Raw genomic sequence first — 111,823 nt, 5'->3', positions numbered from 1 at the left:
CGCTCATGTAGGGCAACACCCCCTGTACGGGAGCCCCTAAATAATCTGTCTAAAGGCATATGCTATGATCAGTCATTTCTCATATCAAACATACGTATGATGCATATGATCATGAATTATGGAACTAAACATGTTATATAGGATGGATGATGTTCATAACGAAGATGGGCCTAGACGGCCTACACATTACACGTATGGGCCTTAGGGGAAGTCATAATGCGGACATTTAACCAACACTGTACTTGCAATGGGGACGTCAAACCGCCATTGCTCCCAAGATACAGCCCGACGTAAACATCATTACATAACCCATGTCGGGATTGTACATTGCAATGGACCTTAGGTACATCCCATTGGGCCTTAAATATATCAAATGACCATATCATATGGGCCTTATATTCATCAAGTAAGCCACATCAATGGGCCGCACCAATGGGCCTTATGTGCATTGCAATGGACCATAACCCGTGGGCCTTAGAATGCATCAAATGGGCCTTATGTGTATCAAATGGGCCTCGCCAATTGGGCCCCATATGTACATCAAATGGGCCTCAACCCATAGGCCCCAATACATCTTAATGAGCCTCGACCCATGGGCCCCTAATGCATCAAATGGGCCTCGACCCATGGGCCTTACATATATATCAAAGTGGCCTCAACCATGGGCCACAAGTAAACTGCGGTGGGCCTCCCACCACCAGTGTATTAGATATAATATAATATATAATTTATATATATAATACATACAAAATTATATATAATATAAAATTATATATATATATAAATACACACACGCACGCACACAACACGCCCACCGTCCCTGGACGGTGGGGAATAACACAAGCATCACAGCTGGCCCCACCATCTGCCTGGACGGTGGCCATAAAACACATACATCACCGTGGGCTCCATGTGGGGCCCACCATAATGTCTGCTTTCCATCCAACCCGTTGAGAAGGTCACGCAGACCTGGATTGACGTGGGAAAAACAAATTTCATATTGATCCTAAACTTTTGTGGACCCCAAAAGGGTTTCAAAGGTAGAGGTTCAATCCCACTGTTTCATACGGTGTGGGCCACCTGAGTCTTAGATAGACTTGAAATTTGGAGGGTGGTCCACTGACCTTAGGGCCCACCGTATGAACGGATTAAATGACAAATAACATCAAGGTGGGGCCCACGGCTACAGCCGTGCTTGGCTGTACGTCTGCCAGTCCGTCCGCCCGCTGGCGCTGGTGCGCAGGGAGCGCTGCTGCGTTTCTGACACAGCAGTGGCAGCTGCTGTGATGCATTTTTTTTATAGATTTATCAGTCTTTCTATGGTTTTCACAGGTGGGGTCCACATCCAGATAATCCACTCCGTCCAACGGCCCTCCATGGCTCCAGACAAGCAAAACAAGCCCAATATAGAGCATATTTCGACGTATAAAAGGGTTAGGGAAGGTTTCAATGGTGCAAACCACCATTTGCTACGGTATGGCCCGCCAGGACCTCGGGTTGATACCATATTTTGGTTCAACGCCTAACCTGAGGTTTGGAACGGAATGGACGGCGTGGATTGAAGACATAAATCAAGATGGGGCCTACATGAGTGGGCCTCCTCCATTGGCTTGGAACCAAGCTAGTATTTGTGTTTTTCAACAAACGTCCAGCGTCCTTGGACGTTGGACTGTCTGGCCGAGCAAGGTGGGCCTCCTCATGAGGGCCACCACTGATGGATGGTATGGTACAATACACGCAAAGTGGGCCCCACTTGTAGGTGATTTGGATGGAATACATACCTTGTGGTGGGGTCCATTCAAGTGGGCCACACAACCTCCTTATCATCAAACATAAAAAAAGAAATAGAGAGGGAGAGAGAGAGATAGAGAGTGAGATCCGCATGATGGAGGGACCCCGGCACTATGGGCCCTCCCTTGCACTAAATCATACATCAAGTGGGTCCCATTACATGTGGGTCCATGAAATCGAAATCCAACGGTGGAGATCCCTTCTCCACTAAAATAAACGGTCTAGATGACCCTAAGCATGCAAAGAAATAAACATCATGATGGGGTCCATAAAGAATGACCCCATCATGGAATGAACATGATGGTCTAAGTGGGCCATCGGCCACATCTTAGGGTCCAAAGTGAGATCCAAACCATTAATCGGTTGGCCTCACTTGGCCCATCTTTAAAACATTAAAACTACCCTATCAAAGCACCCACCACTTGATCTTCTTGCTCCCTTGGCTTCCTTAGCTCCTTGTGCTTCTCTTTGATGGAGGAAGATGAGAAATGAATGGTTAGGATGAGAGATCTATGGATGGAAATGTGGGCCACACTTGAAGCTTGGGAGATAAGGGGAGAGACTCATACGTATGAAATTTTTCTTGCTTGGGAAAGTTTGAAAATGAGAGAGAGACTTGTAAGGGAGAGAGAGAGAGGGAGTGATGGGTGATGGAGTGATAGATGTGGTGGTGATGGGTGTAAAAGGCTCCTTTTTAACTTTTGTGGTAAAAGTTGTAAGAGAGGTAAGGCTTGTGTAAGAACTTTTTGACTTTGGGGCTTGCTTGGGAAAAGGTGAAAGGTGATGTGTACTTGACATGATGGGATTGATTGATTGATATGACACCTTGTAGAGATTCTCTCGAAATTCATACGCGCTGCGTTTTCCTCGCACCGAACGCTAGCCCACATCTCCCAACCAGGGTATCGCCTCAGCGCGCAAGTCGCGACATCGGAACCGCGGCGACGACGCGGTCGCTAAGGTATAAGTCCCAGGTTGAGTCGACTCGGATTGACGGCATAAGAATCAGGGTCGCGCGCAAATACCGGTTAAGGGTCGAAGGTTGCCGGAATTCGACTGGGAAGACCGCGGAAGCCTATGGAATGGTACGGTGTAGGATACGGGGCTTACAAGAGGAATAACTGGATCCATATCCTCTAGCTTACCTGAACTAGGCTGATTCTTTTCTGGCTTACCAATGTCTTCTATATACTGATCTTCAAAGAAAATCACATCTTTGCTCCTGACGAGCTTCCTCTCGGTCGGATCCCATAATCTGTAACCAAACTTTTCATCACCGTACCCCAAGAACACACACTGCCTGATCTTTATATCGAGCTTGGACCTCTCGTCCTTTGGTAAGTGAACGGATGCCCTGCATCCAAATACCCTGAGATGACTGTACGATGGATTTTGTCCAGTCCACACCTTCTCAGATACTTCTCCATTTAATGGGGCCGATGGAAACCTGTTTATCAAATACACCGCCGTATGCATTGTTTCTCCCTAGAACATCTTGGGCAACTTCGCATGGGATAACATACGTTTGATTTTCTCTACAATGGTGAGATTCATTTGCTTAGTCACACCATTATGCTGGGGGGTGTTGGGAACCATCTGTTCATGTCCTATACCCAGGGACTTACCATACTTATGAAAGTCACCAATGTATTCACCGCCATTGTCAGTGCAGATGCACTTTAATGATCTACCCGTCTCTCTCTCGATCATTGCATGAAACAATTTAAACACACCAAAGACCTTGTCCTTGGATTTTAAAGCGTAAATCCAAGCCCTCCTAGATGCATCATCTATAAAAGTGACAAAATACAATGCCCCACCTAAGGTTTTTGTCCTCATTGGACCACAAACATCAGAATAAATCAAATATAATGCATGCACTTTATTAACATGAGAAGCAGTTTTAATGAATAAAACTCTATGCAGTTTCCCTGAGAAACAATCCAAACAGGTTTTGAGATGTGTACCCGTCACGTCTGGAAGGAGCCGCTTCCTCACTAGTAGCTGAAGCCCTTTTTCACTCATGTGATCTAAATGCCTGTGCCACATGTCAATAGCTAAATCCTCCGCTGCGTTCAACCCACCCTTGCACATACTGATACTTGCCTTGTAAAGGGTACAACACTTTTTTCCTTTGGCTGCGATCAACGAACCCTTGATGAGCTTCCAACGCCCACCGGCAAACCGACTTTCATAGCCATCATCATCCAACCTTTCCGTCGACATCAAGTTGAGGCAAAGGTCTGAGATATACCTTACATCCCTGAGAACCAATGTGCAGCTCACATCGGTCTTCACACAAATATCACCAACCCCTACAATCTTCAATACGTCAGAATTTTCCATCTTCTCGGTCCCATAGTCACCTGACTTGTATCTTGTAAAGAAGTCCCTACGTGGAGTCGCATGAAAAGAAACTCCCGAATCTATCACCCAGTAGGTGTCCTAACTCGTAGCCGTAAGACATATATCATGATCTGCTGAAAGAATAACTATAACGTCGCCATCTGAAGCGACTGTAGTGGAATCTAATTCATCTTCCTTCCTCTTTCATTTTCCTTTCTTGTCGTTCTTCTTATCACGACATTCATGCTTGTAGTGACCCTTCTTACCATAATTCCAGCATTCAACATCCTTCCTGGTACTTGACTTGCCTCTTGATTTATCTCGGACCTCCCGCCCTTTCTGTTATTTCCTCTCCCTTGATCCTGTATCATAAGGGCCTCTTGCTGAGTAGACCCCTGAGATTTCCTCATTGTCTCCTCATTGAAGAGAACTAGTTACCCGTTCCATGAATACCTTTCCGTCTGGCGCGGAGTTACTTAGAGACACCACTAATGTCTCCCAACTATCATGCAATGAACTAAGCAATAGCAAAGCTTGCAATTCATCATCCAGGACCATCTTCACAATCGAGAGCTGGTTCACTATATTGCTGTCCTCATTCATATATTCGCCCACAAAACCACTATCTTTGAACTTGAGATTCATAAGTCGTCTTATTAGGAAGATTTTATTACCGGTTGTCTTCCTCTCATGCAGCCCTTCCAATTTCAACCATAGGTTAGCGGTTGAGGTCTCCGTATACACGTGGTGGAATACAGAATCATCCAGCTATTGTCTAATAAACCCCACCGCCTTTCGGTTCATATTCTTCCAATCATCATCAGACATATCTTTGGATTTTGCTGATATGCCTAAATTTTGATAATATAAGACCTTGCAATAAAGTAAGTCATCCATCTTAGCCTTCCATATGATCCAGTTAGAACCATTGAGGCTGATCATCCTTAATGAGCCACCTTTCATAATTCAAAACCGATTCTACCCGTTCAATGAACTTAGCTCTTATGCCACTTTGTTGGGGGCCTTGCACAAAACCTTAGGATCTAGCCTCCCGAAACAAACCGAAATTATAGAATAATAAAACAATGAACTAAATCAAATCATAAACCACACCACACCAGGGATTTTTATGGGGAAAACCTTTAAAGAGGTAAAAACTACGGGACCTCGTCCAGATTAACAATTCACTTTAAAGCAGAACGTTACAACCGATCACAAGCACACACCGCTTAGATCAAACATTTTTCACTCACGCGGGAGTGGATAAACAATAAGAGAAACAAATAAGATGGAAAGATCTTATTGATTACGAGGATATGGAAGCGCTGAGATATGGTAGATCACCTCTACGAGCATAACCTCCATTCCACAAGCTTCCTCTCTCTTTTTATCTCTCTCTCTCACACATTTGATAACCTTATGTCCTTTAGCAAACCCTTGCAAAGCTTTAGAAAATCCTGGAATAAACCACAATCCCGCATACACTCATTTATATAAGAATAGAAAGAGATAGAATCAAAATAGGAAACAAAATTCGCAAAATCCGCGTTTCTACAATCGCATCTGCAGAACTCTTCAATGATATCGACGGTCTCTCGATAACAGACTTCGATATCATCGATGATCCTTCGATGATATCGAAATAGGACCAAAACTATCCTGCGACTAGGGTGAAAAATTTCAACAACTATCGATGTCATCGAACCACTCTCGATGACAACGTCGATATCATCTAAAGTTCATCGATGATATCGATAGGACCAAAAAAACTGTCCAGCGACAAGTGGTAAAAAATCCAGCAATTATTGATGATATCGAAACTAATTCGACTTCATCGAACCCAACAATGAGGAGAAAATCCTTAACAGTGATGATTACATGACCTCTGGCTTGCACTTTAAATAACTTGGATGTTTGGATGCACCATGATTGGGAATGATTAGCCTAAGTAGGATTGTAAGGCTAAGAGATGACTGAAAGATGTTAGAGGGGCCTAAAAAGATGAGAGCTTGAGTACTCAAGTACTCCCTCTCACTCTGACTCACTTTCTCTTTCTCTCCCTCACTCTCCTTATCTTTATTGGTTGGTAGTTGTTGGTAATGGGTTGTTGTTGAAATGAGGAGATGAGTGGGGTATTTATAGCATTTTGGGATGATCTTTTGGTAATTCTAAGGACTTTGGAGGGTGAATGATGATGTGGCGGCCTGTGAATGGTTGAAGAGAGGGTAATGCCACATGATGCCTCTTTATAGGTTCATAGGCTTAGTAGGATGGTAAGTAGAGTGAATTTCAGGGTCAAATTTATAAAAGAGTTGACTTTTGGGAGAGAGTAACAGCTGTAGCTCAGAGGGGCACATCTGTGAAGGCAGGGCAGTAATCTTGACTTCGCATACATTTTTGAGACCGGTGGACCTATTTCGGGGCCAGAGAGTGGCCCAAAACCCTATTTAGATATTTGACTCAAAATGGTTCGATTATAACCCAAAAATAGCCCAAGAAATGGATCGATTTTCGGCATGCACTGGCTTGAATGATAGCTCGAGTTAAGTTAGGATTTATGGTAACGGAAGGGCTCAGGTTCGGTTAGGGTTTAGATCAGGTTTGGGGAATGGTTATGATTTTAGATAGGGTGTGGGGTTCAGGTTCAATTCCTAAGAATCATCCATGCTTTATCAAGTTACTAGCCTGAGTAGGGCGTTTACAAATAGACTATAAAATAAGATTTGCAATTTATATAAAAATATAATAAAATATGATTTCTTAGATTACCCAATAAATTGCATTTATGGCCTGTATATTTTGGTGTAAATACTGGTAAACTAATGGTAAATGCATAATTATTATTTATGCAGGTTGTTTAGATAGAGTGGAAACTGTGTGCCAAAGTCTCCTTTATTTCATTACAAAAACCCTATAAGCCCTGTTATGATGCATGTGTTATATCCACACCATTCATTTATTTGTTTTTAGATAATTTTAAGACAAGCATGAGCTAAAAAAAAGGGCAGGATCCAAAGCTCAAGTGGACCATTCTACACGAAACAATGACTTCAGCGGTGGTGTCATTATTCCCAGGGCTTCCTATGGTGTGGTCTGCTTGAGCCTTGCTTCTATCTATTTTTTGGCTTATGCCCATAGATGACCTGGGAAAATGATGGCATGGATAAAATGTTCATATCATTGAGGTTCACGCTGCTTCAATACATTTTTTGAATTTGACATAATGATGTCAACATCTAAAATAACTTATGAAATTTGCCATGGTAAATAATAAATACATAATTCATTTAAATTATAATTAAAAACAATTTATCAAACAATCCCTTACCGAATCATTGGTAATCCAGTGAAGAACCAGCTAGATGAACGGTCTTGATCATCCACTTAAATAATTTTCCTTATGGGAGGTTGATGGCTTGATTTATCACAACACACTCGTTTCTCCGGTGAACATCACGCGACCTTTTCTGCTAGGGTTGGAAGTGGGAATCTCACCCCGAAAAGCTTTGATACTCCGATGGAGTACTGCCGTATGTTATGCAGCCACTTATAAATTACTCATACGCAGTAAATAAGTAATCCAAATCATCCGATTTAATTTAGATGTAATACGGACAGAGAATTACAATTATTTGATCATATCACCATTGGATTGGTGGACATTTATTGAACGGCTAAAAATGAAAAATACACAATGAACCTGTTTTAAGAAGCGTCCACTGATCCTATTAGTTTTAGATCGTTCGACATCCTGGGACTGTGACTCAGCGAGATTGAGGTCCACAAGTTAATTTTAGTATCTTATTTCACGTGTGTTTCGTGTGCCAGCATACCAATTCTCATACGCTTCCAGAGAGTCCTTTATGCCCTGGGACTGTGGTGGACGGCGCTTGAATTTTACAGATTGCACATATGCAAATCAAGTCAAACCGTCCAAATCATAGAACCTATGGATTGGAAATACGAATAACTAATCAGATAAATATATTCTCTTGTTTATAAAACAGGCTCCATGCTTCTTCGTTTTTTTTTTTTTTTTCTCGTGTCGACCATCCATTGCATACCTTATATAATCGACAAGCAAAGGAATCATCTTTCAGTAAAGTCATTGTTTTATAAAGCATTTAAAGCGGCCCCACAATCTGGACGGTTTATCTCAAGTTACCTGTCCTCCCCACGTATGTAATATCCGAGTGCCTGCGTATCATCGAGCACACGCTGCTAGAGTACCAAAGTTTTTCGTTTTTTCTTCTCGCTTCGTTTCCTCTTCTTTTTCCTTATCCGGTGGGGGTTTCACGCCTCCATTTATTTCCCGGTAAAAATATCGACCCTTCTCGCAAAATCCTTCTAGGGTTTTCTCGTCTCTCTCTCTCTAACCCATCAATGGCGGAAGATCCTCAGCTCGCTTCTCGAATAACACCAGTCGATAACAAGCGAAAATACGAAGAAGGCCAGACCCCTCCTCCATTGCGACGGCCTACAGGCTTCTCTGCTCCGATCGCAGCATCTCCATCTCCGGATTCCAATGCCCCAGCAGCAGCAGCACCCCCTCCTTCCTACAACACCGTCCCTCCCCCAACGGATGAAATCCAGGCCGCGAAGCAGCGGGCCCAGGAGATCGCGGCCCGCCTCTTCAACAGCGCCGAGGCGAAGCGCCCTCGCCTCGAGAACGGTGGATCTGAGGACTCCAACGACAAAGGTTTTGGGTCCGTGCTGGCAGGTCAGTAGGTTTTGGAGCTACAACTCGGGAGTATGCTAGGCTTTTGCTATTTGTGTGTTCTGCTTTCCGATGAATTCATCCACACACACATTACATATGATAAATGATTCAGTAGTGTCAAGTGTCGCCCTCTGCGGGGCGCTGTGGCGTGGTCCGGAAATTGAAGCTGTCCAACTTGTGCGTTCTGCCCTTTTAGGTCTGTAGACACCACACCCAGAGTGAAAGAGCTGATCTGAGCACTGTGGGATCCCTAAACCTAAGCCCAGACAAGCCCAAACCACGCCCAAACCTATGCCCAGCTTAAGCCCAAGCACAAGCCCATTCAGCCTCAGGCCCATAATAAAGATAAAGGGGCCAGCCCAGAAGGATACCCAGACCTTGCTGGCGTATGATGCGCTGCCTGCCACATGGATTTTCGCGATATTTTATCACAGGGTAGGTGAAGGAGAGAGACAAAACCTCACCTCGGGCATCCCGCTTAAGCTGAAATGATCCTCCTGCCCCTAGTTTTTCATCACATTATGCCCCATTCCAAGCCCCTTAGCCAATAAGAAGTTGCCACGTGACGCATATGTGCCATTAACCAATCACAACTTCCCAAGCCTTCTTTAACCCCTAAACTTCCCAAAAATCACAGAAATGCCACCCATAACACCTGTAAATATCCCTATTCCATCTTTTATCACTCACCACTCACCAATAACCCCTCCGCATCCATCATCTCACCCAGGGTGAAAGAGTTGATTTGAGCACTGTGGGACCCCTAGAACTAAGCACAGACCAAGCCCAAACCTAACCCCAATTTAAGCTCAAGCCCAAGCCCATTCAGCTGTAGGATCATAATAAAGCAAACATGGTGAACATAGAGGATACTCAGACCTTACTGGGCCTCCTAGTAAGATCCGGGCCCGATCCAGGTGGTGCTCCGCCTACCACGTGGATTTTCACAATATTTTATCGTGGGGTAGGTGAAGGAGAGAGAAACGAAACCCCACCTCGGGATTTCTACTCGGGTTGAAAAGAACCTCCTCCTACCCCAAGTTTTCCATCAAATTACGCCTCATAAAAAACTTCTTACCCAATAAGAAGTCGCCACATGGCACATCCATGCACTCAGCCAATCACAGCCTCCCAACCCTTCTTTAATCCCCAAGCTTTCCAAAAATCACAAAAATGCCACCCATAACACCTATAAATGCCCCTCTCCAATCTTCCATCACTCACCACTCACCAATAACCCTTTTGACATCCATCATCTCGCCCATCCATCAAGGAGAGAAGGAGAGTGAAAAGAGAGGAAGCCCTTCCAGCCTTAGGTGAGCCTAGCCAAGCCCAAATCCTAGTTACCTGAGCTACCCGAAAGGCTGATCCTTCCCATTCTAGTCGATCCTTGCGACAACCCGTTCACCCACTCAACCTGCTCAGATCAATTTCATTCATACCTGTACTAGCATTGTGCATCATCACTTCATCTCTAACCCCCTTTCTCCCCTAGTTTTTCTGAGTGTATGGTCTAAGACTTGCAGGAGTTCCAGATCCTGTCCATCAAAAGCTCAGATCTATTGGGATTGGGACATTGTATTTGTATCACCCCTTCATTCCATACATCCACATATCTTGCCTGCATAATGCTAGTCTATCCGAGGGTATGCTCGTCGGCTTGCTGGTTCCCCGGATCATGCTCATCAAAAATTCGGATCGACTAGAGCTTTATTGTTTCTTCTGTTAGTTGGGTCTAGGTAGAGAATTTCTCCCGATCCTTCTCTTGAATTAGGCACTGCATTACCACACCGCGCATCACCCATTCATTGCACCACTCAGACGCAAGAACTAACCCAATCCCTTATATTTTGTCAAGTCCTGTAAAGTAGAGACCGTATTCTTGTATGAGCAGAGAGGGTGCTTAACACCTTACTTCTCTGTTACTGTGGTACCTTGCCCAGAATCCTAGGTTGCAGATCAGGAGTCACTTAGACAAGGGAATCTCTGGATTATCTAGTTCATAGGTTTTGCAGGGTCTAGGTGATTGCGGAGATTTGAGTATATGCTAGTGGCGACTCTAAGTCAAATATAAAACACCCCGAGTCACCACTAAACAAGGAAGCCTGAAAAGGCCCCCACGAGAGCAATCCACCTGCGATCCAGTGTCCACAAGGTCCAAGGCAAAAAATCGGCCTAATTCATGACTCTGGGGGGCTACAACATAGGAAATAGTGGAGTTGTGACGCCTGTGGCCAGCTCTGACTGGGGTTCACCATGTAGCCCCAAATTCAGGCAATTCCGGAACTCTAGTGGCCCGCACCATGCGGTTTCATGGTTCTATACATGATTTTGCACTGTTCCTGATAGTGTGGCCCGCCCGAGTTCCCGATGTGTCTTTGTTTGGTGCTCACCATGATCGTGTGCTCAATTGAAGGCTGCAATGTCGGACACCCATTACGGTTGGCCCTGCAGCAGGTTGACTTTTTCTTCTTTTTCTTCTTCTTCTTCTTCTTGGGGGGTTACCCCATTCAAGGGTGCCCAGTTTGTGCTGGTGTTAATGCTCTCCTGTAAATAGTGGTTTGCATCTGATTTTGCTGGTTCTGCTCCAAAAATTGCATTTTACCTTGTTCTTTTCCAGATTAATGCTCTTCCGTCAAACCAATATTGTTTCGTTTTTGTGACTGGCTTGCATTTATCTGCTCTGAAATTGCATATACCTGGTGATTGTTTGTGCACCCATAACAACATTTGGGGAAAATGGTATCACCCGGATTTTGATTTCAGGGCTTCCAAATGCAGCCAGAGGAAACACTTTGCACTCTTTTGGTCTGTTTGAATATTTCTTATACACGCACACACACACACACACACATACATATATTGGTTGTGACAATTTCTGAGTCTCATGCTCTCTATATTTGTTGGTCACAGATCTATCACAGAAGCCTCCAGGTCAACAAAATGCATATTCTCAGTTTGGTACAGCCCTGCCCACATCAATAACGGCTGGATATGGTTTCCAGGGTTCGAGCAAAAAGATAGATATTCCAAATGGAAGGGTAGCAACTCACTCTTGTGGAAATTTTCTTTTCTTTATTTTTCTGAAGCTGTAAATGACATCCTAGTAGTAGCAGTTTAATCTGTAAGCTTTGATGATTTGGCGCAGGTTGGTGTTATCATTGGGAAGGGTGGGGAGACGATTAAATATCTTCAGCTTCAGTCGGGAGCTAAGATTCAAGTGACCAGAGATATGGATGCTGACCCTACTTCGCAGACTAGGGTGGTAGAGCTCATAGGTACTCCAGAGCAAATCAGCAAGGCTGAGCAGTTAATTAATGACGTTCTTGCAGAGGTATTATTTGTCTTGTGAGTTTGGGGATTTCTATCTGCATTGTTTATTGTGGCTGTCAGTGAATCCTTTCTATACACATTTTAATATTTATATATGGGTTTTCTATGCCACTGTACACCTTCACATGGCTACATGTGCCAATCTAACACAGCTGTGGCTACTCATCTGTCCAAATGTGTGTGAAAGAAGTGGATTAGAAAACTCTCCACTGGTCCACAATAAATGTACAATCATACAGGTGGACCTTGAATCTCGGGCCATTTCATCTATGATGGTGTTCCTGATGCACGGCTCAGATGTTCCACACATGACAGGTGCTTCTGGGCTTGGCAGAGCTCTTTATGTTTGCCTGTGGACCTCACGAAACTTCTTTTTATTTTATAGTGCAGATATATGTTTCTCTTCTTTTGTTCTCTTTTAAATGTTTTAATTAACATGCTCTAATTGATGCAGGCTGAAGCAGGTGGTTCTGGGGTAGTTGCAGCTCGTAGATTCAGTTCTGTACAAATTGGAGCCGAGCAATTCACGATGAAAGTTCCAAACAACAAGGCAAGCTATATAATTATTTGTGACTAGGTGCTATTCTTTGTTTATGGATGCACTATGAATGAATTTTTATTGATTTATTTTTCAGGTTGGTCTGATAATTGGTAAAGGTGGTGAGACAATAAAAAATATGCAAGCCAGGTCAGGAGCGCACATTCAGGTTAGTGACTAAGCACACCTACGAGGCTGTGACCTGTTATGCTCATTTCTCAAGTTCTACCTTCTTCAATTTTGCTTGATACAATCACTTTCTAAAATTTGTATATCAAGTTTTGGGAGATTCTTATATTGGATACATTTGACTTGTCTCTCTCGCTCCCTCAAAAAAAAAAGAAGAGAAGAAAACAAAACAAAAGATAGGTTTGCACCCTATAGGTGAGGGTTCGATTCCCCTCCTTGGCTTTACCCGATACATGTGGTTGTGGGTGATTGCGTGTATTTGCAGGGATTAGTCTCACTTCAAAAAGAGGTGGGGACATCCTGTGTCTTCAAAAAAAAAAAAAAAAAAGGAAGCAAAAGAAAGGGCAAATTGTATAAACGTTTGAACAATGGAATTTATTTATTTATTTGAAGAGTAACGAACATTTTATTAAAAGACTGCTGAGATGGCGCAAGAACCAATTACAACCGAAGCGAAAAGGAAACAAATTTACAATATTCTAGAGATTTGATACAAGAAGCCCATTCAGCCATTCAACTACGAGAAGCTTCACTCTGGAGACGGCCTCCTCCGCCTTGGACTCATTTTGAAAGCACCTTCCATTCCTTTCCCCTCAGGTAGACCATAATGAAGCCAATAAGGCTAACCTCCTAATTGCTCTAACCTTCCTTCCCAGCCGAACTCCATGTCAAAGCAAAAAATAGCTTCCCAATTGACTACGACATGACCCAAGGAATATCGAAGAGGCCAAGGAAGTAGCTTCACACCTTTCTCGTGAACAAGCAATGGATGAAAGGGTGATTAATTGACTCAGCATCCACCATGCGCATGACACACATTGGGAAGAATTATAGACCTCTTTTGGAGGTTATCAATGGTAAGAATTTTCCCCCTTCCTTCAAGCCACATAAAGCCGCAACTTTTGTAGGGTCCCCATAGTGCCAAACATTTGCCATGTGCTTGCGAGTGTCATCCCTTTTAAGCCTTATAGAAGGACCATATTGAGAAGCATCCTTATTTATCCTTTAACCATATCATTCTATCCCCTTCTTCTTTAACTGGCATGTGGAGGTGAAGACAATCAAGAAGCCTCTCAAATTCTTTAATTTCCTCATCTAGCATATTCCTTCGACATGGCAAGGTCCACACCACTTTAGACCCAATGAAAGAATAGCACTTGGAAACATGATATCTCTTTCCATAGATAGACTTACACTCTTGGGGATAGTGCTTGAGTGAAGGTTCCCCATCCCATGCATCCTCCCAGAAATGAGTTCTCGCCCCATTTCCAATCAAGAACCCGACCCCCATGTTGAAGTTGGGCTCAAACCTAGATATCCACCTTTAGCTCCGCAATGCTTTGTAAAGAAGAATGTTTGACACCCCAACCATTTACTTAACATTCATACTTTCCTACTATGACTTGCCAAAAGGAGTCATCTGTCCTGGAACGCCACAGCCACTTCACTATGAGAGCCATGCCTATCTTCTTTGAGTCCCTAATAATTGCCTCTCCCTATACGACCTTCATATCTCATCCTATCCCATAAGATGAAATCTTTTCCCATCCTCCGATCCTTGCCACAAAAAAATTGCATTTTAACTTTTCCAACGTAGCTAGCACTAGAGCTGTACACGAGTCGAGTTAGCTTGGTCAGCTTGCTCGATTCGACTCGAAAAAGCTCGACTCGCCTCGGCTAGAAGTTGGATTCGGACCGAGTCGAGCTAGTTTTTGGAGCTTGAAAAAATTTCGAGCCGAGTTCGAGCTTGCCCGATCTCGACTCAGATTGAACATCAACTCGAACCGACTCGGATCAAATAAGATCGGTGACTTGATTATTTTGATATGGATGTTGCTTGCCGAGTGTTTGATGAAATGACTCAACAAAGTGTTGGCGAGGAAAGAATGGATATGTTGGGTGTTTGATTTTGATGTCGCGCGCCGGGTGTTTGATGAAATACTTGTAAAATCTCATTACTATTTTGCATTCTATGAGAAATTTAAGATGCAATCCAGGTGTTTGATAAAATGCTGCACAGGCTCGAACTTGGCTCAAATTGGCCCGAGTTGCTAACTGAACCGGGCTAAGCTGGCTAGACAAGCTCGAGGACCGAGTCGAGCCGAGCCGAGCCGTGCCAAGCTCGACTCAGATCGACTTGTGTACAACTCTAGCCAGCACTATCTTTGTGCATCTTAAGAGGGATAAGAAATAGAATGGGAGATTTGGCAATGCTGCTTTTATGAGAGTAATGTGGCCAAAGAGGGAAAGGTATAGTCTTTTCCATTTTGATAATTTTCTTTTAAATTTCTCCACTACTACGCCCCCATAAGTGCTTTGTTGGCTTCCCAATGCATGGAGGAAGCCGAAGATAGGAAGATGGGATATGGATCCTCTGCGACATTAAAAAATTCTCGCCATCCTCTCAACTTCCTCTTTTTTTTTTTTCGAGTGATAACAACAATTTTATTAAAAAGCTCGCAGCAAAGCGAGAAAAGAATACAACCCAAACTCAACAATCAAGTAGAAACAAAAAGATTAGCAGCCGTGGCTGCATTTACATAGATGGCCCAACCTAAATAAGGCCTTTGATTTTCCTAATAGTCTCATCCACGCCCGCACTTTCATTTCAAAAACAACACCCATTCCGAGCTCCCCAAATATTCCAAAATACTGCCATAATGATCACCATTCACTTGCCTTTTCCAACTTCTCCTGTGCCAAGCCCACAAAGGGTCTTCCACCGTCTTCTACATCACCTGATCTGTGTGAAGTAGTAACTGGAAATGCTCCCAAGCTTTGCAAACAAAAGGACAATGAATAAAAAGATGATCAATCTTCTTTGCATTCTCCATACACATTAGGGGTTGTTTGCTACCATGGATTTGAGGGGATTTCAAATCCCTTGGTTGTTTGGCATCATAAACTAACCGGGGGTTTCAAATCCCCTTAAAGAGGGGGTTTGAAATCCACGGTGAGAGCTTGGATTACACCTAAAATCCTTTTAATAGTTGCATGTGTATCATGTGTGTCACCATACTATTATTCTATTGGGCACATGGCCCACTAATGATATAAAAAAAAAAGATTATCAATTGCATCACTATAATTACTTTAATATGAAGATCAGCACTGTCCAAACATTGTCCATGTAAATCAACAGCTAAAAATCGTTGGTTAGTCACTTGGACATGATCTTGTGCTTGTGGCCCACTGAGACTTAGAATTTCATCATTTTCGGGCAAATCATATATTTCAGTGTGCTTATTACAACCATTGTGTCAAACATTACATACGTCACTAATTAGAGATATTAAAGTTGATTTAGTAATTAAATTCAAACCCCCGTAAATATACCATGTATTGTTGCTTTTGGATTAACATTGATTTCCAATCCAGGGTGCCAAACACAAGAGGAGGATTTCAAATCCAAGGGGTTCCGAATCCACGCTCCCAAGCAGGCCCTTAGGCAAATATTAGGAAGAACGGAGGATCTCCTTTAAAGATTGTCAACCATGAGAACACTCTGACTTGCAAGCCGAACGAGGGGGTGAGGGGAGCTGAAAAGCAAATGGACAGAGAACTTTCCCGAATGATGCTCTGACCAAATCAGCAAATCCACTTCTTGAGACAGGGGATATATATACTCTTGAAGCAATCCATTAACCTGGTCGACTCAACAATCTCCTCATCCATCATGTTCCCACGACAAGGAGGGTTTTACGCCATCGAACCACTGCAAAAAGAATAGCAACCGACCATAGGAAAAAGCGATCGGGAGTGAGGCGAGCCACTCTAGGGAAGAGATCTTGGAGCGCATGGTTGCCACACCAAAGATCTACCCAAAATCGAATGTGATGCCCATTTCCATGGGAAAAAGAAATCCCCCAATGAACCAAATAATCTGTTGCCGCCATCGCTTTCCAAATACTAGAAGCTCTATAAAGTGAGGACTTGGCAAATCATCCACCCTCCTGAACACCATACTTGTTAGTGATAAGCTCCCTCCAAAACCTTCCCACTTCTATATCAAATCTCTAAATCTACTTCCTAAGAAGGGCTAAATTCATATCACCCAAACTTTTTAGGCTGGCCCCACCTGCCTCAATCGGCTTGCACACCTCTTCCCATCTAAAGAGATGGAGTTTCCTACCATTCTTAACATCTTTCCGGAAAAAATAAAATCTCCTCATCTCTTCAAGCCTATCCAATATCGAAGTAGGGCATTTGAAATTGGGCACTCGCACCCCTAATATCTCACTCTTGGTGATGTTAACTTTGAGGCTCCAAACTGCTTCAAAGCATAAGATCACCATCCTTAGCCTGTCCACCATATTGTCATTTGCACCACAAAAAAAAATAAAATATAGTGTTGTTGACGAATTGGAGATGTGAAGTTGGAGGGTTCTCCTTATCCACTTTGAACCCACTAATGATTCCTACTTCTCGATCTTTGCTAGCATCCTACTTAATCCTTTAGCCACAATGACAAACAAGGAAGAGAGGGGGTCACCTTGCTGAACTCCCCTTGATATTGGTACATGTAAATATTATATTAGTAGTTGAGTGCTCTCACTTTGCTTCATTAATTTTTCCGATGGTTATCGTTGAAACTAAGACAAGCACATGCTTCATTAATTTTTCTGATGGTTATCGTTGAAACTAAGACAAGCACCTGAAACCTTCATAAAAGAGAAATCTACCACTTGGATGATATCAATAGGCTGGTTTTGCTTTACCATATTTCCATCACCATCACCATCACCTTCATTTGGTTTTCAAGTCCAAATGGGATCCCTTATCCATATTTGAGTATTTGAGTGCCAAGTTTTTGAAGGATCCCAATATCAAGGTGTTATCTACGTCCATCATTGAAATAAGGGCAGGGAGTTCACATGATCTGTATATTCGGAATAGATCAATAGTGAAATTGAAGAGATGTATCTAGGCAAGATTCACTTTAAATTGATTATTCCCTAGATACATACGTCGTGGTATTTGACGGTTAAATCAATTTGAGAAAGGTCTAAAGTTAGAGATTTAGCAATAGGCAATGTTGCTCCAATAGCTAACCAAAGAGCCATTGCAATATCTTTCAAAAAGACTTTTGTAGCTACTGGATGATGAAATGGATTTTGGAATTTATCAACATGCGACCGACTTCTCAAAATGACTTACATGAAGGTAGCAAACCCTTCGATGTGATGGATTGAGGGTGTGCCCCAACCAATCCAAAAGTCTAATGGGAGCAAGGTATCCCGTATCGGTATCGGTTGGCGTAACAGTGTCCTCCAAAACCGATACGGATACGGAGGCGTAACGGCCCGTAACGGCGCAAAATTTTTTTTTTGCCAAAAAAATATGAAAAAATATGGATTAAATCCAGAATATTCTAAGCATTCCAAATATGCATTCATTTATAAATTGGAACATGTTTATGGTGGTGTAACGGTCCACTCTTTGGTGAGAAGTTGTATCGGACTGTCTGATGAATTTATGAACCAGATAACCTGAATTTGACTACAAAATTCATATATTTAATTTTCTAACTATCTACTATCAATGATAGATATATTAGAATGAATGTAAAATGAAAATATTTTACATCAGGTGTTTGCAATTATTTTTGAGGAATTTCTCGAACATACCTGTGGTCCTGTGCAGTGTGGTGCACCATGCACGTGACTGTGATAGTGTAATTCCTGTCTATGACCTGTCATCCTCAAGTCAAGAATATTAAAAAAATAATTAGTAGTGTCTGATATACTCCCCTGCAACTTGATTAAGGATTACTTGATTGGTTGTCAGGGGAGCTATTTTAAATACAAGTTCGGCAGTGTCAAGTGTGTGCATGGCTTCTTGCAATAATACTATTGTGAGCTGTCTGCTGCAACAAATACTTACCTTAACACAAATATATACTCACAAGTCACAATCACAAGTCACCACCAAAATGAAAATCTGCTTTTTTGTGGTTGCTCGACCTCCACATCATCGTCATCATCACCATCAGGCTGAGGCTGTCCAATAGGTGTAGGTGCTACATATCCATAATATCCAGTGCCAGAAGGAAATACTAGATCAACGAAACTAGAGGATGACTGATCCTGACTAGGCAACGACTCTGACCCGGAATAAGGATATCCACCAGTGCCCGTCGAATAGCCATACTGGTGCCCATACTCAGGCTGTTGAGAATCTTGAGATTGAGAGTGCGTCTGCTGTGATGAGTAACTTGGATTTGGATCTGGATATCTATAATCATATGGATATTGATCAGGAGGGCTACTCCAACATGAATGTGATGGAACAGGCTCAGTATAACCATCATAATTCAATTCACCATAAGAATATCTATCATAATAACCAAGACCATGAGCCTGTTGATGCCGGACCTCCCGGACCGGTGCACCACTAGATGTACCCACCTCCCGTTTGGCCGTATCGTGACTCGGTACACTCATAAGTCCGACCTCGTGTACCAACTCGTCGCGCTCATCGACATCGTGATCTGTAGACGGCTGGATAGGGCAGCAACACCAGAAGTGCCAGCACTGGGGCAGGGGGGTCATCGTCTTTATCCGACACGGTCACGCTACCACCGCTCGTACTCTTTTGTTGATCTTGAGCCGTATTCGTACGTGGTATAAACGTTGCCCCTCTTACGGGTCCAACACATCTGCACGACTCTCTTGTTGCGCTCTGCGTATTTCGGGTCATCAATTTCCAATTCTTCACTATCCTCTTCAATTTGTTTTTCCCTTGTTTCCAACCAAGGTAGAAGTGGGTCATCCTCATCATAAATATTATCCAAGTTTATTGGACAGTAGTCTCCGTCATCGACAGCTGTAATGCTCCTATGATGTCGCCGCATTCTTAGTTTTATATTGTAGTGCATGAAGACAAGTCTATCTAATGTTCTAGTCCAATCTATTCCTATTCTTTGAATGAATGAGCGCAAAACAACTCCAATTCCTTTCGCAGCTAGAGGAAGATGTTGTCTGGCTCAAAATTTCTACTGCAATTTTTGGAGAGCCTTCGTACTCTCTCCGAAATTAATCCACCATTCGGCCGGTTGCAATCTAGATACTGCATGCTGTGCAAGAGCATCTCCAAAGCTACCAAGGCGATTTCCAAATGTATCTAATTCATTTAATGCCTTTATTTGCAGATCTAAGTAAGGCTCTAATCACTTTATCAAATATTATAGACCGACACGAACTTCATCATCCGCAACAAATGATTGGGCATATCTATACCTAGGATTTAGGTAGTAACCTGCTGCATGAAGATCGTGATGGAGTTGGTTTGTCCATCTCTTGTCGATCATCTTCCAATAAGTCTGCCAACTTCTACAATCACGTTGAATTGCAAGCTTTACCTTATCCATGACATCATTTAGGAAGCCCATGGTAGGTGCTTCATCGGATTCAACAAGACGGAGTACCCTCATTAGTGGCTCCATCACCTTTAGGATCGCCTTGACCTTCTTCCAATATTTGTTGTCCCGTATGGGGTTCACACCTTCGACCAGTGTCCTTCCCGATGTCTTCTTCCCATGTTTTGTGTTGAGCCATTCTCGGGAAGCGAACATCTCACTCAACTCTTCTCTATGCTGGAATAAACTCTCTAATGCTATAAAGTTTGTTGCGAATCTAGTCGCCGCAGGCCTCAACAACTCTCGTCCTTTCGTAAACTTTCTCATTATTGCAACTACTTGATTATGGTTGTAAATAAATGTCGTCACTTCCCTTGCCCTTTCGACCATTTCCTTAACATTCTTCTTCTTCCCAATATCTTCCAATATAAGATCAATACAATGGGCAGCACATGGTGACCAAAAAAGATGTTTTCTCTTATCCATCAACATATGTTCTGCAAGCTTATATGTTGCTTCATTATCTGTCACAATCTGCACTATATTCTCTTCTCCAATCTCGTCCACAACTTTATCCATTAGTCCATTAATATAAGTAGAATTTTTTGTTGCCTCTGAGGCATCAATTGACTTGTGGTATATAGTTCCTAAGTGGCGGTACACTATGAAGTTGATCATACGTTTGTTGGGCCAGTCCAACCATCACACATGATTGTGCATCCTCCGGCTTGCCATATAGGTTTAAAGGTAGCCACGTATGCTTTCACATCCGCATACTCGCATCTGTCCATTTCCCCTAATCTCCTTAGCCGTGGGAGCTTTTATTCCTTCACCGCTTCTGCCGCATCAATTACCACTTGCCAATATGAGAATTGGCTGCGTTAGGAGGTATGTTGGCATGTATAAATAACTTTGTCCGCTCTACCTAATTTCTCAACGGAAGTTCTACTCCACATTTGTTTTATTTTCTTTTGTTTAGTTGATTCTTTCCTAAATAGGATTGGATCAATAGAGGGTCTCCTAGGCTCATTTACTTCTTCATCCAAACGTATAGGGGCATTATGTGAAGATGTCTGTCGTCGGCTCCCAAACATACGTCGTAACCCACCAAACTTAACCCCCCCCACCCCCACCCCCACCTGCAGAAGCAGTTGCATTTCCAGTTGCACTCCCACTCCCACTCCCACTGCCCCCCCTGTATTACGCACTGACCCATGGGTGCCAAACATGCGCGACGTTCTTCCTCTTCACGAGCTAGACGCAAGCTCTCTCTCCTAGCTATAGTAAATTCTCGATCTGAATTTTCGTCAGAATCAATAATATCTTCATCACGAATGCCCATATATTTAGGACCAAACACTTCCTGTCGAGCTGCATCCAAAATATCATCTTTCTTCTTTTGTACAGCAGCACGTTTACCCTTCGACTCATCCAGACTAGCTTGCATTAAAAGCATTATCTCTTTCGGTACTCTACAACATGGCGCAACTTGACCCTTTCGATGTGCCAAATGTTGTTTGAGACGGGTAATTCCACCAGTCACTAGTCTATCACAATACTTGCACTTCATTTGGTGCCTAGTACTACCAACCCTCTCACAATGTTGCCATCCAATATCATCACTTACTTGTTGTTGGCCAGATCCAGACATTTCTTTAGGCTTAGGTAGACACTAGATAATTAGATTTGAGTATGAGTGTATGACCTATGTTAATAAAGATGATTTTATATTCTAACTAAACCCTAAGAAGCTCCAAGGCAAAACCTGTCCAATATAAGCAAATAAAAACATAAAGTCACTAATTCGAAAATAGAAAAAAATTATAAAATGATACCCCAAATCTGTAAAATACACATTAACATGTTCTACTATGATTAACATATCACATGGCATGATTAAAACAGTAAAACAATCATTAAAAAATTATTTTTTAAATTTAAAAAAGAAGGGCCATAATTCATGCGTAAATAGAAAAAAATATTTAAAAAATATAAAATGGGACCCCAAATCTGTAAAATACACATTAACATGTTCTACTATGATTAACACATCATATGGAGTGATTAAAACAGCAAAACAATCATTAAAAATTGATTTTTTGAATTTTAAAAAAAAGGGACAAAATTCATGCGTAAATAGAAAAAAATATTTAAAAAATATAAAATGGGTCCCCAAATCTGTAAAATGCACATTAACATGTTCTACTATGATTAACACATCATATGGAGTGATTAAAACAGCAAAACAATCATTAAAAATTGATTTTTCGAATTTTAAAAAAAAGGGGCAAAATTCATGCGTAAATAGAAAAAAATATTTAAAAAATATAAAATGGGACCCCAAATCTATAAAATGCACATTAACATGTTCTACTATGATTAACACATCATATGGAGTGATTAAAACAGCAAAACAATAATTAAAAATTTATTTTTTTAATTTTTAAAAAAAAGGGGCAAAATTCATGCTTAAATAGAAAAAATATTTAAAAATATAAAATGGTACCCCAAATCTGTAAAATACACATTAACATGTTCTACTATGATTAACACATCATATGGAGTGATTAAAACAGCAAAACAATCATTAAAAATTGATTTTTTGAATTTAAAAAAAAGGGGCAAAATTCATGCGTAAATAGAAAAAAATATTTAAAAAATATAAAATGGGTCCCCAAATCTGTAAAATGCACATTAACATGTTCTACTATGATTAACACATCATATGAAGTGATTAAAACAGCAAAACAATCATTAAAAATTGATTTTTTGAATTTTAAAAAAAAGGGGCAAAATTCATGCGTAAATAGAAAAAAATATAAAATGGGTCCCCAAATCTGTAAAATGCACATTAACATGTTCTACTATGATTAATACATCATATGGAGTGATTAAAACAGCAAAACAATCATTAAAAATTGATTTTTTGAATTTTAAAAAAAGGGGCAAAATTCATGCGTAAATAGAAAAAAATATTAAAAAAATATTAAATGGCACCCCAAATCTGTAAAATGCATATTAACATGTTCTACTATGATTAACACATCATATGAGATAATTAAAACAGCAAAACATATTAAAAAAAGTATAAATACCTATTTTTGACAAATTTATGAAAAATGGCCCACCAAGCTATGATTCAACAAAATCCGCCAATATAATGTGTTTTTTCCTCAAATATCCAGCCAAGGTTGGTCGAAATTAGCAGTAGAAGGAGTGAGAAGGAGTTTGGAAGCAAGAAGTTTCGAAAAAACATCAAAAACGGACCTTAAAATGCAAAAAAAAATGGCCGTTTTTCGACCGTTACGGCGCTGACCGTTACGGGTGACCGTTACGCCCGTATCGGCCGATACGGGTACAAAAATTGGAATCGGCCGTTTCGGCCCCGAATCGGGTAACGGTGCGTACCGTTACCGTTACGTATCGGCCGTATCGGCCGATACGTAACCGATTTGGCATTCCCTGAATGGGAGTGGAGATCATGGCTAGGTATGCCACTTGAATGAATTGGTTGCCTCTCGCCTACTCCTGAGCCTCAGCCTCAGCCTCACTTAGTCAGTAGAAGGTTCCAGTAACCATACCACTAGGACCCACACACACACACCAAAATAAAATGGAGGCCGTCTTGGCCTTCCACCCAAGTCGGCGAACATAGTGAATGCTAGAACTCCTTGGCCACTAGGTTCTCTGCATCATTCAGGAAGGCGGCTGATGCAGGGCAATTAACCACTTGCTTTAAAAGCTCAAACTGTTAGAGTATGGTGAATTAATCCCTTTATCTCATAGCCTAGGCCGCACATCGCATGGGTTAGGACCTCGGCTGAACCTCTTTCGTGGGCCCCAAATCACAAGGGCCGCCCACCCCGAGTGTGTCCCCGCATCCTACGGACTACCCCACTTTAGCCCGGTGTGAAATGCGCATTAATCACTCCCGGTGAGGAGTCTCGAACACGAGATTTCCCCTGTGGGCCCCAAATCACATGGGTCACCCACCCCGAGTGTATCCCCGCATCCCACGGGCTACCCCACTTGAGCCCGGTGTGAAAATGCCCCTGCATTAGTAGCTATGGAGCGTAGCGAGACCGTATATCTCTAATTTTCTTTTCATTGGTTCAGTAGTAGTCCATTCATGATTCATTCAGTGCCTGCTTGATGCATATGTATGTTATACACATTGTTTTCAGCTTATGAAGTAAACTTCATTTTATAGTAGTATATTATTCTTGTGGTGATACTGAATGCTTTCCCTTTTGTTTCCTGTGCAGTTGATACCCTTGCATCTTCCTCCGGGCGATACATCAACAGAAAGAACTATACAGATTGATGGCACCAAGGAGCAAGTAGAATCTGCAAAACAATTGATCAATGAAGTCGTTAGTGAGGTATGTACAGATAGAGCCTTCCATTGGCCACCACTGGTTTACACTTGCATGCCTGAAATTAGTCAGAGGATAAATCATGTCTACTTGCAGTTAGGAAATATTGTTTTTTCTCCTCAACCAGTGTTCCGTCCTGAGTTAATATGCTACTGGTATCTCATAATGCATTAAACTTAGGTTGCGTAACTGCATGCATGGGATGCTCTGCTTCTAACTTGCCCTGATCATGCAGAAAGATATTGTAAGGCCTTTCCAATGTATTCACTGTTCAAATTGACTTCTGGCATGCTAAGTTGTCCAATGTGCACTCAAGCATATGTTTGGTCATTCCATTCCCATGAAAAAACAATGTCATGGAAATCGTGCACTATGATATTGTGTCAAAAGAAAAGCATTGGTCAAGTGAAATTATGTGATTTTCATCTGCAATTGATTGTTTCTGACTAATATGCGATAGTAGCTTTGTTTTTGATTTTCTTAAGGGTCTGTTTGGTATTAGGATGGCAAATATACTGCAGTAAGAACATCTTAAGGCAAAGGCGCAATTGTTGTTCCTTTTCCTTCATTTCTTCCTTAAGCAGGCAAAGCTTAATATTAAAAACTTTTACAATATGATTTTTTTTTTTTTGGTGGTGTTACACTTTTCAAAATTAAAAGACAAGTAACAAAACGTTTTGCATCTAACTACCAAATAGACCCTAGGCAAAGCTTAATATTAAAAACTTTTGCAATATGTAAATTTTTTCTTGGTGGTTTTACACTTTTCAAAATTAAAAGACAGGTAACAAAATGTTTTGCATCTGACTACCAAATAGACCCTATGTCCCAAATTCATGCTATATTTCTGTTTTCATATGCGTGAGGTAAAATGCCGATTTCATGTTTAAACTAATTTTATGTATTCATGGAGGAAATGGTATGGGTTTCCAAGATGCTCTGTATCTTGATGAGTTTATTTGTCTATTTATTTTCCATTTTTGATAATTAAAGAACTTTATTAGAAAAGGAGACTTTAGCCAGCATGTTTATTCTTGGAGGTTGGCAATATGGGTGGAGGACATTAGGGAAATTGTAGAGGTTCATAATTTCTTCACTTCCGTAGGTATGGAAATGCTGTAGCCAGTTGACCATTGAGGCTTGGAATCCAGCTCCAGTCATTGTTGACGGGGCTTCCCTCCCTCTCTCTTTCTCTCTCTCTCCCTTTCTCTCTCTTGATGATGTCAGGGCGTCCCCGCCCTATTTTTTTTTTATGATGGGGGCTTCCCTCTCTATTGGCTTCCCAGATGAAAGGCCATCAAAAATCGGTTTGTAGACCTCAGCTGATAGGCTTTCTAGCTCTTCATGATTTTTGCCACCGAGCAACTTTCTTCTGATCTTATGACTAGATCATCAGCTCTAAAATCGAGGGTCTGTATGAGAGCTGAAGAAACAATAGATCTTTTAATCCCTATGGCTTTGGTTGTCCCAAAGCATTTGTTATTTGGGGACCTATTCATTCTGTTCCATGAGCATTTTGCTGTCCTTATCTCTTTAATGACACAAATTTCCCATTCATCCAGTTTCTGCAGCCAAGTGATGGCCCTATAGTCAGTCATTTCATGAAGCATCCTTTTCAGCAACCATTCCCTACACCTACGTTTGATATTATTTGTCTCTTTAATAATTTCTCCTTTAGCTCCTGAAAATTCCCATCTATATCGTAAGTGGTCCGCAACCTGCTAATGCACATCTTGCTTATGCATTCTCATCCACATTGATGGTGGGTGGGTTGTAAGCAACATCTTTGGGATCTGGCAGCTATGGCCAGACGGTGTTAGCTGTTGCTGTCATCATGAAATCATGTGGTACACTGAGTGATTGTTGTTTGATCATGATTGTCACGTCACAACTGCCTGTTCGAATTTTGTGATGCTTATTTGCTTTTTATATTGATTTTTTTAATTACTTACAACAATATTTATTCTACTACTACTGTATAATATTGTTTAATTTTTCGATTATAGATTACTTTGTTTCATCTCCTTTGTATTTCTTGTCTTTTGGGAGTTATCTTCGGAGCACAATAGGTCTTTGGGATTTATTACAGGTCCTTGAAAAATCTAGTCATATTTATTCTTCTAATCCTGGATTTGTAGTACGTGGATGTTATTCTTTTATGAATCTTATGCAAATCCCATGTGTTAATTTCTTGCAGCTAACCTGCTTCCGTATTCACGGAGTGTCTTCTTTATTTTGATAAATGGTTATGTAGTTGTTTGTTTAACCTTTTATGTTTGGATTCACTCTATAGAGATGGTTTTCTAGTCTTGTCTATCCGCTGTCTTAGTTTCAGTGGCGTGGCTGGTTTGTGATCTCCATATCCTTAAATATCATTTTTATGTCTACTAAAAATCCGCTAGGTATGGATTTATTCCAAGTGTACTCCAGTACTTTCGTTCTTTCTCTTTGATCCATGGATCTGTTAATTGGAAGATTGCAGACATGTGATGGAATTCTTTTTGTCCCGCAACCTGCTCATTTGAGCCCATTCATGCTGCTCTAATACTAAAAAATGCTGGTTCATCCCTTCTTTTTGTGTTATTATTGGTTTCTTCAGTTTCCTGCTGCTATGTTTTATTTAGTGGTGGATAACTGCTCATTCAGAACTTGTCACTGTAAGCAACATGCAAGCAACATCCTATTGGTCAACATGGGAAGTGGAAAAATGATTCTGATTCCAGAAGTACTTATTTCTTTGAGAGATTGTTTGGACCTGTCTACTACATTTATTATCTTGCTCCCTGTTTATGAAAGGACTTTGATAACCAACTATATACTGCAAATAGTGCACTGAATCTCTCATAGATGAAATCGTGATTTAATGGCGAGATTATGAACCTGCAGGATTATTTGGGTGGTAGAGTCCATGTTTTTCCATGCATATCTGCGGTTAGCTCTAATTTCTCACTGACGTTGGTTGTGGAGATTGGGCTGAGAATAGGTCAGTTTTTAAGTGGTCTCACGTGGATTTGGGCGTTCTGAAACTTCTATAAGGGTATGGACACATTTATTTCTCTTTTAAGTTGTAATCCTGGACCTGTCTGCTGGATTTTTTGAACCTTAGCTTGTGGAAGCAGGTCTTCTCTTCAATTTCATTAGGGTCAACAATGTAAATGCTTCGTTGATTTCCAGCATATGTTTTACAGGTTCTTTATGCATACCTGAAGCCAGTCTGATAGTCATTCTTAGCTTAGTGTCTGAGTGAATAACTGCTGGGAGATATCCTGAGCCAATTCTGAATTTCTTTATTGTCTGTGTTCATTGCGTGACTCAAATATTGTTAGGAGTTACTGCTGGATTAGCTATTCTTGGTAACACAACATGGTGCAGGTTTATAGGCAAGCCCGTTGTTGGTTTTCCTTTGGCATGCCACCATTATGTTCTTGAATCTTGATCCTATAATTTCTACACTGTTAATGACTGTTAATGAGCAATATTGCACATATTGTCTTGGACATTCTGTGCTCGAGGACAGAGAACTTCTGGATCATTGACTTTGTAGTGTTCATTATGAAAAATTGCACTTCCAATATCTTCTTGTATCCATCAATCTAATATGACTTGTAAAGAAATACAAGTTGTGAATTTTGTTGTCATTGTTATCTTTTTCTGTGCAATATGCTTCTTTCAGTCTCACTGAAGATCTGGAAGAAAATGCACAGCTTCATCCTTGTTTTCAGTTGGAGGCATGAATCTTTAATCTATATAGTCTTCAATGCTTCATTTGTACCGGAGCAGCCTATTTTTAGTAGATGTTTTCTTTGTCGGTTCCATATATCTTGGTGGAATTTGTAGTTGCTATTTAGGTTTATAGTCTTGAACTGTGTATGAGCTGAATATGTACTTTTATTTCCTGTCCAAATGTATTACCATTTATGGGGTTTTCACATTGAAAGTAATTGAAATAAGTGAAAATGTTTTCTTTGGTGAAGTAGCTACCCTCAAAGTCTTGTGGCTTTTACTTATCCATTAGGACTTCCAGTTACCTCTTTAAACTTGTAGTGACTGATATAAATGCTATTTCTCATGGTAGCATTTTCTATCTTTTAGCTCATCTCATTCAAAATGAGGGCTTAAATTTTTGGTTGTGTATATGAACATGCAAAGCTTGTCTTTGTGCTCTTTTGTGTGTAAAAGAAACGTGATGCCAATGTAATCTTGACCTTTTGATGGATAGGGCTATTACCCTCTGCTTTCCTTAGTGACTGAAATGTCTTTCCTTTCTGCGAACAACTGTAGCGATGCTGTTTATGATATTTTTATGGAATTTTGAATTTGATCTTTTTTCTTGCTGGACAAATATCTGTTCCTAATGTCACAAATTTGTAACCCAGGAGATGATAAAATTGTCTAACACTACTTTGCTGAGTGTTGCTGGTTTCTCAGATAGTCAGATGCAATCACGTGGTTCTTGTTCAGTCAAGCTAGTATGGGTTTGTTTATGAAGCATAAACAGAGTTTTTAGCCTTGATTTTTGCAGCTTCTCATGGTCGATTCCTTCTAAGTTTTAGAATTCATGGCTACCTAGAGAAGTAATTCATTAAGTTTGGGGGGGTGGTTGTTCACAGAGCCTTTGTTGCTGCGAATGTTCTCCCAAGAACGACCAAGCTAGTCCCATTTTTTAGCACTCAGGCATATGAAAGTGAAGTCTATGTTCTTGTACTGGTGTATGCATGAATTAGCCTAATCTCATGGGCAATGCTAGATTTGGACCACATGGGAGCTTATTCCATTATAGATGGCATCCAGCGTGGATGACACCTGCTCATCAAGGAGATATTAGAAATCCCAATCCTGAAGTTTTCTCGGAAAGGGCTGGTTTGGCATTTGATGTGGATTGTTGGATGTCCGGGTTAAGCTTTTGACAATGCTGTGGAATGTGTTGTTCTTTCGACGATGTTAGCGGTTGCTTTGATGTTCATCTGGTGGGTTGTGTTTATGTTGGAAAGTTTGTGAAGGTATCCCCCCTCTCTCTCTCTCATGCGTGTTCAAGTCCCTGAGCCAAAGCTTCTTGTTTGAAGGAATTTTCTTGGACTTTGATTTTGTATTCTGACTACAAGATAATTGTTTTGAATAATCTAGTGTTCTATGTTGCGTTACTTCGATCTTGTTTGGAGCTCATCAGGATGCTGATTTCTGTTGCTCTGTAGTATGTTCAATCTGTTGCTTTTGGCAAGAGTTTATGGATTGCTTTGACTTGGAAATGCACCATTTGCCTTGTTTGGGAATTATGTCAATCTTTTGTCTTTATGGGTAGGAAGCGATTCAGGGACTTAAGTACTTGTTTGCAGTGTTCTTGAACCTGTCCAATGTCCTCTTTGTACTCGGTATGATGACTTTCATTGGGCTATCATTAAAACCATTTGTTATTTGATTAAAGCTATTGATTTTACCTGGCACTCGAGCTTAAGTGCGACTATTTCTTACCGTAGAAACATTCCTGTGAACAATACTCTCTTCTTCCTGATGGCACTGTGCTGCTCAAACCTGTAAAATGTTTTTGGTTTTAGCAATAGTATTATTGTACCAATTCATTAAGGGACATGATGTATTGATAGTCCCAATCTAGTTTTGATCACAGATGATTTTCCTAGGCTAGGTTTTGTACTGCTAGATGCCTTCTATGTTTTTGCTGTTGACGGTGAATGAAGCATCTATTGGATGCTCTAATGATACAAATGATATGATCCTCTCAATCATAACATCTAAAATCTAGTTGCCAGTTGTTGGGAATTAGTTTCCTACTGTTATGTTTTATGTATTAGATCTGCATATAGCCTTTTGCAACTATCCTTTTTTAGCACCCATTCACTTCAAGTAGGGAGAGGATGGGCATCTGCTGACGCAGGCTTGAACACTTCACCTCACTGTGGTAAGTAGGCATTTTCCTCTCTTTCCAATGCAAGTGTGATATGCATCAAAACTCATTTAGAAACTGCCTTTGATCGTCCCTTTATGCTTCTTTATGATTGACCAATAAATGCAAATTCCTTTGTTTCTGCTGTAAGATCACCGTGTGTTTTACTTATTTGTCAATGTGAAATGGTTACCCGGGTTCATACGAGTAGACATTCCAATGCAGAATCGTGTTAGAAATCCAGTGATGGCTGGAGGATATTCTCAGCAAGGTTACCGTCCCCCACGGCCTCCGGCAAATTGGGGCCCACCTGGCCCCCCAATGCAGCAACCTGGTTATGGCTACATGCAACCTGGAGTGTATCCTGGACCTCCACCTCAGTACAACACGTCTCAGCCTCCTTATGCAGGTTATCCCACCCCACCAACATCTGGTGGGTACTCCTCTGGGTGGGACCAAACACCTGTCCCGCCAAGTCAGCAAACTGCACAGGGAAGTGGGTATGATTACTATGGCCAGCAGCCTGTGCAGCAGCAACCAGCTCCTGGAGGATCTTCCACTCCAGCAGATAACACTAGTTACAATTACGGCCCACCAGCAGCTTCTAATTACAACCCTCAAGGTTCATATGGGGAATCTAATTACTCGCAGCCACCGCCAGTTGGGCAACAGCAAGGCTTTAGCCAGGATGGCTATGGCGGCAGCTATCATGCACCTGCACCTCAACCGGGTTATACTCAGTCCCAGTCGAATCCACAGACAGGATATGACCAGCAACAAGCCTACAGTGCAACACCAACGTATGGAAGTGTGGCCAATCCAACTCAAGATGTAGCAGCTTCCACTTATGGAGCTCCGGGGGCCTCCACCCATGTTCCTCCATCCCAGCAGCTCCCTCCACCTACCCATCCTCCAGCTGCAAACCTGCAAGGCTACTCTGGTCAACAGCCTCCTGCCATCCCGACAAGCTATGGTGCTCAAGCAGCTACCCAGCCTGGTTATGGAATGCCCCCGGTATCGCAGCCAGGTTACGGAGCTCAGCCACCAACTCAGACTGGCTATGGGCAGTCTGGGCCATTAACACAGCCTGGCTATGGGCAGCCTCAGGTGCAGAAGCCGCCCACTACTCAGCCCATTTACGGGCAATCCCAACAACCCACAACTTCTCAGGGGGGCTACATTCAGCCAGCTCCAGTGCAACCTGGATATTCGCATTCTCAGCCGCCCACAGCACAATCGGGTTACAGTCAGCATGACCCTAGTCATCTTCGGGCCCCACCTGCTTTTGGTTCGGGAGCTCTTCAGTCGGGCTATGGGCAGCAGCAGTCATATGGTGGACCATCACCGGTGGCCCAGCCTGGCTATGCTCCGCCACAGCAGCAGCCCTATGGTGATTCCTACGGGGGTGCATATGCGCAGCCTCCCACATATTCTACTGACAATGCTGCAGGGGGGAAAGTGCATGGGGCCTACGATGCACCTCCAGCTGGCCAGCCTGTTCAGAGTGGAGTTGCCAAAGCCTCACCTCAGTGACGCCATCTGGTAAGTAACTTTTAAGCAGATTTAGGATTTTATTTTATTTTTTTGTGGATTTGAATACTGTGATAGCTGCTTTTTTAGTTCTAGGTATATTATAGTTTCTACTGGTAAGGTTGTTTACTCTGGCTGATTTTGACAATGTTATGGCTTACGTTGTGGTCAATCAAACTTTGTGCATCTGCTATTATTCCAATTGCAAATGGGGAGCATGGATGATTTTTATTTTTTATTTTTTCAGAAAAAGGGGAATAAGAAAAGCAAAAAAAAAAAAAAAACCATGGATGACACATACCCACCCTACACACATCTTAGTTGCTTTTCAGGAGGGACATTGTATACTATCCAGACAAATAGTCAGACTGGCAGTTCAACCATCAGGTAGGTCATGCATGTACAGAAAAAAAAGTGGATGGTCTTTTAGGCTATCGTCTCTGCCCATATAAGGCTATCAATGAGCCGGGCGTGTGCCCAGACTGTGAAAGGTCAAACTTGTGTTTTAGGCTGGCCTCACAGGGCCAGGCCTGACCAGCTCAAAATCTATGTTGAAGCTAACCTGAGGTCTGGCCCGTTGACAGGGGCCATATGTGCTTCTTGCTGAGCTTTGATGTCATACCCATACCAGGTTGCTACATGATAAGAGGGCGTTATTTGGTTGATACAGATGGCAGGGGTAGGTCAAAGGTGACCTTTTGAAACACCTGGATATTGCTATTGAATCAGGATACAAAGCCATTCTTCTTCCCCAGGTCGAGAAGATATGGATACCGATCTTCCTATATCAGTTGATGAATCAACTGAGGGGAAAAGAAACCATGCTGCCTTTGAAATTGAGTTGCATCATTTCTGCCACGATCAGGTTGATCTGTTTCACTTTCATTCCTTCCTATCAATACTGATGTCATAGCAGCACAGGCTAAGAGGTAAAAAGTGACATGTGTGACATATGGGCCATTGGCCACATTGGTTTCGATGTGAGCATACAGCTTGTCGCAAGAGCAATTTAGGACTCATTGGGTGATGTGAGCAAGTTGATTATGGAACTATTCTTTTTTTAAATGTTCATTTTCCATATACTGTATGCTGCTTACATGATTAGTGGATCTGCCTATTTTGGCAGCTGCCCCAACCTGTTGCTAGCGCTGATCTCATGCGTATGTACGGCTTTGGATGTGTGCCGGATGTACCTCTTCAATCTCTCATGTCAATCACAGGCTCGTTTCTCCCCTATGCTTTGTGGTCACATGAACCAACACTGCAATTGATACAGCGATGAATGTGTCCACTCATCGAGTGGCCTTAAACGCATATTTGTGGACTGTTGGTCAATTTATTTAATCAAGTAACCTTATCTGGTATGTTGGCTCGCTCACATTTCTTTGTTATGTCACGTCCATGCTTTACATCACATGATGAATGGCCTGGATGTTGCCCTTGTGTGCTCCAAAGGGGTTCCAGGGGATACGCTATGCCCTTAGAAGGATTTGTAAAAATCGGTCGGCTTGTGATGACTGGAAGATAAAGACTACGCCAAATTGTAGTGCAAAAGAAAAAAAAAATGGTGGTCTCAAAAATGGCCCACTATGGCGGGAAAGGCCCACCCATCCATCAGATGGTTGATATTGTTTTGATCAGAAATCATTGCACTGCCTGCCAGATGCAGGGCAATTGATGGGCGGAGCACAGTTTCTGGTATATTTCTTGGTTGGATCATTACTCTTGCTCAGGTGGTAGACTCTCAGAGTTTCAACACCCGGTCACGGGTTGAGTATCCAGAGGTGGTGAAATTCCACTAGCGTGAGTGTGTGGGGTGCGTGCGTGTGTAAAAAAGAAAGAAAGAAAAAAAGGTATATTTCTTGGTGGAGGGTGTACCAGTCCTCAACTCAAGAGCCCATTTTTCTTTTGAGGTTATCCAGGTTATCACTCGTCCTTTGCCCCCACCATGTAGCGATCCGGGCAATTCATCTAGAAATTCTCACTACAGTCGGTTTCTGTGGGTAAAAATAATAATTAAAATAATAATAATAATAATAATAAATCATGAAAAGAGGTGTTAAATTGCAATATTAAAGAATCAAAGGGGCAACATGTCATCCGCTTCATGCATTACGTGAGCCCCAAATATATTATTATACCCAAAATCCATGTGATGTGAAGCCTATGATGTTATGGATGCGAAGGTGAAAATATTACTTGGTTTGCAGATTGGAAGAGACTGTAACCATTGTTTGTGTGATTTTCTTCTCTCTTCTTATTCTTTTGACAATAACCATAATCTAAAAAATTATGCATTTGAGTGCACCTGCAATCTGATAATCATTTTTATAAAATGCCTTTGCCAACAGTTTTTTTTTTCCATAAATTCCTTGACATGTGTTGAGATGCGTTTCTCTGTTGAAGTCAAATTTAAAACTTTGGCCATTGAAATGTGTTGAGATGCGTTGCACTTGAATGTGGGGCCGACATGGTTGTGCTTATGCCATTAGAACCGTCCATCCAGGTCTCCCATTCTTGATATTTGGATGCCCGAAAAGTATGAGCAGTCTGCCCGTCGTGTGGGCCACCATGTAATTTTGGAGGTTTTTGGAGGGTTGTCCATTGATTTCTACTGTGGCTTCCTGGTTGTCATCCATTAAGGGTTGTGGTTGCTTATTGCATGAGGCTCTTGTTTCTAGTATCGTATGATTATACTAAAACAGTTGTAATTCTTTTGTTATAAGTTGAATCAGGGTGATTTTATACTCGTTGGAAAGATAATTTGATGAGTTTTCAAATGAGTTTAGAATTATTTCATTTGGATACTATTTGAACATCCAAAGTAGGCCAAAAGTTTATAATGTGTTAGATCACGTTTGCTCTTGTTTCTAGCATTGTGCGGTCCAACTTAATGGTCAAAATTTCCTTGTTACAGGTCTAATTGGTGGTGATTTTGTCTTTATTGGAAAGATAATTTGATAAAAGTTTAAATAATTTTTGAATCATTTCATTCGAACACCATTTAAAATTGAGTCCAAAGTGTATGATGCGTTAAGTTGTGTCCACTCTTATTTTTAGTATCGCATAATCTGACTGTAATGGTCATAACTCCCTCATTATAGGTCGGGTTAGGGTGTTTCTTATTGGATCCTTACTCTTGCACCAGTGGTAAACTCACAGGAGTTTCAACACCCAGTTAAGGGTTCGAGTATCCATAGGTGGTGAAATCCCACTACAAGGTGTAAGTGTGTGGGGGTGTGTGTGCATGTGTAAAAAAGAAAAGAAAAGAAAAAAAGGTTAGGGTGTTTTTATACTTATTGGAAAGATAATTCAATGAACTTTTAAGTAACTTCATAATCATCTTATTTTAACACCATTTGACTTTTCAAAAGTGGGCCCAAATTTCATTATGGCATTGGATTACGTTCACATTCTCTTTCAACATTGTGTAATCTTATAAAAATGGTCATAACTCCCTCGTTACAGGTTAGATCAGGATGATCTTATGCTCATTTGAGCTTTGGATACGGTTCTTTTTTGGCAACATATCCTAAAATGAACTCAAAAAACAGATGGATGGGGTTTGGGAAAGGAGATTGTTGTGGTTTGGAGAATGTCTATTCTAGTCGTTTGGTGGGCTATCGGGGAAGAAAGAAATAATAGATGTTTTCGTGATGTGTCGAACTTTGTGGAAGTAATAATTACAAGGGTGCATCTTCTCTTGGTTGAATGGGCTTCTAATGTTGTTAATCTTTCCTCTTGTAATTTTTTCCTTTTTTGCTAGTAGAGTGGTCTGCTACCTCAGCGGGTCCTCTTCTCTGTTCTATTTTGCTTCCTTTGCTTTTAATGAATTTCACAGTTATCTTTCCAAAAAAAAAAAAAAAAAACGGATGGACGAGGAGGATTTCTCACACGCATCACAGTGGGCCGCACCTAAGTTCGAACTTCTGGAAGCGGATTGGCTGTTCTACCACACGCCGGCTATATATCTGCCTCCAAGTTGTACAAACGGTTCAAAGGAGATCAAAGTTACATGGCCCCACAGTGATTTATTTATTATATGTATACCGTTCACCTATTTTTATAGATCATTTTAGAGCATTATCTAAAAATGAATCATATCCAAAGATCATCAGAACCACACCAAAAATAGCAATGGAGATAATGATTTTTTACCGTTAAAAAATTCATAGGGCCCACCATAACGTTTATTTTCTATCCAATCTGTTCATAAGGTCACGAAGACCTAAATGAAGAGGAAAAACAAATTTCATATTGAACCCTCAAAAAGGGTTTCAATGCTTTTTTAAGTGTGATCCACTTGATAGTTAGATCCATGGTATTTTTAGTCTCATGCATTAAGACGAGTTCGTCAAATGTATGGACGATTTGGATATAATGCATACCTCATGATCAGACCCACAAAACTTGTTGACGTGAATATAGCAGTTATATAGCTTATGTGAGGTACACCAGCCAATCTGCTTCAGGAACTGCATAAGGCTTTTGCCGTCCCGCAGAAATAGAATGGCTACTCCCCTGGTGGTCGGTGCTATGTGGGCCCCACCATGATGTATGTGTTTCATCCATTTCATCCATCCATGTTTCTAGATCATTTTATGATATAAGACCAAAAATGAGGTATTTCCCAATCTCAAGTGGACCACATTACAAGAAAACACTGTTGAATGAACGTCGACCATAAAAACATTTTGAGGCCATAAAAGTTTTGGATCAAGCTGATTTTTGTTTTTTCCATTCATCTAGGTCTATATGACCTAATCAACAGATCGGATGTCAAATAAACAGTACATCGGGCCTTAGGAGAATTTTAATGGTGGATATCCAATCACTATTGTTTTCCTATGGTATGGTCCACCTGAGATTTATATTCTTCTCCTTTTTGGTATCAAGCTCTAAAATGATCTTTAAAATTGGATGAAACACATACATTATGGTGGGGCATAAAGGAGTTTCATAGGTTAAAAGTTTTTGTATTGCACAAACAATTTAAAGAGAAAAAATTGCTAGTAAATTGAAAAGGGGTAATTTTGGAATAAAATTTTTTTGTTTAATAAAAAATTTCACCAACTGCATCTGCATTCACCATTAAGTCAAACTCCTATAACGGAAAGGATTTAGTGAAAAATCACTTAGAGCTTACCTTCTTCCGCGTTAAGGATGCATTAACAAACACCACTAAACACGGAACATTTTCCCAATTCCACTCTTAGTTTTTTTTTTTTTTTTTTTTCTAAAATCATAATATTCATCTCTTTGTGAAATTAGTTCTTGTCAGTATACAGTATCAAGAGACGTCATTATTATAATTTCTATCAGGGCATGTTCTACAATGGTAAGAGAAACCATTAATATAATTTATTTTTTTAAAATTAAAAAATAGGAAGTAGCTACGACTATTAACCGTAGCTTTTGCTAAGTGGACTATTGCTACGGTTATCCAGCAGCTTTAGCTACAAATATAATTCGTAGCTATATTAGCTTTTAAGCTACGGAAACTATAGCTACCGATCGAAACCATAATAGTTATTATATCTATAGCTACGAATCTAATCCGTAGCTATTACTTCGAAGGCTATCATACGGTATATAGCACTACGGTCCTCCTACGAATGAAAACCGTAGCTGTTCGGATTTAGCTACGGTTTAATCCGTAGCTTTTTCCCTAATCTCGTGTTTTTTGGCACAATCCCAATAAAATAGTTATAACTCCTTCATTATAAGTCTAATCAATGTAATCTTGTGCTCATTAGAAGGATAATTAGATGAACTTTTAAATGACTTTAAATTTATCTCATTTGGATATCATTTAATTATTCTAAAGTGGGCTTAAAGTTCATGATGTATTAAGTCGTGTTTGCTGTAATTTTCAACAACGCGCAATCCCATAAAAATAGTTATAGCTCCCTCGTTACAAGTTTGAAAATTCAATATGACATTAGGTCGTATTAACTCTCATTTTTAGTATCGTGCGATTCCAATAAAATAGTCATAACTCTTTCGTTATAGGTCGGATTGAAGGTAATCTTATGGTTGTTGAAAAGATAATTTGATGAACTTTCAAAAATTTTTGGAATCATCTTATTTAGAGACCATTTGTCTTTTCAAAATTGCACCCAATGGGCAGTGTGTGATTTGGGCAAAACCTAGAGCATGGTTTGGATAATCCATCACACGATTTCACGAAAACAGTCATGACTCCCTTATTACATATCGGATCAGGGCAATCTTTTGCTCGTTGGAAAGATAATTCGACGGATTTTAAAATGATTTTGAAATCATCTCATTTATAGACCGTTTGACCTTTTAAAAGTAGGCCAAAACAATAATCATAATTTGGACAATCCCCACATTGCGGTTTGAATAATGCATTGCACGATCTCACTAAAATGGTAATAACTCTTCTATTACAGGTTGGTTCAAGGCGATCTTGTGCTTGTTGAAAAGCTAATTTGATGAATTTTTAGAAGGCTTTAAAATCATCTCATTTGGAGAATGTTTAACCTTTCAAAAGTGGACCTAAATTCTAGCATATATTCACTCTCATTTCTAGCATCATACGATCTTAGAAAAATGGTCATAACTTTCTAGTTATAGGTCTGATTGGGATGATCTTGGGATTGTTAGAAAGATAATTTAACAATCTTGCAATTAACTTTTGAAAAATCTCATTTCGATACTGTTTGACTTTTTAAAAGTTTTCCTGAAGTCTAACTTTTTGGAAAAGATTAATTTCAGCCTAATCTTTTGAAGAAAGAACTATAACATATTTTTTAAAAATAGAGTTTTTTTCACCTCCTCTCATTATATCAGTTTTTCTTCCCATTTAATGAGTAAAATCTTTATAAAATATGAAGAACCATTTTTTTAAAAGTTGAGTTTTTGTCGTTTTTTTTTCTTTTCTTTTGATCTCTTATCCAAGTAGAATTTTTTAAAGAAAGAAGAAAAATAAATAAAAAATTTCAAGTGCATACAAAATTAGAAAAGACAAAAAAAAATATTAATAGAAGACTTTGTCCGATAGTAATAATAAGAAAATGTATTAGTGTATAGAAAATTAGAAAAGGTATTGAGCGCATTTTCGTAAAAGTAAAAGACTATCCAAGCGCGCAAAAAAATAATGATTTAAAAAGTGATGCCATTTTTGCACTCTAAAAAAATCATGGGTGTATATGGGCAAAAAGACGTCGACCAAGCCAGCTAAGGCTACTCCACGCAAAATCATGCTTAAAATTGTAAAATGACTTAGCGTGACTACCTTAGTTTTGGAATGGCCTGATTTTTGGTGTGTCCATGTTATTGGTTTCCATCTCTAGATGAGATGGTATATTAAAAAACATAGTGGGCTCCACACACAGTTTAGAAGTCTTCAGTGGTGGTTGTTTTTATCAATTTTATCTCAATTCTCAAATGTTTATCGTGACTCACCTGGGTTTTGCATTGGTTTGAGTTTTAGGATACGGAATGAATTTGTACCACCTTATGGGCAGAGTGGATGTGGGGCCTGCAACCTAATTATTGGATAAGATTGTTACACAACAGTTGTGGAGAAACCAAACTGGCCCATGGCGGCTTTGTTGCTACTAGGGGTGCACATTGGTTATTTGGTCCGGTTCTAGGGTGAAACTAGAACCGAATTGTTCCAAGAAAATGAAAACCAGAATCAGACCGTTTGCACGCTAGAACCGAATCGTAAAAACTGATTTAGTTCTGAATTGGTTCTACGGTTCTGGGTTTTTTTTATAATCCACAGAGAGAGAGAGAGAGAGAGAGAGAGAGAGAGAGAGAGAGAGAGAGAGAGAGAGAGTGGAATGGGGGCGGCGTGATGATAATTAGGAGATTATTATTATTATTATTTTTTAATAATTATTGCTTGGGATGGTTTGGTTGACGGTGTGGTTCCAAGGCCGGTTGACAGTTCGATTCGTTTCTACATAACCCTAAACCGAGAATTGAACCGAACTAATCAGTTCTTTGATCTTCGGAACTAGAACCGGTGCACTTCAGAACCGGACCAAACCATGCAGTTTGGTCGATTCCGGTCTAGTTTACCGGTTCTACTGATTCCATGTGCACCCCTATATGCTACTCCATGTTTTCACTTCTTTCCTTCGGAAGTGGATTGTGTATCTCTGCGGGGCCACCATGATTTATGTATTTTATCCACTTTGTCCATACATTTCCACGTACGGATGATTATAGGGCTTGAGCCTAGAAATGAAACATATCAAAATTGCAAGTAGACTACGCCATGGAAAAAAGTGTGAATTGAGCATGTGTTATTGAAAATTTTACAGGGACCATTGAAGTTTTGGATCAAGGTTATATTTGTGTTTTCCCTTCATACATGTATATGTGATCTTATGAGCAAGATGGATGACAAATAAGCGTCACTGTGGGCCCTAGGAAGGTTTCAACGGTGGAAATCATTATTCCCACTGTTTCTTGCGATGTGGTACACTTGTGTTTTTATATGCTTCAATTTTGGGCTCAACTGCTAAAATGAGCTGAAAAAACGGATGAACGGCGTGGATAAACCACATATATTCACGGTGGGCTCAACAAAGTTTACTCAGTACGATAAAAGCTTACTGAGTAACTGAGTACGCGATCCGATTTCCGTTCCTTCCTCCTTCACGTGGATTGCACGTGCCATACATGCACGTGCTTCTAGTTGAACGGTCTGGATCATCACAGTACCAGCCCTCATCCTCCCCAGTCCCCACTGAAGATGGCGAAATAACCCTGCTTCTTAAGCAAACTAACGGAAAAAACTCTGAATCAATCAACTGACGAGATTGCCCCTCTCGAACTCGAAATCGCGAGTGATAAAAGCAGCCAAGCCATGGGCTAGGCAACGACAGACGCGAGGCTCTCTCTCTGCAATTCTCAGCCGCGATTTTCATCTGCACATAGAAAAAGAAAAGAAAAGGTAGATTTCTTTTCCATCTCCCCCATTCGTTTTTCCATTGCCTTTCTCACAGTTTTAAGATCTTCTTCCCAAATCTAGGTTTTTGGATTTAACGAACATCTCACTGTAATACGATATTGTTGAAATTTGTTAGCAGTTCGATCAACCGTTGGTTATCTTTTTCCTTCCTGCAACGACTTGTTTCTCTCGTATGAGTGTGGTAGGAGATGTTCGTCTCTCTCTCTCTCTCTCTCTCTCTCTCTCTCTCATTCTCTCTCTATCGATTTATCGAATGGTACATGTAGCAAAAATGGTATTTTTTGAAACTCAAATAGTGTTTAAAAAAAAAAAAAAGTACCTGTTTACTGGACTCCCGGCTCTTACATTTCGTACATTCAGGGCCTATTTCCATATAATAAGTGCAATGTATCGTGGCAAATCATATTATCTAAAACCAGAGGTTATGCGTAGCATTCTCTGGTTGTCAGTTTGAAGAAAATGTGGGTCCCACGTTTCAGCAATCATACGGTTCATATGATGACCTGTCTATGAATGGAAATGTTCGAGTCCATCCAAATTAGAAAATTCAAACCATCTAGTCCTAGGACTTTTTTTGACCGTCTATTTACAAGCCAACGATACAAATGTCAAGCTTGTTCTTCAGGAGATTTTTTAACCATGGTCCATCCACTGTGAGCCTAATCTGAAACCATGGTCCATCCACTGTGAGCCTAATCTGATAAATGTGTGGTCGGTTCAGAATCATATAAATCTGATCACATCATTTCCTTTCTATAACGTGGGTATGTTGGCCCCACTGTAATTTGGTCCGTAAAAATAATTTAAAATCCAAATATATACCACTAAGCATAATTGTGACGATGAGTTTTAAAAACTACAGCATATTTTAACATTCCATTTCTTTCTCCATGAATAACTTGGCAATTAGACTACGTGATGAGCTGCAGGTATACTTTTATTACACTAAATAAATTTAGTTGGGCCCACTATAAATGTATAGTGGTTTATCCAATCCGTCCATCCAATTTTTCATCTAAATGCATACGTTGCATCACAAATTTAAGCATATCCAAAGCTCAAGTGGACCATACCACAGGAAACAGTGGAAATGCTGATTTGGACCTTGAAACCTTTGTAATGCCCATGGTGATCTTTATTTGTCATCCAACATGTTCATAAGAAAACAAACACATGGATGAAGGGAAAAAAAAAAAAAAACTTGATCCATAACTTCTGTGGCCCCCTAGAAATTTTCAACGGTATACACTCAATTAACACTATTTCCTGTGGTGTGGCCTACTTGATCTCTGGATATAGCTAATTTTTGGTATCAGAGCGTAAAATTAACTATTAAAATGGATAGGCAGTGCGGATCAAATAAATATATCATGGTGGATCCCACATAGTTTAGGCATCACTCAGCACGCAATCCCTTCCCGCAGAATACTCGGCCGCGCACCTGTTGGCCAGTGTTCTCTTGAGAACTTTTTGAGAACTCTTCATACGTGATTTGAGTACAAAATCTGAACGGTCCACGTGATGCAGAACCCCATGAAACCCCCATGACCAAACTTCTACTTTGACCTAAAACATTAGTGGGCCATGAAAAAAGAAAACATTTTCCTACCTTGATTTGTATCTCTCTTTTCTATGGCGCACCGGAATTTTAAATCAGGGTGAAAATTGGTCCCTGATGGTTACATGGGTTGCTGCATCACATGGACCGTTCGGATTAATGGTCCACGACACGTGTGAAAAAAGCGCACGTGCGCAGGACCGTTCGGATTAGAGTAACGTCAAACCACTCCCGTTTTCAAAGGAGGTAAAAATAGTAGATGAAACCCTACCGTCCTAGGGGAGAAGAGACGGCAGGCGGTAATTGCAGAGAGAGATTGCAGAGAGGGAGAGCTGTTCCGACTGGTTGATGAAAGATGAGGAAATGGTGCGTTTCTCCCTCTTCCCCCCTTTTTAAAAATCCGACCGTTGAGCCTGTAAGTGATTTACAGGGAAGTGACTTCTCACCCCATCCCTCTGTAGTTTTTTGGTAGATTTGCCTGTAAGTGACTTACAGGTGATTTTTCTCCCTCAAACACCACCTGTAAGTGACTTCCATGTAAGTCACTTCCCACTTACCCAACTTACAGGCATCCAAACAGGCCCTTATGTAGAGGATGCCAACCATTCGATAAATCTCGTTAATAACTAGAAATCCATCTCAGACATGCTCAACATCTTGTAACCACCTATTCTAAAGATGCCTAATTAGGGTCTGAATAAAGATTTCATTATTTTGGCTTTGAGTTGGTACGCATTGGATTGATTTCTCTACTTGCCAATACGTTTGTGATTCCTGGTTCTTTTAAAGGAAGATCACTTGTTTGCTTTTGATTTCGTATGTTTTGGATTGGTTTCTCAACTGAGTTTTCATTGTCTTGTGGAGATTTGTATGATTTTCGATGTGTTTGATTCCTTTTGCTGTTGATTTGTAATTTTTGGATCAATTTCTCATATGAGTTTTCTTGGTATAATGGAGATTCACTTGATTTTTGTTGCTTTTGAAGAAAGATTTCGTAAAATGTTTGTCATTTTGTGTAATTTGGATCAATTCTCATCTGGGTGTTTATTGTCTTGCAGAGCTTTTCTTTTTCTGATTCTCGCTGCATTGGTAGAAAGATCTCCCAAACACCCCAAAACCTCTCTCTCTCTCACTGAAGAAACTAAAGAAAGGACGAAAATGCCCTTACTCTCCAAACTAAAATCCCTCACACTCATCCCACCCTCTTCCCACCTCCTCCTCCAGGGCCGCCATGTCAGTGGCACTGCCAAGGGCAAATCCAAGCTTAAAACCGGCCAGGTCCTCAAGCGCTCCAAAATCCCCAAAAAGTCCTCTGCTGCTTCCGGGTCTGGTGGGAGCACCAAAGACTATGCCACGCAGAAGGTCAACGAAATGGTGGACTCTTGCCTAGATGCTCCTACACCCATCAGATTCCTCACCCCCAAGCAGAAGCTCATCGAAGCTGAGCGTGAGAAGCTGGGCCTCATCAGTAAGGCCCGCAAGCGTGAGATCGACAGCCTGAAATCCTCCAAAGGCGGATCGAGCTGTGGATCCGACGGATTCACAGGGATTGGGACCCCAGGCCTTGATCTGATCACGCTGGGGGTCGTTGATGGAGATAAGGTGCCTAAGTACAATCTGACGGTCGAGGATGGGCGGAGGCTGGCGAAGGAGTATAGTAGGGTATTGATGAGGAAGCACCGGGCCCGGCAGGCGGCGGAGTCTACGCTCCTGAGGCTGAAGAAGGAGGCGATTGAGGCGTTGCCGGAGGGTCCCCTGCGGGATGCCGCCATGGTCCCTGATCTCACACCCTTCCCGAAGGAGAGGTTCATGGCCACGCTGACACCGCCGATCGATGGGTATGTGGAGAAGATCAAGGCAGCGACAAAGATGGGCATGGGGAAGGAGAAGCTACGGTGATGATGATCCAATGAGGTTAGATTTTCATTTTTCTTCCCCCCCTTTTTTTTCCTAATGTGATGAAATGTAGAATGTCAGGCCTGAATTGCCAGTTTCTTCAATTTGAGTCAGTATTTCATTCAGATGGGTCCCAGTTTTCGACAATCTGGATGGTCCATTTGGTAGGCTGCATTGTGAATGGGTACTGCATTCGAAAATCTTTGAATTATAACTAATGGATGGTTGAAAAACACTGTAGTTGAGCTTATTGGATGGCTGGGAACGTTTTATATGGAGATTACCAGTGTGCATAATTGCAAGGTGGGGCCCACCTGTATGGAATGCTAGTGCGGAGGGAAATGCTGGTAGTTTGATGGAGCATTGTATGATAGCTCCTTTTTTGCAGTGATGAAATGGTTTTTGGATTTTGGAATGATGAAAATCTTCGACTGGACAGTTTGTAAGGTTCTGTGATTGTGTTCCTGTTAAGAGATTGTAGAATGTTCATGTTCTGTTTTCATTATGGCCAGCATTTTGGTGGGACCACCTTCGTGTGATGCAGATTGTTGTCTGGTGGGTCCCCCATGGATGGGCTGTCAACTGAAAATCTCCTCCATCGAGCACTCCTAGGTATCCGATTTGCGGACCTTTTCCACTGTGTATGGACTGTTGGTGTTATGTTCTTTACAGCCATCCATTTGCATGCTAATTGTCTGTTGATTCAGATTCTATATTAAGGGAGTTTGCTAGAGCTGTGCCCATCAGATGAACGTCTGGATCACTGAAATGTGGTCCTTACAGGCATGGAATGCTGGATCAGATGATGACAATGCCTGCAAGTCTGCTCCAAACATTTGTATATTTGCTCACTTTTAGATGAAACTTCAGATTGAAATGAAGGATTGAGAATGTCTCTGTTCTTGTCTGATTTAGGGAAATCTAAAATTCAATATGTGAAATGATAGAGAACATGATTACAAACTCCAGGAATTGCAAACCCGTATGATCATGGTAGTAGGTTTACTGTTCGTTCTTATAAAGATCTTTGGTGGGCTGAACTTTCTGGATGCAGTAGCACTAGTTCCTGAACTGGTCTATTCATGCAAGAGCTGATTGGGTATGAGTAGGATTTCAATCTGCCGCTTGATCAATGGGCCCCTACTTTTGTCCCGAATTTTCACTGTGGGTGACTACTCTCATGTCTCATATGTATCAAGCACTTGAATTTTGCATCTGCAACTCTGTACATGCCGCCGAAGCTCTTTTATGACCCCGCCACGGTTGTTGTCTCATTTTAAAGCTCAAATCAAGTTTCCCTCAATTAGATGGCTTTTGGATGCCTCCAAATTGTTTTTTATTGGGTATCTCTGTTCCAGTATGTCTTGCAGTACATGAATGCCAAATTGGCACTAGCCAACAGTTGGATGTCGTCTGAATGCCAGTGAGCTTGTTTCTTCCAAATGATCTTGCTTGCCATCCCAGTCTGATTTGATGGTGAAAGTCCAAGCTGTCAATCAGGAATTAGCTTTCTCGCATTTCTCAAGTACCTGCCTTTCAAATCGCATGTGCCGTCCATGGATATCGCAGGAATGCTCAATTGGACTCCTTTCTGGCGACTCTCCTCCTATACTCCCCGTGGCCCCCCACCCCCCCCCCCCCCCAAAATCGCTGTCCTCACCTTCCTCGCTCATCTCACTCATGTTCTACCAATATGTTGTTGTGATGTTAATTGGGCTGAAAGTTAATGCTAAGCTGAGCGTGCGCATTGGAAACTCTCACCGAATTGCATGTTGATTGATCCAGCTCTTGAATATCAGTGCACCTCTGGGATATGGGAATTCTGGGAATGGGGGACATGGGAATTCCGGGAATGGGCCATGGTTGGTAGAGGTTTTTCTAGTCCATGACTCTGTTAGCGCCCAATCATGCCTTTACCTTTGAGATTGAGTCTTTTCTTATGCACCTCTTTCATTGAGTTATAACATCCTTGACTTGATGCTTTGCATGGTGTACCTGGGTTTTCAATTCTGAGTTATGACCTGTGCAATTCATGGTTCAGTAATCTACACCCTATTTCTGATGTTTCCTGCTGTGGATGGACCATGCCTCAAAATTCTCTCATATTCGAAGATGCTAGCTTCCAATATGAGTCTTCTTTCATTTGGAAACGTTTCTGCATTTCATTTCGTTACTGTCTATTTCTGGGCCCCAGAGCTTCCTATGAGGTCGAGCTGTGTGGGCCCCACCGTGATCTATGTCAGACATGCACACCATGCATTTGGTGGGGTCCCATCTAGGTCATGGGATATCCAAAAAATCAACCATATCCAGAAATCTAGTGGGTCATATACCATCTGAAACCGTCTGAAATCATGCCTAAAACATCTAAAAGCACTAGGTAGGGCCCACCTTAGTTTTGGATAAAGCTCAAACTTGGTGTGACCCCCCCATCCTAGTGGGACACGCGATGGATGGACTGGATGTCTGAACCACATCTCAGTTCCCCCCCAAGGGGTTAGGGCCCAAGATACCAATGATTTTTGTGGTCACACTAGATTGATAGCTTAGGTTTGCCAAAGGTAACCTCTATGACATTGATATCTTATTTATTAAAAAATAAGTACATCATGTTGTTTGGTCGACAAAACATCATATAATACTTATTTATTTCACACTTTGGAGTCATATGGATGGTGGAATTGTTAGGGGTGGAAAGGAAGTCCATCTTGGAAATAGTATCTCGAGAAAGTAATATTTTTTTAAATATCATATTTGGGTGATGGGGATCATGAGTTCATGTTTGGATTGAATAGGCTCTATTAGGGCTTTCTGATATTTCAAAAAGGCTAGCTGTTGCAAGGAGTGACAACAGTTGAAATCTCCAAAGCAGCTGTTAGGCCAGAAACACAAAATGTATATGTTTGGTATTTGGGCATGTCTTTTTTGGCTTAATATTTATCCATGAAAGAGGTTGGAAACACAAAATGGATCTTTTTTAAGAAACCATAGTTCACTGGTCTGGTGGCTCAACCCAGGGCTCAACCAGTTTCACTTGGTCCAGTCTCAAATTGGGTGACTGGATTGAGATGTCCCTGGATTGCAACTTGATTTGGGGTGCAACCAAGACTCACCTGAGTTACGGGCACCTGCACTTGGATGGGCCATGGAAAGTAAAGAAAGGAGAACTCCATTACCTCCACTGCCATCCACCACCATCATTGTCTAAAGCGGGGCCCACCTCGTTCTGGATGCAGTCAAGGTCTTGGATTTCAGATATTGGGTCTCTTGATTTGGGGATTTTATAAATCTTTCTTGATTCGAGCCCTTTGATGGAATTCCTCTTTCACCATTAATTATTAATGGTTAGCGACTCTTAGGTGTGCTTGGTCAAATCTTGAATTTCACCCCCGCTTTCGGTTTTGAATTTGGGAACCAGGGTTTTAGTGATGGATTGGAGGATGAGGAGGATGATAGTTTTAGTTTGTGATTTTTGTCATATATTTGTGCTTAGATGTTTATTTTGACAGGTCACAGTTGATGGGGATGAAATTCGAAAGCCCTAGGTTCATGAGTTTTTTTTTTTTTGATGAACTGTGTGAACTAGGCAGCCTTATTTTGACCCGTCGAGTCCTGATTTGACTTGTATGAGTGACAGGTTGTCTCTCCTTCCTGTCTGGTTCTGCATACTATAGAATGAATGCATTCCGGGCTTAGAAATCAGATCCGAATGCCTGTCTATGGAATGAATACATTCCAGGCTAGAAATCAAATCTGTATGTCTGTTCGGTGTAATGTGGGGAATGAATCGTTATTCCGACTTTTACAGAAATATTAGAGAATTTGACACATGGCCCCATCTCAGTTTGTGCAATTCAGAACCCTCCTAAAATAACCTTCTCCCCTCACACCGAGTTTTTTTTTTTTTTTTGGACATTAACTCATTCTTGCGACTGACCAGCTTTGATGTTCCTCTTTGCATGTAGTTTGCACAAATTTCACATTATGGAGCCCATGCAACAAAGTTGTGGGGCCACCAAGATGAATTCGTGACATTCACTCTGTATGTTCGTTGCACTGATTCATGTTTAGGCATCATCCTAAAAACGACCACTCCCTACATGTGTTGCCCCAATTCACGTTAGGGCATCATCCCAAAAAAAGAAGCAGATCTAAAACTTGGGTGGGCCATAGAACCGGGAAAAGTAGAGACGGGTTTCCACCATTGAGACAATTTTGGGCACCCTTGTATCTCCGCGTCTAGTTGTGCAGATGCATCATGCATCCTTCTCTCTTTTTCCCTCTCCCACTGTCTCCACATTGCACATGCCATACCCCCCTATGTATATTGCGAGTAGCATTTGGCCAATTTTACACCAGCAATTACGCTCAATGGGCAATTTTAAAATGAAATTGGGATGTGTTTGGTCCTTTAAGGAGAAATTCTTTTGTCATTTCAACTCATGTGATTAGCCTGCTCTCATGTTCCTCATCTGTGTACTGCATGGATGGACGAGGCCCGTGCAACAACGGCTCTGTATAGCTCATTGTAATGACTTTGTGATGACTACTTTGTACTTCTATTGCGACGGCCCATTTTAGAACAATATCCCCTAAAAACGAAGCAGATTTAAAAACTTATATGGGCCACAAAATCGAAAAAAAGTAGAGATATGTCACCCACTGTCAAAATTGATCTGGGCTTGTTTCCCTTTGTCTAGTAGTGTAGCATTTACCTCTGCCTCTCCATTTTTCCTTCAGCCTCTCCTTTTTTCACTCTCCTACACTCTCCATGTGAGTTGTACCTGCCATACCCCCAGTCCAATTTTTGGACCCTTTTCCACTTTACTGTTCTCGCTATTCTTTTAAACTGTCCATTTACAAGCCATGATGGTCCAATCAGTAAGAAGGGACCCGATCTTGGACCATTATATCACCTTTCCAATACGTTAGTAGCCTACAGTGAGGAGCACCAAATGAACCATCTCTTAAATGGCATGTGTTCAAATCATTTGAGTCTTGGATCCATAGTACATAAAAACACTTAGTTATGGTTCCCCTGGGGTAGAAGTCACTAGCCTGCTATTTGTATTTGCCGCTGTACATGTGGCATTCATGCATTGATTGAGACATCTTTATTTGATGGCCCACTGTGAATGTAGGATGACCCAAAAATGCACTAATGAAACAACTTCAACTGGTATGGTTTTGATCACCAGATACAGTGAAATTCTTTGGCGTGATCACCATCTAAAAAGAGCCCACTGGATGAGCGGTTGTGATCACCACATCAAACCCCACGTGGGGCCGTTCGGCACCTTGGATTTGGAGGTAAATGGGTGTACTTCAAATCAAAGTAGCTACTTTCTTTTTGGCCTTCCGGCAGCCCTGGATTTCATGGTAAATGAAATTGGAGGTATTTAGAAAACCTCATTTTAGTGTGTTTTGAAATCTCAGTAAAATGCTACTAATCTATTGTACACTAATGATACTCCAAAACAATAACCTACTGTTTAAAGAGTCTCACATGTAACAAAGATGTTGGTAGGCTACTAATCCATTGTACATGTCGGACACTGATGATACTCCAAAATAATTACCGTCATAATCCAATTACCAGGTGCAACACTAAAATCACATCAATAGAATGATCTGAACCATCCAAATGACCAGCTAGAAAATGTCGGTGAGTCGCTTGGTTGTGATCCTTACATTTGTGGCCTACACAAGGTTTGAAATTTCCTCACTTTTTATCAAATTAGTTATTTAAATGTGCTTATTACAATCATTCTATCAAATATTACATATATGCACTAATTTGGGATGTGAAAGGTGATTTAGTTTAATTAAATCTAGTTCTTGTAAATATAATGGGGATTCAGAATCACCTTAATTCCAATGTAGTTGTTATCATTCCAAATCCAAGCCCCCAATCGGACTATAAAAATGAGATCAATGAATTCAAGTGATCAGGCCAGGCACCTTTATCTTTCCAGAATGGCCAGATGACAGGTGGGTTACTGCTTTCCAAGCTCGTGGCTATGTACGGTGATCAGGGTGCAGGGATCCACACCTCGGTGGATCCCTAAGGGGCCTACCTTGATGTTTGTGCCTCAATCCATGCTGTCCATCCGTCTCGGCAACTCATTGTAGGGTATAATCCAAAAAATGAAGCATATCTAAATCTTAGGTGGACCACACCACAGGAAAGAACAGTGATTGAATACCCACCATTAAAATCCTTCTGGGGGCCACCAGATTATTTATTTGCATTCAACTCGTTGATAAGGTCACACAGATCTGGACGAAGGGACCACAAATATCAGATTAATCAATACTTGTTGCCCACAAGAAGCTTCTAATGGTTAATCACCCTTGCTTCCTGTGGTGTGGTCCACCTGAGATTTGGATCTGGTTCATTTATGGGATCATGCCCTAAAATGAGCTGTCAAAACAGATGAATGGTGTGGATTTAAGACAAATACATCATGGTGGCCCCCATAGTCAGGGATCCACCAAAGCTGCACCGGGTGACCAAAATCTCTCAAGAGGTGGACCCACACATTTATGATCCGTGTTTCAAAACTTGCATCAATCTAATGATCCCAACTTACCAGCCATTTTATCAGTGTACTTCTGGCATTATGAACGGTTGGTGTTCTTTTCACTTTTTTCTTCGCCCCCCCCCCTTTTTTCGGGCAACCACTTCATTGAACTGCATCATTCCCATGTTGTTGCCCACCTACCTTTCTAGCAGTTCTCCTCTGGCCAATCCGATGAGCCTAACCCATCAGACTGTGGGCCATTTTTAACAAGCTATAGATCTGATGATTAAGGTCATCAAACCGAAGTGCTTCCATGGAATCATAAGCAATTCATATCAGGCCATAGCGAATACTACTGAAATAAACGTTTTCAGATGATGACTGTTGCTCTTTTGTTTCACCACTCGATCTTGGCCGTCCATTTTTAATGCTGTTAATCCAACAGATAGGATCATTATATGTACAAAATTTCAACTCTATGACTTGCCCCCAATAGTGAGAATGAATGAGCGATCCACATTCAATGATTAACCATGCTTGAGCTTAGGCAACATTGCTGATGTCCCCATGATGGTGGTAACCCTTGGGTGCCATGTGTATCCTATACCTTAGATTTAATTCGCCAAGGTTATCCAGGTCCATATAATGCAAGTAGCATTTGGCCAATGTTACCTCAACAAGTAGTCAAGAGATATATCTTTACTTATTTATTTATATTTATTTTTGCATATGAATCATGATTAGTTATATATTTTTGAAGTCTTTTATGAGAGTAACTACTTATCAGGGTTCCTTTTCTTTGTATACAGGTTGTGCATGTGTGTTATTTGTTTGGAAGCTCATGCAACAAAAGATTATGTGAGGCTTCCCATGTTGAAGGTGTGACATTCATAGCAACGGAGAGAGTGGAGATTGGGACATCTATCATTGAAACTATTTTAAGACCTTTTTCGTTTTTGGTTTTCCATGTAATCCTCTGCACCCTTTCCCTAGTATTTTCTTCTCTCTTGCCCTCCCCTCATCGCTCTCCATACCTAATGCATGGGTCATATAACATCCCCTCGAGCATGTATATCAAGAATGCTAAAATCCCATGTCTCATTACTCATGAAACTTGCATTGGAAATCACACTAATCTGATGTTCTCAATGGTATTGATCTTTTCTACAGTTGCCATAATGGCCAGTACTTTTACGTTTATGATGGAAGCGGATTGCATCCTGCCCTTGCCTGGACGAAAATCGATTCAGGTCACTGTGGTTACAGCTGTGGTTACACGTAATTTTTTCATAATGTATAATGATGGTGACTGTTATCTTTATGTAACGGCCTTTACAGTTCCAAAACAACCGCTACAACACACCTAACCATGTGATTTGGTGCATAGGTTATTACTTTTTAAATGTCCATTTTATGGTCACCAATAGAATTGATAGGATGATTTAATAAGAGTGATTTTAGGACATGCTCACCCACAATGGACTTGTGATTTGGACAGTCTGGATTGGCTTCTACATTGGGCCAGTATGTATATAAATGAAAGAGTCCATCAATATGTACCAGCTTTTTATTTGGGCTGAGGTTCCACTGTATGGTCCTTGCCTGGTGAATTGCTGGATTTTCCACATGTGCTCCAAGTTGGCATGTCCGTATTGGGTATTACCCGATGAACGACCCAGATCTCTAACACGTGTGTCATAATGGGCCCTCATTGAATCATGATCCTTTTCAAATTTACGTGGGAGCTAAGGCTCTGTTTGGTTGTATTTGTGAAGAATATTGGAAGATCTTTTATAATTTTATTGAGAGTGCATAAATTCCAAAACTGGAGATTGGTTGTTCTCTACTGTAGGCTGTACTCTCTGTAGGGTGCGTTTGGTTGCACCTAATTTCATGATATTTCATGATTAATCAGTCTAATCTGGTGAAAAATTTCAACAGATTTCACCAATTTTGGTGCAACTAAACGTATCCCCAATTTTTAGCACACAATCTGCTGCACACGTGTAAGTTTTTCAGATTGTTCATTAGCGCGACCTACAACAGATTGGATTTATGATAGAAATCAAAACAGTAGGATATCCTGGCCATTGGTTGCAGCATTTTATCCATGGCTCGAATTTCACTGATTCCACATAAACCAAGATTCCTGCCATTGGTCGTATGTGATCAATGAATAGCCCAGTATGCTAACAGGAACCAATAGATGAATGGTCTAGATCTCACATACGTGTACTGTCCACAAGCATGCTATACTAGATGACATCGATGCCGCTAGCAACCCTTGTTCAAGGTTTATGAAGTTGAGAACATTTTATATATATATAAATCTTATTTTGATATTGTTCGAGCTTTTGAAAATTATTTAAAAATCTTACTTTTTGAAAAAGAGTAAATCTATATTTTGATATTGTTCGACCTTTTGAAAATTATTTAAAAATCTAACTTTTTGAAAAAGAGTAAATCTAAACTTAATCTTTTGAAAAAACAAGTATAAAAAAAAGAAAGTTCTTTTATCTTTTCGATCCATCTAAACAAAATCTTTGTAGAAAGAAAAACTCATTTTTTAAAAATTGAGTTTTTGTTATTTCATTTTTTTTTTTTTTTTTAATCTGTTTGCCAAAAAGCATATTTAAGTTTTTTTTTTTTTTTTTTTTTAATGAAAGAAAAAGAAAATGAGTTTTTCTTAAGTACATACAAAATTAAAAAAGCACAAAACTAAAAAATGTATATAAATAGAAAAGTTTACCAATTGGTAATAAAAAAAATAGGGTATAAGTGTCTAGAAAATTAGAAAATGTATTTAGTGCATTTTCGTTAAAAGTAAAAGACAAACATCATCCAAACATGTAGAAAAATAATAATCCAAGGGATATTATTTCAGCACTCCCAAAAAAATCACGAGTTTCTAAAGGTCAAAAGCCCTTATACAAAAACCAGCTAGGCTAGGCCAAGCAAAATCATGCTTAAAACCTATTAAATCACCTGGAGTGTGTGGCCACCTCAGTTTTGGAATGGCCTGAATTTTGGGGTGTCCATCTTATTGCGTTCCATCTCCTTAATGAATTGGATGGCATATAAAAAACACATGGTGGGCTCCATACATGTTCTAGAAGTCTTTAGTGGTGCCCGCTCTTATCTCACTTCTCAAATGTCGGCTGTGACCCAACTAAGTTTTGCACCGGTCCGAGTTTCAGGATACGGAATGAAGTTGTAGGAAACGGATTGGCTACTCCCCCTGCCATCAGCCAATGGCTGATGGTCGGTGCTCTGTGGGCCCCACCATGACGTATGTATTTCATCCATTCTGTCTATCTATTTTTATAGATCATATTAGAGTATGAGAACAAAAATGAGATATATCCCAATCTCAAGTGGACCACATTGTAGGAAACATTGTTGAATGAACGTGGACAATTAAAAAACTTTTTGAGGGCCATAAAAGTGTTGGATCAAGCTGATCTTTGTTTTTTTCCCCTCATCTAGGTCTATATGACATAATCAACATATTGGATGTCAAATAAACAGTACAGTGGGCCTTTGGAAGATTTTAATGGTGGATATCCAATCACTATTGTTTTCCTGTGGTGTGATCCACTTGAGATTTATATCCCTCTCAATTTTGGGATTAAGCAATAAAATGATCGGTAAAAATGGATGAATGGCATGGATGAAACACATACATTATGGTGGGGCCCATAGAGCACCGACCACCAGCCACCCTGGCTGTGGCGGGGGACTAGCCAATCCGTTTCCTCCATCTCATGGACGGAGTGGATGTAGGGCCCGCAACATAATCGTAGGATACGATTGTTACACAACAGCTGTGGAGGAACCGAGCCGGACTAGTCACCATTTTCACGTATTTCCTTGGGAAGTGGATTGCGTACTGAGTAAACTCTGTGGGACCCACTTCGATTTCTGTATTTTATCCACTTCGTCCAGTGTGAGTTGAACATCTACTGTCCAAAATTTCTTTGGAACAACTGAAGTTTTGGATCAAGCTTATATCTGTGTTATCACTTCATACTTGCGAACAGGTTTGATGACAAGTAAGCTTACTGTGGGCCCTAAGAAGGTTTCAACGGTGGAAATCATTATTCCTACTGTTTCCTGTGGTGTGGTCCACATGAGCTTTGCGTGTACTTCAATTTTGGGCTCAACATGTAAAATGAGCTGGGAAAACGGATAGACGGCGTGGATAAATCACATATATTCACGGTAGGCCCAACAGAGTTTACTCAGTACGATAAAAGCGAACTGACTCACTGAGTACGCAATCCGATTTACTTTCCTTCCTCGTTCACGTGGTATGCACATGCTTCTAGTTGAACGGTCTAGATCATCACATGGTGGGGGCAGAAACGGTGGATTGACTGGTCGAGCCACTTCTGCAGTAGCAGCCCTCATCCTCCCCATTCACCACTAAAGATGGCGAAATAACCAACCCTGCTTCTTAACCAAAATAACGAAAACCCCCTGAAACAATCGACTGACGAGATTGCCCCTCTCGATCTCGAAGTGGCGAGTGATAAAAGCAGCGACGTCAAGGGCAGGGCAACGACAGACGCGAGACTCTCTCTCTCTCTCTCTCTCTCTCTCTCTCTCTCTCTCTCTCTCTGCAATTCTCAGCAGCGATTTTCATCTGCAGAAGGAGAAAATAGAAAAGGTAGATCTCTTTTCCATCTTCCCGATTCAAAATGCATTGTTTTTCGTTTTTCCATTGCCTCTCTCACAGTTTTAAGATATTCTTCCCAAATCTAGGTTTTTGGATTTAACGAACATCTCACTGTAATACGATATTTTTGAAATTTGTTAGCAGTTCATCCGGTGATCCCACACGATCAACCGTTGGTTATCTTTTAATTCCTTCCTGCAACCACTCATTTCTCTCGTATGAGTGTGCTAGGAGATGTTGGTCTCTTTCTCTCTCTATCGATTGATCCAAAGTTATATGTAGCAAAAATGGGAGGTGTAGCATCATTATTTACAGGTAAAAGGAAGCATTGTTTGTACTTTTAACCACAATGCAATGCCTCACGTTTTGAGAAATTGAGCAAAAATGAGTTTCTTCACTTATTGCATTATCCATGGTATTATCTGATGGAAATTATGAACTTTACATTAATGTAAAAATGAGATTAGGATTTTTTTTTTCCTTCTGTATGTGTCTTGAAATCGATATACTAGTGGTAAATGTCCATGTTGGTAGAAAGAAGATTGAATATTATATCAAATATGATTAAAAAATTCACATTTAAGAAGACGGAAAACTAAAATCATCATCATCACTAAGCTTAATATGATTAAAAAAATTCACCTTTAAGAAGATGTAGAACTAAAATCATCATCATCACTAAGCTTTATCGTAATTAATTGGGGTTGGCGCCATTCCACTCTATGAAGGTCCATACCTTGAGTTCGACCATATCATCAAGTCTTTACTTGCTACCTCCGTCAACGTCCTTTTGGACCTTCCCCTTGCCCTTTTAGAGTCTTTAACTTGTAGCAACTCACTCCTAACTGGCGCGGTTCTTTGTCTTTGTTGCAGACGACCAAACCATCTAAGTATACTTTTCCTCATCTTAATCTATTCTTAAGATGATGCAAAACTAAAATATGACATAAATTAATTACACCACGTGCGTTACGTTGCAGACGACCAAACCATCTAAGTATACTTTTCCCCATGCTCCATTTTATTTTATGAAAGCTTTAGTTGAAAATCAGTAGGTTTGGCATATTATCCTTTTCTGTGGGACTGTCATCATCAATTACACCACGTGCGTTACGTTGGATTCATTCATCTTACATCCTTGTTCATGCAATCTAATGTTGAACAATGTTTACACAAGCAACTCTCCATACTTTTGATAAATCTAGATGTGTATGCCTCCTAAATATTTAAAATATAGTTTTAAGTTTTCAACTTGCTAATAAATGTATAGTTTGGAAGAAAGCTATATTTAATGTTATTAGTTATTTCCTTCGTTTTATGAAGTTCCTCCACAGTATTTTGTTAATTTTTCTTTTTCAGCTTCTTTATGGAATATGATAAATTGATAACCTGAAAGATGTAAATATTGTAGGACATCTTGACACGAAGCATAAATCCACTGGACATACCATTTAAATATTTATGTAATATAATTTCCATTGACAAATTAAACTTCACTACAATTTGATTTTACATTCTTATCTTTAAATAAGCATGGATTTGAATTGTGACACTTCCGACATGTCATTTGACCATCAACTTATGTTGTCCTTTTGTGGCATAATTTTCATGCAACATACCAAGGATCTCGACTGTTCAACTCCCAAGTCCCAACACGGCTTCATCCTTGAATTAGACTTTGACACATTATTATGCACATGCATATTCAATACACTACATAACATTAATTAAAGTAAGCTTTGGCGATCATACTTATTGAATTCTATTGGCAATATTTTAAAGTCATCTTCAGGCGAAACCTTTCCTTTCTTAATATTTGGCAGGAAGCAAAAAATTTGAGAGAAATAATGAATTTAGATTTTTATTTTTTATTTTTCAAGAGGTGGTTGTTGGCTGGAATGTATTGACGATGTATGTCAAATGTATCGTCGATGTTTTGTATTATATAATGGCGATATATTGAAAATATCGCAGTAATCTATATTTCCATGATACATTATGATATTTACCAATATATTGCATGATCTTGAAAGTTCTGTAACTTCCGGGTTGTTTTGTATCGCTGAGCCTTGATACCAATAGTGTCTGCCGATGATGATACTATCAATACTGCAAACACTGACTGTAAATACGAAACATTAGCCTGATCAAAAAACTCAGATGGACTGCACCAATGGGAACAATGTAAAATTGTGTATCAGGCTGATCTTTGTATATTCACTTTATCCTGGTGATGAAAGATAAACACCATGGTGGCTGCACACAAATCTATGGTTGGCGTTCCATATCCGGTGTTCCCCTGTGGTGTGACCCACCTGAGCTGTGGATATGTCTGAGGTTCTCATATATGGCCTGGCATCAGGGAAAGCACCTAATGGACGGAGTGGATTTTGCACAGGCAACATGGTGGGCCCACATAGATTTATTGTTCTCTGTTTGGAATCACACAACGCGCCTTGCAGATGCTTTTGTGATTTTTCCGCACAGGACTCTCTTTCTGTAATGTTTAATACAATATTAGAAATTATTTCCTCAAGAAAGGAAGTCGCTGAGATGAAAAATTGCTATAACATGATTAACATTTTGTCATGTCAATTCTAATAGATTCAAAGTATGATTATATTATTTTGCAATTCAAGGCTGTCAATAATCATGATGATATTGACAATCAAGAAAATTGACCAATGTTAGTATGCCAAATATTAAGAGCGAGAGGTTTGACTAGAGAGGTTTTTTCGATCTTTTATTTTTATTTTATTTTTGATCCGGTGGAGAGGTTCTGAAACTTGGTGTTGATAGAATTTAATAGGTATTATCATCAAAGTTTAATTGATTTTATGTATTTTATTGAATGTGTGTGGCTTGATAATGGAGTATTTGAGATCAATACATGGTCTTGGTGTAGTTTGTCTAGTTTGCATAGCCTCTTGAAAAACTACATTTCTTTGTCTTTTTTTTTTTTTTAATGAAAAGTTTAGTCCCAAATGGAAGAAAAGAATAAGTTCCACTTAGCTAGGAAGAGTTGTGTGAAACCTAATGAGGAAGGGGGACTGGATAAGATGTTTGAGGGCTATGAACACAACTCTTTTGGGGAAAAGGCTTTAGAGATTTCAAGTAGAAATGGGCAGCGAATGGAGTCGTATTGTTTCTGGCAAGTTTGGCAGAGCGGAAGGTGGTTAGTTCTGTAGACCATCGGTTTGGTGTAAAAGCTTCGAGTTATGGAAAGCTATGCTAAGGATAGTTCAATGTTCAATGGGAAGATCTTATTGAAACCGGCAGTGATTTTAAAATCTGGTTCTGGCTAGACAGATGGCGTGGTGATCGGCCTCTTAATGAGTCATTTCCTAGTCTCTTCAAGGTTGCAGCTAATTAGGATGGCATTATCTTCCTATGTGTCTCATTTGAGGGCGATAATTTGGTGTGGTCCCCTTTTTTCTACAGGAATCTCTCGGAGGAAGATATTGGAGAATATTTTCACCTCATGGGCCTTCTTCAAAATGTCAAAAATTGGGTTTCATACTCAGGTTGGCTTGGAATGCCAAAAATCAGGTAGATTTTCAGTCAAATCTTTCTACTCAGTTGGCGTCTCCCAATCCCCTCTCATTTTGGACCCTATCAGTCTCATTTGGAAGTTTGGTAGTCCCCTCGGGTTTTTGCATTGCCTGGTTGGTTGGAAAAAAAAAAAACAGTGCTCACCATCAACAATCTTAGGAAGTAGAGAATGATACTTCCAAATGGGTGCTGCATGTGCTTAAGGGATGAAGAACCAGTAGATCATTTATTCTTGCATTGTCAATTCGTTAGCCAAATTTCGTTAGAAGCACAATGAGTGATGCTAGGATCTATGGGGGTCTTTAATCTCAGCTTGGCATGACAGAAGGAAAGGTTACAAAAGAAGGACGCTCGTTTGGAGAATTTCCTTTCTTGTGGTGCTTTGGGTAGTTTGGATTGAAAGGAGCAATCGGTTATTCAAGAATTTCTCGTATAGCGTTGCTGCAATATACCTCAAAGCCAAGCAGTTGGCTATTGTCTGGGCATTGGTGTCGAAGATATTTGTGCCTAATTACGAGGATTTTATTGTGCGGGTCTTAGGGATTTAATTCCCCGTTGTATTCTGGATGATTTCTCATCATCTTCTCATGTGGTTTTCCTTTTTTAATAATATATTGGAACCCTTAAAAAAAAATACTCCCACATGGAATGGGGACAAGGTGTGGAGAGTGCTTATAAAGCATTCCACTCCTTGGTACTTTTGCTAAAAAATACTTGCACGTTGCTTTAGCCTGTACGTGTGTACGAGCCTAGTCCAAGGGTACATGTGTACGATACTTGTTTGTAGGTGGTGTAAATCCTGACTAGACAGGCTTGAGAAGGTTCTTCCCTTGGGTTTAAGAAAGGCTTGGTTTTGCAAAAAAGTTAATCATCAATTAATTAATTATGTTTCTCTTTATGCTTTTGTGAAAAAAAGCCTCTTCTTCCTCAAGAAAAACTCATTTCCTCTCTATGTTATTTTTTCGATTTTTTTTTTTTCCATCTGAGCATTCGAAGGAAGAGTGTGTGGTGTACATTGGTGCTGGGTTTCTTGCGGCTAATGTATGTTGTGGAAGGCCATGCATTAGGTGGCTGTATTCTAAGGAGAGTCTGCTTCACTAGTCACTTCCATTAAGGGGTGTGAACTATCTCAAAGAAAGCAAGCTAGTCCACACCTTGTCTTGGTAAGAAATAGGATATGTAGATGTACAATAAGTTGGTTTGTAGATTATTTATTGATTTATGTCGGATAATTTTTGAAGTTTTTTCTAGATGGTTACAATTTCTCTACCTCTAGGGCTACTTTGAAAAGCTCATCCAGTTTATTCCCTCAAACATGATTTCGTGGGCAATGAGATTGAACTCGTTTGCTTGATGCATTACAAATTTATCATCTACCATCATACATGTGATTTTATTGGCACTGACGATGTAATTATTGCAATGAGATTCGAAGCACCAATTGATTGTATATTTTTCTATGCTCACTTCTTCTACTCTACATTTTTCTCTGGGGCGTTCCAGGTCTTAACAAATGCCTTATAATCACAAAACATATCATATAAGTGATTTGACTTGGCATTGAGGATATAATTTTTGCAATGGTAGTAACATCCCACTTTTGATGGACAGTAGATAACTCCGATTCAAGAAGATCAGTGGGCTGACTAATGACATATGCCACTTTCAAAGTTGTTGGGTAGAAGGATTGTTTATGCTTCCTCCTCTTGAAATGTTGTCCATCAAAGATGTCTTGGCAAACGAATTTATTTTCACTCAAAGGATTTCCTAAGGCCATAAGAGCATTAGCATCTCAAAATTGTTAGACGTGATAATATGGGAAATGCTCGAATGATAATAAATTGAGATAGAAGATATGCAATGTTACACCTGATTGCGAGGAATACATCGGAGATGAAGTACAATTCCTATTTTCCACCATGATGAGGCACTCACTCTCTTTCAGATAGTTCACCTCCCTTGATAGAACTTATCGGTGTTGCAGGTTTCTAGTGCGCTATCCTCAGGATACAGTCGCTCAATGTACGATCTCACACAACATGCACAAGCTATATGAAATTCAACACTAATGTACCACCACACCCACCCTTCATATACCTAGATGGAGAAAAGCAAAAATTAACACAAAGATGAGTTTTTCCGAAAGAAGAAAGAGAAAGATCTTAAGAAAAAAAAAACCCTATGGAGAACCATTTTTATAGGTGAATATTATTCCATTATAGAATGGCTACACCTGTTGAGATTCAGTAGAAAATAAGGATGCGTCTCTCATGATGAAAAAGGTCTTTAATTAATGAGCCTCTGCGCACCCTTATGCCTAGGTGGAAAAAATGCGAAAAGCAACAAAGGAGTTTTTCTGAAAGAGAAAGAAGGGAGAGATTCATTTTTTTGTGCAAAAAACTGTATGGCGAACCATTTTTATAGGCGAGTATTATTCTGTTATCGAACAGTTACACCTACACCTGTTTGTTGTGATATGCTAGAAAACAAGGTCTCTCATGATGAAACAGGTCTTTAATTAATGGGCCATATCCAACGGGTGGAAAAATAATTAATTAATTATGGTTTAAAAAAATAAGGTAAATTTGATAGAACCAAGCCTTTCTTAAGACACAAGGAAATGACTTTGTCAAGCCTATCAGACCAAGATTTGCACCCATTTGCATGCGAATATCGTGCACATGCCTGTTTGATTGGTTTTCCAGTCGGCTTGGCCCACGGGCTACGCTTGCGTGTGTATGAGCTAGAGCATGGTTGAAGTATTTTTCAAAAGCACTAGGGAGTGGAATGCTTTATAAGCACTCTCCACACCTTGTCCCTATTCCATGTGCAACTATAATTTTTCCACAAAAGACAAAGAAATGTAGTTTTTCAAGAGGCTTTGCGAACTACACGAACTACACCAAGACCATGTATTCCAAAAGATGATGTATTAGAATCTCTTTCTAGTTCGAATTTGTGTTGTGGAATTGAATCGACAAGATATCTGGGTATGCTGCATGCAAAGTATGTCACAAAAAGAAAATACAAGTTAAATTATCAAATGAAATGTCAGATGTGTTGCAATTCAAAAAATCCCAGTTAGAAAATACATCTATAAGGCTCATGTAGGGCATAAGGGCATGCATTGTTTGAATTGGCTAAGGTGTGGCCTCCCATGCCAACCTCACACGCGTGTGCGACATCTGACTACTACATAAGTCAGCACCACCTTGTAGATGAACTGGTTAAAAAATCAGGTCTGTCCACTTATCAGGTAGGCCACACGTGTGCATTACATGTAAGAGTAACAACTTTCCTAAATTGCTGATTGTTTTCTTGCCCGGGTGGCCCACCTATGGCCTTGACCAACCTGATTTTTGAGCACGGTTATGTGATTAGTGGGCCCACCTGTTTGATGGATCAGATGTCCAGCACACATGCCGCTTGTAGAAGTGTGCGTGGTTTCACAAAGCTCTAAGTTGTTACTTGTACACCTATTTGATAGGCTCACAATTGTCCTCAAACTCTAGTCAGTAACTTGCTTTCAGGTATAGTTACTAAAATACCTTTTTAAATAGTATTATAGATATTATATTTAGGGGCATTTATGCACTTTCACATGCGTTGGAGAAAATAGAACAGGGCAATTTATTTCTAGTAACGTAGATTTCTGCTTTTTTGCTTGGTTAGGGTTTTGATTTTAGGATTCTACGGATTTAAAATGTTTTCATTGTGGTTGATTTCTATGTTCGATTCATGTGGGGATCTTGATTTGGGTAGTTGAAGTAGGTTTTTGTGACCGCAGCCTGGTGTTTCTATTATAGGGTTTTGGCGACATGGTGGGCCCCACAGAGCTTGGGTGCTGTAGCAGCTTGGCTACAACACTTGCTGTAGAGGGTTCTGGTCCCAAAATGATATGTTTACTCAAAGGGACAGTTAAATATAAACAAGGCCCACATTCAACATTCAACAAGCCGTTCAAGTTCGATTCATCCTGGCTTAAATCTGAGGGTTTCCTTCAGCAAATTGAGGAATGGTGGTCCTCGGTCCAAGTCGACGGTTTTGCAGGGCATAGATTGCTATGTAAGCTCAGGTTTCTAAAAGAGAAGATCAAAGCTTGGAAGGCAGATGAGCTTCGCAAAAGAGAGAAGGATTCTGAAGCCCTCCTTTCAGAACTCCAACAGATTGATGCCTCTATAGTGGACCAAGCTATTCCGTTAGATGTTCTGGCCAGGCGCATTCAGATCATCCAGACTTTATCGTCTAGAGCCCTGGAAGAAGAAATTTCTTGGAAGCTGAAATCGAGATCTAAATGGATGACCGAGGGAGATAAAAATACCAAGTACTTTCACAACTTAGCCAACATTTGAGCTCGTTCTAAAGCCATTACATGCATTACGGTTGATGGTAGGCAGATTGAGGATAAAGAGGAGATCGCCAATTGTGCCATCAGGCATTTCAAATCTATTCTTTCATCAGATGGCTGGGTAAGACCCCGTCTCGATGGTATCGCGTTCTCTGCCCTCGAAAGATCTGAGGCGGAATTTCTGGAGGCCCCCTTCTCTGAAGCTGAAACCAAAGATGCGTTATCTGCTTTAGAAGGAGATAAATCTCCTGGTCCTGATGGCTTTCCAATTATTTTCTTCTAACTTTTGTAGGACTGCATCTGAACTGATTTCATGTATTTTCTCTAAGAATTCCATCGGAGGGGAAAGCTGTCGAAAGGTCTGGGCGCTTCCTTCATCACTCTCATCCCTAAGGTTTTGGGTGCTTCTTCATTTTTGGAATTCCGGCCAATCAGCCTTATTGGAGGTCCTTATAAAATTATGGCTAAAATCCTATCTATGAGGCTGTCCACAATTATGGGGAATCTAATATCAAATTATCAAAATGCATTTATAAAAGGAAGACAAATAATTGACGGTGCTCTGATTGCGAATGAATGCCTCCACTCTTGTCACCGGTCTGGAGATAAAAATATCTTCTGTAAGCTGGACATCGAAAAGGCCTACGACCACGTTGATTGGGAATTTCTCCAATATATGCTGACCCGCATGGGATTCAGTGAAAAATGGAGATGCTGGATATCTTCTTGTGTGTCCTCGGCTCGCTTTTCGGTTCTTTTGAATGGGGTTCCAAAAGGTTTCTTCCCTGGCTCTAGAGGTCTGCGACAAGGGGATCCCCTGTCCCCTTTTCTGTTCCTCTTTATAGCCGAAGCTCTCTCTCAAATGATCGAAAACGGGTAGCATGCTAGTCTTTTTAAGGGTATCCCGATTTCTGGTTTGGATGCCCCTCTCCCTCTTGTCCAATTCGCAGACGACACGCTGATCATGGTGGAAGCATCCTCAGAAGCTATTGAAAATCTTCATACTACCTTGAAATGTTTTGAGGCGGTCTCGGGTCTGAAAATCAACATGTCCAAATAAAAAATTCTAGGCATAAACATCACTGATCTGGAACTCTCCACCTTCACCGACTATCTGGGCTGTTCGCCGGCTTCCTTCCCTTCATCTTTCGTTGGCTTTCCTCTCACTATAGGTCCGCCTCCGATATCCATGTGGGACAAAGTAGTTGAAAAATTCCATAAGTCTCTTGCTAGGTGGAAGTGCCGTTATCTGTCGATGGGAGGTAGGTTGAGCCTCATAAAAGCTGCCCTGTCCAATCTCCCAATTTATTTTATGTCGCTCTTCAGATGCTCTGCTTCAGTCCTGAAAAGAATCGACAACCTTAGAAGAGGTTTCTTTGGTGCGGCAAGGAGAACTAGAAAAAACTTCATCTTATGGACTGGAAAGATGTTTGTAAACACTTTCGAGACGGCGGTGCGAGCATAAGAAATCTTAGAATTATGAACAGAGCTCTTTTGGGGAAATGGATCTAGAGGATGGGATCTGAACGGGATGCCCTTTGGAAGAAGATCATTTTAGGCAAGTACGGCTCGATTCAGGGTGGCTGGTGGCCCAAGGACTCTACTACATATAGAGCTTCCTTTGTCTGGAGGGGCATTCAGCGCTTAAAAAAAGTGGTCACTAAAAACATTGCCTTCAGTCTGGGAAATGGAGCAGCAATCAGGTTTTGGGAGGACCAATGGGTGGGAGATAGCACCCTAAGAAATAGATTCCCCCTTATCTTTAATATTGCTCCTGACAAAGATAGCACGGTCGCTAATCGGTACGTCTTTTCTTCAGGAGGTGTGGTTTGGGACATCCCTTGCGTCAGAAATCTCCACGAATGGGAGATAAACGAGTATGTGGAACTGCTGGTATGTTTGTCTAATGTGATGCCACAGCCCTCTGCCACAGATAGTATTTTATGGAAAAAGGAGACTTCTGGAAAATTTACGGTTAACTCTCTTTACTCCATTCTCGCCCGTCCCCGTCGATCCAGGCCTCCCCTTTTATCTGGAAATATTAACGCCCCAATATATATATATATATATATATATATATATATATATATATATATATATATATATATATATATTTGCTTGGCTGGCGTCCAACAACCGGATCTTAACAATCGACAATTTGAAGAAAAGAGGAATGCAGTTGGTCAACGTTTGTCTATGTTGTATGAAGAATGAGGAATCAGTGGATCATCTCCTTGTTCTCTGTCCTTTCATATCCCAAATCTGGAGGGATTTCTTCTCCCGTTTCAATATCAGTGGATGTACTCCGAGTTCTGCCTCTTCTATGTTGGCTTATTGGCATGGCTTTAAACTGGGTAAAACCAATTCCCGTATCTGGAGGATCGCTATTCTTGCCATCTGGTGGGCTGTTTGGAAGGAAAGAAATGATAGATGTTTCAACAACGTCCAGAAATCGGCTCAATCCGTTGGTTCTTTTGCTAAATATCTGATCATTGAATGGGTTGTTAATGTAATGGGTCTCAAGGATCATAACCTTTTATTTTTGGGTTTGTAGGCTCTTGGCTCTGCTACCTCAGCAGTCCTTTTTTGTATCTTTTTTCTTAGTACAATCCCGTTACTTTTTTTTAAAAAAAAAACATCAGAATATATGATTTAGGTTCTGACTGGTTTGATTTTTGGCCTATGCTTGGTGTACAGCAGAGACCATGATGTGGACGGTTTGCATTGATGTATATATATGCCACTTATACTGTGGAAGAGTCACCAACATCTAACATAGTGGCAAAATCGCACCGCTACCCCTTTTTTGTATTGTTTGGTGCTCAACTTTCATTGGAACTTTCATATTTCGAAAAAAGAAAAAAAGGAAAGAAAAAAAAATCATTGGCCTGTTAATTATGCAACTTAATTGCATCTGTGTTCTGACAAGATGCATTTAACCTAATGTTCCCATTATTTGAGCAGCTGAGAAATGCCATCACTTTATTCTGTTTAGATTTGAATCATGGTATGTGAATTCAATTCTCCTAGCACTTGTGCAATTCAAAATTTTAATTAGGTTGATAGTTTGATGATTTTAAGTGTTTTTGGTTCTGTGGTGGAAGCAATTCAGTTAGTCATGGCATCGAAGTTGCCTCAATTGCAATCCAAGGCCACTCAAGCCTCACAATTTGTGGCCAAGCATGGGACTGCATACTATAGGCAGCTGTTGGAGCGGAACAAGCAGTACATCCAGGATCCACTAACTGTAGAGAAATGCAACCTGTTGGCCAAACAACTGTTTTACACTCGCCTTGCCAGGTTAGCACCTTTGACATCAATTCATTCTCTGTTGATTGGGGAAGCATATATAATTCATTATCTGTTGATTGGGGAAGCATATATAATAGAGAATTAGTAGGCTTCTGATGCATTGGGATGCATATGGTGTCCTAATACATCCAGTCCATGCAAGTGGTCCCCATGGTCATTGGTACGGAATGTTGATCAGTTGGGTCCCATCCAAAAATCTTCAGATTTGGAAGATGCTAGCTACCATTCCTTCTTTCTCTCTGTCTGTCTGTCTCAGTATGTTTATGCAGTTTCTTCTTAACAGTTACTTTAGTGTTTGATGGAGGTTTAGATTTTCCATTCTGGGGAATGTTTGAGTCATCGCCCCATTGATGGAGAGGCCCATCAGTCAATGATCTGCATCACTGAACAAAGATTCCACTTGTCTGAACCAGGCCCATCCTGTATCTCCTGACGCATTAGGACCCAGTAATTCACTTCCTTTTACAGGTTCAGGAATAATTTGTACTCCGAAGTTCTTTTTTCAAAAAAAATAAAAATAAAAATTTGCAGTCCAAAGTTCTCTCTGTGATTTTCAAATGATCAGGAATCTTGTGATTGTACATGACTTTCATCTTCCTCCTTGATTAGCTATGTGTTTCTCCATTTGCATTGTGGTTGTTAAGCTTGTCAATTCAAGTTGTCACTTGTGGGGAATGATATGCTCATAATGTTTTGTGTTGGCTGTTTCTCCTGTAAAATTTGATGTTTTTGCCGGTTTTTCCTCTTGCAAATTCCATGTATTTACCTGTTATTCCTCCTGTAAGTTGTCTGTTTTATGTTCAATTTTACTCTTTAGTTGTTTGTAACTGAACATCTATTGCAGTTCTCTACGTAGCATTTGTATGTTAGTTAGTCCTCTATGTTATCATGATGGAACTGAGTTGGTAACTTGAAACTTGAAAGTAATCTGATTATACACCTCAAGGCACCAATGTGAGGTTGGCAGCTATGTTGCATCTGAGTCTCGCTGTTCTATTGAAAACATCTTGTTCCATTATGTTTACTTCACCTTGATTTTGTTGGTCTACACTGAATAGTTATGTATTATATATATATATGTTTTGAGGGAGGTGTCATGTATTATAATATGATAATGTTCTTGGTAGAGGTGGGCGTCGAGTCAAGTCGGACTGGATTGGGCCCAACTTGACTCGGTCCGAAGTTTTCAATGCCTGACCCGAACTCGATCTGATCCGGGACTAAGTCCGTGTCCTCTGACTCGATCCGATCCGTTGTACTGCTGGCCTGACCTGAACCGAGTCCGACTCGGTCAGGGAAATTGAGCCGGATCGGGTTAGGTACGGTTCGGATCGAATCTTCTTGACCCTAAAAGAGTTTCAATGGTAGACGTTCAATCCCCACTGCTTTTTGCAGTGTGGTCCACTTGATCTTTAGATCTATCTTATTTTTCAGCTCAAGCCTTAAGACGAGCCCGCCGAGTGGATGGACGGTTTAGATATAACACATACCTCATGATGGGACACGCAACACTTGTTGACGGCAACACGCCAAACCAGCTGGGCTGGTGCGTGGTACACTTGCCAATCTAGACTTTTTTCTTGGGACTGCAGCCATGCATTGGGATGCTATGTGGGGCCACAATGATATTTGTAAGAAATCCACACCGTTCATCAGCTGTGAGAGCTCATTTTAGGACATGATACCAAAAAATAGGTGGATCCAAAGCTCAAGTGTCTCGGACGAGAGGGAAAGCCGAGGAAGGTGGTCATTGATTCTACACTGTTTCCTCTCGTAAGGGCCACTTTAGTTTTGCATATACTTCATTTTTGGCCGCATGTCCTAAAATGAGCTCCCAAAATGGATGGACGGTGTGGATTTATCACAAACATCACGGTGGGACCCACCTAGCATCCCACGCAGGAACTTTACATGAAAAGCTTTGGTGTCAGGGAGCTCAGTGCTCGAGGCATCTTGAGCCGCCCGCGGGTGAGAAGACGGATTGGCTACTCCCCATGCCACCAGTCAATGGATGGTAAGTCGGTGCTTTGTGGACCCCACCATGATGTATTTATTTCATCCATGCCGTCCATCTATTTTTCTAGATCATTTTATGGTATTAAAATAAATGAGGTATATCCCAATCTCAAGTGGGCAACATTACAGGAAACAGTGTTGAATAAACATCGTGCGGATCGAATCGGATCGGATTGGTCCGGATTGACCATTGATCCGAACTTGATCCGATTTACGGTTGGATCTGACTGGGCCAACTCGATCCGACCCGATCCTAGCCTTTGGTTCGGGTCGAAATGGGTCGGATTGGGTCGGATCCATCGGATCGGGTCAGAAATGCCCAGCTCTAGTTCTTGGCTCAATTTGTAATCAACATTGACATCTGTCTCATGAGATGGTAGCTTGAGCATGGTTTTGAATATCGGTTAAGATACAGCCGTAAACTGTATCAGTCACCTCCATTATGCAAAATGGAGGTGACCTTTCCAATTGAAAAAAAAAGGGGTCATATTGGCTGATGTGTGCCATATTGGTGCCAATATGGGGCAAATATCAGCTGTTAGGCCATAAAGGCCCGCTTTGAAAATTTCCCTCACTTTTCCACTCTTCATATCAAATGAAGAAGAAGCTTCTAAATTAGATGAGATCTAAGCCTATTTGGTGGATCCAAACACACGTTTTGGGTGGGATTCAACGAAACAAAGCAGAGTGCACCATTTAGGGAAAATTGAAACAAAGGGTAAACAATCACTTTCCCCCCCTTCTTTTCTCAGTGTTTTTTTTTTTTGTTTTTGGGATGGGGTGGTTGTATTTCAATAAAATGGGCCACTCTAAAGGGCAATGGAGGGCCCAAACGGATGTGGGTGGAAGTAAAGAAAGACTTGATGACCTATGATCTAGCTGAAGTTATGGCCCTTGATGGAGTGGAATGGCAGAATAGGATTCATGTAGCCAGCCGCAGTTACTTGGGATAAGGCTTAGATGATGATGATTTCATAATAATGGGCCATAAATCACCAAATCATGCTTTATTTGTGAAGCTAACAGACAACATTCTCATCAAAGAATGGTCTGAATCCTGATACAACATTGTACATATAAAAAACACAAAAATGATAGATACTGGGAAAAAGGGCATTATGGGCCTTTATTGTCCAATATGGATTTGATATGTGCCCGTGTTGTATTGGTTTTTGGCCTGGCCAATATGCCCCCTGATACTGGTATTTAAAGCCTTGCTCTTGATTACATCTAAGGTGGTTCACCTTGATTTCGTTTTGTTGGCCTACATTCTTATTATTTTGATAGGTGTCTATATCAATAGATGATAATGATAGCCTTTTTAAGCACATTTAAGGTGGTTCACCTTGTTTTGGTCTACAGCCTACACATACAATAGAATATGATATTTTACTTAGCCCATTTCATTATTATCAATGGCATGGCATGTCTAATGAGATGACGGTCTCCTCTCTCTCTCTCTCTCTCTCTCTCTCTCTCTCTCTCTCTCTCTCTTTTATTTTTATTTATTATTATTATTATTATTTTTTGAGAAATCTCTTCTATCTATTGCCATCCAATATAATCCTGATTTGTTGCTTATAAATTATTTTTATTTTAATCTGGTGAAGTATAAGTTACTTGAATTTTATTAGAAATCGGAATCTAGTTTGCGAACATTTTTGTTCTATTATTGCTGTAATTTTACCACTGACTGTTTATAATGATAAGGTTTCATAGCTATGAAATTGTATGCAATCTCTACTATATATTATGGCAGCAGTTTTGGACAATTTTGCTCACGCAACTAGTTTTTAGGAGAATCCTAAACCTTAAGATTCAAAAGGATACAAAAGGGATTTCCAACATATGAAAAGGGTATTTAGGGCAGTTTTAAAACATGTGTGCTCAATTGAGGGCATTTTTGTCATTTCAACCCTTTCGCGTGGGTAGCTTGCTCAGATTCTACTCCACTTTGCATGTAGCTTGCATGTTATATTAGGAAGCTGTGCAAAGAAGGCTTTAAGGGGCCCACTGTGACAACTTCGTAAAATCCACTCTGTATATCTATTGCGCTGCCTCATTTTAGGATCTAAGACTCTAAGTGGGCTATATCCCTGGAAAAAGCCACCCATTGTTGAAACCATTGTTTGCACCCTTCTCTCTCTCTCTCTCTCTCTCTCTCTCTCTCTCTCTCTCTTCGTGTGTACCTCTCCCTCTCCTGTTTCAGTTTTGCTCGAATATATCTGCAACGTGTCACAATATGATTTGTCAGGGCTTTAGCCTTCAAATCTAGGTCATCTTCTGATGATCCAATCCATTTATAGGATGAGGCTTACCTTGTATGTTAGAAAAAACAACAAATAAAAGCCTTCAGTTGAATTATCTCAATCCTTAGGTATTTTGGCTATTTTGCTTTGAACATGAGCAATGAGCACAGCCTTTGTATAATCAAAGGATTGAATTATTGATGGAGGACAATTAACCACTTGCTCTAAAAGCTCGAACTGTTAGAGCATGAAGAATTAATCCCTTTATCTCATAGCCCAGGCTCCACATCTCATGGGTTAGGACCTCGGTCGAACCCCTCTCATGGGTCCAAAATAACATGGGTATTACCTCACACGGGCCGCCCACCCCGAGTGTGTCCTCACATCCCACAGGCTACCTCACTCGAGCCCGGTATAAAATGTGCATTAATCACCCCCGGTGAGGAGTCTTGAACACGAGACTTCCCCTGTGGGCCCTGCCCACCCCGAGTGTGCCCCTGCATCCCACAGGCGACCCCACTCGAGCCCGGTATGAAAATGCCCTTGCATTAATCACCCTCGGTGAGGAGTCTCGAACAGGAGACCTCCCGCTCCGATACCAATTTGATGCAGGACAATTAACCACTTGCTCTAAAAGCTTGAACCGTTAGCATGGCGAATTAATCGCTTTATCTCATAGCCCAGGCTCCACATCTCATGGGTTAGGACCTCGGCTGAACCCCCCTCGTGGGCCGCAAATCACATAGGTACCACCCAGTGGTCATATTATCGGCGAAAAATCGATAATATCACCGATATTATCGATGTCGCCGGAGTTGCGACACCTAAACTCACTTATTTCGTTTCTCTTCCTAATATCGGCGAATATTCGGCGATTTTATCGATTTTTAATGTAAAATACAGTTGTCGACCAAAAATCCGGCCCTGTCAAGGGATAACTGTAGCTGACAACTCCTTTTTCGATGATAAAAGGGACGATAATATTGGGAGCTGCATAAATACCAAAAAAATCGAGAAAAAAGGGGAAAAAAGAAACTTTTGGAAGTATGTACCTGTAGAATAGGATCGTTGATCGGAAGTAATGGGCAAATCTCGGTGAAGAATATGCGAAATCTTAAGAAATTTGGAGAGATTTTTCGAGATTTTAGGGTTCCCTTCTGGAACCTCTTCTATCGGCTTTTTCTGTGAGTTTTTTTTAGGGTTTCGGGTTTTGAAACTCTTTTACCGAATCGGATTGCGTACTAAGTTACTCAGTATGCTTTTATTGTGCTGAGTAAACTCAGTTGGGCCTACTGTGAATGTGTGTGGGTTATCCACATGTTCCATACATTTTTCCAGCTCATTTCAGTGGTTGAGCCGAAAATTGAAGAATTCCCAAAACTCAAGTGGACCACACCGCAGGAAACAATGGGAATAATGACTTCGACCGTTGAAACCTTGTTAGGGCCCATAGTGATGTTTATTTGTCATCCAACCTGTTCATAAGATCACACAGACATGGATGAAGGGAAAACACTAATAAAAGATTGATCCAAAAGTTCCGTGGCCCTAAGAAATTTTGGACGGTAGAATTTCAATTCACACTGTTTCCCGTGGTGAGGTCTACTTGAGATTTGGATGTACTTAGTTTTTGGTTTAGAGCCCTAAAATTATCTGTTAAAAAGGATGGACGGAGTGGATAAAATATGTAAATCATGGTGGACCCCACAAACTTTACTCAGTATGCTTAGCGTGCTGAGTTACTCAGTACGTAATCCGCGTCCCCCTTTTATTGCGTCCTAACCCCCGCTTAGGCGGTAATCCGTCCAAGCAGGGCTCAGTGGGGTCCACCGTGATGTAAGTATTTTATCCACACCGATCATCGCTTTTCTTAGATCGTTTTAAGATGTAATTATGAAAATGAAGCAGGTCCACAGCTCCAGTGGACCACACCAAAGGAAGATATAGTGATAATGACACCCACCGTTGAAACCTTCCTAAGGGCCATCGTGATGCTTTTTAACCATCCAACCTATTCATAAGGTCGTGTGGACATTGATGAAGTGAAAAAACAAATATCAGCTTGATCCAAAACTTCTCCAGCTCCCAAGAGGTATTTAATGGTGGACGTTCAATCCCCAGTTTGTGGTCCACTTAAGCGCTATACTTGCCTCAGTTTTTGGCTCAAATGTTAAAATGATATGAGAAAAATGATGAACGGCATGAATAAGACTTTTATATCACGGTGGGCCCCGTAGATCCTGCCTGGATGGTAATCCATCCGGGCGGGGGTAGGACGCAATGTCGCAATCCGCGTCCCTTTTATAGGGAGTGAAAGCAGATTAGGTGCTACGTGTGGGCGTCGGTGGCTTAGATGTCACCAAGTTCCGTGGACCCCACCATGATGTATGTGTTGTATCCACACGGTCCATCCATTTGGCGAGATCATTTTAGGTCGTGAACCCAAAAATTAGATAGATCCAAAGCTTGGGTGGACCACACCATTGAAAGCAGTAGGGACAATGATTCCTATCGTTGAAAACTTCCTAGGGCCCACAATGATGTTTATTTGTCATCCAAGCTGTCTATAAGATCGCATAGTCATCAATGAAGGTAAAAAAATAAAAATTACACGGATCCAAAACTTCTATGGCCCCTAAGAAATTTTCAACGATAGACGTTCAAATTCACACTATTTATTGCGGTGTGGTCCACTTGATCATTGGATATGCTTCATCTTTGGAATCAAGCCCTATAATTATATGGTAAAGTGGATGGACGGAGTGGATAAAAGTATATAAATCAGTGGGCCCCATAGAGTTGACTTGGTCCACATAAAGTATTATATGAACTCATTTTGATTACAATTGGAGTGATTTTGATTACAGTGGGCCCCATAAAGTATTATATGAACTCATTTTGATTACAATTGGAGTGATTTCTTATGGCAGCGCTTGCTTTTTGGGCCCCATTACATGAAAACTTATTATTTAATGCATTGTTTTGTAATTTTTTTAATTCCTAAATATGCAAATACGTGTATTTAGGCATGCCTTGAAGTTTTATTGAAAAATTCCATCATTTTCCCCATTATTCGCCATTTTTCTTCGCATTTCCGGTTATTGGCGATAACGATATTATATCTTTATCTCCAGTTAGCGAAACTTGTAGCGATACCGACGACTTGAACACTGGTACCACCTCACATAGGCCGCCCACCCCGAGTGTGTCCTCGCATGCCACAGGCTACCCCACTCGAGCCCAGTGTGAAATGTGCATTAATCACCCCCGGTGAGGAGTCTCGAACGCGAGACCTCCCCCATGGGCCCCGCCCACCCCAAGTGTGCCCCCGCATCCGATAGGCGACCCCACTCGAGCCCGGTGTGAAAATGCCCCTGCATTAATTATACAATGTGAGAGTTTTAATAGGCATCCCCCATCGAAGCAGAGCCTTATCAGTTATCACATGAAGGGTTTGGGTCATTGAAAAACCAAATCTAATGGCTAGATTCCAGACGTTTATTATTGTCATAGGTCAGGATGTGTTCGAGCAAACCTCCTTTTCTCTTCCCTAGTCCCTCCATGTGCATTACACATGCATACCCCCTAGTATAATTAACCTGTCTCCTTCTTCTTTAAGACACACGAGAACAAATTAAGGTATAACATCAGATAAACGGAAAATAGAGAAAAAGAATGGTGAAGCTATTAGACAGATTTGCATGCTACATCCACCCCAAGCTGCATTTAGTTTTACATATGTTTCAAATGCATTATGCATGGAATTATAGCAGAACAAGCCGCTGGAGATCTCCATGCTGTGTAAGGTGGAAGAAAGTGGACTATGATGTCTAATCTACTTGTAGAAATCTATTGACTATTGACACCCATTTGAAAAACAAGGGTCTTAATGCTTCTCGTACTTGTTTCAATTAACTGGCATTCTGATAAAACTAGGAGTTTCCCAAAGGGCAAGTCAGTCATGGCTTTCCTCACAACATTACTTTTTTACTATCAACATCTGCGACATGTAAAAGACATTATTAGACCTCAGTGGAACTAATTCTTAATTAATAATGGTGAAGGCTAGCCAATTTCCAATTTCTCTCACCAGTGTTAGTGCAGAGTTTCTTCTTGAGGATGATTCAGCATGGCAATGATGACATGCTGTTAACTGTAAAGAACTGCACATTGATGAGGTTATTTTATTGTTCAGTTGCACTGTAAGATTCTAATGTTCTCTCTAGGGCTAGTTTTGTAGGATATCAAAGTATTCTCCCTTCTCAGTAAAGGTGGGACCTGCTGGTGACAGATCAGCAGTAGCCGGCAATAGCTGTAAGGGGATTAGCTGGTGTACGACACACCACTGACCTCGCTGGTGTACCTGGCACTCAGAGAGGAGTGCGTCAGCTCCTCGCACCCCGGACCGTACAAATGGTTGGAAGGATATCAAAGTTACGTGCACCCCACAATGATGTATTTATTATATCCACACCGTCCATCCATTTGGCGAGATCATTTTAGTGCATGATCCCATAAATGAGTCATATCCAAGGCTCAAGTGGACCACACCACAAATAGAAGTGGGGACAATGATTCCCAAAGTTTAAAACATTCATGGGGCCCACCATAATGTTTTTTTTCTTCTTTCCATCCAATCTGTTCACAAGGTCGTGCAAACCTGGATGAAGAGGAAAAACAAATATTAGATTGATCCAAAGCTTCTGTGACCCCAAGAAGGTTTCAATGGTAGACGTTCAATCCCCCACTGCCTTTTGCAGTGTGGTCCACTTGATCTTTGGATCTGTCTTATTTTTAGACTCAAGCCCTATAATGAGCTCAAAAAATGGATGGACGGTTTTGATATAACACATACTTCCACACACCAGCGAGGTCGGTGGTGCGTGGTACACCAGCCAATCCGCTTCCGCAATAGCCTGTCATCTTGCTGGTTCCCCAACTAGCCAAATATCATTTCATCAAACTTTTTGCAGGGGAACATGCTAGGTGATAGGACTGCTGACCTGTCACCATTGGGGGATGATACCTCAGTATATATTTTGGGCAGAAACTGAAGACACCATTAACTTCACTAAAGCTCTATGATAAAGAAAAAAGAAGCTAGAGGAGCTAGTTGACCATATTTGTGCAGCATGGAACTTGCCAAGGACACGCCCCATAATCCTATATTGGCTCTGCAGAACATTATCTATGCTTGGTTTGGGACCTTTGATGAAGCCTTGCCTTCTCTCATCATCCATGTGGGATGCAGGGGCACACTCGAGGTAGGCGGGGCCCACGGGGGAGGTCTCGTGTTCAAGACTCCTCGCCGGGGGTGATTAATGCGCATTTCACACCGGGCTCGAGTGGGGTAGCCTGTGGGATGTAGGGACACACTCGGGGTGGGCGGCCAGTGTGAGGTGGTACCCATGTGATTTGGGGTCCACGATGGGGGTTCAGCCGAGGTCCTAACCCATGAGATGTGGGGCCTGGGCTATGAGATAAAGGTATTAACTCGCCATGCTCTAACAGTTGGAGCTTTTAGAGCAAGTGGTTAATTGTCCTGCATCAAATTGGTATCAGAGCGGGAGGTCTCGTGTTCGAGACTCCTCACTAGGGGTGATTAATGCGGGGGCATTTTCACACCGGGCTCGAGTGGGGTGGCCTGTGGGATGTAGGGGCACACTCGGGGTGGGTGGCCCGCAGAACCCATGGATTTGGGACCCACGAGGGGGGCAAAACCCATGGATTTAGGGCTCACGAGGAGATCGAGGACCTAACCCATGGACTTGGGGCCTGGGCTATGAGATAAATGGATTAATTCGCCATGCTCTAACAGTTCGAGCTTTTAGAGCAGGTGTTTATATATAGATTCTTCAATCGAGATAGCTTTCTCCATTGTTGCCAAAGTGGTTATATATATATATATATATTCTTTTCCTTTTGTTTGACTTCTCTTGTTCTCCTAGTGATGAACGTTCTCTTATAACTATATTCTTCAATCGAGATAGCTTTCTCCATTGTTGCCAAAGTGCTCCTATTGTTTCATGGAAGCTGAAATGTAATTACTAGAAACCCTCAGGGCTTGATGCTCCTCCTGTACTGCTCTGTAACTGTGATTGTCTCCATTTCAGTTGATGCTATGCTAATAGGCTTTTTCAGCTGTTTCTTGCCTCTACATGTATGCCCCTAGAAAATGGAATTTAACCTTCGGTATCTTCACCATGTGCAATTAGTTGCACTATTCGCACTATTACAAACGAAACCTTAAAACTGCTTTTTCCATCCCTTGGCAATGAACAATAGTTTTCAATTGAATCCACATTCCTCATCGTCATGTGGGAGGTGTTGGGAATTCATTTTTGGTGGTTCAAGAATAACATTAAGTGCAGTTGTGCCAAACTGATTGTGTGGCTTTTACAGCATTCCAGGCCGTTATGAATCCTTATGGAAAGAAGCATGCCAGGTCAAGAATCTGTGGAAGAATAGGCAAGAGCTGAAGATTGAAGATGCCGGCATAGCAGCCTTGTTTGGGCTGGAATGCTTCGCCTGGTTCTGTGCTGGTGAGATTGTCGGGAGAGGATTCACGTTCACAGGCTACTATGTCTGAGAGCCCAACCACCTGAAGGAAAAGCTGCTCTCAGCCAGCATTTGCCAAGTTTCTCATTGTATGGGTGATTTGAGTTGCTGACCTTCTCTACATGCAAAATTCTGTTTCTGGGAGAAAATTTTGAAGCTGTTGATTCAGCAGGACAATCACAAACCTCAATAACCACCGATTCCGTGTTGCTTTTTTAATTCTTTCCATGTTCCATGAAGTGACTCCTGATTTGTTATACTTGCGTTCTTCCTATTGCTGCTTATATGATACAAGTGCCGCTACTTAGTGAATATTTCTTTGATGCCCTTGTTGATTTACCCCTCTTACCTCAGATTGCATATAGGGTCCTAAATCATCTGGGTATATTCAAAAATGGAGAAGCTTACCCTGATGAGAATTTCGGCATAAATAGATATTTTTGTGATTTTTTTTTTCTAGGAAAGTACCCATCGCAGATGGACGTGTTAAACATTGCATTGCCATTTCATGCCATGCCATGTGGGAATTTATTGTGCTTTACAACAGGGAAGCGGATTGCCTTCTGGGTTAAGAGTAAACTCTTTTGGGCCCACAGTGATTTGTCTTTCATCCACGCCCTCCATCCGTTTTACCAGCTCATTATAAGTCATGAGCCCAAAATTGAAGAATATCCTTAGCTCACCTGGACCACACCACGGGAAATAGTGTGAATTGAATGCGTACCATTGAAAACTTCTTGGGCGCCACAGAAGTTTTGGATCAATTTGATATTTGTGTTTTCCTTTCGTCCATGTCTGTGTGACATTATGAACAGTATGGATGACAAATAAACATCACTGTGGGCTCTAGGAAGGTTTCAACGGGTGGACATCATTCTTCCCACTGTTTCATGTGGTGTGGCCCATTTCAGCTTTGGATTTACCTCATGCCTAAAATGATATTGAAAAACGGATAGACGGCGTGGTTAAGAAACATACATCCGTGGTAGGCCCCACAGAATTTACTACGCAATCCGCTTCCTTACAACAGTGTCCATATACATCTTTTGCTATTCGGTAAATGTTATTCGACAGTAACCGTCAAACTCGGATGTCGTACGTGTTACCATAGAAGCAGCACCCCACCCGATGTATCAGTGGCTTCTTCATCAAAGAGAAGTACGATTACAAATGGACGGTGGACTAAGGATGTTCAAGTTGACCTGACTTGAGGCCCAGCAAATCCTAGTTTCTACTCCAGCTGGCCCAACATACTACCCATCTTTAAAAAAATGTGCCCACTAATCATGAGCAAGTCAGAGGTCTGGGCTCACCATCATAAAATAAGGCTCAGCTCGTCTGGGCCTTTTGTTACACCTCATATGCACCATGTGTAAATCAACATGCACATGTACCACACTGTTACACCTCATATGAATGTTTCAACGCAACGTTTGGCATACAATACATATGGTTTCCTACCGTGTGGCCCGTACATTTTTTTGTATCTGACTCATTTTAAGCCCATACCCTAAAATTATCTCTGGTAAACGACACGGATCTGTCGGAAACATCACAGCGGGCATTCAGTTGCCACTTTTTCTTGCCATGTGGCTTACTTCAGTTTTGGATCTTACTCATTTTTGAGTTCACGAACTACAATGACATGGGAAAAATAATAGATGGTGTGGATTCATCACAAACATAATGGTGGGCCACACCTATGTGAGGATGTCGGAAGTTGAGTTAGTTCTTGGTGTTAAGAACATAATCAATATTCCAAAAGCTTAGGATCGATGGTACGCGTCAAGCTAGACTCTTTAAATTATTGGAATTGTAACATTTCACCATGGCCATGACGGCCACTCTGTAGTGGCATTGGCTCTGTCCTCTTTTACAGGTAGCCTTTTTTAGGACATGGCGGCTGCACTCTAGTTATGCAGTTAGCCCTTTCAACTTGGTGTATGCACTCTAGTTACTTGGGTAGTTATTTCCGTGTTATGGTGGTTTTTACTCCAAGTCTAGATTACCCTTTATATGGGTCGTCCCTCCCTTGACTCTAACAAAGAATTTGGTGTTGGCTGTAAGAATTTAGCCGATGTGCCAAAAGCTTATTGACTGATGGAACACGTGGAGCTAGGCTCTTTAAACCATTGGGATCATGACTGGTAAAACACGTGAAGCTAGCTTTTTAAACCATTGGGATCGTAACAGTCGGTGCCATGAAGGGGAGACAGCTGGTTATTGGTGCGAGGAGGTTGAGTGGGTCATCATCTGTAAATCTCATTCCTCTACACTCTTTCTTTCGTCTGCACCGTTGATCAGATGGCCCTCACAGTTAATGGCGAAAGTCCTAAAAAATTAGTGGGCCATACCGTTTGTTTGGTTGTTAATGGGGCTTTGATGGTTCTACGTGATTCTTTTCTCTGTTCTGTCATCTGGATTGTTGATCAGATGGGCCCCGGTGTTAATTATAGTGAAAGCCCTTAAAAAATGGTGGGTCCTACCGTTTATTGGCCGCTGATCGGGCTATGAGGGCTCCATGTGATATTTTTCTCTGTTTGTCACCTGGATCGTTGATCGGATGGGCCTCACATTTAACATAGCACGCATTTGCTCTATTTTTGGGCAATTCATCAGATGTGTCCCTCGTGGACATGCTATGGACTAAAAATCTGGTTGACACACTCATCAGTTCACCATAAACGTGTGGTCCACCTGATGAGTAGAGTAACTGATTTTTGGTCCAATGCATGTGAATGATGTTGGAGGCCTTGCACAAAATCTTAGAATTTAGCCTCCCAAAACAAACCAAAATTATGGGGACAATAAAACAATGAAATAAATCAAAGCTTAAACTACATGACACAAAGGAATTTTACGTGGAAAACCCTCAAAGAGGTAAAAACCACGGGCCTTCGTCCAGATCAACAATCACTATAAAATAGAACGTTACAACCGATCACAAGCAACACCGCTTGGATCAAACCTTCTTCACTCACGCAGGAGTGAATGAACAATAAGAGAATAATGAAAAACAGATGGATCTTACCGATCACGAGGATGTAGAAGCGCTGAGACGTGTACTGCGAAATAGATCACCTCTACGAGCAGAGTCTCTCTTCTATGAGCAGAATCTCTCTTCCACAAGCTTCCTCTCTCTCTTTCTTTCTTTCTTTCTCTCTCTCTCTCTCTCTCTCTCTCTCTCTCCTTTGGTAGCCCTAAGCCCTCTTAGAGTACCTTTAGGAAACCTTAAAATACCCTGGAATACACCCCAATCCCACATACACTCCTTTATATAAGAATAGAAAGAGGTATAATAAACATAGGAAATAATTTCCGCAGAATCTATGTTTCCGCAATTGCATTTGCGTAACTCTTCGATAATATCAAAGGTCTCTCGATGACAGCCTTCGAGATCATCTAAGGTTCTTCGATGATATCGAAACATGACCAAAACTGTCCAGCGGCCAGGGGTGAAAAATTTCAATAATTATCGATGTCATCAAAGGTCTCTCGATGACAGCCTTCGATATCATCTAATGTCCTTTGATGATATCGAAATAGGGCCAAAACTATCCAGCGACTAGCGGTGAAAAAATCTCAACAATTATCGATGATATTGAAACTGGTTCGATTTCATCGAACCTAGCAATGAGGAGAAAATCCCCATCAAATGATGGGCCCCACATTTGATGAACTAAGTAGGGCATGTGTATCACCGAAGCTTTGTAAGGCCCAATGTGGCATCTAATCCATCCAGCTGGTGCACCTCCACAGCTCAAGCAGGCCACCCCACAAGAACTTAGAGGTTGAAGTCTTGATTTTACATGTTTCCTCATGAAATTAATAGTTGGTTTGAATTTTAGATTGATTGAAGGTTTGAGCTGTATGATATGTTAGTGAATGGATTAAAAAGTGAAACTAAATTAATCTTAGACATTAGATTGTTGAATTTAGTTGAAGTTTATGAAGTAATAGAAATAACATATTTTCCTTAAGTGTGAACGATTACATCTCCTAATGATCTCATCATGACATACATTTATTTCATAGAAAACTTTGATGTGAAATTTTAATATATTGAAGAAAAGATGGAAGAATATGACTTAAATTGTGAGCGTACGTCTTATATGGACTTAAGTAGCTCAATGAGACATTTGATGAAATGTTTGTAGAATCGAAACATTAAAATTAAGTATGAGATTCCAGGTAGAAAGAGGATGGGAGTAGTGATATCAAGAAGATGGAGTTGAAGGTGTACATCACATTTTGCGGGCCGTTGAAGACAATGTTAATGATGAACAACACGCTAAAGAAGGTGATGACGATCGAGACAATGTTGTTGGACTCCAAAATGTAGAAAAATTATATGAAAACAATTATCTTGCAAATTTGTCATTGCAGTTTTCATCAAAAAGTGAGAGAAGAAGCTGGGATATCTTACAACTAGGGTGATTTTAGTAGGGATGATCTTAACTTTTATATTAAGCAAGAGTATGATGATGTAAATACATTTCTTGTGACACTTCATCATTATTTTGTTGTCAAAGGCATTGAAGTGTCTTGTATCAATAATAAACGAAGGTTCGTGGCCGTGAAATGTAAAAGGAAGAGATGTCCGTGGAAGGTTCATACTAATTTTCATCAAAATGGCAACAACTTTATAGTGATGAAGACACTACATGTAGAACATAATTGTAGTTTTATCAATGAGAGAGGAAATCACATGGTAGTTACAACATGAATTGTTAAAGCAATAGAGGACAAAGTTCAGGAGAATCCAAAAATGACGATAAATGAATTGTAAGCTCATATTAAGAAGAAATACGGTTTGAAGGTTCCACATGAGAGAGTTAGGCGTGGGAGACACATGGCATGTTTAAAAGCTGTTGGTTCATATGGGGACTCATATTGCCTCATTTGTAGATTTTAGGAAACGTTATTATTTTCGAAGAATGTTCTTGTCATTCCCTACTTCCATACTAGGATTCTTTACTATGGCTAGGCTGTTCTTCGGTCTTGATGAGTGTCACATTAAAAGTAAATATAAAAGTGTCTTATTATTTGTATTAGGCATTGGCAAGAATAGTGGTATATTTCCATTAGCCGGTAAAAATATCGATAGATAGAAATAGTTTCTAAGTATGCTACACAAGGGCATTGGGATATAAGAGAGCACATGATAATGTCAGACTGGCAAAAGAGGTTAATCGACATTGTGGAAAGGATTTTGCTATGCGTGTGTCATAAATTTTGTGTTCGACACCCATACCAAAACTTTCAAAACTAGTTTAGATGAAGAATTTTCAAGAATAAATTTTGGAGAGCAGCACATTCATATATACCATAAGACTTTGGATTAAGAAGGTCGCACCTCAAGGGGGGACCCAATCTTATTTTCACGACATTATAAATGTCAATCATGTGACAAATAACATCTCAAATTTATTTAATAATTATATATATATATATATCTCGATCTTTGTCGATTAGGTCGACATGGTAAACACAATTAGAGTAAAAATAATGAATAGTATGGCAATGGAAAGGGCATTTGTAGAACATTGGACACGGGTTCTTTTTCCTACCATTATGAAGTCTTTGAAGAATTCAAGATCCAACCCATGAGGCATAAAAATGTAAAGTACGCTATGCAACTATTGAAGAAATTGAAGTTATCATTGTTGATGCAAAAATCTAGATTGCCCTTCGCCGAGCTTTGTGTACTCGGAGCTGACTTTGGTCTTGCACAAATGGAAGACAAAGGAGACCTTGACTAGAGTAGGAGACCCTCCGATGCCAAAGTCAGGCTAGGAAACTGGGTCTAAGTAGTGTAAAGTTGAGGGGAGGGTATTCGATATTGCATACTTATTCCTGTAGAAATGATCTGTATTTATACCTAAGGGTCGCACTGAACGTGTCTAATAATCTTGGCACAGTCATCGCCACTATGCAAGTACTAGTGTGCGCAATCGTTGGCAGTCACCCGGAGATCGTGCACAGAACATTACCCATGTTGTGCGTTACTGGGTTCTATTAATGCTATCGTTGACCAAGTTCCCGTTTGAGCCGATCTTATGGCTCGGATCTTGCTCAACGATCTAAGCCCACTGATAAGTGATCATTGACATGCTAAGTAGAGAGGTTCGGGTCGGAGGTAGGATAAGCGGGTGCGCGATGACTATTGCTTCCCGAGCTATCATGAGAGCTATTGCAAAGGACAGCTCGGGTCGGACGTATTGTTACCGTTCCAAGGCTCTGCTCGTAGGAGGTGTGAAGACTTCTTCTCCGTCCCAGATCGACGTCGCAGCTCTACTAGAGCACTTGGGTCGGACACTTATCAGTTTGAGGCCTTGCTCATCCGTGCCAAAGTTGGCCTTAATGCAGCTTGGTTCGGATTTACCCATAACAATCATTGTGCAAAAATTGTTCTTTTCTTTATCATTTTCACTTGCTTTCATATCGCGTATGATTAAATATTTCAAGGCATTTTTAAAGTAATACTGTTGGTGGAGGACTTTGGAGCAAAGCGCTGGATGAGAAAGAAAATATAGCATCGTCGGTGATGGAACAAGGATTTATTCTTTAGAACTTGATTTATTCATCGATTCTTTAATTGAATTTTTTTATATTTTGACAGTTCATACGTTCATGGTTTGTTTGAAAAACTTTAAAATTGGTTTAGGGCAAGGTTAACACATTTAGTTGATACTTTAGTTCATGAGTTCGCATTTTGATGATTTGTTTTATCATATGTCCTTTTCATTCAATTAACGAACAAAGCTATTATATGAACAACGATATTGGTGTGGAGCAGAGTAGATGCACGTTTTCATGAGAAAAATTCTAAATGATTATGGAAGATACTTTTATAAATGTTTTAATAGAACAATGAGTGACTATACATTTAAGGTGATTTGATAATCCTACAATGATTATCTTTTATTCACTCAAAAGTCATGATAATACCATGAGGGTGATTGTATCTAGTGGAGTGATGTGACAATGATGCATTATATATTGTTCATTTTTTAACATTTATTGCTCTCACATATACTTACGTAATACCATAATTGAAGGATCATTGTGATACAGCAATACAAACAATTAAAAAAGTAGAATCTACCAATTGCCACAAGGATAAGTTTGATGGTGTGAGGTAGAAGACTAATGAAACATGTGGCTGTTGCATTTTACTATGACATTTTCTTCTTCTTTTTATCACCTTTATTCTCGTATGCTTTTTGTTCCAAAGATGTTAGCACTTTGCAAGAAAATGTGTGGCTAGAAATTGCCGACTGAGAACAATGGACAATATAAGTAGGCCTTCAAATACTATATTTGATGCTTTGATGGGCCTATCTGATCAGTTTTGTCTCACTCGAAAATGAGAAACTGACAAATATAAATAATTATGTTGCAATAGAATTAAATATCTAACTTAAACTTAAGCAAATGCTTATGAGATTTACTAGGGGACGCGTGTATAAAAAATTAAAGCCATCTACATGTGAACCCAAGTGTAGAATGTGGCACAAATGTTTGAGATCCAATCTGTCCACTGATCTGTTGGACCATGTGATGCAGTGATGAATGTGATGAGGTCGATCACTGTCTTCCTCAAGGGGGATAACCACTTCGAATCTACAAAGCTTCTCTGGATTCCTCATAGAGACTTCTTGAATTGATGAGGAAAAATAGAAACTAGAAATAATTTTAGAAAGTTGAAATAAATTTATTGAACATTGATAGATGAAATAAATGAGTCTACAAGCCGTTAAATAGGTATACCAAGACTTGAAATAAGTTTAGGAATTAAACTATAATTAAAACTCTCTAAAATTCGTAACTTACTATTTTCTAAAAACTTTTTATGTTGGACACAACTCCTAAAGCCCAACGGATGAAGAGTCATAATCAAACTAAAATCAGCTAAAAATAGTAAAATAAAAAATAAACATGGATTTCGACTATCGATATGATGGAATCTCGCAAATTCGGTGTGGGCAACCCGGCATAGCTGAGTTGGTTGGATAAAGTAGCTGGTCCTACTCTAAAATCATATATGATATGTCAAGTAACTAATTCCGATTTGTGACATATGTCTATTTTAATGTTCTAATGGTCTTGATGACTTCTGCCTCCGATTGGGTCTTCTCTGGTTAATCTTGGAAATGAAAGTGTCCGCGACCCCGCTCTACATCACCATGTGGATGCACTTGACTAAAAATCAAGCTAGTCTCCTAATGAAAAAGAGGGCAATATTTATACATTTGTGGCCATCTATTTATTTTATAAACCATGGATCCACTAATCAATGAACAATCTTTATTTTTCAAGCACATTTGCATGGTGGGGTCCATCTGATGGATATGTTGGTTCTAGCATGTGGAAATTTTGGCATATAGGAGTGGCATATAGTAGGTCATGTCTTAAGAGAATTTCTGTTCATGAAATGACCTCTATAGGAAAATTGTCTGCTTTTCCATTTATTACAAGTAGCCAACTTACGAGATGATATGGTAGCAATGGGAGTATGTAAGACCTACTCTCTATGGAACACGTGGCAGTGATATATGTCAATTTGAACTGTCCTTTTAATCCCCATTTTTTGAAGAAAAGACAAATGTCAGCTTGATATAGGGCTTCCATGGTCCCGACAACCTTCGAGCTGTAAACATTTATTCCCCACTGTTTTTTGTGTTATGTCCACAACAATAATACCTATATGACATCTACTTTATTTATCTGACATCCAATTTATTTATCTCATTGGAAAGGCGAGGAATTAAAACCTAGGCAGATTCAACGCTTGGGTGGGACGCCACATGCATAAATATATTTAATGGTTTGGGTTAAACTTCACTTACTCCTGTCATGTGGCTGATATATTAGCCTCAAGAGTAGATGTCACATTTAAATTACAGCTGGCCCCCCAAACTCGTCCAACCTACTAAGAACATTGAAATGAATTGTACCACACTCGCCTATGCCATAGAACGAGTGCACCGTTGCAAAGCAAGCTTCCCGCATGACTTGAATAAAGCTGTGAAAATTTATTCAATATCTCACAAATTCGATCATTTTTGTGCTTAAGGGCCCTTTGGATACTACCAAATAAGTTATTTTTTTACTTGCAGCGGTACATAAGTAACTTATTAAAGACAAGTTTGGTTTATGATCAATTATAAATAGCTTTTTTATTTAAGTTAATTACTTTAGTTAAATAAGTAAAAATCAAAATAAGTTACTTAAGGCATAAATAGCTCATCGTAAGTAAATTAAGATACAAATGCTCTCTTAATAACTATGATTGTCAATCAAAATGTTACCGTATCTTCAAAAGACAGGCGAATGTGTAAAAATAATTTAAAAGTGGTTTTTATTATTATTAAAAATATGACAATCAAAGAACTTTCTTTTAAATCAAAGAAATTATATATATATATATATATATATATATATATATATATATATATATATATATATATATAATGCTCAACCGTGCATTAGTTTGCACCGAACTCGTGCAAGCTTTTTAAGAACTCATTATGCTATACGTGAGTCTAAAATTTAAATGGTTCACATGATGCAGCACCCCATAAAACCCCCGTGGCTCAAATACAAGCTCACAAATTGAGCAGGCCAGGAAAAATGAAAATAGTTACCTCCCGTGATTTGCATTTCTCTTTGCTATAGCCCATCAGAATTTTAGATCATGGTGAAAATTTGTCCCCTGAGATTTCATAGGATTCCACATCACATGGACCGTTTAGATTAGATGCCCATAACACGTGTGCAAAGGTGCGCACTTGCGTGGGTATGTAGTTGAGCATGACTCTCTCTCTCTCAATACCTACATACATACGTAAGTACATACATACATACATATGTATAGTCGAGCTCATGGGAACTTCCCATGAGGTCGAGTTGTGTGGGCCCCATTGCGATGTGTGTCGAACATTAACACCGTGTATTTGATGGGTCCTCTTTAAATTATGGGATATCCAAAAATCAGTCATATGCTGAACTCAGGTGGGCAATAGCATCTAAAATCACTTGAAGTCATGCCTAAAATATATAAAAGTACTTGTGGGGCCCACCTAAAATTTGGATGCATCTGAAACTTGGTCTGTCCCTTCATCCAAGTGGGGCACAAATAATGGATGGACTGGATTTGTGAACCACAGCTTCGTGGGCCCAAAAGATGATTATGAATGTTTTAATGGGAGAGTAACTCCTCTTAACTTTTCTTCGTGGAGTGGCCCACAAAAGTCATTGATTGACTTGATTTTTAAGCCCAAGGCCCACTACGAAACGGTGCATCTGACTGATGGGGTAGATGTTCGACACGCATCACGGTAGGGCCCATTGATATAGAGTCCGGTTAAAAACGCATGAGTAAGTTATTCCTTGGCCATCCCGGTAGATAAAAGCATAGATGTTTCCATGAACTAAGATAGGCTCCCTTGTGATGGGTTCCATTCTCATCCGACACATGTGGGCCATTATCTCTGATCATTCTCTGACAATACCGTCTCCACCCACTTGTTGATCGTGTCCCATTCTGCCACGTGGCATCCCTCTTGATCAATGGCTTCCCGCCCGCCCGACCAGCAGCTTTTATTTTTTGCCAGCATTCCAGCTGGGTAACAACTACTTGCCACATGGCAGCCTCCCTTGTGATGGGGAAGGAGGGTTTATAACCAGAATGCACATCATCTCGCCACGTGTCAACAACCTACATATGGACACCAGTCCACGTGAAATTTCAACCATCTGACACACACTTAAAAATGATGGATGGATACGTCCACTGCAATCCATAAAAGACTGGCCATTGTGGCCCCTTATTCTTCGAGAATTTTACGACTGTGGACCCCACCTTTTATCCAGCGGTTTTTATGAAGTAATACAAACTTAACGTACTGACTTACACCTGCTCGTACGGACAGCGAACTTGAGGACGAAAATATCCCTGTTTTTTAAGTAAGCCGGTCTATGCTACGGATTTGGCAGCCCTTTATAGCTACGGATTAGCTATAGGTACCATAGCCGATTTGCTAGCTGACCTTGACAGTGGCACAAAACATTGAATCGGGGTCGACCGTGTGTCAGTGGGACAGTGACCCGGGGTCGACCAGGTCAGTGGGATGTGACTTTTCAAGGCAAAATCAGATGGTTGGTATCATCTTCTCAATGTAATTTTTGAGTTATTCTCCATAATCAAGGATCCATGCACCACTCGTGTTTTTTTTGTTTTTTTTTTTTGATAAGCCGTTTTCTTTGATTTTGGAATGAGAAAACTAGTTTGGCTCCATGTCTCTAAATTCAAATTGATCATATAATCCTAACCATCTAATTGATGGACATCAAATGGAGGGTTATAGTAAAATAGCCAGTGGTCTAAAATCCGACTATTAATATCACCATCTCAATACGATATTTGGGTTATGCTTCATCAGCAATTGTACATGCATTATGTAGCTATCAAATTCCTATATTGGTTGTCTCATTTTGGAGTGGTTATACTGAAAAATCTATATCCCTGATAACCCATGAGTACATAAGCAATATTGACATGTACTTGGTGATTAAGGTGTATGATTGCAACATTTTGTATTGAATGCATTTGTACAAGCACCTTTTACCCGGATAAAATGATGGTCCGTCTCGAGGTGTTTTGTCCTTGTCCTACAACTAAGATATGGATGCAAGTTGATGATCCATCTCAATGTGTTTTGTCCTTTCTCTATACATGAGAGATATTGATGCAAACAGTCACATCTTTATTAAACATATCAGATTGGTTAATGGCCCGTCCTGCAACCTTAACGATTAAGAATAATTTGCTCAAGAAAACTCAGTTTAACTGTATGTTTTAAAGTCGTTGTGATATCTTAAATATTTTATTGTAATTTGAGGAGCATGCATGAACTAACTAACCACTCTATTTATCTAACCGAGGAATTGCTTATTGGTTGGTGGTGAGATAAGAATCTTTTCATTTCTTACCAAACAATTCCGAGCAAAAATTCTTCAATTTTCGAATATAAACAGTATATCTAGACCATTGTTTATAGTTTATTGGTACGTTCTTGAGTCATCATTCCTATTGGATTATCATAGACAACCCATATGCTAAATGATATCAAAAATGGAGTTTCTACAAAAATCGAAAGAGAATTTAACTACTTTCGTAGAAAATCTTGGGTTCTACAATTTTCTATTTTGCAATAAAAGTATTTTGAGATCATACTTTTAAAATACAAATTCGTCTCAAACCCTGTCGAGTTGAGTCAACTAAAACAAAAACTCAGACAAGTTTCTTGAAAACTCACACTAGTTAAATTAAGCAAGGCAAACATGACATTGAGCGGGGAAAATATGAAATTCAGCGGGACAAACATGAAATTCAGCGGGGTAAACTGAAATTTGAGCGGGGTAAGCATGAAATTCAGCATAGCGAACATGAAATTGAGCGGGGCGAACATGAAATTCAATGGGGAAAACTGGAAATTGAGCGGGGCAAACTAGAAATTAAATGGGGCAAACTAGAAATTCAATAGGGCAAATTGGAATTTGAGTGGGGTAAACTAAAAATTGAGCAGGGCAGACATGAAATTCAACGGGGCAAATATGAAATTCAGCAGGGCAAGCATGGAATTGAACGGGGCAAACATGAAATTGAGCAGGAAAGCATGAAATTGAGCGGGGCAAACATGAAATTTAGTGGGGCAAACATGAAATTCAGTAGGGAAAATATGAAATTGAGCAGGGCAAACTAGAAATTGAACGAGGGAAACATGAAATTGAACAGAGCAAATTGAAATTTGAGCAGGGGAATTTCACGTATCCCTGGCTAATATGAAAAATGGCAAATATACAATGTATATTCAACAATGTATATAACATGAAATGGTACATGAGTAGGACAACAATGTATAATGTATATTCAACAATGAAATTAATATAATGTATATAATACAACATCTCTGCAAAATTCCTCACATGCCCTTGACAAATATCATCTACAGACTAGAGACAAGCAATCGTAAGCTATTGACTTCCTCCAGTCGGCGGTGAATTTTTGCATATCTGTTCCCACCAAGGTGAGACTGCTACACAAAATGTCGATGAATTTCATTACGAATATGCCGCAATCATAACCATCAACTCTGACGGTCCACTTCTTCCCTTCAAGCGCAGTACTGTCTCCAGTGGCATGGAAGAGAATGTGGAGTGCATTAGTCATATTCTTCATCTTCTGCTTGTACTTTATTAATGGATTTGTTCTTAAACTATCTACAATAACGATTTCTCTTTCTCTAGGATAGATGACTAGCAAAAATCAATGTGAATTTTTATGATTTATGGGCGCATATAGTCCATGATTCAAAAGATAATATATTAGTCAAAACATGATAGAACACATAACCGTCAGAGATTATGTTCTGTGATAAGTGCATTACCTGTTCATAACACCAAATCACTTTTTTATATGATTTATCTCGCTGCTTGGCAATTGCATAGGCCGTGGTTAGCTCGTCTATTAGCAAGGCCCATTCTGACGCCGTTTTGGAGGCCCTGTATGCGATCAAAACTGGCAAACACACCTCAAGGCTTTGCTGTTACAAACATAATCAAATATCAATATATGTAACAAAAAAAAGGAAAATAAATTAAGGATTGCCGAATTAAACAATTACCGTAAAGAACGTGGGATAGAACTTGCAATCCTGAGGATATGCAAGTGACAGGTCGGACTGCCTTTTCTCAAGGAAATCGATGTATTTGTCGATAACCTAATCAATAGGATAGTACGAATTAGTCATAGATTAATATAACAATTAATTATATGTTAATCAATGCATATAGAGAATAAATTAGTAATGATTATCTTCCTATCAACCCATGCATCCTTCATCCATATCGTACTGAACCATTTCTCCGCTGCCATGTCCTTATTTGCTTCATACCAGTCCTCTGCCTCTTTCACTTCCTGTGCGGACAGTATCCTTAATGGATCTATCTGCAGATGAAATGGTATTGGAGAAGTAGCAAAAGTTGTTACTTGCTCGGGTTCACGAACCTCCCCGGGGGTTGTATTGAATGCAGACAAGGACAAGTACGGAGAAACCTTGTAACATAATGGCTTTAGTACTCTTTTAGTTCTCCATTGATAAACAGGATGAGAAGTGGGATCCCTCAAAATGTTTAGTTTTTACTTAGTAATTCTTCATTCACAACCTATTGACAATAGAACCATTTAATAGTAGTCTATTTTTTCTCATGATTATCTAGGTCCAAAGTATTGTCAAGACCACGGCCATTTTGTCAGCATAGACCATCTTTAGTAGTCTCTTCTACTTATTTTTTCTTTTGCCAATTGAAAACAATGTAGCATTTTATGAATTAAAATAAGCTTCATATGAAATCGAGATAAAAATTGAGCGAGTAAATACCGAAAATTTTGAGAGACAAACTATTAAAATAGCGAGACAAACTTGAATTTGAGCGTGGTAAACTGCAAATTGAGCGGAGCAGGGCAAACATGAAATTCAACAAGGCAAACATGAAATTCAGCAGGAAAATCTTGAAATTGAGCGGGGCAAACATGAAATTGAGTGGGCCAAATTGAAAATTGAGCAGGGTAAGCATGAAATTGAGCGGGGCAAACATGAATTTCAGTGGGGCAAACATGACATTGAGCGGGGCAAACATGAAATTCAGCTGGCCAAACTTGAAATTGAGCGGGGCAAACATAAAATTGAGTGAGGCAAACATGAAATTGAGTGGGGCAAACATGAAATTCAGCAGGAAAAACATAAAATTGAGCGCGGCAAACATGAAATTGAGTGGGCCAAACTGGAAATTAAATAGGGCAAGCATGAAATTGAGCGGGATAAACATGAAATTCAGCGGGTCAAACATGAAATTCAGCGGGTCAAACATGGCAGGGCAAACATGAAATTCAGTGGGGAAAACATGAATTTCAGCGGGCCAAACACGAATTCTTAATGTCAACAGGGATCTTACAACTCAAGGCTTAAAAGGTTATATAAGCAATCACATAAGTCTTCGTACAAACTTGGTAAGCTTGTAAGTATCCTTATGGAAGCTATTTTGTTAGGGATTTACAAGCTACCTGTAAGTATCTATAGGTAAGTCTGTAAGCTATTTTGGTAAGCTTGTAAGTATTCTTATAGAAACCTTTAAGTATCCATACGGATCTTACATTCATGTTGCTAGCTATTTTGTTAGGAATTTACAAGCTACCTATTTCATTACGAATTTACAAACATGACATCTGCTTTAGTTTATCGTCTCTTTACTGTGTACCAAGCAAAGGGGCAAACTAGAAAATGATTGATTGCTGATTATATGGTTGAAATAGCTATTTTAGAGTTGAAGATATCTACTACTCCTATGCCATCTATCACTTGCAACTGCAACTGCAGCTATGGCATCATTTCGGGACTTGATTAAGTTAAAATCAAACAAATGCTAGGTCGAGGAAGGGTAGATAAAAAGTAGGATTGATCCAAGGTTAGAAGGACCCAATCTACATCTTAAATTCCAAACATGAAATTGAGCGGGGCAAATATGAAATTGAGCGGGCCAAACATGAAATTGAGCAGTATAAACATGAAATTCAACGGGGCAAACATGAAATTGAGCGATGTAAACTGGAAATTCAGCAGGTAAACTAGAATTTTAGCGGGGCAAAAATGAAATTCAGCGGTGCAAATATGAAATTGAGCGGGGTAAAGTGGAAATTGAGCGGGGCAAACATGAAATTCTACGGGGCAAAGTGGAAATTGAACGGGCTACACTAGAAATTCAGCGAGGCGAATATGAAATTCAGCGGAGCGAATTAGAAATTGAGCGGGGTAAACATGAAATTGAGCGGGGCAAACTAAAAATTAAGCAGGACAAACTGAAAATTGAGCGGGGCAAACTAGAATTTGAGCAGGGCAAACTGAAAATTGAGCAGAGTAAACTAAAAATTAAGCGGGGCAAATTGGATATTCAGCAGGGCAAACTAGAAATTCAGCAGGGCAAATATGAAATTAAGCGGAGCAAACATGAAATTCAGCGAGGCAAACTAGAAAATCAGTGGGGCAAACTAGAAAATTAGCAGGGTAAACTTAAATTTTAGTGGGGCAAACATGAAATTCGGCGAGGCAAACTAGAAATTGAGCGAGAGGAACTAGAAATTGAGCGGGAGAAACTAGAAAATCAGTGGGGCAAATAAGAAATTTAGCGTGACAAACTGAAAATTGAGCGGGGCCCACATTGAATGTATGTAGTATATCCACGCCATCCATCCGTTTTTCCATCTAATTTAAGGGGTTGAGCCCCAAATTGAGGCATATCAAAAGATCAAGTGGATCATACCACAGGAAATAGTGGGGATAATGATTTCCACCGTTGAAACCATAGTAGGCCCAACAGTGATGTTTGTTTGTTATCAAACCTGTTCATAAGATTATATAGACATGGATTAATAGAAAATACAATTATAAGCTCGATTCAAAACTTCTGTGGCCCCTAAGAAATTTTCAACAGTAGAAGTTCAATTTAAAATCTTCATGTGGTGTGGTCCATTTGAACATGGGATATGTTTAGATTTTTAGGCTTAAGCCATGAAATTATTTGTTAAAGATAAAAGGTGTGTTTGGATGGTATAAATCATCTATTCCTTGAATTTATGTCAATGGATTCTTGAGAAATTTAAAATTTTCTTATCACTAGAGTTCTAATTCAGGGTGTGTTTGGTTGCACCAAATATCCTGATATTTCATGATTAATCAGCCTAATTTGGTGCAAGATATCATGAAATTTCATCATCTTTAGTATACTCATGTCCACCACAAAACTCAAAAATTGGCAAATTGCACCACCTCAATGCATCCATTTTTTGCCACCAAAAGCATGAAATTCAGCGGGGCAAACATGAAATTGAACGGCGCAAATATGAAATTGAGCAGGGCAAGCATGAAATTCAACAGGGCAAACATGAAATTGAGTGAGGCAAACTGAAATTTGAGCAGGGCAAGCATGAAATTGAACGGGGCAAACTGAAATTTGAGCAGGGCAAGCATGAAATTGAGTGGGGCAAACATGAAATTGAGCGGGGCAAACTGAAATTTGAGCAGGGCAAGCATGAAATTGAGTGGGGAAACATGAAATTGAGCAGGGCAAACTGAAATTTGAGCAGGGCAAGCATGAAATTCAGTGGGCAAACATGAAATCAAGTGGAGCAAACTGAAATTTGAGCGGGGCAAGCATGAAATTGAGCGGGGCAAATATGAAATTAAGCGGGGCAAACATGAAATTGAGCGGGGCAAACTGAAATTTGAGCGGGGCAAACTAGAAAATTAGCGGGGCAAACTTAACAGATAATTTCATGGCTTGAGCTCAAAAATCTAAACGTATCCAATTTTCAAATGGACCACACCACATGAAAATTCTGAATTGAACTTATATTGTTGACCATTTCTTAGGGATCACAGAAGTTTTGGATCAAGCTTATAATTGTGTTTTCTATTAATCCATGTTTGTATGATCTTATGAACAGGTTTGATAACAAGCAAACATCACTGTTGGGCCTGCTATGGTTTCAACGGTGGAAATCATTATCCCCACTGTTTCCCGTAATATGATCCACTTGATCTTTTGATATTCTTCAATTTGGGGCTCAACCCTTTAAATTAGATGGAAAAACGGATGGATGGCATGGATATACTACATATATTCAATGTGGGCCCAACTGAGTTTAAAATATACCTGTGGTGCGTGCTTTCTTCATTAGACTGACCATTTTCAGAAGAAGACAAAATGCTGATAAGGAAGGGGGACCCAAAAAATGGGGTTTTTATCTTTCTTATTGGAAATAGAGTGAGGAAAGGGGGTGAAAGAAACAACAGTGAAAGCAGCAGTGGAAAGGGCAGTAAAAGCAACACACTAAGATAGGAAAGGTATTTTCGTCCTGAAATTGAGCGGGGCAAACTTGAAATTGAGTGGGGTAAGCATGAAATTAAGCGGGGCAAACTGAAAATTGAGCGGGGCAAGCATGAAATTCAGCGGGGCAAACATGAAATTGAGTGGGGCAAACTTGAATTTTAACGGAAAAATATGAAATTGAGCGAGGCAACCATGAAATTGAGCAGGGCAAGCATAAAATTGAGAGGGTTAAACTTCAAATTGAGCGGGGCAAGCATGAAATTTAGTAGGGTAAACATGAAATTAAGCAGGACAAACATGAAATTTAGCAGTGCAAACTGAAAATTGAGGGGGGCAAACTGCAAATTTGAGTGGGGCAAGCATGAAATTCAACGGAGAAAAAATGAAATTGAGCGGGGCAAACTTGAATTTCAGTAGGAAAAACATGAAATTGAGCGGGGCAAACATCACAGTTTGGCTTAGTATAATTTGGATGGTGTAAAGCATTATCCCCACTGTTTCTCATGGTATGATCCACTTGATCTTTTCATATGCTTCAATTTGGGGCTCAACCCCTTAAATTAGATGGAAAAACGGATGCACTATATACATTCAAGGTGGGCCCAACTGAGTTTAGATGGAAAAACGGATGCAATACATACATTTGGGGTTCAACCCCTTCAATTAGGTGGAAATCATTATCCCCACTGTTTCCCGTGGATATACTACATGTATTCAAGGTGGGCCCAATTGAGTTTACTCAGTACGGTAGGAGCGTATTGAGTAACTCAGTACGCAATCCAATTTCGCTTGCTATGCCCCAGAATCATGTTCATCCAACAACAATATATTAAAATATACTTGTGGTGCGTCCTTTCTTCACTGGACCGACCATTTTGAGAAGATAACAAAATGCTGATGTATGGAGATGATGCAAAACAATGCTAATAAGGAAGGGGCCCACAAAAAATGGGTTTTTTTTGTCTTTCTCAGGGGAAACGGAGTGAGGAAAGGAAATGGATTGAAAGTGAAACAGTGAAAGCAACGGGTTGGAAGATGAGGGGTATTTTTGTTCGAAAAATGCGTAGCCATACGTTGAAGTCCAAGTTGGTATGTTAAGTTTGTATTGTTCCATAAAAACCACTGGATAAAAGGTGGGGTCCACAGTCATAAATTTCTCATTCTTCTACTAGCGAGCAACTGATAATTTGTCTAACTGATTATAGAAAACATCACTTTAACGGTATCTTCCTAAAAAATAGAAACTTTTGTAAGGAATCTCGTGGCGCATTTTCTATCGTTGACGTGGCCACTTGTAAAAGAATCCGTCCCATCCATCTGGTGGGCCATCCTTTGATGGTCATGGCCCAAACATCATACTACATTTTACGTGCTTGCACTGGACCACTCTTAAGGCTAGCTGGACTGAAATGTGATGTAGAGTAGGTGGTGGACAGTTTCATGGCCAAGATAGATGAGAAAAGGCCCAGTTGATGACAGAAGTGATCCGGACCGTTAGACCTTAAATTGGGCGTATCTCACAATTTGGAATGAGTCATAGGACGTGAAATATATGATTTTGGCATAGAACAAGCTACTTTAGCCACCCAACCCTACTATGCTTTGTTGCGTAAATTAGATTTGTGAAATACCATCAGATCGATGGTCATTTTTCTATTTTAATTCTATTTTTACTATAAATAATAAATTTTAGTTTGATTATAAGTCTTCATCCGTAGGGCTTTACAAGTTGCACCCAATGCGAAAAGTGCACTATTTATAAGTCTCTAATTTTAAGAGTTTTAGTTGTAATATGATTATGAAATTTCTCTTAGCAGGGTTGTGAATTCATTTATTTCATTTTTCAGGCTTTTTCCTACGTGGACATGAGAAGTTCAGAAAAGTCCCTGTTTGAGGAGTCTTTATTTCAAGTTCAGATGAGTTTCTCTGGATTCAGAGTAGTTATTCTCGAGGAAAACGGTGATCGAGCTCATCACGTCATCACTGTGTCACAACATGTGTTATCCCTTGAATCAGAAGAAGTGACGTTTGGCGTCCGATCCGGTTTACATTCCTAAACGTGTGGATTTCTCGCACACGTGTCAACCTGGTAGGGGCCATGATTGACTTGCTCTGGCCCAAAAGTTGGTCCGGTCCCCTCAATTGGTGGGCTACACATGATACATGTCAGTTGGGTGTAGCCTTGAGATCCGATCGGGAGCAATTTGAACCATTGATTGATTGGACTGGGTCAGGTGCGGTCACCACCATTGAACAGCATTTTACCGTTGAGGGACGTTTGAATTCAAATGATGCAGTGGCAAAGTTGTAAATATAGATAAAACTCCAGGGTGAGGACTTAATGTCCATTCGGTCAGGACTATCAATGATTACTCGGACCCACGGTTACCCGATGGACCCGACTTGATTTATGGAGGGTGGTGGATCAATTTCTCCTCAGACCTGTTTACAGATCAGTTGGTATTGGTTCTGCCACTTTAGAACCAATTAAATATCGGGTCTTGTCAAGTCCGGGTCGGGTCCACCATCTTGGACCCAGTTAATTAAAATCGGTCTTGTAGGTAATTTGATTCACGTAACTACTAAAAATCTACACGACCGCACGTAGGAGAGCAGGGCCCATGTGTTAAAGTGGCACACATGAGTGTAATCTGATCCACCATTTAAGCGGGACTTATCATGTAAGTGCCCTTTATCTTATTAGGATTTAATCCGTACTTGAATAAATCAAACCTAGATGTGAGAGGATCTGGACCAAGCAAGACCTGAACCCAATTAGCCCTGGTCTAACATCTTTATTGACCCAATGAAATTGACCCGTTGACAACAACATCAAGAATTATTCAGTTTGACTGAACAGGCTCTTTCAATACACAAAAATCATCCACTTGTTTAATTAGGTTGAGTTGGTAGGGAAAGATAGCTTGCTTAGGAAGCAAATTGCTTTGTGACAGGTCACTGGGGATATCCCTTGTGACCCATTTGCCAGGATTTGTTGGACCATCCACCACCGTCAATGATGTTCTTTATATGGGCCTCATTTCTGATAGTTGCACCTTGCCTATTCATGGATATTCGTTAAGTTGTTTATTAGCATCATAAAGTTCAATGTGGATTGAATTTTGTCGTGTTGGAATTTAATTGGATGACATGCTACTATTAGAAAAGTGCAGCTTCGGTGGACCTTTAGATTCACTGAGGTGAGTTAATCACTTACCATAGATTCTACTGATATCCATGTGCCTGGCATCCACATAGTTCTTATATTCATTTTAGGGCATGATCCCAAAGATGAAGTAGATTGATCAAATTCTAGGTAGACTACATCGTAGGAAATAATGGTGCTTGAATACTCACTATTATAACTTCTTGAGAGTCATTAGAATATTTATTTGCCATTCAACTCATTAATAATGTTACAAAGATCCAGATGAAAGTACCATACAAATATTAACTTGATCCAAAACTTCTGTATTACAGTAAGTTTTTAAAGGTCAATCACCAGTATTTCCTATAATGCGGTTTACACGAAATTTGGATCTACTTCATTTTTTTATATCATGTCCCAAAATGAGTTGGACAGAGTGGATGTAAGGCATATATATATCATGAAGGCTCCACATTTAGGGATTCGCAGAAGCTATACCCATGTTGTGTAATAATGGAGAAGTTGCCCAATCACTATCATGGCTCTAATATCTAACAATAACATGCATGCTGTCCAACCAAATCTCTCTAGTGCAACACTCGATCCGCATACAATAAAGTTGTGGAATGATTAAAGCCATCTCTCTAATTTCGTAGTTTGTATGAACCGTCCAACTAGTGGATCTCGTTATGCATGACCTCTGTTCGTAAAATTGTACTTATCAGACCATCACAACCGTCAATCTTCTTCATTTTCTAGAATTTAAGGAGCTAATTTTCTTCACTGCAGTTGTTATGAAGGCCACTGTTTAAATGGCTAGGATCATCTAATCTATTTGTATCTCAAACCAAGTGCCACGTGTACTGCAGTTAGATAGATCTGTCAGTTTGGTTCTTTCCTATCATCTTCCGGTAAGGTTGTTGGGCAGCACCGACGCATAATGTCAAATAACACTTGCTGCCATCAGTGAGTACGACTTGGGAAGATATGGACGGTTCTGATCTATGGAAGTTGTTTGCTTTGAATGTGACTTTTACTATGCCCACACGCATGCAGAGCCCTATGCGTGTACACGCAAGAAAACGTGTATGGCCAGTTATGCAAGATCCGATCTTTGCATCCGTGCAAGACACCGTTTAGATCTTATGGAAAAACATCAGGCCCATCACCCTTCATGCAGGCTACATTTTATAAAATAAATGGACGGTTAGAAGTAATTGTTCTAGTCATTGTTTATTCTGTAAAATGTGGCCCACTTGAGAGTGTGAAATAACCTGATTTTTTATCCGGAAGATCAGATCAATGCAGCACGTTTGATGAAATGTGTGACGTGGTGGAACGTGTTGCTTGCAAATGGATGGGCAGCAAACCTCCACATGAGGCTTGCTCAATACATACTTAGTGATCTATTTTTTATCTCGGCTGAAGCGGTTGGATCTAGATCATTTCAATGATCCAAACCGTTCATACGATGGGCCTCACTGTTTATGAAGAACCATTAAAAAAAAAAAAACAATCAGAGTAAATATACCGCAATCATTTTATCATTTTACTCATTTGCTATGAAATCTTCTTTAACGGTTGGATCAAGACCATTTAGATCCAAACCGTTCATACAATGGGCATCAACGTTTATGAACAAATATAAAAGATTATCAGAGTAGAATTTTATATGGACCACGCCACAGGAAACAGTCTTGATTGAATCCCCACCATTAAAAACTTCATGGATTCTACCATAAAGTTTATTTTCCATCCAATCTGTTAATAAGAACACAAAGACCTAGATGAAGAGTCCAAAAAATTATCATCTTATCCAAAACTTTTGCGGCCCAGAAAAAGTTTTTAATGGTCAATTACCACTGTTTCCTGTACTATGGTCAATCTAAGACTTGGATCTGCTTCTTTTTTTGGATCCTGCACAAAAATTAGCTTTCAATACGGATGGACGGAGTAGATCATGTAGTCAAATACATCAAAGTGGATCTCAGTTTGAGGGGTCCAACCCACCTCCTTGGATCCGAGAATCACCGAAACTGCGCCCCACAGCGAAAGTTCATGGAAGGAGCTCAGAGCTGAGTTGACTTGGACCGAAAAAGGACAAAAGGAATTAAAAAGAGCTGTTAGAAATCGTCAACTCCAGACGCGTTAAAAGTCTCATCGGAAACGCTGACCACACACGCTTTGATCTTCCCATCATATTTTCTTTTATGACCAAAGTACTCCCAAACAAACATCAACTCGTGCCAGACTCGCGAGTCGACTCACCGACTTTTCCAAACTTCCTTTGTAAGTTCTTGATTTGTGCCCTGCCCATGCACAGACGCAGGCACAGATTCTAAGATAGAGAATGCAAGATCTGGGCTTTCCGTCTGGTTGTAAATGATGTTCAGATCTTAAGCATCCAAATTCACACAGTACAACTGCTTGGGTGGCCCACAACATATGACAGTAAAAGAATTTATTCCAGCCATCTATTTGTTTTGCTATGCTGTGGCACAGCTTATGTCTGAAATGGCCTAATTTTTAGGCAAAAATATATAAATAGAGTAGCCCACTTGATGGAAAGCCCAGATCTAATGATTGTGAAAGAATTTGCCACGTGCAATGTACAGGGTTAGCAAACGCTATTATGATTATTAAATATATACTAAATCTGTATATTTACAACAAAGGTCTTAAGTACAACCAGTTGGACCACGCTTTACATTAAACTCAGTAGATAACTGTTAACCTGTTAAGTACTTATGACATCCAATCCTCCTAATAGGTTGGCCTTCCCATCAAGATCACCTAGTACAAAAATCAGCCCTATTCATTCATTAAGTGAGCTACACTATAGCAAATAATGTATAAGCACTGATAAATGCGGTCCCCTTTTTATTATTATTATATATATACACACCCATACCACATGCACTCGGAGGACCACATGGGAACTTGATCCCATGATCTCAGTGTTAAAACATTGCCTAGCTACCCTTAAGCTATGGAGCTAGACCCAGTGTGATCTACCTAATGAGTGGATAGGGCTAATTTTTGTATAAAGTGCTCCTCATGGTGGGCCAATCTATTAAATGGGGTGATATGGCAAGCACTTAATAAATTAGAAATTACTCATTAGGTAGATTATAATCTATTGCTCCAAATAGTTTTTTTTTTTTTTTTTTCATAACACACATCCACACCCCACCCACGCTACATGGGCACTCGATTCCTCTTCTCAGTGTTAAAACGAAGTCTGTATACCACCAACAAGCCATCGAGATGGACCCTGGATTAACCAGTTGGATTTGAGACCTTATAATATATTTCTTGAGCTTTTCTAATGATCTGAATGGAAGCCCTACCCAACCACATCTATCGGCATAAAAGTTGGGCTATTTCACAGCTCAAGTGGGCTACAGCATTCGAAAACAAGGGACTACAGAAGATTTATTTTGACATCAGCTTAATTTGTACATTGTTGTCCACATGAGCAATGAAACTGCATGATTTCTATGCAGAGGTCCCAAGCATTAGTTCCAGCTAGATGAAAAGCTCACATCTAGTACACCTCTTCCATGTTGGCGTGTGTGGCTGTGTTTGGATGGGCTGGACTCCACACGATTATGGAGTTAGCAAACCTGAATAGTTCACATATCATAATCTATAAAATACTAATTCTGTTTTTTAAATTATAAAGATGGACATATTTTTGAAATACATTATTGGTAGATTAACAAACGGTGTGATTCTTAGTATATACTTAGAAGAATATAGTAACTGATTTAAGTATATCTTAATTTGGCTGAATTAGCAAGGATTGTCCTGACGTGTTATTTCAAGTTCACGGTGACATTTGTAATTAATGCAACAAACCGATTAGTTTATTTCGAGTTCATGATGACATTTGTAATGCATTAATAAACTGATTCATGGACGTCACATTGTGGACCATTCAACTCTGCATTATTTACGGGTCATGTGTTATGAGACTGAGTTGACTCATGTGAGTTTTCAGCTGAGTGACTGAGTTTTAACCATATTACAGGTGCTTTCAAGTTCTAAGGGTGCATTACAAAAGGAGGATTTATATAATTTTCAAACTTGAGGATATTTCATTTTGTAAAAGGGGGGTCCATAATTTCTTGATCCAGACCCTTTAGGCCAGTTTGGACCCACTGCCAAAGGACCATGAGCTAAAGATCTCCTCAATTGTGGCATCTGGACCTTTCAACATGTCCTGCAAATAGACGGTTAAGAAGAGAATGAACCATACTCTACAGAAAAAAGAAAAAAAGAAAAAACCTGAGATTGGAGATCTTTGGGGCACAGTCCATCCATGGTGGGTCATATCACACAAAAAAGTTTCAATAGTTGAAAGATGGGGCACACCCACATACAAAGGCCTTTACAAATGCCAAAGGAAGGGGGCATTTCTGCAATTCTACATAAATCTTGGGGTCATATAGTAGCAATCTATTCCAAAAAGCACCTACCTTCCAAAATCTGGCATGTTGCCCAAGCTGGGAAGCCAAGATTTGTCATTTTTAATGAAATAAAATAATGTGGGTGGTCCACCATTCTGTTACAAGTAATACTGACAAAAAAAAAAAAAGGAAAAAGAAAAAGAAAAGAAAAGAAAAGAAAAACCATCACCAACAATCCAATCATAACCAAGGCAGCTTCCATGAAGCTAGCTAAATAAATAAAGAAAAATATTTTCCGTGTTGGTATCCGAGATTCTAAAATCCCACTGATTTACAGTATTTAGAAAAAAACCCATTTCACCAAATGGGTGATGGAAAAAAAAAAAAAAAACCTACGAGAAGATAGATTTCTCTTACAAAGAGAAAAAAAGAAAAAGAAAAAGAAATACTGAGAAGATAAGACTTCTCTTACAGAGAAAAAAGAAGAAGAAGAAGAAGAAGAAGAAGAAAAACTACTGAGAAGATAGATTTCTCTTTTTGTTTCTCTTGTCCATGAAATCTTGTATTCTTTTCTGTGCAATCCCAAGTGTCTCCTGGCTCATGTTAGCGAAACAGACCCTAAACCAACCAGGCTCAGAACAGTGGCATGAAGAGCCTGGAGATATGTTCAGCTTCACTTCATGCAGCATTGAATTCCACAGCTTTAGCTCTCCTTCTCTTGTGGGGGTTTCTAACAAAGGGCTCAAATTCATCCAGCAAAAAAGCCCAGCATTCCCTTTCAAGCACTCAATCCCAGCATTCCTCAAACCTTCAATGGTGGATGCATATCTCTTCCTCAGCCTCTCTCTATTAGTTTCAATATACTTTTTTGTGAACTCAACATCTGAGAGCATTGAAGCCAAGAGATACTGTGTTTGGGAAGATACTAAGCTGAAGCTAGACATCCTTCTTGCAGTTGTCACAACCTTATTGTTATATGAATATATAGTCCCAACCCTAAATCCAGGGAGCCCAAGATCTTTAGAGAGGCTATAAACAATATGAACTCTCTCTGAATCTTTGTAGTCCCGGGCAGCGAGTATCTCCGCCACACTCGTGAACTCGGCTGATGAGAAGACCGAGCCCGAGTAGATTTCATCTGATATCAGATGGATGTCTTTTCTCGAAACAAAATTGAGAATCTCTTCGAGTACTGAATGCTCAATCGCTGCGCCTAATGGGTTCGACGGGTTTGTAATCAGAAGTCCTCTGATCTTTATGTTCATGGACTTGGCTTTGGCATAAGCATTTTCCAAGGCTTCAGGAGTGATTTGGAAATTGTTCTTGCTGTTGCAATGGACAGGGACGATCTTGACACCAGTTCTCCAGCGTAGATCTCTATCAAAACCTGGGTAGTATGGAGTTGGAACAAGCAAAGCTTCCCCAGGGTCAGCTAATATGAAGGTTAATAGCTCGTTTGCTGCAGTTGCACCGGCAGTTAGAACGATCCTATCAGGATCAAATTTCGCTCTTCCTCCTCTTATTTGCTCCATGAAACTTGCCATTGCCTGTAAAAATACAATGATTACAGAATATTGTTAGGATTGTATTTCATTGCAAATCCAAGAAAGAGAAAAATATAAGAAGATTTCATTGTCTTTCTTAAAAGAACATGAAAAGAAACAAACCTGTCTAAATGCTTTGAGTCCATGGTAATCTTGAAACAAGGCATTGTCTCTAAAGGTAGAGAGGCCACTCCCCCAACCAGAAGCTTCTGGATGCTTTTCCAAATACTCTTCTAGTAAATCAAATGAAACCTGCTCAAACACAAAAACACATTATCAAAATCTAAGTTCCAAAACCATAGCTGTTTCTATTATCTTTAGTAAGTGATATCTACACACTTGTGATTGATTTGCTCGCGCCTAATTTTCCATTTCTTGGGATTGAAATCGTACAAAATCCTATCATTAATTCAATTGCAAATTGGAAAATGGGTGTGTGGAAATCAATCAGTAGTGTGTAAATGTTCTTGGTTTTTCAACTCTTATCTATTTCTTTCTCATACTTGATTTTCAGCCAATCCCATCTGTATAACTCCTGAAGGGTTCTTCAAAGCATCATAAGGGTCTTCATCATAAGCCTTCCATCCAGCAAAGTAAGGAGAGTCTTCTCCATGTGTATCAGAATCTGCAATCCCAGACAGCTCAACAACACTAGATTTCTCAACAATCTCTACAGCCATTTCTTCCTTTCTCTCACAACAGAAAGACCAACTGCACAAAAGCAGCAGTTTCTCTTGAAAGATGAGATGAGAAGAAAATAAAAAATAGCTGAAGAGAGCTGCTGAAGCAAAGAACCTCTACAAAGCCCCAATATTTATAAGATGATCCAATCTCAAAAGATACCAATGATTGGGTCTTGGGTCTATGGTGTAAGCAGACTCCTTTACAAAAAAAAAAAAGGAGTTTTTATCTCCAGAGACAGCTGTTATACTTTTGTCATTCATTAATGGCTTTCTTTTCTTTATCCCAATCTCTATAAAATCTATATCTAATATGGTGGTTGATGAGAGGTGCTTTTATTTGGATTTTGTTCCCTTTCTTTATTAGATTCAACATCTATGTTTGGCTACCGCCCTTCGCTTTTTTTTTTCTTTTTTTTTTACTCGTTATTTTTTCACTCCTCCATTTCCTCTATGTTGATGGGTGTGTTTTCACATGTAGAGTAGAGAAATTATATAATCCTTTGGCTGAGGATATAGATAGCTAGTGTTGTTGGGTCTTGAGTTTATTGTAGCATCCAGGCCATTAGATTGATTGACCCTACTTCTGATGGACCATGCCGGTCAATCATACGCTTTGACCTCCGTCTTGTGGAATGGATGATTAAAATAGCATAGAAACTGTCCACATTCAAAAGAGAAAATGCTAAAGTTTGGATGGCTAGGATCCTTGGCTCTAGAAGATTTTGGGGACTTTGTCCAACCGGTTTGGATCGATTGTCTTGATCACGGGTGGGACCCACTTGTAGAAAAAGGGTGCCTAAGTATACTATACCCATCATTGGGTGGAGGATCATTTAAAGAAATCCTTTCAAAGAAAAGGTCCCATACACCTCAACCTATGACAGATCAAACCCATGATTAATCAAAGTCTAAAATTCTTCTGGAAGCCTAAATCAAAGCAACTTGCATCTATGGAATATTCAGAGGAGTGAAAAGACCAGTGCAGTTAAAACTTCTGTGAAAATACAAAAGCATCTGCTTACACATTGCTGTGGTTTTGATTGGCTAAAATAGCTTGAGACATAAGAGAAGCTTGGGTGAAGATATGGTGGTCCACGCGTGTAGCAATTCTAACCAACAGGATCTCTTATTCCTTTAGGGCTTTCAAGGGCTCTATTAAAATCTAACAACCCTTTTCCTCTTTTGGCCAATATATTTAATGGTCTTTTTTTTAATGACAAATCAAAGTAATCAAGCTAATGACCACCCACATGACCTTCCTTTTTTATTTTAGTGTCATGGTTTCAAAATCATCCCATACAATACAACTCAATAGATTTCATGAGTATTATTGAAAAATGAATTTTTCTGAATTTCAATTTTAGAGGTCATGTTTGTATAATAAGTGAAAATCTAACATATATGAGACAATATTTTTCAAGGAACGTGCCAAGGAAATGAATTAAGGAATTTTGTCTTTTCCATTATTTTTGCTATCCAAATGTATAAATGTCGTCAAGAAATTAAAGAGTGTTTTATTTTGTTTTATTCTGCCACAATTCAAATGGATCTTTAGTTCAAAATGAAACAAGCCACAACATTGATATGAGACCGGAATGGAGCTGGAACGAATTCATTTAGACTAGCTTTGGTTGCCATCACGTTGCACTATTAAAACCACAATTGAAGTCCACGTTTGGTGCTCTACAGTATAAGAAAAAGGGAATTTTACAACAAAATTTCTTGGAAGGTCGGTCAGATTTGTTAAATAATGTCTCCATCAATCGAAATTACTGACCCATGTTTATTGAGGAGAGAAATTACCTAAACACTAATTTTTCTTTTAAGTGGTGAATCGAGAATTATGAGGCCTACAAGGTATATACCTGACATGTAACCCTTCCAACAGACTTATGATTACCAGAAGGTCCAAAACTTGGGCAAATCGAATGATAAGATGGGAATTATAAAACATTTAAATTCATGTGTAATGTTGGATTTGTACATTGGAAAACCAATGTGAACCTCTATCTACTGATCATGTGAATGTGATGAGGTTAATTTATGTTACAGGTCATGATGATCAAATGTCTTTGATGGACAAGTACTAGTCCCTTAACTAACTAATGTTAAACACATATGAGTATGAAATCATGTAGAGGATTGGTTCCACAAGATGTCCTTGGAACCTTAGATTGGACACATGGTGGTTGACCATGGAGAGTTGTGGTCCATGGATCTTAATACACTAATATATCATGATTGGCATAAGTGCTTGGGACACAACTATGGGTATTACATTATGAGGTGTATGGGCATTTTGTTTGGGTAGATTTACTTAGGTTAGGATGGATAGCCTATACTTCCCTTACTCATATAGGAGTGTACATGTATCAAGGATATAGGATCCATGGTTAGACCTTTGGACATTTACATTAGTACGTAGGATCAAGATGAAATCAATAGTTTGGAGTTCAATTAGTGTGGGATATGATTAGTTGGTGACCAAGACTTGATATTCATGAAAGATTATTAATTCGTAGATGTGAGGAAATGCAAAGGTCATATGTACGAATGGTTAGCTATAATTCTTCTTACAAGATATATGTAGGGGTTATTAAAAGTAAATATAGCATAGCCGGGTACTTCTATCAGGTGTTGTTGATTCTTGCATGAACCAACAATGGATCCATTAGGTTTACCCAGGAATACATATAATTTAATTGCGTTAGTACTCTTCAAACATTTTTATTAATAAACCCAACATTAAAATGTTTTTAACAAGTTTTTAAAGGTTGAACTTTTCAACTATTGATGTTTATGTTTTAACCATTAAAATGTTTTCGATCATACTTTATGATGATTTGATGGCATAGTATCTAATGGTCCATCATTTGACCAATATAAAATATAGATATTTAGTAGATGCCCATGACAAGGAAAGAGTTAGATCATAACTGGGGACGTAGATGAAGTATTTAGGGGACTTCCTTCACAGTGGCATCATATGTAGATATGTCCTTCAAACTATAAAGAGATAAAAAAGGTGCGCATGGAAATGTGGGGCTGAAAACTTCTCCTTTGTCTACATTTACACAAACATATACAGAATGATCCTATAAAACTAGTTTGCACCATATCATGGTGAAAATGAATTGTATTGGGAATGTGGGAATTCAAAAAAATTATCATGACCAATTCTCTTTTCATGGACTGTCACAGTGAAGTCACATGGATAGGATGATCTTAACCATCGAAAAGGGGACCTTTCCTTCAAAACCGTCCACATTCTATGACACATTTATTAGGATTATCTGATGGAAGTGATTATTGAGGTGCATGTGCAATTGTGGTTGGATTTATAGGATGGACCACCTAACTTGTTGATTGTAATGACTGACCCTTCCAAACGATTGAATGGTTGATTAGAATCAACTGATAACTTTAATTTTTTCCTGGGCTGCGATGAATAGTGCGTTGGACCAAGTGGACGGTTAGGTTCAATTGTTAAGACTAAACTCATGTGCATCACAAACTTGTGCACCATTGTACAATGGAAACTAATTGCATGGATCATTGCCCTCTCTCTCTCTCTCTCTCTCTCTCTATATATATATATATATATATTAGAATTTACTAACAAAGATTTGGGAGAGAGAGAGAGAATATATGGCATGTTGATGCGTCAATCAGGATTGTCTATCTAGCGGCCCTCATTATGGATGGCCTATGTTTCTAATACCATACTTATCAAAAGATTGTGCCGATCGCTTTTTTCAGCTTCCCACACTTAATTTTGACTGTTAACACTTTTTTTTTTCACTGCCATGATGGCTAGGATCTTTCCATCCATGTTTATGTTGATCCATTTTCTATCCATAGTGGGCCCATTACATGGACTATGTTTTCTGGCGTAGGTTTCTCCAAATTGATTTAGGGAATAGATAATTGTAGAGAAGAAGAAAGAACATGAAAAACTAAAATAAAAAAGGGGGAGAGATGCTTGTATGGATTAGTAATATATGGGCGGCTGAAGATGATACAAGGCCATGTGCCCAAGAGAAAGAAGAATGGGGATTGCCTTTAAGAGGTTTGTATCATAGAAAAATGGAAAAGAACAATAAGTGATATTTCATTAGGATTCTCTAACCTAAAACATGGGGGACAAATATCAAACCATGGTATTCACCAGACAAGAAGATTTTATTCTTTTGAACGGTGGGATGTGGACCATCCATCTATTTCTACTGTCGCCTTTTCCTTCCCACCTTCGGACTTTTTCCATGGGACCCTAAAATCCAACAATAAACGTTTGCGTTCTGTAGGTTAAGCCTGACTTATAACATGATGTGTGGCCCACCATGATGTGTGAATGACATCCAATTCGTCCATCATGCGCCCCTGTTCATGTTCTCCTTGGCGCCACAAAATTCAGATGGACCCAAAACTTAGGTGGGCCTCCATTTAAAATCATGCCTAAAACGTCTACCATCGTGTGATGTGGCCCACCTGAGTTATGGAAATGCTGGGATTTTGGGTTTTCCGTTCATCCTGTGGGTTGTATCTTCTGAATGGATTTGATGGCATATATAAAACATGGTGGTTTCCACGAACAATATGGAAGTTTTTAATGGTGTGTGTCCCCATCCTAACTTTTTCTTGTATTGTGGCCCAGTTGAATTTTGGATCAGTCTGACTTTTGGGTAACAATGAGAACCTGAGAGGTTACACATGATGGACGGATTGGATGCATTCACACATTATGGTGGCCCCACGCATCACGTTGTAGGTTAAGTGGACCTACAAAGCTATGTAGTAGATTCGCCCTCACTTTTACATGATACATCGGGACGGTAGCCGTTGGATCTACGGTATGTTTGGTGGTTCAAACTATTGATCTGATGAGATACACAGCTGATGGTGGCTGCTTTGGAGAATTTCAAGATTGGAAAATCCTACGCTTTTGATGAATGGCCCATGAAGGAGATGATCCATATTCAAAGGAAATTCATTAATGACCAGAGGACTGGGCTATCGATTGTGAGTTTTTTTTTTTTTTTTTTTAACATGGCGTCTCTAATCCATGGTGAGGCCTATTGGATAAACGGTTTGGATCATTAAAACATGTCCCATGTCTAATGGTCGAGGTCTGGACCGATCCTGTAACAACACATCCAGATGTACTGTAGAAAACCTCAATATGATGTAGCAGCTAAAAGGACCAAAATTCATCAATTTTGAAGCACGAAGAGATTTAAATAAAACCCACATGATCCTCGAGGGAATGGATTACAGAGTGTAGCGGTCGTGGGCCCGGGCAGATGTATGTCCTGCTGAGGCACATGATTTTGCTTGTATGGGGCCACAATTGTGTGATCTGGACCGTTGATCGTATGAGCGGCACTTTGGTTGATGGAAATCCTGAAAATCTGTCTGATCAGATGATCACAGCACCTTCATTCTTCGGCCTATTTTCTATTGACCATGGACCGTTGATGTATTTGCCTCTCAATATGTTCATTTGATGGTGACTGACACGTATAGAATGTCTGATCCAGAAAAAAGGTGGGCCCCACTATGATGAATGCGTCCAATGAAAATCAGGCAGATCCGCCCGTCCACCTGGACACAATGTCATGAAAATCAATGGACAGTCAATGGTATGACTCAATGTACTAGACTAGCCCATCCGATGAGTGGATTGGCCTGACTTTCGTACCAGGTGATCATCATGGAATGGTCCACCTTTACACGGATCGGATATTAACGGGAAATAAACGGCTGTACGTGAATGGTCTCAAATTATATAAAGAGGGAGACTTTCTAGTGTATTATTCCACCAACGTACCCAATCGCATAGATAGCTTTTTAAGCCATTCGCTTGAGAAGGGCCCACCACCTTCAACCTATAATTATTAACTATTTCCAACTGCTAGACTCCCATGCTAGTTAACCACCATTTAGAAAATAGGAATGACTCTTCCTTTTGGCATTTGTCACTCATGCACGGCTATCCAGACCATCCAACTTGTGGGTCACATTTGCCACTCATCCTCTTATAAAGCACATTGATAAGAATAAAATAAAAAATAAAAATCCTAGCCATCCACTGATGGATATGAAATGATGGTTAATGGTAAAATAGTGAGTGGTCCAAATTTGAAGAGCAAAATCATTTGGTTACTGTTATCTTTACGCTGTCAATAGTTCTACCTAATTGATTTGGATGGTCTAGATAACGGAGAAACTACGCCATGTATACTTTTTAAGAGTCACCATCATTTTTAAAATGGTGTTCAACTAACATGGTAGTCAAACCCATGTCCCAATTATAATCGACATTGATTTATGTTTTTATAAATCTTGTTTAATTTATATAAAA

The 111,823-nt window shown here is 40.1% G+C and overlaps 4 protein-coding genes across 13 annotated transcripts; 3 read left to right on the top strand and 1 right to left on the bottom strand.

The window, feature by feature from the left end:
* Nucleotides 1-8,408: 8,408 nt before the first annotated feature.
* On the top strand, nt 8,409-32,281 carry LOC131222849 (uncharacterized). Its single transcript, XM_058218067.1, has 7 exons — nt 8,409-8,857; nt 11,771-11,898; nt 12,006-12,191; nt 12,645-12,740; nt 12,826-12,897; nt 24,540-24,656; nt 30,775-32,281. The coding sequence occupies exons 1-7, from the start codon at nt 8,521-8,523 to the stop codon at nt 32,080-32,082; spliced, it is 2,244 nt and encodes a 747-aa protein (XP_058074050.1). The 5' UTR covers nt 8,409-8,520; the 3' UTR covers nt 32,083-32,281.
* An 8,593-nt stretch (nt 32,282-40,874) lies between these two features.
* LOC131222846 (uncharacterized) lies at nt 40,875-52,179 on the top strand. 7 transcript variants are annotated; one of them, XR_009160204.1, is made up of 4 exons: nt 42,822-42,956; nt 43,649-44,504; nt 45,031-45,098; nt 51,820-52,179. XR_009160204.1 is itself a non-coding variant. In XM_058218058.1 (3 exons), exon 2 carries the CDS (start codon nt 43,749-43,751, stop codon nt 44,487-44,489), a length of 741 nt encoding a protein of 246 aa, XP_058074041.1. In that variant the 5' UTR covers nt 42,822-42,956; nt 43,649-43,748; the 3' UTR covers nt 44,490-44,504; nt 51,820-52,179. The 7 variants fall into 7 exon arrangements, 5 of the variants coding, with proteins under 5 accessions (XP_058074045.1, XP_058074041.1, XP_058074043.1 ...); XR_009160203.1 differs by having other exon boundaries at nt 44,999-45,098; XM_058218058.1 differs by lacking the exon at nt 45,031-45,098.
* A 3,681-nt stretch (nt 52,180-55,860) lies between these two features.
* Nucleotides 55,861-78,037, top strand: LOC131222847 (uncharacterized). 4 transcript variants are annotated; one of them, XM_058218064.1, is made up of 3 exons: nt 55,861-56,003; nt 66,701-66,888; nt 77,568-78,037. In XM_058218064.1, the coding sequence occupies exons 2-3, from the start codon at nt 66,707-66,709 to the stop codon at nt 77,752-77,754; spliced, it is 369 nt and encodes a 122-aa protein (XP_058074047.1). In that variant the 5' UTR covers nt 55,861-56,003; nt 66,701-66,706; the 3' UTR covers nt 77,755-78,037. The 4 variants fall into 4 exon arrangements, with proteins under 4 accessions (XP_058074047.1, XP_058074046.1, XP_058074048.1 ...); XM_058218063.1 differs by having other exon boundaries at nt 55,862-56,003; nt 66,693-66,888; XM_058218065.1 differs by lacking the exon at nt 55,861-56,003 and adding an exon at nt 60,255-60,403.
* Nucleotides 78,038-103,726: 25,689 nt separating this feature from the next.
* On the bottom strand, nt 103,727-106,360 carry LOC131222844 (1-aminocyclopropane-1-carboxylate synthase 7-like). The gene is made up of 3 exons (XM_058218057.1): nt 105,283-106,360; nt 104,903-105,031; nt 103,727-104,782 (listed from the first exon to the last, which is right to left on the bottom strand). The coding sequence occupies exons 1-3, from the start codon at nt 105,457-105,459 to the stop codon at nt 103,748-103,750; spliced, it is 1,341 nt and encodes a 446-aa protein (XP_058074040.1). The 5' UTR covers nt 105,460-106,360; the 3' UTR covers nt 103,727-103,747.
* Nucleotides 106,361-111,823: the final 5,463 nt, after the last annotated feature.

This window comes from Magnolia sinica, chromosome 13, assembly GCF_029962835.1.
Source record: "Magnolia sinica isolate HGM2019 chromosome 13, MsV1, whole genome shotgun sequence".
Taxonomy (NCBI): domain Eukaryota; kingdom Viridiplantae; phylum Streptophyta; class Magnoliopsida; order Magnoliales; family Magnoliaceae; genus Magnolia; species Magnolia sinica.
This window is presented reverse-complemented; position numbering and strand designations above follow the sequence as displayed.

What these genes read in the sequence shown, in the direction of transcription:
- LOC131222846 (XM_058218058.1), top strand. Translation starts at nt 43,749, where the DNA reads ATGCCCTTACTCTCCAAACTAAAATCCCTCACACTCATCCCACCCTCT.
- LOC131222844 (XM_058218057.1), bottom strand. Translation starts at nt 105,459, where the DNA reads ATGGCTGTAGAGATTGTTGAGAAATCTAGTGTTGTTGAGCTGTCTGGG. An exon ending in TGGGATTGGCTGAAAATCAA is followed by an intron (nt 105,032 to 105,282) that starts GTATGAGAAAGA and finishes GTGTTTGAGCAG; the next exon opens with GTTTCATTTGATTTACTAGA. An exon ending in GACTCAAAGCATTTAGACAG is followed by an intron (nt 104,783 to 104,902) that starts GTTTGTTTCTTT and finishes GTATTTTTACAG; the next exon opens with GCAATGGCAAGTTTCATGGA.
- LOC131222847 (XM_058218063.1), top strand. Translation starts at nt 55,907, where the DNA reads ATGAGTGTGCTAGGAGATGTTGGTCTCTTTCTCTCTCTATCGATTGAT. An exon ending in TGTAGCATCATTATTTACAG is followed by an intron (nt 56,004 to 66,692) that starts GTAAAAGGAAGC and finishes CTGTGGTGGAAG; the next exon opens with CAATTCAGTTAGTCATGGCA. An exon ending in TTTTACACTCGCCTTGCCAG is followed by an intron (nt 66,889 to 77,567) that starts GTTAGCACCTTT and finishes TGGCTTTTACAG; the next exon opens with CATTCCAGGCCGTTATGAAT.
- LOC131222849 (XM_058218067.1), top strand. Translation starts at nt 8,521, where the DNA reads ATGGCGGAAGATCCTCAGCTCGCTTCTCGAATAACACCAGTCGATAAC. An exon ending in TTTTGGGTCCGTGCTGGCAG is followed by an intron (nt 8,858 to 11,770) that starts GTCAGTAGGTTT and finishes TGTTGGTCACAG; the next exon opens with ATCTATCACAGAAGCCTCCA. An exon ending in TGAAAGTTCCAAACAACAAG is followed by an intron (nt 12,741 to 12,825) that starts GCAAGCTATATA and finishes TTTATTTTTCAG; the next exon opens with GTTGGTCTGATAATTGGTAA.